This window comes from Perca fluviatilis, chromosome 11, assembly GCF_010015445.1.
Source record: "Perca fluviatilis chromosome 11, GENO_Pfluv_1.0, whole genome shotgun sequence".
In the NCBI taxonomy this organism is placed as follows: domain Eukaryota; kingdom Metazoa; phylum Chordata; class Actinopteri; order Perciformes; family Percidae; genus Perca; species Perca fluviatilis.
Genome location: NC_053122.1, coordinates 8256487 through 8378382, shown reverse-complemented (window position 1 = coordinate 8378382; position 121896 = coordinate 8256487). Strand labels below are relative to the sequence as shown.

At 41.4% G+C, this 121896-nt stretch overlaps 5 protein-coding genes across 12 annotated transcripts; 4 read left to right on the top strand and 1 right to left on the bottom strand.

Moving 5' to 3' along the window:
* Window positions 1-4944: 4944 nt before the first annotated feature.
* On the bottom strand, window positions 4945-30024 carry gad3 (glutamate decarboxylase 3). Its single transcript, XM_039816300.1, has 16 exons — window positions 29533-30024; window positions 28392-28499; window positions 27797-27903; window positions 24696-24831; window positions 23390-23480; window positions 19008-19120; window positions 16103-16218; window positions 15225-15304; window positions 14815-14869; window positions 14441-14557; window positions 12064-12128; window positions 11468-11546; window positions 7131-7280; window positions 6829-6936; window positions 6040-6129; window positions 4945-5865 (listed from the first exon to the last, which is right to left on the bottom strand). The coding sequence occupies exons 1-16, from the start codon at window positions 29552-29554 to the stop codon at window positions 5692-5694; spliced, it is 1611 nt and encodes a 536-aa protein (XP_039672234.1). The 5' UTR covers window positions 29555-30024; the 3' UTR covers window positions 4945-5691.
* A 1094-nt stretch (window positions 30025-31118) lies between these two features.
* Window positions 31119-44875, top strand: exoc3 (exocyst complex component 3). 2 transcript variants are annotated; one of them, XM_039816298.1, is made up of 16 exons: window positions 31119-31264; window positions 33097-33302; window positions 33984-34203; window positions 34815-34987; window positions 35994-36206; window positions 36487-36665; window positions 36964-37080; window positions 37535-37652; window positions 38002-38127; window positions 38533-38633; window positions 38961-39071; window positions 39885-40026; window positions 42053-42175; window positions 42692-42853; window positions 43134-43255; window positions 44469-44875. In XM_039816298.1, the coding sequence occupies exons 1-16, from the start codon at window positions 31228-31230 to the stop codon at window positions 44671-44673; spliced, it is 2355 nt and encodes a 784-aa protein (XP_039672232.1). In that variant the 5' UTR covers window positions 31119-31227; the 3' UTR covers window positions 44674-44875. The 2 variants fall into 2 exon arrangements, with proteins under 2 accessions (XP_039672232.1, XP_039672233.1); XM_039816299.1 differs by lacking the exon at window positions 31119-31264 and adding an exon at window positions 31974-32130 and having other exon boundaries at window positions 44469-44673.
* A 668-nt stretch (window positions 44876-45543) lies between these two features.
* LOC120568861 (dnaJ homolog subfamily B member 6-like) lies at window positions 45544-59836 on the top strand. The gene is made up of 8 exons (XM_039816591.1): window positions 45544-45718; window positions 48077-48183; window positions 49927-50036; window positions 50684-50749; window positions 51205-51315; window positions 51510-51656; window positions 51764-51980; window positions 59021-59836. The coding sequence occupies exons 2-8, from the start codon at window positions 48119-48121 to the stop codon at window positions 59124-59126; spliced, it is 822 nt and encodes a 273-aa protein (XP_039672525.1). The 5' UTR covers window positions 45544-45718; window positions 48077-48118; the 3' UTR covers window positions 59127-59836.
* A 5157-nt stretch (window positions 59837-64993) lies between these two features.
* LOC120568719 (potassium voltage-gated channel subfamily B member 2-like) lies at window positions 64994-93453 on the top strand. The gene is made up of 3 exons (XM_039816402.1): window positions 64994-65351; window positions 68231-69014; window positions 87551-93453. The coding sequence occupies exons 2-3, from the start codon at window positions 68412-68414 to the stop codon at window positions 89561-89563; spliced, it is 2616 nt and encodes an 871-aa protein (XP_039672336.1). The 5' UTR covers window positions 64994-65351; window positions 68231-68411; the 3' UTR covers window positions 89564-93453.
* Window positions 93454-95333: 1880 nt separating this feature from the next.
* LOC120568351 (E3 ubiquitin-protein ligase RNF31) lies at window positions 95334-120731 on the top strand. Of its 7 annotated transcripts, none has more exons than XM_039815781.1 (25): window positions 95351-95627; window positions 97158-97177; window positions 99914-100112; window positions 100221-100367; window positions 101321-101476; window positions 101723-101779; window positions 102274-102472; window positions 103698-103875; window positions 104415-104548; window positions 105822-105994; window positions 108413-108646; window positions 109906-110091; window positions 110222-110389; window positions 110479-110664; window positions 111265-111471; window positions 111563-111736; window positions 112586-112684; window positions 112849-112938; window positions 114270-114384; window positions 115588-115700; window positions 116545-116655; window positions 117222-117270; window positions 118773-118869; window positions 119267-119432; window positions 120520-120731. In XM_039815781.1, exons 2-25 carry the CDS (start codon window positions 97167-97169, stop codon window positions 120568-120570), a joined length of 3300 nt encoding a protein of 1099 aa, XP_039671715.1. In that variant the 5' UTR covers window positions 95351-95627; window positions 97158-97166; the 3' UTR covers window positions 120571-120731. The 7 variants fall into 7 exon arrangements, with proteins under 7 accessions (XP_039671713.1, XP_039671715.1, XP_039671714.1 ...); XM_039815780.1 differs by having other exon boundaries at window positions 99908-100112; XM_039815779.1 differs by lacking the exon at window positions 97158-97177 and having other exon boundaries at window positions 95334-95451.
* The last annotated feature ends 1165 nt before the right edge of the window (window positions 120732-121896 follow it).

The window sequence follows — 121896 nt, the reverse complement described above, 5'->3', positions numbered from 1 at the left end:
ATATGAAAGGGGCTTTGATGAATCCCTGCTTCACAGACTAGGCCACTGTTTCAGAGAGAGACAATGACAGACTGAGAGGGGCGAGAGAAACCGAACTCTCACTGAAGATGGTTTGGAATTTTTAAAGATAAGGGTTGGGGTTGTGATTGTGATTGTAAACATGGTTTTTGTTAATCTGTTGCTGCTCTTCATGTTCTGCCCTGCTTTGATAGAGAGATGCATGACTAATCCTCTGTGTTAACTCCAAACATTATGTAATAAAAGGATTCCCTAACCAACTTCCTCTCTCTGGCACTACGACCACCCATCCCCCCCGCGCCACAGGGACATACAATGCCACTCACGGCTGAGTGACATCAGTAACCATGGCAACTGCATGTTCATATCATAAAATATAGAAAAGGGGGGTGGTGTAGAAACAGCTTTTTTCATTGGACTGATTTGCAGGCTGAAATGAGCGATGTGTTTTTCTGTAAACAGAACTGTGGCTGCTCGTCCTCATGGGACCACACCTTGATTATTCTGCCGGAGTTCATAGTCTTGGACATATTTCTATGTGTTAATCAGTGCAACACAGCGCTATAAGATTTTATTTTTGGGGTTAGCACAGATATGCACCAAAGTTGCCAGACCTTCCTCCACAGTGCTGCGGAGGAGGGTCTAGCTAGTCCACACAGCACTCCGGGATGGGAGAAAAACGTGTTCTGGTTTATTGGCATTTCTTTAAACTAGAGATTTTCCGATACCGATACCAGTATCGGAAAAGCCTCCAATACCACCTAAAAAGCTAGTATCGGTATCGGCGAGTACTGGAGTTTATGCACCGCTGCGATACCACATTATTTAGCCCCGAAGAAAATCTACTTTAAAGTAGTTTATTTGTGTTCTTTCTCCGTTATGACTGACTCAAACTGGATACTAAAAGAAAGTTCTACGGCATTCATTGTTTGTGTTTGTTCATGTTTCACAAAAACTTTAACCTGAGCCAGACCGTATAAAAAAGATATAAATCATATCAAATCCATACAGGGATAGTAGTACACAGCTGTTAAGACATAAAATATATGACAAACTGGTATCGGATCAGAACTCTGTATCGGCCGATACGCAAGTTCAGGTATTGGAATCGGTATCGGAAAGGAAAATATGATATCGGACCATCTCTACTTTAAACCAATCACAGTCGTCTAAGCACCGGACGCAATAACGGTGCCTCTGCAAAATAGCCTCGGGTAGGAACTTGTTTTGGTGGAACGTGCTGGTTCAAAAGTAGTTTTAGTCGTGCAAGAAAACTCAGATTGGACAGATAGTCTAGCTAGCTGTCTGGATTTACCCTGCAGAGATCTGAGGAGCAGTTAACCATAGTCCTCATGAATCCACCAGAGTTTAGAACGCCAACACAAAGAAAGTGGAAGGTGACGGACATCCGGCCGAAAATGAGGGACATCCAGCGGATCTTCATAGCAATCCCTTAAAGGGATACTTCACCGATTTAGCATTAAGCTTTGTATCAGTAGAAACACAGTAATATTTTCAAATGACCGTGCTTCCCTCCCTCATGTCCCCCTGAGACGAGAGATCTCTGTATTGTGGGTCTGGAAAAAATCTTCCAATGACAGAAAATGAAGATTTTTGCGTCATCGAAAGATTTTTTGCCCAGAGGCAATGGACTACAGCCAGTAGTAGGAGCTACGTCTGTCGTTTTCAACCCGCCCATAGGGGGTTGGACTGTCGTCTTTACACAAAGCTTGCCAAAGCAAACCGAGTGCCATCTTGAAGCTTTCGCTAAACAGGCTCTTTTTTCAGCAGCAAATTTTTACAACAATTATGTGCATTCAAACTACCGCACACGTGGTACAGATCGGAGAATATGCAGGAAACTTTATTACAGACGGAATACTCAACACACTACGCGAGCTTCACCTGTTATGGAGACCTCAGCCTGCGGTTCTCGCCCGATGCCGCTAGCCGGTAAGGGGACATCCTCAGCGGTGAAACTCGAACGAGGGCTGGAGTATGACCTAGCTAGGTGGAAAGCTAATGCTAGCCGGCCACCTTTTCCATCAATCCTGCTTGCAAGTGTCCACTCATTAGACAACAAACTGGACTACATCCATCTTCAACGAAACTCCCAACACAAGTTCAGAGACTGCTGTGTTTTTGTTGTTGTAGAAACATGGCTGAACACCAGTGTACCGGACTATCCAGCTACCAGGCCTGCTGCTCTATCGCAAAGACTAGCTAGTGGAGGTGGGCTGTGTTAACACGGACTGGTGCAGAAATGGGGTGCTTGAATCCATTTAACTGCTGACCATTCTACATTCCACGCAAATTTACGGCTGTGTTTATACTCTGTTTACAGCCCACCAAGCGCTAATGCTAGTATGCGTTAGCTGAACTTTACGGAGCCTATAATGTGTGTGCACTAAATGTAGCCTGTTTTGTATGTCGTTTTTATATAGTGTCGTTTTTTTATATTTTTTAAATGTGTAACACCGCTAGAGCCACGGTGAAATGTTGTTTCGTGTATATGGTTGAAATGACAATAAAACACACTTGAGTTGAGTTGAATGCCTCACTGTCTGTCTGTCTGTAAACGGTAGGCGTGACTTGGAAGTGGACTCTAATGGCTCTTATATACTAGACGCAGCCCAGCTGGCGTGAGCAAATGTGACGTCATGGGATCGGCGTGACTATTTATACCCGCGCTGGTGCTCGCGACACTAGTTGCAGTCTTCTCCTGAACAGAGGTGCCGCTAATGAGCAAAGGCTACCGACGTTGCTCTTTCTACGGACTAGAAGAAGAAGAAAAAGGTAAACAACGGCAGAACTGGCAGCAGCATTGCCGTCAATGCTTCGATTTGATTCGATGACCTACTTCGTCGGATCAAGACTTTCATTCACCATAAGAGAACTCATCTTAACCCAGTAAGTTTACAAGAGAGACCTGCAGTCACTCTGAGAGTCCTGGCATCCGGTTGTCGGCGAACTCGTTCAGGCCTCCTGTTTCCACTTTGCCATAAATCCGGGCGGGCCGGCAAGATATTACATCATTTTGACGTCTTGCAAGTGCATTCTGGGATTTGGTGTCTTTCATCCACATGAGCCAAAAACACATTTTCTGGCTTTTCTCGGCACCAATTTCTAAAAAATAAATTAACATTTCTACTACATAAGTGACCCAATTTAAAGATATATTCATCTTTCCAATGGTGAAATATCCCTTTAAATGAATAATCGTCGATATAGATTAAATGTGTCCTAACCTCATTAGCTGGACAAACAGCAGATCTCCTTATGTACTAGCAAACCATCCTTCTCTGTGTTCCCAGATCTCATTAAGTACAATGGTGAGAACAATGGGCCAAGGTTGAAATAAACCAAAACAGTCCTTTAATGCACCTAAATTGGACTAAAGTTTGTCCTGACTGTGGCTGAAAGAAAGGTCATGGCATTGTGAAAATCAATAGATTTATCACATTTGGGCTGTAATGTCACCATGCAATCTGTCTATTAGACAGTGTATGCCAAACATTTTCCCACATTATTGTCCGATTATGCTAAATATGTCATACTGCTGTGTTAAACTCTAGCAGGGTGTACAGCTAGTTGGTTTGGTTTTTGTTTTGGCTGATGCACATTACCAAAGGTCAAACTGAAGGTAAAATCTGAAAATGTTTACAGTGCCAACATTGACTCTTAGATAATACAGAAAATATAAACATACTAGAGATCACAAGACTTCTAGACCATAGTGTAAATCTCCACTTAAATAAAAGAAAGATTTGCCATGAAGGGCAAGGTGAAGATAGCTCTAGTCTAAGTTTGTCTAGTCTGGACAACATAATTAATAAAACAAATTTTTTGGGGCATTAGTAATCCGAAATTAAGGATGGTAAAGAATGAGAATCTCGACTCAAATTATCCATGTTACATCCTGTAAATGACAAGTCTTCTATCATTATCACCTCCAAAATTAAGTGAATGTTTGTGAAACAAGAACAGTGTGCATTAATTGGTTCACAATAATTATACACGTTCTTAGTGTTTGGCTGGAGAGTTTTAGCAACAGGTGGAAGAGCTATGGCATTACACACTGTGCAGATATAATGCGGACAAATGTATGATGGGAGATTTCAGTCTACAGTATTGCAGGTTTCAGAACAGCCGGCTGAGACCCTTATCACTGTCTGACTGGAGTTTGACTCCATCTAGTGTTCACATTGCTAACTGACACGCAGTTAGCAGAGGCTTTAAAACTCTAAATCAGCTGATGGTGCACCAAGATCAATGTGGCAAAGACAAACGAGTTACTCTTTTGCAAAAAAACAAGACACAACAACAGAGCCAGTTTTACTTAATGGCCTAGCAGTTGAAACTGTGGGAACTTTTAAGTACCTAGGTACAGTTCTTGACAAAAACTCAGATGGTTTTTTAGATAACACAGAATATATTTATAAGAAATGCTCACAACGACTCAGTCTCCACAGAAGACTGAGCTGTCTGGGTGTCAGTGCTCAGATTACTAAGCTAGTATACACCACACACATTTAAATTGTTTTAACCTTTCACCTCTCTGCTTGCTTTGGCCATTTAAGGTGCAAACCCAAGAACAAGCTTAACAGGATAGTGTCAATGGCTAGCAACATAGTGGGAAAACCCCCAAAACACCTGACCCAAATATACACTGACAGAATGAGGAAGAAAGATAGGAAAATCACTGCAGATAGATAGTACACACCCTCTTTCCAGCCAGTTGGAGCTCCTGAAGTATGGGAGGCGCTTCAGAGTGCCTCTGGCAAGAATTGTGTATTTAAAAAATCCTTTATTCCAAATGCCATCAGTATCCTCAACCAAACCAAGTGACAACATCAAACTGAGCTGCTATTTTAATTTATTTAAGCACATTTATTCTTTTTTATCCTGATATTTTCTTTTCTTTCATTTAATCTTTTTATACTCCACTTATTATGTCTGAGATGTTGTCTGTATGTTTATCTGTCTTGTATGGCTGGTGAGCCAAAGAAAAATGTCCACCTTGGTGGACATTAAAGATTTATTCTATTCTAAGGTTATTTAGTTTATATTTTTCAGTTTCATTTATGTTTAGCTTCTAGGGTGTGTTTGCTAGTTTTAGTTTCAGTTTTTTAGAGGCTCCCGAACCAAGACATAAGGGAAAAAGACAACACAGATTTAATAAAGGCTCGATAGAAAAGGGTCAGCATAGTTACATCAATGTTAAAAAGGGACAATTTTCTTGTGATATGATAGTAAAATGTTGCTTTTATGGGGGGGGGTTTCCCTTTATTTCTGAAAGTAGATAGACATGAAAGGGGGAGAGAGATGGGGGATGACACGCAGCAAAGGGCAGCAGGTCGGATTCAAACCCTGCGCTGCTGCAGCAACATGGGGCGAACGCTCTTACTGGGTGAGCTAGAGGCCACCCTGTAAAAAGTTGCTTTTAATGTTTAATGCTGTAAAACTATCAAAAGCGGTAATGTTCAGCAAAGGCTGTAGAGCATAGCTAGGAGTACAGTAATTGTCAAAAGCCTGTGCACCAACATTTCTCTGTGTACCCAGGCCGGATACAATGTAGGCTTATGCCACAGCAAAACAATGGTCTCAAAGTCGGATGTACTCATTTCCTCTAATGACATGAACTGGGCTGAGACCAAACAATCATATCAGATGTCATAGGTCATCACCCAGCCGGGTGATCTCGTCCAGCAGGAAGTCAATGTCCTCTTGCTGTGTGGCAGGATTGGAGAACACACACCTGAAGAAATTGACTTTGGCTCCCAAAGGCTGATAGCCAATCAAAACCGAGCCCTTCTCCATCATCCTTCTTTTGATCCGAGGAGCCACCTGCAACGACATAAAGAGTGAAGATCACCATCAAGAGTATGGACCTTTTCACTTGGTTCTGTCAGGCTCCTTTAAAACTCTTTTTATCCATTGTCAACATTCAATATAAAATGCAGCAGCGGTGGGATTTCATCACTGAATGAGTCCAGAGGAAAACTGATGTTGTGTACTGACCTGATGGAGTCTTGTGTCTCTGTCAGGTCCAGGTGGCAGGCCTCTCAGACTGGGAGGGATGTACCAGAAACACACGTTACTGTGCTCCGGCTGTGTGACAGGTGGAGGACAAATATGCCCAGTAAGAAGTGAATGAGGATTTAGATGGATAAGCAAACACTAACACTATAAACTGATCTAAAACTAAAAAAAATAGGACAAATATACACAACGTGCCTGGTAATATTTTGTACATGGTTAGTGCAAGAGGTCTAAATGCACCTTTGCAGGTGCAAATGCATCTACTTTGGTTGTCTGAAATCTGCAGTAGTTTACAATCAGGCTAAAGTAGGTTGAGAAGGTAAAGAAGCATTATATGTCTAGGATACAAATGACAATTAGACATTGTCATTGAAAAGCCGTTGAAACAATGGTTATCGTATCGAGACTATCTCTCCACCCAGCCACATATTCTATATGTACGGGGAAAGTCCCAACCTGACAGATGACGTGAATAATTATTGAAGACACACCATAGTACTGGCACGCACAGGTATGTAATAACTGGTGAGCGTGATCACTCTGGTTATCCTTCAGCGACCTCAAGGTGGAGAGATAGTCTCTTCACTCAGAGAACAACGGTTACAATGTAACCTACAGTTACTGTATGTAACCTAGACATCAGATTTATCCGGGTTTAAAATCAGATGTCCAGATGTCACAATTGGAATACAATTATTTGGACACTGTGATCAAACAGATACAGTACATTATTATATATATTTTGTACCCTTTGAAGACCAGTCTTACTTTGTTTTTGAAGACCAGTTCAAAGTCTGTCCTCCTCTGCAGTTGGTCATACAGATACTCAGCATTCTCTAAGCATCTGTTGACCTGAGATCCAAAGCCCTCTGAGCCCTGGGAGGGTGAGTGACAGAGACACAGAGGGTAAGTAAGCATACAGACATCTTCTCACACAGGTAAGAATGAATTAAACCAAGCAGCACCCAGTAAAGTCAAAAGTAATGTCACCTAGTATATACGCATACAAACACCAAACTGCATTTCTCAGTATCAATCATTGCTCACTGTACTGTATAGTACATGAATACCTTTGCCTTCCACATGAGCCAAAGTTTAAAGACATCGACATGCCGGCCACACTGGATGCTCTTATCTCCAGTATCATAGCTCACATCGTAGGGTTTGTCTGTCTGGAAAAGGTACTCAGCCCCCAACTCATTACACTCCTGCAAGAGACCCTGTGGAGATGAGAGACATGGAACATTAATACAAGATACAACTGCATGGATAACCTTAAAGTGCCCATATTATGAAAAAAATCACTTTTTCTGGGATTCGGGGTGTTATTTTGTGTCTGGTGCTTCCACACGCATACAAAACCCATCCATGCTGTTTTGAGTGAGATACGGTTTCTGAATGTAACCTGCCTTCAGTCTCCGGGTGAGCTGTTCAAAATATGCAGGGCTTTCTACGTCACTGCCCGAAACGAGGGGGCTAGGGGGCTAACCGTTAGCATGCTAGCACTAGCATAAATTGTATAGAACTACTTACATGTCCCTGTTCTGCAGGTATTCCATGCAAAGTTGGAAGTGCGCCCTCGTTTAGAAGAAGTCTCCCTGCTAATCCTGCCTTGTACTGACCGAAGTTGGAGAAACAGCTAGCTAGCTCATGTGATCCTCACCTAGGTACTGAGCATGTGCGACTGCCAACAAAGATGTTACAGAAGTAGAGATGTCTCACTCTGTAGCTAAAACAGAGAGCTGATATAGGGTAAAAATAAGAGCTGCAGCAATGTGCAGTACAACAAAAATAATATGGTGTTTTTTTTTTTAATTAAACCATGTAAACCTATTCTGATACAATCTCAAATTACAATTATGAACCTGAAAATGAGCATAATATGGCCACTTTAACTTCAATTCTACACTCATCTGTGCTGTGTTCTGCGTTTTGTTCCATCCTCCGCCACACACCATACCGCACAACAGGGCACTCAGAAGCAGAGCGTCTTGCTGCCCGACTTACAGATTTTTTTTTAAGTACTTTACAGAACGATCAGTAACACTTTACTTGAAGGTATCTACATAAGAGTGACATGACACTGTCATGACACATGAACCCTAACCCTAACCCTAAGTTGACAAAAATGACAAAAACCGAATGACACTGTCTGACAGAAGCGGTATGTCATAAATGTTTATGACTTGTTTATGATGTTTAGGACACGTTCATGACAGTGTCATGTCACTCTTATGTAGATACCTTCAAGTAAAGTGTAACCGAACAATGTTGTGTTTGTTAAAGGTCCCATGGTATGAAATTTTCACTTTATGAGGTTTTTTAACATTAATATGCGTTCCCCCAGCCTGCCTATGTCCCCCAGTGACTAGAAATGGTGATAGGTGTAAACCGAGCCCTGGGTATCCTGCTCTGCCTTTGAGAAAATGATGGGCCGAACCGGAATCTTCTCCTTATGAGGTCATAAGGAGCAAGGTTACCTCCCCTTTCTCTACTTTGACCGCCCAGAGAATTTGGCCCCCCCCCATGAGAGAGAGACATCATGGCTTTCAAATGTGCAAAGTGGCAGTTGGTCAAGGCCACACCCCCACCCTCCACCTTGCCCCCCCCTCTCCTCCTCAATAGCATTTAAAGCTACAGACACAGAAATGGCACATCCTGAGGAAAGCTCATTGTGGGACTGGCTCTAGTGGCTGTAATTCTGCACCAAGGCTGAATTTCAGGAAAGAGACTTCAGATACAGTATTAGGGGACCACTAAGGTCTATATAAAAGAGACTTCAGATACAGTATTAGGGGACCACTAAGGTCTATATAAAAGAGACTTCAGATACAGTATTAAGGGACCACTAAGGTCTATATAAAAGAGACTTCAGATACAGTATTAGGGGACCACTAAGGCCTATATAAAAGAGACTTCAGATACAGTATTAGGGGACCACTAAGGTCTATATAAAAGAGACTTCAGATACAGTATTAGGGGACCACTAAGGTCTATATAAAAGAGACTTCAGATACAGTATTAGGGGACCACTAAGGTCTATATAAAAGAGACTTCAGATACAGTATTAGGGGACCACTAAGGCCTATATAAAAGAGACTTCAGATACAGTATTAGGGGACCACTAAGGTCTATATAAAAGAGACTTCAGATACAGTATTAGGGGACCACTAAGGCCTATATAAAAGCATCCAAAGAGCACCATGTCATGGGACCTTTAAGCTAGTATCCACCTTGCACTGCAAGCACTCCTACAGTTAAACTTCTCTTTTCTGGTGTTTTCCTTAGGTTTTTCAACCTCCAGGATGAATGTCTCGTCGTCCGTGGTGTTTTAGAGGCGACATATACGATATTGGGGGGTGTCTTTTGGTAAACCGACGGGATAGTCTAGCAGTTTCACTTCCTGCCCGGCTGTCCAAACAGCCCACGGCTCGCGTGAAAATAGAGCTGTCGCGTACCTTTAGCGGAGCGGAGAGCCGCTGCACGCACGCTTCTGGGTGTTCTTTACGTGTTGTTTACATTTGAGAAATCACGTGTGTTTGAACTGTTTGGCCTTTCCATATCTGGGACGCGCCCTGACGGCGGCTGGTGGAACACAAGCATTGACTTGAATGGCAGTGATTGCTCGCAGAGGTCGCAGTGCCTGCGGAATGCAGCGCATTTGACCATATGACCCATAGGAGCATTTCATTAAGTAGCGCCCCTGGCAGTGGCAGGAAATACGACCCACAGCAGTGCTTTGCGTCTTGGTTATCTAAAGTTAACAGTCATGGTTTGTGACAGTCGTTGATGGCGTTGTGAAACGGTCACAGTTGGGTTACGTTTAGGCAGAGAAACTGTTAAGTTATGAAAAAGATTGTGGTATGGGTTTAAATCAGTACGTTTGTTATGTTACTTTACTTCAGCTTATGCACGTAACGCAGAACGTGACATAGTGACACGTTTGCTCTGTAAAGAAAACTCACAGGACACAAACTCAGGCCTCCTGAAAGTCCCTTGTTTGTTTGACCGATCCACCACCCCCAATCTATCTTCTTGTGTGGAGTTCGGCATTCTCATAGTTCATCACCTTTTGATCCTGTCATAATTACTTTGTTTTTCAGGGGAGAACTTTCTCAAACTACTGTGCTTCAGGATATCTATGGAGTGATGGGCTGCGGAATAGAAGAACAGTGAGGAATTCAGGGAGGTTCAGATTCTATAATTGGAAACCCTCTCTTTCCGTGTCTGACCTGCTGCTGCTAACCATTTCAGCTCATTTACACCTTTGAGGTTCATACTTTTAGTTTCCAGGATGAACAGCTGGCTGAACCCAGAAGTGGCTCTGCAGAGTCCAAGACAGGCAGGATGATTTTTTTAGGTAAAAACCTTTAATGTTTACAATTGTTACGACCTCAAAACAACTGCTTTTTAGCTGGATACAGGCTCCCTTAGTGGACTCCCACAAGACCATGTGACTGTTACACCCAGGTTGTTAAAATAAAAAAAAAATGTTCCTTATGTTATCCTATCCTTTTATTTAAAGTCTGACAAACACGGAAAGGACATTTTAAATGAAACTGCTTACAGGACAATGTAGCTACTTATGAATTGTTATAAACAGAATGGGTGCTAACAGATGTGAAAGTGGTTTATTTTATATTTTATTCTGATTTATAAACATTTATTGATTTATTTTTGATGTCACAGGACTTGGCTCATGGCCCGCCTTATTTGTTTCCTTTATTTTGCCTCTGATTGGCTTACCCTGTTATTCTTACCCTAACCCTAACCAATCCCCACTCCTCATGCCTAAACCTAACTACATTGACACATCTAGCAGATCTGATCTAGCATTTACTCTCCTCCACACAGTTGCTAGTAGCCAAGGAGGACACGGAGGATTAAAAAAACATGATGCAGTCTTCAGAAGAGGTCATTATCTTAACTCGAGCTTCTGTGCAGGAAAGTCGCCAGATGCCACAATCTTCTGAACATAGTCATACTGAGAAATCCAGAGAGAGTTGTGTGGAGCTGATAGTCTTAATTAGCTTTGTAGAAACTCATTTGGTAACGGCTTGAATGTAACGGACGTTTATTAATGTCAAAAAGTTACGCACTAAAGCTTTAAAGTGACACTCATTAAACAGTCAAAGTTAAGCACAATTTAATAAAGTAATTATGGCGTGGCAAACTATGGTCGCGTGCACCCGCCTGATGAGTCTGGTGGGTCGCGACGCCAAAAAGGTTTTGAACCACTGCTTTAAGCTATAGCTTCCTCGTAGTACAGGATACCATGTCTTAGAAAATACAGACTGAACCAAAGTGTACGATTTTTTTTTTTCGGTCTATAGCCTCTAAAGGTAATCATGTTGTTGTTTTTTGTGTGATGTACACTTAAATGAAAGAATGGAGTATAATGTCTTACTCTCTTTTTGACTAGTATGACAGAGCACTGCAGAGGGACGCCCATCATCTTGTGAGGATTCCATGTTACAGACCAGGCTCTGGAAAAAACAAACATTTAAGATTTAACAATGCCACACTGACTGACTGACTGACTGACCGACTGACTGACTGACTGACTGACATTGGCAACTTTAGACCCTGGTGCTAACAATGCAAAAACAGCATCTGGCCAGGGCCTTAAATAAGGGAGTTTTTTGTTTGTCTCTCATATAATAAAAGATGACACACCAGCAGCCAGAAGTAGCCTATGCAAAATGACACACACAGTAACTCACATAGTTTGTGATGAGCTGCAATAAGATGGATGTTGTGGAAAATAACAAGGCAAGGACTTATAGAAAATAAACCAGGTTGGGTGGCTGGTGTGGGTTATATAACAGAGGGATTCCTATTCAGTTGGACAAACCAGTTGATGTTGGCAAATAGTGTCAGTTTTCCAAGCTGAATTCACAAAGAGTTAGGCTGATAGATTCTTTGTAGTGGTCCCACAGAAACCCCGAGAGAAAACAAAGACACGCCAGGTGAAGTGGTTAGGTTGTGGGTTGATGGACTTACCGTTCAATGCCCTGCAGTTTCATCCTGTGCCTGTCTGACATCAGCAGGCCTCCCCCCCACGCTGCCTGGAGAGAAAGGAGTCAAATTCTCAGAAAACATACCAATTCATTTAAGTCCTATGTGTGTGTGATGCTGGTTACATGATCCAATCAGGTGTTTGTTATGGAACCCACGCAACTTCTAGGCTTTCGCATGCTACTATTGGCCAGGCATCCATGCTCACGCAAGGTAACGGAACCCGATTTGTTCAGGTCCTATCCCCTGACCAGTCGGCTATCCTAACCTTAAAGCTTTACTGGGTAACTTTTTGGGCGGTGCGTGGTCACGGTAGTTTCATGACAGTTTTGTTGTCATTACTTAGAATTATTCATGGGGGCGGGAGAAACTACGCACTATATCTTTAACTACCCGAGGCCAATACCTTACTCCAACCAATCGGGCTGCTTCGTAGGGCGGGACTTGCCTAGAAGTTGCATGGGATCCATAATAACGCATTTGTTACGTGTCTATACAGTATGTCTACATGATCAGTAATAAATATTAATTGTGATGCAGTATTTGTGTGCATTTGTGTGACTGTGTGATCTGTTTTTTGCCCACAAAAGTTTCTGGAGTTTAAGGGACAATTCTGGCGCAAAATGAACCTAGGGGTTAATAACATATGTGTACCAAGTCGACCGTTCTCTGGGAGTCGACGGACGTCGTGTTTGAGCTGTTACTGGTTACTGGTTGCACGGTGTTCGTCGTTCGACTGGTCATGACTGTTTTCCCAAGATGGTGCATGCTTGTATACGTGAAGGTACAGTTTTTTATAAACTATCTTTATAATAAACTGTCTGTACTCTTACAAAGTTCTCAATGCTTCAGTTTACATGTAGCGACCCTCATTATGCTACTGTGGAAGTGTGGTGCTATTTTGAGCCTTGTTAGTGGTATAGAAATAGCTTTCTTTTTACTTTACCCTCTGCCCCGAAGACTAGCATTATAAGCTAATCAGCTGTTCGCGCTAGCTTGTTTAAAGCTAGACACACATTCGATTAGCATGAAAACATATCCCAGAGAACGGTCGACTCGTTAACACATATTTTATTAACCCCTAGGTTCATTTTGCGCCAGAATTGTCTTTTAAAGCCTAAAGCAAAATGTTTACATGACACACATTGATGTGGGCCATCCTACTTCACCCTGGAGCTCCGTAGAATGGCCCCATTTTTTGGTCTAACAGAAAGTTCTCATCCCCCACAGGGGTGTTGTCTCTTCCTATTGGTGGGCTGGGAGCCCAGGCCCACGGGCCCCCTTTTGTGTTGGCACATAGGCGTGTCCATGCCTCTGAGTGCATCCCCGGTCCAAGGTTTCTTCATCTCCATGATTACCTTGTGAACTCTCACTCAGTTTGAAGATGTCGGCCTAACCTGTTATACCCTTCCCCCAGGGAACGTCTTCATTCCTGTTTTCCTGAGCTGGCTGTTTGACCCCCTTGACCTCTCTCTCTCTCAACCTACACAAACAGATTTCTGCCTCTCTAACTGAAGTCAAGAACAGATACATGCCATTATATTTAGAGAGTCATTATATGATTGATTATTTGATTATTATACATGATATAGGAAGACATTATAAATGATTGTCTTTTAATCAGGGCCTTGGTGTAGCCTTATTTTGTTGAAGCTAGGTACTTATCATGTTAACTTTTTTTTTTTATTTCTTAACAGCAGACTGTAGACATGATCCCACACTGGGTTCCACCCACCACGTAATGGGCCACTTGTGCTTATTGGGGCCAAGCCAAAAGCCATGACTGAACATGGGTATCAGCAGTGGTGGCTGCAGCGACTGGACACCCATAGGCATAAGTCATAATCAAAACTGGGCTTTTTCTGAAGGTTTTGTTTCTTTTTAAGGTTTTCATTGCTTTTTCCGACATCTTTGCTGCTCTTTTCAATGTTTTTGCTTTTTTCTGAGTTTTTTCTAGAAGGTGTTGGCACTTTTTCCGACATTTGTCGTCTTTTGACGTTTTTGTCTCTTGTATCGGTATTTTTTTCAATTTGTTTTTTATGTTTTTGTGCTTTTTTCAATACATACATACATTTCCCAGGACCTCCCTAGATAATCGGAGAGCTCAACCCCCCCAATGTTGAACCCAAAGTTACGCCCTCGTGGACACCTCAATCAGTGCACTACCTTAACTGACTTCAGTAACTATACCTTTAGAATGAACTAAAAACGTAACTAAAAAACCTTTACAAAAATACTTAGTATGATTATGTTGGACTGAAGTGTAGCAGTATTTATACTCTTATTACCTTTTCCATTAGTAGGATTTAGAAAAAGTAAAATTCACTCAACATTATCTGAATCCTCCAAGAGATCAACTTACATCAACATGCATCCACAGTGTGTGTTTATGGCAGATGTCAGCAATGGCAATGAGAGGATCGAAGGCTCCGTACACGGTGGTGCCTGCTGTCACATTCACATAGAACGGAACCAAACCCTGGAGAGAAAGAGAGAAATTAAGCTCAGTGCAAATTCTTTCAGGAAGACTTTCTGGCGGCACTGGAGCAGTCCTGGATGTGGAATGTCGGGGATATAGACTAATTGTGACTGCATCGTGTACAACAAATCTCAATTCAATTTAGGGATGAGGTTTTGCCATCAAACCAGAATTTGAAAGTATGTACTGTGAGATAAGGGACATTTTGAACAAATTTAGTATTTTCTCATATAAACTGTACATATACTGAAACATACCTTTTCTTCAGCTGTAACAATGCAAGCCTCCAGTTCAGCTGGAATCATTTTCCCTCTTAAATGACCAGAAGTAGACAAAGGTTTAGTAAACAGCAACTGACTGTGGTCCTTAAATTCATGCAGTGTACATAAGCCATAGTGACTTGACCAAGCCCTGACACCAGCCTGCTCTCTACATGCACTCTAAGAGGAAGAATTCTCTATATTTAAACATAAAAACATTACAATGCATTTTAAAGATAAAATAGTTTACTATGCAGTAAACATGCAGCCCAATATACAGGATGTTTACTAGCACACTAGCTCACATTTTCCCATAACATAGACATTCACAGGTGAGCAAACATTTCTTTTGTCGTAAATCACATTGAATGTTAACAAACACTTGTGTACTTTGTGAGTGTACCCACCTTTCATCACATTTCACCATGACCACATTGTCACTGCCCATCCCGAGCACAGCTGCAGATTTCTTCACTGAATAGTGACTCTGAATGGGTGGAAATACAGCCATTCATCTCCATTTGTCTCAATTCAAAGAACATCCAAACATGTACTACACCCTTCATCCAGCTGACAGCAGTGGCTGCATTGTTTGGTTCCAAGAAGAAGTTCCCAGTTACATATAAGTGCGAGAGCTCTACTTATATCTCCAGAGATTGAGCTGTGTGTGTTCAAAAAGGTGATGCCCTGCTATTACCGTCTTTTATTTGGAGATAATAGCTCGGTGCTATGAGCTCTCTGAAGGCCTAACTAAATGAGATTTTGTTTGTTTGTTGTAACCTCTGTCCTGAAATCATTCAGCATGCTAGCTGCCGAAATGTAGGAGATTGTTTCCATCAGTTGGTTACCTATAGCCTTCAGTGTATCCGATTCACAGCTGACCCTTACATCAAGGAATGAAATACCCTTGTGGCTATGCTACAGAAAAAAAGTAATGGACGCAAGACAATAATTCACATATGTGATGAAATTAATTTAGTTCCTTTGTGCTCCGATTACATAGAAGAAATAGGATGAATGAATCAAAAATTATTTAATATTTTTAATAATCAACCAACGGTAAGGGTCATTGTTGTTTACATTAATAGATTTTTATGATTGCAACTAAAAGGCCTGCCTATGGCAATGCTAAAATCCTTTACAAAAAAAGAAACATTAACTCAAACTTAGTATAAATCTGGGTTAATATTGCTCAAACTCCACAGAACATCAGTGGGAGGTTGCATATGACCACGGCTCCTTAAGCCCCAAATAGAGCAATAGTTAGTGTCTGAGGTGTGATTACATGTTCCGAAGTGAAGAGGGCCAGCTGAGGCAGAAGTCCCATCCCTCTGGTCTTCACCTCTGGGTAGAAGTGATATCTGGCCACCAGGATGCTGTACAGATTGGATATTGTGCCTCCTTCAGGAAACAGAATGCAGAGTTTATTGACAAGTATGCAACCTTCTTTATTTGTGCTTTGCCTCTGTTCATTTGTCTGTTGTTGTGTCTCAGTTCCATATTATATCCTAAATATATAAGCATATGTATATATAAGTTTTCACTATCAAATAAAAGTATTTCTGATTCTGATATTGATACTGTACAGTTTTGGAAGATGTATGTATGTAATATTGTGTGAATGAATGTAACAATTTCTTTTTGAGTTGCAGATAACTAGAGAGTGCACTCTTAACAATGTTTATAGCACCTTTTAAGGGACCTGATGACACTTTACATGAAGACAGAACAAGTAACACACAAACAAAAGAAAAGAAGATATGAATATATGGATTATTGGTGGCAACGTTATCCGAGAATAACAGGATTTAACTGAGTCCATAGGCTGTGGTGAACAGGTTTTTTTTTAATATTCCATGCATGAAGCATTACTGATTTCTGCTGAGAGAGAGTTCCAGAGGTTGGGGGCCGCCACACTCAAGGCTCTGTCCCTAAAAAGTATGCCGGTTGTTGTCGGGGGTGGTAAGCAGACCTGTGTCCGAGGACCAGAGGGTTCCAGGACGGGGTGTAGGGGAGGAGGAGGTCTGATAAGAACTGGGGGGCGAGTGCATGAAGTGAGAATAAGGATGAGGATTTTGGATATTAATAATAATAACTTTTATTTATATAGTGCCTTTCATGAAACCCAAGGACATTTTATAAAATGACTGTGGCTAAGCTAAGGGAGAATGTAGTGCGTAACTTGTTGATATTAATGACGTCTGTTACATTCAAGCCATTGCCAAATGAGGTGGACGCGCTGACGGTATTGTTGTCATTACTGAGAATTCCTCATGGGGGAGACGGAAACTATACGCACTATAGCTTTAAAGAAACGCCAGTAAACCAGAGCACATTATTCTCCCATCCTGGAATGTGGAGGAAGGTCTGGCAATACGGGACTAGGGTGTGGGTGATGTGCTGGTGATAACCCAGCCAGCTGAGTTCTGTACATGCTGGAGCCTGTCTCCAGTTCTCCATTGCAGTAATCCAGAGTTGATTTTGAGATAGTAGGAAGTAGATTTAATGATGGATTTGATGTGTGACTGAAATGAGAGGGGGGAGTCCAAAATGACGGCCACGACTTCCGGGGATGGGCAGCCATCAACATCGAGGAAAAGATCTCCAACCTTCCGACGCATTGCATTGGAAGACACAATCATGAACCCTGTTTTTTCTTACTGTTTAAATTGAATAGGTTGGATGACATCAATGCTTTTATGTTGTGCAGGCAATTGACAAGGGACTGTAGGGGAAGCTGGGTGTCGTCTGCATAGCCGTGAAAGCTAAACCCGGCCGTGTGGCGCATGATCTGACTAAGGGAGAGCATGTAGATGGTAAAGAAGAGGGGACCAAGAACTGGTAGCGCAGCACATATCTGAGCATGCAATGAAATTCAATAAAATACCTCCACAGCTGTACTATGAGACTTTGCACACCTCAGTTTACACACTGAGAATAATGGTTATTGTATGTAGTTGAAGTGACTATATGTTACTTTTAGATATTTCTGAAACTGTCATTTTTGATCTGATGATCATAAATGACCTGTAACAGCAAACAAGACTAACAGTGAAAAGAACGCTATTTTTATATAGTTTTTTTTAATGCCTCTGCCCGGGACCGATTTTTCCCACAAAGTCACAAAATGATTTACAGCAGGTAGACGGTGCTACAGTCACACACCTGATGGGTCACAAATTTCGCCTGAACACCGGAAAAGCCTATGCAGCCAGCTAAAAGGTAGCAGGAGATTTCTTTATATAGGCCTAATTGTATTTTAATGTTATCGTAGAAGTTATCTGCTGTAGTTATGGCTGATACCGGGGTAGGACCATTACAGAAAAGAAGGAAATTAAATGAAGAACAACTAAAAGCTAAAAGGCTAAGTGAAAGATGACTGGCGAAACCCGAATCAATCTCGGTCGGGCTTTAACAGATGAAGACAATTACGGGATTGAAAATTATTCAAAACCCATCCCGAATTGGCCCTCAGGTATGTAATATGTTCATGCGCGATGTTGTTGTACGTCAGTTAACTACATGAAATTACGTCCCCCTTACATTCAGCACCAGTGTTTATTCCTTTTAGTCTGTGTTTGCGTTTGCCTACTATTTTTTTTCCCTTGTCCCCCTATAATGTTACTTGTGTAACGCGTCCTTGGGTTTCATGAAATGCACTACATCATTTTAAGTTATTATTACGTCGGTTGCTACAACAACCTCCTAATGCTTTGGCTCGTGACACAGTGACAGTGATAACCGGTTTAGCTCACGATACATCCAAAGTAGGCTAAGTTAACGTATGCAACACTTGAAATGCAACAATGCATCTGTAACGTATTCTCTTATTGTTGCCTAAATGAATTATTTTCTGTCTGAGCAAAACATTCATTGCAATATGACCTCCTGGTTGGTAACGCTAACTCAATAATACAGTGGGCAATACAGTACCTTTACTACACTTTTACGACAGCAGGTGTAGTAAAAACACTACCGCTTTTGTCCAAAGCGTCCGCTAGAATCAACAAACTGAAAGTTGCATATAGCCACTTTAAACTTGTGTAAATTGAACTTTTCCTTGATATTTTAAGCAAAATAAAGGTGACCTTTTGTGTCTAGAGATGTTCAGTATCACTTTTGACAGTTTTTATCCAATTAACTGTTCATCCATCAACCCATTTCTGCCGTAACTTTCTTGCATGTATTACCTGGACAGAAGAATCCGTCTCCCTCATCATCAGACCATCCCACAATGCTTTGCATCTTCCTCAGCAGAAACTCTTCCATGAGGATGAAAACAGGAGACACTTCATATGTAAACCTGGTAAAGAAATGTATCGTAAAGACAAATAAATCACATTAAAACTGGCTTCTAGCAAACATCTCATGTGTATTTTTCTGAACTGCATAAATGCCATTAACCCTTATTCCCCCACTCAGACATTTTTTGTAAATTTTTGTGTAATATATAATTAAATAATTCAAAAATTAAACTGGCATTTAAAGGGTTAAAATTCTGAAAATAATTGAATGTGTGGTAGTTTTGAACAAGTTTGTTGTTAGTTAGTAAAGAGATTTATGTGAAGGGAAAAAAAAAAGCAGAAAAAAATATTGATGGGGTGCCCGGATAGCTCAGTTTGTAGAGCAGGCGCCCATAGAGGATTACTCCTCAACGCAGCGGTTCGACTCCGACCTGCCGCCCTTTGCTGCATGTCATTCCCCCTCTCTCTCCCCTTTCATGTCTTCTGCTGTACGTGTTTTTTGTGCGTGTACATTTTTGCCACAAAGGTGTCCAGAGGGTAGTACATTTGAGGAGGGCACAAGGGTTAAAGAAATGAATTTCTATTGAAAAAACACTTCTCTCAAAATGTTCAACAGCCGAGGATTACTTTGTTCAAGAGCTTCTCCTATATAGTAAGGTAGTGTCAAGAGTGCACCAGTGCTGAGGTGCACACAGTGGCAGGCTTAAACCTGCACTTTTATACTAGGCATAGCTATTTTTAGGTGGCATGAAGATGTAGCAGGTTGATTGGTCGCTATGCTTTCAATCACACTCACTCTTTGACCAATCAGGAAGTAGCTACATGTTCTATAGGCAGGGGGTTTGTCCTCTTGACACTCTACTCTTTGTTGCCGGAGCCACATTTCCGCTCTGGGTCCCCTTCGCTTCCGCTGCCCGGTTAAGGGAAATCGACAGGTAGTGCAGTGTTGCTAATTTGTTTGTTACGTATAGAGAGCCAAAGTCACGCCGTTCTACTTCTGGTCCATGGGACCTTAATTCGGAAAAAATATGAACGAGAGTCAATGGAGAGATAATAATTATTTTTTGATCCCATTTGAATTGAGCCATGGATTACAAATATGATGTTCGTCAATTTAAAACATTATTTTTCAACCGAAGAAAGTGTCAGTTTATTGTTAAACTGTTGAAGTATAAGAATGTGAAAATACGTAATTACAAAGACTACACACTTCATGGATGATGTCTGGCTGAAGCTACGATATCTGTGTGTATCGTACCGGGGATGTGATGTTACTCTAATGAGCAGAGGATCTCGCTTGTTCTTTTGCTTATCTGCTGAAAACACTTGACTGGATAAAACACAGCAGTTAAGATAACATTACATGTGTTGTGGAACAGAGCTAAGCTAGCTAGCTAGCGAGCAAGCCGAGCATCAAGCTAGGTGAGGTAGATTGTGTGAGACGGGAGATGTAGTCCACTGAGCGGTTTCACACAAAACTAAGTGGTCATATGACAAACCTACGGCTAACTGAGACTTTCTTCGGTTGAAAAATTATCTTTTAAATTGACGAACATCATATTTGTAATCCATGGCTCAATTCAAACGGGATCAAAAAATAATTTGTTTCTCCCCGTTCATATTTTTTTCTGAGTTAAGATCCCATGAGGTCCACCGGAAGGGGCGTGACTTCGGGTCTCTATACGCCTCTTTTGTGTTAGGATTGGCATTACATCGTGCATTGTCTTTTGCAGTGTCTCCCTGTCACAAACCCGACTCCTGTAACGGGACCGCGTTGAGTTGGCATTTTATACTTGAGTTTTTTAGTAATTGTATAAATAAAATAATTGTCTTTAACGGAACTATGTCTCTGGCTTAATGCATAAGTCAAACCTGTGTGCTTTCTGTATTTTGGTGGTTTAACTTATCGAGCTAGTCAAATCCTATTCTCGGGTTGAAATCCCGCCGGGTCTGGGCGTTGAGCGGGCCCAAAAGGTGCTCCCACCATCCCACCTCACCACAAAGGCATGCAAAGTCAGTGGAAAGATGGTAAATGATGTAGATCTACAGTGCCTCAGGCAGCACGAACTAAGGAAAGGACTCATCTGCTCAACTTGAACATGTTTTAGCTTGAGCAAAAAAATGCTTTCTCGACTTGACTCAACCTCATGTCTGTGGTTGAACGACTCAACCACAGACATGTCTTGTGGTTTTAGAAGAAGTAAACATAAAATGTAAATACTCAAGTTAACCCTTAGATGCACAAGTGGGGTCAAAAATGACCCCAGTGGTTGTTTTTTTGCAATATCTTTGTAATTTTAAATTTGTATCATTTAATCTTCCATGTATTCCTCAAATAGGTTGTCTTTGACATGATGCCATTTGGATTTGTATCTAATTGTTATATTTTTTTAAGTTATTGCATGTTTTGTATCAGTACCACACTTTTCCATACGTGGGGTCAAAAATGACCCCAAGCTTTTTCTATGGAATTTCAAAGGTTAACCCTAGGAGCCTTTGGTTTTTATCAACTGTGAGTGTCAGGTATACATTTACTGTTGATCCACACATCTAATGGCAGCAGTCTCACCACCCTGAAGGTTATTTTTACTAAATGTTAACATTATTTTTAATACTCTCTACCAATCACGGATCTGATCACTGCGACTAACAGTGCATTAGTGTATTCTTATTTGAAAGTGCTTACCAAAATCCCTTCATGTTTACTTTACCTTAATTCCCTTACCATGAGTTAAGTTATACAAATACTTTGAAGTTTAAGTTTGAAGTATTGTTTATTAGTAAGTCGTTTTTTCAAGAGGCAGTGATGTAGTTAGTTATATAATTTCTAACTGGTAACATGTCAGAAAGGTCTGTTAGCACTTTGACATTTCCAGTTGAAAATTTATTTCAGTGCTCAACATTGTATCAGTCAATTACAATGTGTCACTATGACAGTCAGCCTTGATGAAACTAAATATTGGCGTGTTTACATTTCCTGTCAGTAGCTGGGGTGCAACCATAGACTGTAAATATTATGGCTGCAACTTATGGTTATTTTTAATCAATTAAATGTTTAGTGTATGGAATGTAACAATAGTCACAAGCTATAAAGACAAGCACGTTTTGCAAGATTTCATGCGCTTTCAGTAGAGCAAATATGATTTCAAAATGATTTTATTATTTTTAGTAGTGGCACTAAACCTGCTAGCATTTACAGCACTTCTCAGTAGTTCGTGAAATGGTCACGTTATTAAATCTATGGATTTGTGTACAAGGACACGTTTTACTCATTTTTTTCCTGTTGTTGAGGACGATTTTTAAACTAATGAATTTCAGTGGGAAGCATATTTCGTGATCACAGCACGATTACAGTAGCAAGTAGTATTAAATGCCGAAAATCCAAGTAAGGAGGTTGGTTGGGGTGGTGGATGGGTCAAACAACACAGGACTTTCACCCCGGAGACCGGAGTTTGCGTCCCGGCGTAAACCCCAACTATCCCGTTGTTGTGGTGCGTCGGCATCCCAGAAACTGGGGATCACGTCCCGGCATGTGGCGTGTCCTTTCACCGTGCTTCTTTTCCAAACCCCAACCGTCCCGTTGTTGTGGCGCATCAGCGTCCCGTTGTTGTGGGGCGTCGGCATCCCAGAGACCTGGGATCAGGTCCCGGAATGTGGTGTGTCCTTTCCCCCGTGCTTCTTTTCCAAAACCCAACCTCCGTATAGATGCTAACCATTATGTGCTGACCACACAAATAAATGACATTCTCAGCAACACAAAATAAACAAGATAATCGTGTCTGTGTACACGAATCAATAGATTAAAAATAACGTGACCATTTCACAAACTGCTGTGAGACCGTGCTTCCCTTAGATATGCACACCATGTAAATATACTCTTGAGCACAATCATGAGGTGTGTGTGTGTGTGTGTGTGTGTGTGTGTGTGTGTGTGTGTGTGTGTGTGTGTGTGTGTGTGTGTGTGTGTGTGTGTGTGTGTGTGTGTGTGTGTGTGTGTGTGTGTGTGTGTGTGTGTGTGTGTGTGTGTGTGTGTGTGTGTGTGTGTGTGTGTGTGTGTGTGTGTGTGTGTGTGTGTGTGTGTGTGTGTGTGTGATATTGTATTGTTAAGTAGTAAGTAGTTTTTTGACTTAAGAAAGAAATTTCTTAAGTTTACCACATAAAACGCATTCATTCTAATTGGGGTCATTTTTGACCCCACTCATGGAGGAGTGTAGGTATCGGTAGGTCATGCATCTAAGGGTTAAGAATATGTACCTCTAAATTGTCTTTAAGTACAGTACTTCAGTAGACTACTTCATTACTTTACACCACTGATGATGAGATCTTACATGTTAGTGTTGGCTGTAGAGGTTAACCACTCTCCTGCCATACCAATCACATCCAGACCTGAAGACAGCTGGTTGAAGAAACGTGGATGGCCTGGAAAAACAAAAGTCAGAGGTCATAGGCCAAGCATGTAATTAGTTAGAAGAGATAGTGGGGGTGTACGAGTGGTGCGGCTGCAGCAGTTCGGTGGTGGAGTTGCAACGTTGTTGCATTTTTTTTATTTGCTTCGGTTAGCGTTCATGCTGCCCTGTGTCAAAAGGCACCAAGCATTGTAAACAAATGTCATGCGGTTGAAACGGTTGCTTGTTTATTGGACAGAATATCGAGGATTGCCGAAAATGTTATTAAATTGTATAAAAATTAAGTTTCACATTAAACTGAGCCTACAATAACACATAGGGCGGCCTAAAGCTTTAATACATACCGTTGTTGCATAGAATACTAAGCTATTAAAATAATTGTTGACATGATTTTATAAATCATGTTAATATTTATGGGTGGCTATCTTAGTGATTACCTTACCTATAAGCCAGTACGCTTATCATCGATGGGTTTTTTCACATACAAGCTGAGATATATATATATATATATATATATATATATATATATATATATATATATATATATATATATATATATATATATATATTAACCAGTAATATGTTGGATTCATGTTAACACATTTTAATTTTCTTGGAAACTTTCAAACAATAATTTGGTGGCCCCTCTGCAGTAACTGTTGAAGATCTCTGTCCAAAAGGTTACAACAGGTCATTTTGTACACTGACGTCACATCTCACACTACAATGAAATGGCTATATGGGGACTAACATAATCACAAATGAATACAATGTTAGCCTACCTTTGGAGTGTTATTTAGCCCCCTTCCCTATAGAAAGGGGATACAAACTAGGTTGGTACCACTGGATTCCTTAGGGTGTCTAGTTTAATAAGACGCCAATATCTTCACTCTAGCTTTAAAACGAAGCGCGCTTCAGCCTCTGATAGACAGTAAAGTTGGCCTAAATGATCCAGGGCTTTTGAAAAACCATTTGAAGCCTTTATTTTTTTATAAAATAAATGTGTTATGCAGTTGTAAATTGAACTGTTAATTTCACTTTACAGAATCAACTGTCCGATCCTGGGTTAAGGCTCTTCTGTGTCACACACACACACACACACACACACACACACACACACACACACACACACACACACACACACACACACACACACACACACACACACACACACACACACACACACACACACACACACACACACACACACACACACACACACACACACCTGTGTTGACGCCATATTTGAGTGTGTCTCTACAGTCCACAAGTATCTGCTCCAGAGTTTCCGGTTGGTCCGGCAGATCCAGACTGAAGCCCTCCAGTCCCTCCTTCAGCTGGTGAGGATGGTGGAAGTCCAGTATCTAAAACACAGGGAGCAGCATTTTTCATTTTGCCATTCCCTGTGTCTCATATTTAATGATGTGCATAAACATTCATTACACATTTTTCCAGTAAAGCCCCTTCAAAATCATTAGATTGTTGCAATGATGTATTCCTCCACACATAAAATACAACTAGCACTGCAGTTACCAAATGTAAAGTTACTTTGTGAATCGAAATAAGTGCGTTAGTGCGGCGGAATAAATCATTGCGATACAATCTTGAGCGTGTCACAGTGTGTTTATGCATCTCTCCGTGTTTAGTCCCTTGCGGCAGCACTTTGTTGGACTGCTTACAGCTGCAACATTAGTCAACAGAAAGTGTTCGCCCCCAGGCTCACCCCCTCTCTGTCAAAGCCCAAAACAAACCAGGTGAACAGGTGAAGCAAACAAATATGTTATCACTTCCGCTCAAACCGCCATGAAAACGCCCACCACCAGTGTTGGGAGTAACGGCATTTAAAGGTGCTCTAAGTGATGTGATGCGTTTTTTAGGCCTCGAGCCAAACACCCCCCCAGAAGCTTTTTTCACATGGGTCTAACATTGGGAGCGTTAGCATAGAGTAGCGTTATCAGCTGAATAGCTTAGCGCAGGGGCTAATGGACCCACGTTTGTATCTCGTAAATGACCCCACTAATAATGCCCGAAATGATACCAAACGTCTACACTAGTACATATAGGTTATGCACTCATTAAACGATGGATTGGAAAGTTTGGCATACACCAGAAGTTTATGTAAATAACACTTGCCTGCTGGCTTCTGCTCTCTGCTGTTGTTTGTTGCTGCGTAAGACGAGTGCTTGAGACATCTACAAATTATAACAACCGAAGAGATGCAACAAAAATATTTTTTAATTTAACTTTTTTTTTTAAGTAAGTGCTGTAGTATAACTAGCAGGAGACAAGTAATAATTGAGGTAAGTTTGGAGACATTACCTTATTTAATCATTAAATTAATAAATATTTTTGTTGTATCTCTTTTCGTGTAGTAATTTGTTGACGGCCCTAAGCACTCGTCTAACTGCAGGTAGCAGCAGCAACAGCAGCAGAGAGCAGAAGAGAGCAGGCAAGTGTTCATAAACTTCTGGTGTACTTACAAACTTTCCAATCCATCGTTTTATGAGTGCATAACCTATATGTACTAGTGTAGACGTTTGGTATCATTTCGGGCATTATTAGTGGGGTCATTTACGAGATACAAACGTGGGTCCATTAGCCTCTGCGCTAAGCTATTCAGCTGATAACACTACTCTACGCTAACTCTCCCAATGTTCGACCCAGGTGAAAAAAGCTTCTGGGGGGTGTTTGGCTCGAGGTCATGGTGCTAAGGACCCTAGGGTGAAATTACTCCGAACCATCACTTTAAGTATAACATCGTTACTAACGGCGTTATTTTTTTCAGTGACGGAGTAATCTAATTAATTACTTTTCACATTGTTGCAACGCTGTTATCGTTACTGAGAATGTAAAGTGGCACGTTACTACAATTTGGTTGAATGAAGCGCGAGGTGTCAGGCTTTGGCTACACATCAGCGTCCTGGAGAGAACGGGGGTGGGGATGATGAAACTGTTGCAAATGCAATGTTGATTGACTGGGTGGGCGGATGCCCTGCTCACGCTGTCTCTAAATACCAAATGTTCTAAAATACTGTATATAGTGGTTTTATTCTTCAATCAGTTAATATAAACATCTTTGACGTTAAAGATGTTATAGAACGTAATAGCATTATAGAACATAAAAAATAATGTCACAGTTACTTTGCTGAGTCACTAATTACTTTTACAATGTGGTAACTGAGTTATTAACTCAATTACTTTTTGGGAGAAGTAATTTGTAACTGTAACTAATTACTTTTTTAAAGTAAGATGACCAACACTGCCCACCACCTACAATATAAGTGCATGATATAATAATCAATAAATAATATAAATGAGACCATAAACACCATATGTTGTGGCTCATACACCCATGTTGCAATGTTAAGTTCCACCAGTGGAGGGGAAACAACACTACACATGCCCAAAAGCCTCTGGCAATGAAAGCAGACAGCAAAAAGGTGATACCAGGTGGTCGAGCTTATTGCCTGTTGGCTAATAGCCAAGTACTGTTGTCATAATATGGTCATTGTTGATAGAAGTTAGTATTTTTTTTTTCTGTAAAGAAAACTCTGGTCACAACTGACCAAAGTGAAATTTGATTGTTGCTCTTTACTGTTGCGTTAGTATTTTCTCATACTCCAGTGTTAGATTTCCCCTCTGACAGAGATCTTATCCTCTGTTTCCTGCCCAGGGACTACAGATGATAATTAGCTTATAGCTAACTCTGGTACTGCTAAGGAGCTGTGCATTGTCCCTGTCAAATAAATAAAAACAATGAACTGATATGAATGATCTTCTACAGCACGCACAAGTCTGCCTTTTGAAGAAAAACTTGAGATTGAACTCCTTTGAACAGCCCACCAGCCACAGGATATTTTTATAAACCAAACCACTAATAAAAATAAATAAGTTAGTTAACTTAGATATGGGAGCAGGGCCATGGCTCATCCACGCCTCTAATCACCTGTCAAGCTTACTTATAGCCGTCAACCCATCCTGTACTTTACCGTTTGTCTCAGTTTTCTACAACCGAACGTGCTTCGCATGCTTACATCAATCTAAAAGTAAGACTTGTAATGTTTTTTTTTGTTTTTTCACCAGAGCAAAAGAGAGGCAGCCATGACATGTATGTTTGCTTTTAAACTGAACATTTAAATCAACCTAAACGTGAGTCTTGTCTGGACAATGGACTTCTTCTGAATATCATTGAGCAAAGTGTTGAGCTACTGTACGAACAAAGAATTAACAAGTGACTTAATGTCATGACACTCCCATATAGAACAGGTCTAGACGACATTTGTTTTACAGGATTTCAGCACAGCAATCCTACAAGTAACAATTGAATACCTTGGAGCTCCTCTGGCTTGACTTGCTGATATAACTCAACAGGATGTTAAGCAGCTCCTGCAGAAATTCTCTGGTAATCTCCTCACCACCTGAAGCTGGGAGCAGGTCTGCACACACACACACACACACACACACACACACACACACACACACACACACACACACACACACACACACACACACACACACACACACACACACACATATATATCTCTTTCAAGTTGCCTAACCTGCAGATATGGCACATCTTTGCATAAACAATTGTAGCTATGCAACTATGGCAGGAAATTAGTCATCTTGAAAACAGTTTGAATTCTGACTCAATAAAAAAATTTCACATGTGACACTAATCCTCTTCCGTAATAAATGAAGGATGCAAAAGAAAAATGGTGTAAAGCAAGTACAAGTAGAAGTTTGCAGGTTTGAACCCAGATTTCAAAATTTTCCAAAAGGCACAAGCGAGTTGATGTTAATGTTGTTCACCTCTAACATTGCCAAAGAACATGTTGCCTGCATCAATGATGGAAGCCTCCAGTCCCCTCAGACTGTCAGGAGGACCAAACCTGGCATGACTCTGGACAGCCGGAGCTCTCACCTTTGCTGTAGATGCTGCAGAAGTCGGCAGTTGTCTGTCCTCTGTCTCTGACTGCTGCCGACTTCTCCTGCTGTTTGTCCATCCCACCCGATTTGTTAATGATGCTTTCTGAAAGCACAAAATATACATGTTTGTCAGTAAATGGGCTGCTGATGTCTTAGTTAAGTCTGTGGGAACATTCGTATCTGCTCTGAGTAAAATGCTTCAATACAGTTAGACACTCTGTTGCTATCTCCTGTGCCTTTGGTGACAGAAGCCTCCGTTTAAAGTGTTTATAGTGTTTTTAGACACTCATCTTACTCTGGAAATGAGAAATGTTCTAGTTGACAATGTCAGTGTGTTTTACTGAAGACCGGGAACAATAAGGTAAAATAACGTGACATATAACACAATAAAAGCTCCTTCTTTGCCTTAGCTTGAATGTGTGGAAAGTTACAGATTGCAGTTCTATATCTATTTGACTGACATCATGTCAACAGCTGTTTGTGGCACGTCCGCTCAGACTCTCTTAGTTATCTAAGGTGTTTGCTATCTGGGTGGAGGGAGCCATTAAAGATCTTGGGAAAGTGAATAAGAGAGCTAGGTTTTTGGGAAAAGCTTCTTATTTAAATGATAAAATAAGTTCCTACGATCTGGGAAAAACAGATTTATAAGAAAAAGTTGGTCAGAGTTCTTGCAGTCTGCCCCAGCACCAACCAACTCAAAATCATCGCCTTTTAAGGTATTATTTTAGGTATAAACTGTGACTTACTCTGTGTAACAATTATTTCATCATATTTGCCATAATCTTGGGAAACTATTTGCAAGGAAAGGACTGATTACTCCTTCATAAAAAGACATGTCCTGACATGTACCTCTCACATAGTGATGTATTCATTTCAGATAGTGTGGCTGTATGCATTCATATTGTCTGCATTCAAATCATATAGGCAAATACATCACTGCACTATACACTTAGGCTATATATATATATATACAGTATATATTATGTATATATACATATATATGTATAGATATACACACATATGTATATATATATATGTATATATACACATATGTATATATATATATATCTATTTCTAGTTCATTCACATTACCACTTTACTTTGCATTATATAGAGTGTCATCAAACTACTCTTACCTGGCAGCTGTAAGAAATCCATATCAATACAAATTACAAATTGTTCTTCAAAGATGTTTCCGAGCAATTTAGTTCAGTCCCACTGTTACTATTCTTATAAAACGGTCGAGATATCCCGAAAATCACTTTTCATTGAGTCCTCTGAGAATGTGTGGATAAACCGGCCCGCCTGAGGGTTGCTTAGAAGTCTGTGATAGGAATTCATCCAACAGGAGGCACACAGACAGTGTGGTGCCAGTCTGCTGCATTTAAAGAGCAGCAGGTGAAGGGAGGTGTGGTCTGCAGCCTGCAGCTGTTTGGCTGTCGCTGAAAGCAAGGAACACCTGCATGATGCTTTTGTTATGTGACATCATGCCATGTAGGGCTATGAGTTTTTCTTCATTTGATCACAGCATTCAGGGTATGCCCACCCAAACTAAAAAATGCAAAATTCTCACTTTTCTTTCAACATCATTTGGTTTTATTTGGCTAGGCTTTGAGATATCCCTCCCTGTAGAACTCTGATAGCAGGAGTTGCTGGTGGAGACTACAGAGTAGCATCAGAATGTATTTCAATAAGCTACAACTGCACATCCCCCTATACTCCTCCCACATCAACAGAGAAAGGGTTTGACAATAGGTTCATGTCCTCCTTAATGGCAGCCAACTCTTGAAAGTCTGTGATCAGTGAAGTTAGCACAGTCACACATTTCCCCATTTTCACTGAAATGTGGGCAGTTGGGAAACAAGATCATTTCACACAGTTGGACAGTTAGCAGTGTTGCCACTACTTGCCACTCAAAAAGTTGAAGCTCATAATAAAAAAAAAATGTCATGTGTGCGTAGGCCTACATTTGCGACACAAGCTTGCAAGCTTTTGTTCAATGTGAGCTCAACTAAAAAAGTGAGGTCTGCCAACCACCCAAATTTGCTCAGTTCAACAAGGCTGTGACCTTTTTCATTCAATAAATACTCCACACACAATTTCTACCACAGGAGATGGACTTTGGCTGTGACTGGTAAAGCTTTTTTGGATTTGTGTGTGAAAAAAATCACACACATATTGTGATAATGACACCTAGCGTTCACAAAAGGAACTGCATGTAAAAATTGTCAGGGGACCAATAGGTCTATAATTTTAATTTAACCCTATAGTGCGTAGTTTTTGTCGCCCCCATGAGGAATTCTACAGTAAGCAATGAAAACACCACTGTTCCATCCACATGTCACAAGCCTTCTGTAATCACGTAAACCCAATACAGTGGCCCCCAGGGTGGTGTGTGTGTGTGTGTGTGTGTGTGTGTGTGTGTGTGTGTGTGTGTGTGTGTGTGTGTGTGTGTGTGTGTGTGTGTGTGTGTACATTAAATACTGTATAGCTAAGCTATGCAGGCACCCAGTTGTTTTGGGGTATAAAGGCAAAAAAAAAAAGTAATAAACAGTGATTTAGCTGCCTTAGCCTCAGTAAATGAAGGTAAATTAAGCAACAACAAAAAAAGTGCATAGTTCCCCTTTAAGGCAAGTCAAAAACAAGACTTATGAGTTGCAACAGAAGGAGAAAAAGGCATGTCATGTTATGTTGTAAATTATATCTGTGCATCTGTGTCTTTCATCAGCTTCAGAGGAAACCAATGGAACTAAATAGTAAAGATCACAATGAGGGAATTAATTAAGTCAATAAGATGAGCTGGTTTTGACAGCATCCTGTAACATGGACAGATGACGAGACAATGGGACTTCAGGTGCTGTAACTACAGTAAGTACACTTTCCAATTGCTTAGATCCCTTTATTATTTCAATGTTTTACTAGGGCTGGGCAATAGGGAGAAAATCAGATATCACAATATTCTTGACCAAATACCTTGATATCGATAATGTGGCAATATTCTTGGGTTGAAAATTGGTGCTTTAAGAAAATATCTTCAGACTTAGATTTTAGATAAATAATTAATGTGGACATAATGTCTCAGTGGGGAAAAGGCAAATAATAGAACAGTCTGGTAAGTTCAGAAAAGTACATCACTTTACTGTAATGTAGCCTTTAAAACCAGGAAAAGACAACACTTATGTCATATTACGATATTACATATCCAAAATGTAAGACGATATCTAGTCTCATATCACGATATCGATATAATGTCGATATATTGCCCAGCCCTATGTTTTACTTAACAGACTACTCCACTACATTTCAGAGGAAAATATAATATTGTAGTTTTTAACCCACTGCGTCTATCTGACAGTTTAATTCTTTCTAAACAAAAATTGTAAACACAAAACAAGATCAGCTTATAAAATACGATACATTTTTATAACTACTCAGCATTATGTAAAGTGGTCACAGTAGATTTAGCTATGTATGAAACATGTTCTTATGGGCTCTGTTCTTAGTGATCATCCACAACCTGAATGTGGCAGTAATGCAACAACGTGTAGGCCAACTGCCGTAAAACCTCAAAGAAGAAAAAGCAGAAGCGGGTGGTGCTGGTGCTGGGCGGAGCTCTAATGAGGAAGAGGGGAACACAACACCATAACTTAGCTAGCTAGCTTGTCAGAAATATCGAAGTAATAATCGTAGAAATGCATTTCATCCTCCCTACGTGTAGTCCCTAGGTGCCTGAGGTAATACTGTTTCTTGGGTTCATATAGCGAGCTTGTTTTACAGGCGCTAGCTAGCCTTTTCCCGTCCCTTGTTAGCTTAGCTTGTGCTATTACATTTATTGAGGTGAACATTTTATTATGTTAATTAGAAGGGTTAGCTAATGTTTTTATTTGACATAACATGGCCTAGTGAATAGTTCGTGTAACGTTAGCTGCTGTGTACAAGCTGTCCAAATAAAAGTACGCTAACGTTAGCAAGTTAACCGCTAGCTTAGCTGTCATTCAATTTTCACCAAATACTAACGTTACTCGATGCTAACGTTAACCTCACTTTACGTAGGGCAACGTTAGCCATTTGATAATGTTTGACAACCAAAGAGCTCTATGTAATTTTAAGAAAGGCGGTGCCACAGCTGTCTTTTTATGGTCTCGGTCACACGTTCGTGTCCCATAACCGTGGAGAAAGGAGTGTCATGTGTATCTGTTATGACAGGAAGTCATGTTAGAAATCCTCTTTATCTTCAGCAACAGTTTTTAAACACTTTAGAGATGTGTTCCACCTGAGAAATATTGCTATTTATATATTCGTTTATTAACCTGAGTCTTTCATACATTACAATGCCCTTATACATCCATTTGCTCAACAGCAAAACTGTTCGTTGGCTCACAACACTTTAAACCACTGATATGCTAAATCTAATAATAAACTATTGACCTGAATGTACTTTTTTGTTATAGAATGGGTCTTTCAAAGAGCCCCAATATGGATTGCTGTGCCACATTGTCTCTGTAGATAACAACCAGTCGTTGACCTTTTTACTGCATACAGTGGCAATGATATAGCAAAACACTAAAAAACATACAAAATTTTATCTATTGGGGTGACAGTCAGAATTCGAGAAAATACAAGAAATCTTAAAGAGTTATACTGTAATCTCTTACACCAAACACTAGCAGTATGTGATTGATGTTGTCTGTATCTTTCAGCTCAAGAGTGTTTACATGAAGCCTTTGGATACGACTGGTACTATATACTACTGAGCAACACTATGGAGGAGACGAGTCGGGAGGCGGTTGCCACGGCGGTGCAGCGTGTGGCAGGGATGCTGCAGCGATCGGACCAGCTGGACAAAGTGGAGCAATACAGAAGAAGAGAGGCTCGCAAAAAGGCCTCTGTGGAAGCCAGGCTGAAGGTGCTATGTTAACAAGACCGTGCAGTGTAGTTCAGTATACACTCCTTAATTGTACACATTTAGCTATTCATTCACTGTTCTTTTCAGCAACAACCGTTTTTTTGTCAGTGAAATGTGTAAAAAAAAAAAGCGAAAAATCACAAGTTCACTTAAAATGCAGAGATAATCTGTAAAATGTATAGGGAAAGTTGGTATTTTTTGTCTTGATAAATCATCAGTAATTACTAAAACAAATTACATTTTGAAATACTGTTTATATTGGGGCTCCCCTCACTTGTTAACCTCTGATTTGGCTCCAATTTGTAACAACAGGCATATGTTTAACTAATTTAGTTTTTTGTAATCTGGTCCCTTTCTGATTTTATGTCACAGTTTACACAATAGTTATCCCAGCAGATGGGAACCACTAGATTCCGAAAATTATGTCAGCCTCTGGTGCATACTTCTTTTTAAACTTTTTATTATTTTTACTTGATAACAGCTAAGTAATAATGCTGAAATGTATTTCATAGTGACCAAGCATACAGTATGCTGTTGTACTGTACATGGTGTGACACATACTCAGTATGGAAGCACAATTCATCACATACCACATTATTATTAATTGACACAAAGCATAATAATACTTACTTTTGTAACTAACCGTAATATCTGTCTCTTGATTGCCCCTGATGTCCTCAGGCAGCCATCCAGTCCCAGCTGGATGGCGTTCGCACCGGACTGACCCAGCTGCACAGTGCTCTGCTGGATGTCAAGGACATCCAAGGCTCACTGGCTGATGTGAGTAAAGACTGGAGGCAGAGCATCAACACCATAGAGAACCTGAAGGATGTCAAGGATGCTGTAGTCCAACACAGTCAGCTGGCCTCAGCTGTGGAAAACCTTAAAAACATTTTCTCTGGTAAGCTTAGTTCAGCCCGACCTAAAAGATGTCAACGATTGTGTGTTCCCATCGCAGACCATGTACCGTCATGTTGTTCGAGACGACAACAGGGTTTGTCCTTGCTCAGAATGGGACTTTGTGGGGGGACTACTCCCATGAGGCCATGAGTCTGTGTTAACTTATTTCACAGAAATCTATGCATTTTCCTGTTACTTCTGACAATTTGATAAACAGCAATGTATATTATGCTTGAGTAAATAAAACCCCAATTAACAAAACTGGTTAAAAATAATAATATTAATATTTAAATAAATCACAGAGAGAATCCGGTACAGCCTGACCCTGGAGATAAAACTGAGATTAGCGCTCATATTCAAGTTTATGTTCTGCTTGTTCAACGTGTGTTTGGTAAATTGCTCGTAAACACATTTAGAGAGGATTTGAATTGCTATCTTTTATTCTCAATTTTTCTCATTTTGGTGCTAGTGATTTTCCTTTGGGGCTGGCTAAAACCTCTTTTTGGGGGGGGGGGCAAAAATTCCTGTATGCAGGAAAAACCGAGAACTTCTCTCCTGTTTTATCTTTCTCTAAGTACTCTGTGTGTCTTTGTCACTTTGCTGTGTGTACAGTACCAGAGATTGTGGCAGACACGCAGCAGCTGATAGAGCAGGGAGAGCTGCTGCAGGCCCACAGGAAGCTGATGGAGCTGGAGTGTTCACGGGATGACCTCATGTACGAGCAGTACCGTATGGACAGCAAGAACACAAGCGACATGAACCTCATCTCCATTTACTTTGAAGATGTAAGTTTAAGTGATAAGAGTTTTTGAGTGTTGTAACAGAACTGTGAAAGATCCGAACATCATACATGTCATCATCATTAGGGATGCACCAAACTGACCCTATTCTCTCCACGCTCACTGATTCTGATATCTATACTCGGGGTATTGTCAAAGAGAGAAAACTGGTCTGATACCAGAGCTGTAAAAACACAAATATAAATATAAAATATTGAAATATCTAGTCAGTTTGTGAGAATTTTAAATACCAAATAGTGTTATCTAAACCTCAACAGCAGAGAGAACCAGACCTTTATTTGGAACAAGCTCATATAAGATACAGACCTTTTGTTGTTAATTTCCCCCGTTGACTCTCTGTGCTCTGTACATGAAGAATCACACCGACGTTTGTAGAGGCAAACTTGCTGATGTGAGGGCGATCTGGCTGCGACATCTGTCACCCCATTGACCGCTAGGGTTTATTCGGCTGATCTGGCTGGCTGGTGACACCACCAAGTCCGCACGCCTGCGTAGAACCTTCCTTCTACTTCTCTCCCTAGTAGCGCGAAACCAAAACATGGCGAAGCGAACAACAAAAGCTGACAATTTTGTCTGGACAGACGAGGAGGTGGAGTTATTGCTCGAACAATGCACACACCCGGCACACACACACACACACACACACACACCCGGCACACACACGGCCCACACACACACACACACATGCAGCGCAGCTACACACACACACACACACACACACACACACGGCCCATACACACACACACACATACACACACTCCTTTAGACGGGAACGCGATGGTGGAGCGTTTTTAAGATTTCCTTTTTTTGCGTTTTTAAGCCCCAAAAACGCCGATCTTTGGACGGCGACGTCACATCTGATAAAATATTTTGTCGTTTTAACCCGCGAGCGTATTCATGTAAACAGGGCCTTAGACACTTTTAGTGACTATGTTACCACATAAGTCAAAGCTTTAAGTCGGTTTTCAATCTCCTTGCGTTTCCCCTCCAGGTTCAGGGGTTGTCAGATGAACTGGCCAAGCAGCTATGGATGATACTGCAGCGGTCCATGTTGACAGTTCGCCGTGACCCTACTATGTTGGTGTCATCGGTTCGCATCATTGAGCGGGAGGAGAAGATCGATCGACGCATGGTCGACCGTAAGAAGCAGACCGGGTTCATCCCGCCTGGACGACCCAAACGGTGGAAGGACAAGATGTTTCAGGTAAGAGAAACGATGAACGTCATAAAGAATATTACAATTAGATTACAGTTGATTATCTCTTTGTACTCTTTGGGGTTTGCCCCATGGTTGTGTACTATCTTGCCCCTAGTTTGAGTACCCTTGTTTTTTTCATCCTACTCTGTGAAATTAGTTTTGATTTGCTTGCAGAATAGACGTGGTGTAGACATTTTAGTTTTTTTTACCTCCGGAAGAGGTAGTTTTCTGGCCAACTGTACAGACTCGGTCCCTAAACGATGACTTTGATCCGTTTCTGTTGCAGGTGTTGGAGGGTACAGTCGGCACCCGCATTGAGGGCACCCAGGCAATGACAAAAGAGGCTGATAAAATGTGGCTGGTTCGTCTTTTAGAAATAACCAGGAAATATGTTCTGGATGACCTCATCGTTGTCAAGAACCTCATGGTGCAGTGCTTCCCCCAGCACTACAACACTTTCAACAGGTGATGACAGACGCAAAATGAATCTGTTTGTCTGTCAGCACAGAACCGGTCCTAAACACAAGGTTCAGAATAGAAATACTTTGTTTGCCTGGCCGCCTAACTGTCCTTACACCTCCAAGCACTCGAAAGCCCCATTCTCACAATTGTGTTGCCAGAACAATGTAATAAATTGACCCATGAATTTAGTGAACTGTTACAGTCTCAACTGATGAAGAGCTTCAAGTCAAAGTATTTAGTTGTGCTTTTACTTCCCTATTTATTTAACACATTCAGGTAAATGTTTGCTTATGTGTTTTAGGTTTTTCGGCCTCTACCACAGTGCTGTGTCCTCTCGTGTCAAAGAACTGGCCTCTGAGGATTTAGAGGCTAATGAGATCGTATCCCTGCTAACCTGGGTCCTCAATACATATAAGAGGTAACACACACACACACACACACAAATGCACACTTTGACAAGCTCTGTCTGAACGTAGCAGTGCAGAGTGTGTACAGTTTTTTTGTAATTCAGACCCATTAAGATGCTGTTATTAGTTTGATTACCTGGTGCATCTACAGTCTAAACCACAATCTGCTGTTTATGTGCTTGCAAAAGTCTGTTTAGATGCAAAAAAAATTGCACAAAACAAAGTAAAAAAAATAAAAATAAATAAAAGACACACACAGCAGCCACAACACAACAGTGTAAGCCATACACCGTCCAACTAGAGCCAAACACCTCATACACAAAACAAAACCACAGACAACTATTTGTTATGTCCACCCGCAAGGACATTTTTGTTATCACAGGCTCAAATAATTCATGAGGCACCTGCAGATGGAACTGAGTTTTCGTTATAGAATCTGTGTATGTGTGCCTGTCTACATTTCAGTGTGGAGATGATGGGCCACCCAGAGCTGTTTTCAGAGTGTGACATCAACCAGCTGGAGCCTCTGCTGCCTCAAGATGTGGTGGATGACCTGCTCAGCAAATATGTCAAGACTTTTACAGTAGGCAGGCACCACACACATAAACAGGAATGCTAATGGATGTCCCATTCAGGTCTTTAGTCTGTACAGTAGTCTTTTTCCACATTATGCCTGCCTTCATTTCATTTGGGCCTGCTGTTTGGACATCTAATAACAGTAACTTAATTACAAAAAAAACAGCTTCTTTTCTTCTTCTTGTGCTACCTCCCTGTGTGTCACCTTTGCAAGTGTCAAATACGCATTCACTTCATAAAAATGCCAATGTGTCATAATTAAAAAATGTTAACCAGTTTAAAGTGGCACAAAAACAATGATACAAAGCATCTCTTTTGTGGATCCAGACTCTCTGTTTGACTGTCCATATCTTCAGTCTAATATAACAGGCTGGCTGAGGAAGGCCCTGGAAACGGACAAGAAGGACTGGCAGAAAGAAACGGAGCCTGAGGCTGACCAAGATGGATACTACCAGACCACACTGCCCGCCATAGTCTTTCAGGTGACACACACATGCAGTTCACACACACACACACACAAAAACACTCACACACACACACAAGTGGTGATCGGTACCGTCGGGTCTCGTCGGGCTCGGGTCGGGTATCGCCACTCTAACATACACACACACACACTCTGTCACTTTAGGGTATGACAAGATTTACACAGTGAATCAACAGATTCTCAGTGGGCTGGAAATGCAGGTTCAGGAGGGACACTCAACGGCATTCAGAGACTTTTCCTAAAAGTGTTCAGCCATTGTGACTTATTATATATTGAAAAAGTGAAGGGTGATGAAACCTTCTGATAACCGCTGTATATTTGATTCCTGGTGCTTGTAATGAAAAAATCTTATCTCACTCATTCTCTCTCGTCCTGATTTGAATGTTTCTTCACCCTTCATCAGATGTTTGAGCAGAATCTGCAAGTCGCTGCGCAGATTGACAACGATTTTAAAGAGCAAGTTCTGAAGCTCTGCCTGAAACAGATGAACACTTTCCTTATCAGGTAATTATTTTTTCATACTGTTTGACTAATACTGTCTTTCTGATGTGATAAAAGTCTGAACGAAGAATTATGTCAGATTCTTTCTGAATTGAAGGTCTAATGAAAAATGTTTGAAACAACATAGAATTAAAACCCGGGTAATTTTTAACTTTCCACGATTGTGTGCTCTTATAATGTTCGACGTCAGAACTCATGTGTTCTCTGTTCGGTTTCCTGTTACGCTTTTAATATTGGATCTATGCAAACTCTGATCAGGAGAACAGACTACTGCAATAATAGTAACAATTACTGTGTGATTCTAACAGATGTGTGTGTTCTTTTGTGTAGGTACAGAGAGGAGGCGGTGACCTACAAAGAGGAGCACATGAGAGACAGACAGATGCCTCAGTGTTATGTACAGTACATGATAGCCATCATTAACAACTGCCAGACATTCAAGTAAGATTACATTTTCTAGACAAACTAGTGTTTACACTTTAAGTAAAATATAACTTTGGTCATAATGTGGTAATGTCAAGTTGTTTGGCAGACAGGGGACGTAGGCTGTCCAACTGTAAGCTCCAAGTTAGCTGCTTGTCTTTAAGCTAAGCTAGGAAATCCAGATGAGAGCTTACCACTGCATTTGACTGGAGCAATAGGAGGAAGCCATTAGCACAACAGACTGTTAAGTACAGTCAATGTAGCTGGTGAGGGACAGGGACGCTTGAAAACATGGAAATGATGGCAATGGAGAGTTAGAATAGCCTGTCAACCACAGAGTTAATTCAATTCAATTTTGTTTATAGTATCAAATCATAACAAGTGTTACCTCAAGACATTTTACAGATAGAGTAGGTCTAGACCACACACTATAATTTACAGAGACCCAACAATTCCAGTAATTCCCCCAAGAGCAAGCATTCAGTGCGACAGTGGCGAGGAAAAACCTCAGACACACCCAGGCTCTTGGTAGGTGGTATCTGACGGTGCCGGTTGGGGGTGTTATGAACAGTGGTAATAATAGTCACAATAAAGATAATGGAACTATGACTAAAAATAGTAGTTCATGGCGTAGCAGGGCACTGCAGGGCGTTGCATGGTGTAGCAGGGCATAGTAGTAGTTAGAGTGCAACTTGTTGCCCTCTAACTATTTAACTATTCTAACTAACTACTATTTGTTTTATTAATGTGATTATCTCATAATGTCTTTATATATTTGATATTGAGCTCTTTGGGGTTCCCCATTGTAATGCTATCCCATGTGTTCCTCAGAGAGTCCATTAACAGTCTGAAGAGGAAGTACTCGCAGTCCTCCGAGCCCACTGACAGTGATGCCGCCATAGAGAGGACGCTCAATGAGGTGGCCAAGGAGGGATGCCAGTTCCTATTGGATGAAGTCTTCCTAGACCTCGAGGTAAGAAGAGCTCTTATTGGACTGATCCATATTTATTGGATGTTTAAAGGTGCTCTAAGCGATGTCACGCGTTTTTTAGGCTACAACATTTTTTTTGTCACATACATCTCCTCACTATCCGCGAGCTGCCTGTCCCCTGAACACACTGTAAAAAAACGCGGTCTCTGTAGACAGCCCAGGCTCCACAAACGGCAACAAAAACAAACTGCCCCAACCTGCACCACCAAACATAACAAACAGTGTTCCAGTGTTCCAGCCAATAACTGACAAGAAGGATTTTGGGGTGGGGTTTGGGGGGTTAGTGCACGGAAGGGAGGGGACGGGATGAGGAGGAGGGAGGGGCGAGCTAGCCTCATTTTGTTTGACAATACTTCGAACGACAACAAGAAGTAACGCCACCCAACATCGCTTAGAGCACCTTTGAAGGGTGTTCGTTGTATTTTTAGTAGGGATTTGAATAATTAACTGTTTAACCGACAAGAAGAGTTTCATCAGTTAAACCGTTAAAAACAACATTATGAGAAAAAAATGTATAATTTAAAACAGTTTGTTGCATGGTAAAAGAAAAATAGGCTAAACAATCTATTTCTTTACTTTCTATCGCAAAGTTTGCGCTAGATGTTAGGAAAAAAAATCATTAGCATCCCTAATTTGTAACAAAGAATTTGTTCTTTTATTTTAAGTACCGTATTGGTCCGAATATAAGACCTTTTTCCTAGAAAAAAGTCTGAAAAAGTGGGGTCGTCTTATAACCGGGGTCTAGACTTTCAGCTGTTTAAGTCACACAATGTAAGGGTACGTCACCTGTTTCAACAGCCAACAGAAATCAGCTATACACTAAAGATAAATAAAATAAAATGATCCATAATCCATGGATTATGAATGTTACAAACAGCTGGTGGAAAAAGCTGAGTTTTAGACGGAGCCTCAACGAGCGCCGGAAAGCACAGTAACGTTATATGGTGGAGAGAGAAGAGAGAGAGAGAGAGAGAGAGAGAGAGAGAGAGACTGAGACTGAAGGGAGAGAGAGCCCAGCGGCGTTAGGACAAAGCCATGACTCAGAGAAATAAAACGTGTTTTGGCCGATTCATCACTAGAAGTGTACCTGGAGCAACCATCTCACTATCACTAACGTTATCCACATTTATACATAGACGAAACAAATGATTATATCCAGGTACAAAAAGCCTGGAAGTCGAAAGTACAACGAAAGTAGAACAAAAGTAGAACGAAAGTACAACGAGGCGTTGTCATGGAGATGTTACACCGTCTAAACATGCAAACAGCCAGAGAAAATCTTACCGTGGTCCTCCAAGAGATTGACAGGAGAGTGTGTGATTACGTGACGTGATCCAGAGCAGTCATTCAGCTGAAGGCCTTGGAAATATTAACTTTCATCTAAAAAGATATTGAAAATTGTATTTAAAAGATGTTTAAAAACAACAGCCTACCTTGTTTTATTCAATGTATACTGTATTATGTGTTATATGAACCTGGGTCTGCAATAAAGCTTTATATTTAATGTGTTTTTATTAGAAGTATTTTCAAATAAAATTATTTTCTTTCTGAAAACGGTATTTGGATTTTAGTAGTATAAGTATTTTTCCAAAAGTGAGTCTTGAAAAAACGGAAGGGGGGTTGTCATATAATCAGGGTCGTCTTATATAGTCGGACCTATACGGTAATTGGTATTTTGTGTAAAATAATTGCAAGTGGCAAATGTTTTGTGGCAATTTAATTTTCTCAAAAGTACAAAAACTTTCCACTGCTTCTCACTGCACTGCTGCAGTATGTCAGGTAGTACTAGGTGTGGGATGGGCCACTTAGTGGCATGACACATAAATAAAATATTACATCATATCACTAGGTAACTGAGTCTTAAATGGACTTCTGACAGATCAAGTGTCATTTGCTTTTAATTTTAATTGACAGAATAAAGGGAAAAAAAAAATTAAGGAAGTGCAACTGATTTACAAAATGCTCCAATGCATTTAATTGCTTTTGATTTTGACATTGCATTGAGCAGCATCACCTGAATGAGCTGCTGACGAGGAAGTGGCTGACGGGCTCTCATGCTGTGGACACCATCTGTGTGACAGTGGAGGACTACTTCAATGACTTCAACAAGATCAAGAAACCCTTCAATCAGGTAGGATGGGAGCAGAACACTTTACTCTTAGCAGGGTATCTTCAAAAATGTCCTAAGTAATTCATGTATAGAAATGTCTATATTAAATATTAGGGTTGTCCGAAATAGGGGCCCGCTTTTTTTTTTTTTAAAGCATTTTGCTCGCTGCCTGGTGATTTGGTCATTGCCTCGGAGAAATTAAAAAAATAAATAAAAAGACGCTACTGCAAAACTGAAAGCTCTGTCTGATCGGGGCTTAGCTGTTCTGTACATTGATTAATCCATGGCGCTGTCCGTGGTGCTGAAACAGCAGACTTGTTCTCTGAGTCCTGCCCTTCTGTCACTTCTGTATTGGATCTTTTATAGTGTCTAAACTATATCACTGTTAAAAATACAGAACCAAAAGAGTGGGTCAGTTTGCTCGTCGAGACGGAACAAAACACCCCCCCCTCCATTACAAAATGTACAAATCGCCTACTGCAAAAAGTGCATTTTGAATAGAGATTATTAATAATATGTTGGCTGTGGTGTGTGCAGGAGATGACGAGCGAAGCCCTGCGGAGGGTGGTGGTGGAGTACATTAAAGCAGTGATGCAGAAGAGGATCACCTTTAAAAATGCTGATGAGAGGAGAGAGGGAGCGGAGAGGATGATCAAAGAGGCTGATCAGTTCAAGTTCCTCTTCAGGAAACTGGCTGCCGTGAGTTCACATATAATGGTTTCATGATACTGCAACGTTATTCACTTTCAGCCAAGCATTACAGTTGTAACTAACAATTAACCGCTGCGTTGAGTTTATCAAATCCGTCAAACAATAGCAATAGATGTCAACACTTTCTGCCACACAGTGTGGCTGAATAGATCCAGTGTGCACACTTCTCGGCCAGTGTAGACATGATGCAACAGTTGGCGTGGTAATGACAGGAAGGCCCTTCAAGGTTGGAGGGGCACGCCTAACTTTGGTGGATTGTTGGGTGCAGGGTGAAGACACAGACCGGCTTTGTGGTGCCATCGCCGCCATCGCTGAGGTCTTCAAGCTGACTGACCCCACGCTGCTGTTCCTGGAGGTCACCACTCTGGTGTCCAAATACCCTGACATCAGGTATACACAGTCACTAGTCTTGCATTGCCAGACCTGGAGTATGGTGTACACACACACACACACACACACACACACACACACACACACACACACACACACACACACACACACACACACAGGACAGTATTCAACACATCAAGCTTACAGTGCATACACCTTTTTTTAACATTTAACATTGAATCATGTTATACAAGGTTTTTTATTAACATTGATCAGCAGAAAAAAAGTATAGCATTTAAGCATATTTGTGTAGGATGTTAACATCTGGCCCAGTTACTCAAGATAATCCACAGACCTGATTGTGTGCGGTTTCATGTAGGAACTATTTTCTTTCTACCGAACTACACCCCAACCAACCATATCACTGCGCAGGATGAAAGATACTAATGGACGAAAGGCTCATGCTCATTGTGACAGCGCGAGATGTGAACATAAATGGTTTTCTCGACGGCTGAGCTGTATTGTTAGCCTCTCGTCCATCAGTATGCTTCCTTCTGCACCATGATGCGGTTGGTGGTTGTAGTTCCGTAGAAAGAAAATAATTTCAACTCACAACCAGTTTTGTGGATTATCTTGAGTAACCGGGTCGTGATTTCTGGAAAGGAGACATTGCTGTTGAGTTTTTCAAATGAACAAAAGAAAAGCTGAGTGCCATCTAGTTCCATTATAATGGAGAGAAGGCGGTAATCTCTACAGCTGATATCTCCAACACTACTATCTACAGTAGATTGTCTCATAGTTCCACAAGTAAGAGGTAAAATATGTATTTAGAATTTTGGGGTGAAGTGGCCCTTTAAAGGTGCTGTAGGTACGATTGCGAAGATCCAAGACTTAGCCAACAAATTTGAACATCGACAAGTCCTCCCTCCCTTTCTGTTAAAGCCCAAAATGGTCTCCTAAGCCCCTCCCCCCACAACGGAGAATGATTGTGCATGAGCAGGGATTGACACGCAGTTAGACACCCCCCCTCCCTCCTCCCCCAGCCCTGAGAGGTGCATCTGAACAGGGAGTGCTGGATTTTTGCAAATCACACTACAGGCTGTAGGTGGAGCCAGAGGAGCTGTATTTTTTTTATATTACATAATTGATGTAGTTCTACTGGAACATAGGGTCAGTTTCAGCAAATATGACAGAAAGTTAGTTTTATAAGGCTTACCTACTGCACATTTAAAACTTTAACACTAAGGTTTTTGGTCCCTCCTGCTCTCCGTAGGGAGGAACACATCCAGGCGTTACTGGCAGTGCGTGGCGATGCCAGCAGGGAAATGCGCCAGATGATCATAGGGACTCTCAGCGAGAACAAAGTGTCCTACGCTGGTGTCACACAGCCCATCTTCAAAGACATCACCGTGCCCACCATGACCATGACGACCATGACTACCATGACCTCCATGGCAACTGCAAAGCTGCTCAAATAATGCCAATAACCCTAACACTATTTCCACCTTCAGCACCTTCGGACACGATAACATAAGCAAACTTCTTTTTCCACACACTGTTATTTTGAATTGTTTAACGGAGCTTGCCGTGATTCTCTGTCCCTACCCTTATTTTGTTGTTTTAATTGTCACCCTGATCATGTCTGCTTCAACAAAATAATAAAATCATAGTTGTGAGAAAGTGTGGTATGACTACTAATTAGAGGTTGAAGAATTACAGGATGCTTTTTCTTTTCTTCCTCCTCTTCCTTCTTACACAAGATACTCACACACACTATGTTGGTGAACCAAAAGACAAAAAAAGCCAGGAGGAAACATTACAGAAGAACTCTAAACAGGCCCTTCTATTATAGGGTCCTGATTTCAAATGAGAAAATACCATGAAGTCAATGGAGTACAACAGGAAGTATGTTACTATACAGGAAATAGGTCAAACAGATAATGAATATAGAAATACATAATGAAGTAATGCTAAGTAATGCTATGTAATGTTGGAAGGTTGAAGGTCTTTAGTTAATGAAATTGAACTAAAAACTTTACTTGGCTAATATTCCTAGCTGAGATGAAGGCTCAAAAATATCCCTAGATGCATCTAGTGATATCGTCAAGATGTACTTTTTGAAATAGTGGCAATTTATTTCAAATACAATAAGGGACTGGCGTCACATTAATTTGGTTTCCTGTTCATATGGTTAAGTTAAAATAAATAAATAGGCGAGTTAATGAGAGTTTAAAAAATGTATTTCGACATCACAGGGAAAGGAAAAAAATCGGCAAACCGGGCAGTGTAGGAATTAACTACCTCCAGCAGGTGGCGGTAATGCAACACTAAAGGATGCAAGCTGCCGTTCAACGTCAAAGAAGAAGAAGAAGACAAACAGGACGTTGCGTCTAATGCTAATCTGAGAACCTGCAGGCTGCTGAACATGAATAAACCTGTTTAGCTTCTGACACGACCTTAATAAAAGAGTGTCTATCTGTCCTACGTATCTGCTGGGACCACGGACAGCTAGACTTGAATTGGGTAAGAGTGTTTGACAGCACAACCGACGTTAATGTGGCTACTGGCGTTCACTGCTCAGCAGAGCTAAGGTAACGCTGTAACCAGCTTACGTTAGGCGAGCAGCTAACAGCGGCTACCGCCATAAACAAAACAATTTGTTTCAGGGGAAATAAATACTCTTCATTTGGGTTTCTCACATAATATATCTTTCCCCGTTAACGCTGCCGTTCCTCGCTCGTTGTTTTGTATTAATGTTCGGCCAGGTTGCAGGAGGCATTCATGGTCAAAGAGAGATAAACAAGCTAGCGTCGCTCATAAAGCTGAACCGGGTTTTCCATCGAAATACCGGGATGCAAATTAACGCTATGGTCGCGACGTTTACACGTTTGGCGTTAAAGTCGTTCACTTAAGTCTTAAGTCTGAACGTTACGTGTCTTAGCTAACGCTGTGTTTGACCTGAAAGTTATATCGTGTAGTGATGAATCAGGACACATAGCTACATAGTTCAGTTGTTATTCATAAGTATTGATGGTCATGCCCGGCAGCCCTAACATGGTTATTGGTAACATGGTTATATATCAGTTGTTAGTAAATAATCAAAACCAGAAAATGATTTATTGTAAAGTAAGTATCACTTGCAAGGAATTTGCCATGATTGTTGGTGCATACATTAACATATCAAACAAAGAAGACCCTGTATGGATTAGTATCAATATCAATAAGGAGCATCCATAATATGGAGAATGAAGGTTATTGGAGAAGAATTTCCAGAAGAAAATGCATGTGATTGGTGTAAGCAATAGCCTTTAGGCATCACTCTGCTGCCAATGTTCGAAATGATTCACATTATCATGTAAAATCTATTTTCCAATGATTTAGGACTTAAAACTATTTATGTCACATGATTATGTTGTATTGTTTTTAACTGTGACAGAGTAATTTCCTTATTGCCTCATTGTCTCCATTTATTGATTGCAGACTGAAGTAGGCTTATTGAAATCACTATCCATGTGCAGTATTGGCTCTAAAATACTTTAAACTTCAACGCTTAAATGCACCTTATTATTTATAATAATAATAATAATAATAATAATAATAATAAAGTAATAGTTACTAATAAAAATAGCACAGATCTACAAAGAATCCCATAGGATGTTAGGATTTCGACTAGCTAAGTCATCAGAATGTCTAATTTGGTTCTTGATTGTCCTCATTGTCTATTTTCGTAGGAGTGTAACCTCCTTCCTTTCCGCTGCTGCTTTAGACCAGTTCAGACTGACTCAGTGTACCAAAGGCTCTGTGATATACCAGAAGCTACAAAGGACCCTTTGTTAAACACACAACCATGCGCATGCACATTCAAACTAATCTATCTTAGAAGAGAATGTCAGTCTTTGGTTGAACTGTTCACAGAGTTCACAGACATAGGCAACCTGTGATAAGGGGGCACAAGTAGACACTGTTTAGCTATAAAAACAAAATACAGGCCAAGAGCCAAAACTGTTACTTCACACGTGCGTAATCATACATTTTCAATTTTGTAATTGAATTGTAGGGCTGGTTGCACTTTGTTTGAAGCCAGTATCACTTATTAATATTAATAAAAGTCCAAGTTATAATTTATTCCACTAGGGCGGCCCCCTCTTAGTTGATTAGTCGTCCAATCGGTGGTTTTGGTCTTAGTCGACTACGATTTCTTTAGTCATTTTTTAAAATCCTTTTTCATGCTGAATGACTTGTATCGAAGAAACTTATCAGCACGTCTGTCGTAAAAACAAGTTTTAAAGTGGTGCTTTTGCATGACAACCCAGTTTTTACAGATCTGTCAATAAACCAACGAATCGAGTAGTCGCCACGAGTGTTAAAGCTGTAGTGTGTAGTTTCTTTCGCCACCATGAGGAACTCTAAGTAATGACGACAAAACTGTCGGCACGTCCACCTGATACAAGCGCCCCCCTCCCTCCACACAGTTGCTAGTAGCCAAGGAGGACACGGAGGATTTAAAAAACATGACGGACTCTTCAGAAGAGGTCATTATCTTCACTCAAGCTTCTGTGCGGGAAACTCACCGGACGCCACAATCTTCTGAACGTAGCCATACTGAGAAATACAGAGAGAGTTTTGAACATTAACTAGCCATTTGGCTGGTGGACAAAGAAGTTAATTTCGAACACTGGTCACACACACACACACACACACACACACACACTATGAAATTGTGAACGACATATCTGATCACATCTGATTTGACCCAGTTTGATGTTGTTCTGCTGTTAAATCCAGGACTGACTAACCAGAGTGGCTCATAGTAAAGACCGTCACATCGGCGTCGTGTTGGCGTTTGGCTGACAGCTCTTTTTTTTTTAAATCTTCTTTCAGGTTCATCCCGTTAACTGAAGTTTCTCCCTTCATCCACTCATCATGGTGGACTACTACCAGGTTTTAGGAGTACGGAGAGATTCGTCTGCAGATGAAATAAAGAAAGCGTGAGTTGATTAAGTTTAAAATGTTATATTTAAGCTGCGATGTCCTGAAACACTTGAACAGACATCTGCAGAGCGATACTATTATCCTGTTGTCCTGGCTGGCAGCTCTACAGCTAATGAATGACTCACTATATGCTGGTTACCTTTCTATGGAGCTTCATCAACAACACGCAGCTCTTTTAGGTACACATTAGAAAAGTCAGAAGGAGTTATTGATTTAAACAGTTAGGACATGTGTCCATATAGCGTTTTTCTCTGGCAGAAAAGCACTGGGGCACGCTTCATCCCAGCTGGTTATCAAAAAAAAAAAATTCAGTGTCTGGCTGATCTCCCCCCAAAAATGGCCTTTTCAGGCTACATTTACATTGCTACGTTTTGGCTTTTTAACTGGAGTTCTGAGCCAAAAGTGATCGCCGTGCAGCACACACATGTTTTAACCGGTAACCGGCCCATGCCTAGTGTAAACGCAGCAAAAGATATTCGTTTTTAAACCAAAATGTAGCAATGCAAATGTATCCGCAGTCTTTGTTGTGATTAGTTTCTGGCTGAAATATGACATTGTCTTGTTGTGTGAACAAATCCATTGTTTTCTCTGGCTGCTTCACAATAAAAGCCACCCAGTGGTTCACCAGCTGAACTGTGTTTAATGTGAAGCAGCAGCAGCAGCAGGACATGTTGATAAAGATCCAGACTGTAACGTTGGAGTACATGCTGCATTCTTTCCTATAAATCCCAGAATTCTTCAAGCAACAGTTGAAACGTAAATAGTATCTAAAATGTGGTTTGAAATAATTAAAATCTTTAGCATTAGAACGTCTTAAAGGAATGACAACAATGTCATTCAATAGTTGAATTACAATGTTTGTACACCAGACATTTAACAGTAATGAGAATTTCAGAAAACAAAATGTCACAAATACTACAGTTAATGAGAAGGTGAGAAAATTGTAATGGGGGTAAAGAAACTAAATCACCTTTTTGGTGTCCAAAACAATGTACAGTATGAACACTGCTGATTGTTGTTATCAGTAGTTAGTATTAGTTAAATTGCGATTTTTCTGCCAGATATTGCGATTACGATTCAATTTGTGATTTTTCTTCTTAAAAGTTTAGCTAAAGTTCAATATTCACTGTGTCACAGATAAAACATGTCATGGAGCATTATAACATGAGACACCATCAAAACTGCTCTATGTTCTTATGCAGGGATGAGAACATAGATATGAATTGCCAGAAATAAGTGTTTTTCTTTTAATACGCATGGAACATTGAACAGTCAAACAGAACATTTATCACAAAAGCTAAAGTTAAAATAATTATAAAAAAAACCCAATTCCAATTTAAAAAAATAAATAACAGTTCTTTCCTGTAAACTGAAATGTCTGATATTCCTCATAGTTCGATAGCAGCATTTACATAGTACACCTTCTACCATCATGTTAAATAAAGGAATACAAAATATATGAAAGATCCACTGAAAATAGGACATTTCTGGAAACAATCTGTGATATGTGACATTATTCCAACATTTATCTTATGAAAAAACAGTAAATATGATAATGAAGAGAGGAATACCAAATGTTACACCAAACCTTCAGCTCAATAATTCACATTTGATTAACGGTCTCCACGATTAGCTAATCGCATGTTTTCAAACCTCAACTTTGATAAACGATTAGTCGTTCAGCCCTAATAACCACAGCATTATTGAGCAGCCGTCCTCTTCCTTCTGTCCTCGTGTAGCTACAGAAAGCTGGCCTTGAGGTGGCACCCTGATAAAAACCCGGAGAACAAGGAGGAGGCTGAGAAGAAGTTCAAGGAGCTGTCGGAGGCGTATGAAGTCCTGTCAGATGGTTTGTATCCCAACTCTCTGTACAAGTCTGCACACTAACACCAGGAACCAGTGAAGCACTGCACGGTAGTTAATGGAGTGAAGTATATACCAGTAGCCCCCCAAACTCTGGAATGAGTTGCCCCTTCATATTAGACACCAGTCTCTGTAACTTTGGAGACTTCAGTGTTGCAGCCCCATCCCTCTGGAACACCCTCCCTGCAGATATCTGAAATACTACATCCCTAAAACACCACCTGTTCACCACAGCCTACAACATCCCTTGGCTTAGCCACAGTAATTCTGTAAAGTCTCCTTGAAAGGCCTTGTTTTCAAATCCCGTCTTATATAAACATAGCATATAAACATATGCTTATTCTCAGGTTTTTAACACACTAGAATAGTTTTTTATCCTTTCTATATTCTTGTCATTTTGCTGTCAAACGTTTTGTTGTTTACATTTGTGTTCCCTGTGTTCTTTCTATGTATTTGTTCTCTCTGATTGTACAGCACTTTTGGTTGTTTTGTTTTTTTAAATGTGCTTTGTAAATAAATTTGGATTTGGAATACCGACAAGACAGAGTCTGAGGGGTGTAGACGAGTTCCTCCTCTCGGTCCTGGTACTGTTGTGATTCTACTTTTTTGAGATTTTTCACTTTCCTCTTCCAGCCAACAAGAGGAGCACATATGATCGCTATGGCAAAGAGGGACTGACAGGGAGCAACGGAGGAAGGGGTAAGAAAGATAAGCGCAGAACTTTAACCATGAACCTTGGGTGGGTGTGGGTGTGGGTGTGTGTGTGTGTGGGTGTGTGTGTGTGTGTGGGTCTGGCTGGTTAACCTGTTTGTAAAATGATTAACTTTTCTTTTTGTGAGGCACTAACTCAGTTTGTGGGGATTTGTTTGGCAACCGGAGGGTTCAAATTAGCAAACTGAAGCTAATTCTTGTTTAATGTGGGCTGTTAATATGATTATAGTGATTAGTAATACAGCTTGAGATGCATGCTAAAGACGTCAGGTGTGGTTCCAACGACCCATCGGTGGAGACAGTGCGTGTCAGTCGCAGCAGAGTTGGCTGCTGGGTAATTCAACAGAAACACAGTGTGATGTTGAATGGAACAGATGGAGATGGCTGGAATTGTGCTGTTATTTGGTTTTGGTCCGTGTTCACGCTGTTTACGGACATTTCAGGAGGCCATTTCCACAACGGAGATCATTTCCACGAACCATTCACATTCCGAAACCCAGACGACGTCTTCAGGGAATTCTTCGGAGGCAGAGACCCATTTGCAGACTTTTTTGGTAAGTCGCACTACTTCAGCGTGAAGAAGTCGGTACGTCGTTATGTCTGCCACTGCTTTACTTTTTTTTTGAGTTTATACCCAAATGCAGATTTGAAAAATGTCAGCCTGAATCATAGTCTTTCTCATCTCCTGCACCAGTTTTAATATACTTTTCCACTCCCATTCCTCTCATTTTCTGTCCTGTTCTCTCAGGTGCAGATCCATTTAGTGATGATCCATTCTTCGGCAGTGGCCGGCGGCACCATAGTCGAGCAAATCGCAGCCGGACAGCCAGCCCGTTTTTCGGGGGCTTTGTCGGTTTTCCTCCCTTTGGCGCTGGCTTCTCACCTTTTGACCCAGGTAAGACATGCAGCAATGAATACACAAACAAAACATCACAAACCACTGTCACCAGTTTAAATGAGTCTCTCTCTCTCTCTCTCTCTCTCCTGTCCTTTTTATCGCAGGCTTCAGTTCTTTTGGCTCTATGAGCCCCATGGGTCATATGGGTCACATGGGTCACATGACAACCATGGGCAGTCTGGGAGGTGGAGGCTTCACCTCTTTTTCCTCCACCTCCTTCGGGGGAGGAGGAGGAGGTGGCGGTGGGGGAGGCATGGGCAACTTCCGCTCTGTGTCCACCTCCACCAAGATCATCAACGGCAGGAAGATCACCACTAAAAGGTACTTACTGACTGCTGACCGGCTACACCACACATACATTCTGGGATAGAAAAAAAAAAAAAACGCTCTGGATTTGTTTTTCATTTCTTTAAACCAATCACAATCGTCTCGGGCGGCGTCAAGCTCCGGACGCAGCGACGGTGGCTCTGCTAAATGGTCTTGGGAAGGAACTTGTTTTGGTGGAACATTTGTGAACTGAAAAAAAGCAAAAGCCACATCCAATGTTAAATGAAGCTAACTTTTCACACAACACAGTAACGTGAGCTCTATAAATTAGCTGGATACATGGTTAAATGTAATTTCCTTCTTACCAGTGTATCGCCGTGCCTACTCCATCCACAGCAATCCCACTAATCGTCCCTAAAACGTCCCAGTTAGAGAGTCCCGAAATGTTGGCTCTCCATCTATCGTTGCCAGTGAATGTTTCTGGTTCCTTAAGGATTGAGAACTGACCAGCAGTAATGGTTTCATCTGTGTCTTTATCCTCTCCAGAACTGGTGGGCAAACACGCTGGCACGTCACTGTTAGATAGTAAATGCCGTAAACGTATTCTTTGTAAATCTTTACAATCATTCACTGAAAGAAGCAAGCAGGCCTGCCATGTTGTACGATCCAAAATGTTCTTCAAAACTTGCGTGTAGCTTTCTGCCCGGAGGTTGTGGTTGTTTCCCGTAGCAAAGGGATTTTGAGAACGGTAACACGGATGGCAGAAGGGGAGGGGCAAAGCCTAACATCCAGGTACTTCCGTTGCACCAGACTACATACTGACTGACTTGGATTATCCCAGTGACTGGTATCTGCCTTTAGACCCTAAGGGTCCTGTCTTGCACCCGGCGCAGCGGAAAGCCCGACGCAAGTGTCTTTGCTAGTTTAAGACCGACGCAGATGTCAATTTCCCGTCCAGCGCCCACGTTGTTTAAATAGCAAATGCACCTGCGCCCATCTGTGCGCCCATGGGCGTGCTGGTCTTACAGGGAGGTGTGTTCAGGTGCATTCTTGGCATATTGTTATTTTGAGGCAGCGGAAAGTGATCGCGCCATTGACCAACAAAAACCTGGTCTAAAGTCAATAACGCAGCATTTCATGGTTATTTTAACAACACATTAGTAAAATGCGCCTAGGCTCGTGCACAGCACGCGCACACTATGCTTATTACACGCACAGGGACGGGCAGCAGCACACACACATGCAAAAGATTAAAAATATTACAATGTAAAATAGTATTATTATATGATCTGCTCGCGCGCTTTCACTTCAAGCACGAGGCAGATCAGTTTCTTCTCCTGAAAATCTCTCCTTCCTGCTCAGCAAATCCTCCGTCATAATAGCAATGTGCCAAGGTCCAAACGCACCTGGCTTTTAAAGGGAATGGGAGATGATCTCTGATTGGTTTATTGCATGTTACGCCCAAAACCTATTGAACTATGCGCCTGGCACACGGACCCTTTTTTTTCACCATTAAACTAGCAAAAGTGGATTCGTACACGCTCTAAAAGCACCTGCGCCAGGTACTTCACACCGTGGGCTTAGATCGGTTAAAATAGGGCCCTAACACTAATGGAGTACGTTGTGGCTTTTAGACTTTTGCACTTTCTCTACACATTGCAGCAGTATGCATGGGACATTTAGTAAAGATGACACGACCTGCACTGATAGACAGAGATTTACAGTTGCCCTCTGTTGACCGTTAGAAAACCTTAAATCCATCCATTGTTTCTGAAATACTCACTAAACTGGAAACAAATGTATTAGGTGAAAAAAATCAATACAAAGCAGCTTTGCTCAGTAAGTTAGAGTACATCTTCTGTTCCTTCATTTAAATAATATATTTATATTTTACTGTTTTTATAAGCATTTTGTGATCCATCCAAGTCAGATTCAGTGAAACCAATTTTTATTTTTCAGCCTTTCACAGATTAAAACGGAAGTGAGAACAGCTGGTCTCTACACTCATTCAGAGCATTAGGTTGTGGGATTTTAAGAATCTCCTGAGCGGGATAAGCTGCAAAACAACTGAATGCCTTTTTTTTTATTTTTATTTTTTTTTAAATCAAAGCTCCGATGAAAGTCAAACATTAGACTAAAGATTTTGCAGGAGCTTTAACAAATAACTGGTCCAGGTTTTTACGTATAGCAGTGGTGGTGAAGTAGTGTTGAACTAGGTCAGACCTGTAACACTTTTGCAACACTTCCAACACAGCTCGTGTCTGAATTAAAGGCAGTCACATTACGGTATGTAACCTACAACAGGCTGCATTGACATCCATTATGTACAACGAAAACTGTGTTAAAAATGTTTAAAAATCAGTTTAATGAACCAGGAAACACCCAGTAGTTGACGGCATTCTTCCCATGTCGCATGGTGGCTGAGAGAGCTCAGTACACCTCAACTTAGCGTAACCCCCAATTTCCACTGACTGCAGAACGGCTGCGTTCCCACTCCGTCTCAGCGATCCGCAGCCCTCCGGAGCAGATACGCAGAGCTTCTATTTTTTGTCACAAAAAGCAAAATAAAACAAAACAGTCAGCTGTAACACAAACTCCTGGGCAGTTCAGTGCTTGTGTTTTAAAATGTTCTTGTGGCAGCGATAGAGGCAGTGATGTTTCCTGTACGGGACTCTCACACCCGCCTCTAAATGGACTGACAAGTCTGATTGACTGGCAACCACAGCGTTGACATTAGGTTGCGTTTCTCCAAAAGTTGAATCCGTCTCAGCTAGGGCTGAACAATTTAATTGCATTTGCAATAATATCGCGACATGTTAAAACGCCATTTCCTAATCGGAAAGGCTGCGTTTTGGTCACGTGACTCGCGAGAGCAAATCAGTCTGCACTCCGCAGAGAAAGCATCAACTTAGCACGCTAACGCTACGCCGTACCTTGAGCTGATTTCTGTCATTCAAACAACGATTAGCTCTGATTAGCGGTTAGCTCCGTTATAAAGATATGGAGCGGAGGAGACTGCCGCAGAGAGGGGTAACAACCAGACTGATAAATGACGTTGGGGGAGCTTTCAACGGTTTTATTAGTACAGTTAATCCCGCGGCAAGACCACCAGCAGCATGCTACTACTAATGTAACGATAGCCTCTCTGAGCATGTGCAACGTTGTTGACGCTGTCATGCACGCGCCACGCAACTTCATGAGGGGGAGGGGCTGGAGGCAGCTCCTCTGTGTGCACTGTAACAAAAATACACCGTTTTGTGTGTGTGTGAATATAGATTTAATTTTTTTTACTTATTTAACTGTAGTAAAGTTCAAAGACTGTGTTTAAAAAGTGCAATCCACATGTTTACATATGTTAATTACAGTAAATAATAATTCAATAATCTAAATACTAAGTTGGGTAAAAATATTTCTGCAATCTGCACTTTAGTTTGTGTGATTTGTTTCTGACATTCATATGAATGTTTACACCAGGCTTGGTCAGTGCTCAATCTACTACAGTGACTGAAGTAGTTAAATAAAAGATGTCATTCATATGAATTCATGATTTCATCATCACATCCAGGCCTTTTTTTTTTTTTTTTAATCTATCTAATCTTGTGTTGTTCATACTATACAATGGTTTATTTCTTGTCTTTGTTGAATAATACAGAAGACAAAGAGCTTAAAAAATAATCGCATATTAAATCGCAATCGCAATATTGGTGAAGAAAATCGCAATTAGATTATTTTCCAAAATCGTTCAGCCCTAACAAGCTAGTGTGATCCAAATCGGTTAGCCTGACGTGGTCCTACTCAGATTCTAGTCAGAATGTGACTTCCCGACCTCGAATGTTGTGGGCGGGGCTAAGTTCGGCTGGCATCCAGGCTACCAGCCGATACCAATTTTAGCGGATTCTGATTTAATTTTTTCTAACCACTTTACAGCACACACAAATATTTATTTTCTATCTTTTCTTTAATAGAACATTTTGCACAGAACATAGAACATTTTTTGAACAGATAAGGGATCACTATAAAATAGAACTATATAAATGACTCCTGGTGTGGGAAATTCACACACATCTAAAGTGCAACGTTAGAACCATTTCCTTCTTTTCACATCCAATATCCAACTAAAAAAAATTAGATTTTGGTTTTTGGTGTCGTCCCTCCACTACTACTGTATCCTTGCAGGTGTTGCATATTGCAAACTTGTTATCTTCTGCACACACGCTGAAGAATTTCCAAACAGCTGACATGTTGCAGGTTAATTCCCGAGGTTCCCTACATGCGCGAGAATAGCGCGGACACGCGCTTCACACCGCGAGCGGGTATGCGCCTCACACAGCGGCAAAGTTGAGAGAAAGGAAAAAGAGACTGTGCTGGCCGATGCCCAGCTTTATGCAAATGAATCCGTTGAACGCGACTTGACTATCCAATAGAAGTAGAGCACAGAGGAGACGGGGAGAACGTGGGATCCTTTTTCTGCTAGACGTTGCAAAAATGGAGGAAAAACTGATTGTACAAATGAGGGGAGGCGTCGCGACACCAGGCAACAGTCGTGTCGCAAAAGTGGATCTGTACCGTTAGTCGTATAACTTATGCTGTCAGTTCATTGTAGCGTTGACCGGCATGAAATCGGCCGGTCTATCGCTGCATCTCTAGTTTTAAGGCGTGCCACACTAGCAGCTAGGCGAGCATGTGTTAAAAAGTGACTCAAAGTGATGCGTCTGTCACGGAAGTAAAGGCTGGAAAACAGAAAACAATAATTGTGAAATATAAAGTCTACTTGTGCTACATTGGGGGTTAAAGTGGTGATAGAATGCAAAACCGGGCTGACCTTGTCATAGTTGAATAACGACCGTTCGGTGGGTAAAATGGGCATACAGAGAACCTCAGAAAGTTCTATTGACACCTTTTTCCTCTGCAAATCTCACAGTTTGAAACTGCAGCTGAAAACGGGCGAATCCAAACGAAGCTAATAGTTGACGTCAACTCGGTGGCTGTACCTTAATTGGCTCTGGTCTGTACCTTTTGTCACGCCCCAAAATGTACATACAGACCTATCTGAGACCAGCTGGTGTTCAGAATGGAGGTCGCGTAGATCTCAGACACTAGTTGAGCTGCGAGCATGCTCTGTGTACCTACAGGGGAATTACAAAGAAGAAAGTTTCAAGGATACTGAAAATGAACCACGGTCGTAAACGCAGCGTTCCAGGCTGTCCAGGGAGTGCTGAGACTTTTCGCATTTCACCGCGAGCTGCCGGTCGTGTTGCTCCAGGTAAGCAGTAGTTGGTGGCTCCGTTACCCCAGAAAAGGTGACTGTGCGCTGGGTACAGAGCAGCGCGAGCTGCCCCTCGTGGAGCTCCGTCAGGTCAGCATAGTTGGTGGTCTAGTTACCGGGTAACTGCGAGTGTGGCAGGCATGTTCCCTGATATTAATAAATTAAGGTTTTCATTTATATTGCAATGTAAATAATACACTTAACAAGTATCCGAGTGATTGGGAGAGTCGGGACTTTTCCCGGTGGGCCGATAGTGTTTTGAGTCCGCGAGGGCCGGTCTGATAATAGTTATACATTGCAAGTTCTTTAGCAACACTGTGTGTGTGTGTGTGTGTGTGTGTGTGTGTGTGTGTGTGTGTGTGTGTGTGTGTGTGTGTGTGTGTGTGTGTGTGTGTGTGTGTGTGTGTGTGTGTGTGTGTGTGTGTGTGTGTGTGTGTGTGTGTGTGTGTGTGTGTCCCTAATGATGGAAAGCCAACAAAGAAAAGGGAAACGTGGCGCTGAGAAGGTCAGACTCAAAAGGAAAAAAAGGGATTGTGTTGCTGCAAGAGTGTATGGCTGCAGCCTGGAGACCTCCCGTCTCATGCCTGGGTTCCAGGCTGCAGCCATACCCGATTCTGTTGCTGTGCTGTGTGTTGTTCATCATTTAAGTGAGACCCCCACCACCGCACAACCCTGCGGCCAATCTTTTTCTTTGGTCTAAATGGGCCTTAACACGGTCTAATTGTCTATCCTTATCATGCAATCCCTAAAACAAACATCTGTAGCGAATGTTCTGTAATTGAGCATAGGTCGACTTCAGCCCCTCTGTTACACCGTCCGTGTTTATGAGTGATAGCAGAAGTGCACAGTGTAATACACGGTCACATTGATGAGGAAATATATTTGGGGATGGGTTTGTTCCATTTCACTCGCTCAACCAGATCCCAAAAAGCACAGCGTTGTGGCTCTTTTACTTCTTACTGTTTTTAAACAAAATCATTACAGGACATTTGCTCAGCAGAGGTCTTTGTCTGAATTAACTAATAAGCATCTCTTTAATGGCTGAATGAGGCCAGTAATGGCACAGTTGCCATGTCTTTACTAAGAACTCATTTTTCTTTTTGGTTTGTGCCAGTAAAGTAAAGTCTAGTCTATGTTGATGACGTTCCACTTCCGGGATTGTTCAGGTGCCGCAGGAAATACCGCCGGCTGTCCCTCATTTCGGCCAGATGTCCGTTTCCTTCCGCTTTCTTTGTGTTGGCGTTCTAAACTGCGGTGGATTCATGAGGACTATGGTTACCTGGTCCTCAGATCTCTGCAGGGTAAATCCAGACAGCTAGCTAGACTATCTGTCCAATCGGAGGTTTCTGTTGCACGACTAAAACAACTTTTGAACGTACACGTTCCACCAAAACAAGTTCCTTCCCGAGGCTATTTTGCAGAGGCTCCGTCCGGCGCTTGGCACCGCCCACGATGTGATTGGTTTAAAGAAATGCCAATAAACCAGAGCACGTTTTTCTCCCATCCCGGAATGCTGTGTGAACTGGCATTGTGAGACTAAGTATTGTACTGCTTTAAAGTAGGGCTGCACAATTAATCGCAACTCCCACTATAATCATTTAAATTTCGTTTATTCTAATATTTTTGAATGATACAAAAATGAGCATTCCCTCCAACATCGTGAATCATTTCGCAATATCAGTCAAAAATAGTCCCAATTAGATCCTTTCCTCATATCGTGCAGCCCTAGTTCAAAGTGTGTGTGTGTGTGTGTGTGTGTGTGTGTGTGTGTGTTCCCTCTCCCTTCTTCCTCACCCTCTCTTCCTCGTGGTTCACTCTTCCTCTCCAGAATCGTGGAGAACGGGCAGGAGCGGGTGGAGGTGGAGGAGGACGGGCAGCTGCGGTCATTAACCGTTAACGGTAAGGAGCAGCTGCTGCGGCTGGAACACCGGTAAAGACCGACGCTTCCTCTGCTGGAGAAGTGTTACCTCAGCACAAACATACCAACAAACTTGAGCTTGATACAGAGAGAGAGAGAGAGAGAGAGAGAGAAAAAAAATAAAAAATGTGATAATAGCACTCCACTGTTGTTTGGATGTAAATACTTAGGTTGCATTTATTTCCCCGTGTGTCCTCTCCCTGCTGACTTTCATTTGTTAACCAATGATTCAAATTCAATGATATTTGGATGCCGACTTTTCTATGCATTTTGTTAATGTATTTCTGAATTGGAGAATTGTCCTTATATTTTGGCTCAGGGTGGTGTTATTGTTTCAGTGTTTGGGACCACAGTATTGTTCTGATGTATATGACCAGCCCCCACCCCCTCCCCACCTTCCCTTCTTTTTCTTTTCTGTATGCACTCGGTACTGCTTGTCTAATCTCTTCTTAGTAATAATTCTTTTTTTATTGAAAAAAAATAAATAAATACAATGCTGGTAGGATGAGTTATGCAATTTTATATGTTCTAATACCAATATGTTTATTGTTTATTTAATTCTGCATGTACTCCTGTTGATGTCGAGTCTTAATGTTAAAGCTGCATTATGATGCACAACTAATGGAAGGCATTCTATAAATGATATATGGATATAGAAGGAATTTTGTGTACTTTGTAAACCAATAAATCTGAGCGTCGTCCTGTTTTCAGGATGCAGAAATGTGACCGGTCTCTGCTCAGTTTCCTCTGTTCAGGTAGTTCAGCGACGTATGATCCAACCTTCAAGTATCACGAGCATCATCGTGGGTAATAACCGTCTATACGTACAGTCAGATTTCACTTTTTATCAGGTTTGTTAGAATTGCGTCTTGCATCACTGTTTCAAAAACATACAGTAACAAAACAATATTACAGACATTTGCAATACAAATGCCAAATAGAAAGCGTTGTGTCGATTCTTCAGAGCAGAGTGGAGAAAAGGCCGCAATCTTTCTCAACACTCTTCAACCGCGGCAGTGGCAACTTTTGCTGGGTTTTCTCCTCCATTTTCCTGGAGACTTGCAGTAAAAATGTCGGCCACCAACGCGCATCGAGCTCAGGCTCATACACGGGAGGGGTAAGGTACGCACAGCGGGGCAAGGAGGCCATTCATTGGTTCTTTCCAAGCGGACTGTGAGGCAGTGATTTGTGGGAGTTTTTACAGCATTACAGCAGCTACAGATGACTGCTCTTTTTCGCTCCTTTTTCAGAGCCCATAAGTTATTTAATGCTGTCGGGGTGTAAAGACCATTTCAAACAATATATACTGTGTGTGTATATATATAAAAAATAAAAAAAAATAAGTGTAAATTTGAAATAGTTACCAACCCTGTCTTTAAAAAAGGTGTATCGGCAGTGTGGTCAGATTTAGTGCCTCGTCTACACAGGGTCTGCATTACATCACATCCTTGGTGTAACATTACCCCTGGCCTACTGAGAGCCCAGACTCTTGATTTGACAGACCGAGGAGCAAAATGTTTCCGTAAACTGTTCAGTCTAACCTGTGCGACTCAGAATGTGACTCTCATATTTGTTTGCAAAAGCTGACATTTGTCAAATGAAATTTGTGAGGGTTTGTTGTGATGCTAGCAGCCAGAGAGACAGAGACATTAGTGCATGCCGTTTGAAAACCTACTCCTGGCAGATGCTATATTGCATTATACTGTGTATAAGATTGGAAAAACAGCTTGGAGTGTGTTTGCTCCAGATGAGCTCAGTCTCTTGAGAAAAAAGTTGTACCGTACTGCGGGTATAAAATGCGTGCACACTCCAAGATAAAGTATCATCGACATAGATTTCTAAATATTTACAGGAGGAACCTTGTTCAATCTGTGTGTTACAGTAAGGAGGTTAAAACTCTGCGGGAAGACTTACAATTCTTCTGTTTTCTTTGGATTAATAACAAGATATGTATTCTCCTTCTATTTGTCTATCTGTACAGTGCTGATGATGAATTTTTAAATCATCTTAAGCGCAAGATAAAGTGTATGCTTCTCAAAACTTCAATACAATAGTGAAATATCAGTTTTACAATCCTAGTTCTAAAGTGCAGTAGTACCCTTAACACTTGTGTTTTCTTCCCGTCGACCTGGGTCCAAATTTAAAATTGAAACTTTTTTTTCAATGTTTGGTGTTTTTTTGCGACACTTTGCCGCTTTTCTCGATGGTTTTGTCACTTTTTGCGACCTTTTTGTTACTTTCCCCGACGTTTTTGTCACTTTTTTTCAACGTTCTTTTATCAATTCTTTTTCAAATGCTATAAAATTGAATAAACACCCAAATTCAATGACGGTAGTAAACTGATCAATTTGGTTGAAAGAAACCCAAATTTCTGATAGAGAAACTTTTTGAAAATGGGTCAAATTTGACCCGAGGACAACAGGAGAGTTAAGGTATTCCAGAATAAGGGATTATGTCTAAATAAATAGCTTCCTTCCCTGGGTGTCCGTACCACCACTCCTACATTAGCTTGAAAGGAGTCAGTTGATGTGGTTCATCGACAGTATGCTCGGACAAAGCTCAAAAATATGTGTTTTTTGATTTGCGGGGAATAGCCTGAACGCATCGATCAAATAAAATTGCAAATATGTTGCAACTAAAATGAATAAATAAATAAAAAATAAAGGTGCAATAGATGTATTTTTGAAAAGTACAGAGAGAGGAAGGAGAGTAAGAAAATCCCACTGATGTTAATCAAAATGTTCCTTATCTTAATAGCTAGATAAATAAGGACATATATTGGAGAAGTATTTTGGGGTTATTTAAAATGGTCTGTTTGATTTATCTTGTTGACTTCTGACTTCTTGAATGTGATTTAGTTGTGCGAAGGACTGGGGATAGGACCTGATAAGCCTAGGGCTTACCTATCCCTTTTCGAATGGGTCGAGTAATATGTTGACATGTTGTTTATTGTTTTTTGTTTATGAAAAGGAAGAAAAAAATACTGTATGTATATTTTTTTATTTTTCTTTTAATCGTTCGAAATAAAGATTTTCGATCATCACCATGTGAGCAGGCTGCCCCCTCCCTGTGAAGATCATGTGGACTGAGCGCACACACCGGGACAGACAAGCCATGACCTGGGGACAATTTGAGATCCTCTGGTGAACTTGATGAGGGAGCATGATGTTTGCGCTTCTTCCTCTAACCCAGACTCTGATTAGTGTTAAAAAGCAGAAGGATGAATCGGTGTGCAAGGTGGCTGCTTGACTTTCCATATTGCCTTCATTCCAAATGAATTGCACAAACGGTATGTGATACAGTGGCAACAGCAGGCCTCAGTTAGTCTCAGGGTACGATATGTATACTTAACAATAAATATATGTCTTAAATGTTGAATGTTAAATGATCACCTGCACATCTTTCTGGCTTCAGACAAAATTGGTGCACGCAGCAGACAAAAGCAGCAAAAATGCTTTGAATTGTACCCCGCAAGGAGTAGTTTTTGCTGGAGAATGTAGTTAAGTGACTTCGGCATCTACACCAAGTATGCTACGGGAAACATTTAAAGTCTACACAAGAGGCCAAATAATTGGTTGTCAATCATGGTGGAACAGATGGAGTTCAGAAACACAAAAGAGATTTAAAGCTCTGCTAGAAGTTGCTGGGACCGAAGCGCTGATAGGATCACCCTTCTTAGAAACCATGTCCTAAAAGACAGAAAATGTCACCAGATTAAAGTCTCATATTTCAATAAAACATGTAGTTAGACTAATCCACATGTATCCACTTGTTATAGGACGTTTTATGTGTTGCTGCTGTTTGTTTATTTGTTTGTTTGTTTATGTGTTTATACGCCTGCTTGCTTTTGGCATCGTTTGATTGTTTGTAAAAAAAAACTATAATCTCAATTTAAATCAAAAGGTTGGTACCCCCAGCTGGCACCGTCAGACACCGCCTTCCAAGAGCCTGGGTCTGGCCGAGGTTTCTCCCCAGGGGCGTCGGACTTGGGGGGATAAAGGGGACTGAGTACCCATGTGAGGAGGGCCCAAAAAGATGCTAGAATGAATAGCTGTGGATGTGGGGAGGGACCCATAGATAATGCCTTTCTACAGGGCCCCGAATTTTGTGCTACGCGCCTGTTTCTCCCTAAAAGGAAGTTTTCCTCACCACTCGAGGTTTCTGCCTAAAGGGAGTTTTTTCCTTGCCACTGCATGCTCTCGGGGGAATTACTGGACTTGTTGGGTCTTTGTAAATTATAGAGTGTGGTCTAGACCTACTCTATCTGTAAAGTGTCTTGAGATATCTCTTGTTATGATTCGATACTATAAATAAAGTTGACTTGAACACCGGCATTGCAATGGCAACACCGGCAGCGCCGCCGCTAGTTAGCTTAGCGTAGTGAATGGAATCCTATGTTGCCGGTTAGCATGTTGTAAGTAAAAGTGAGCCAACAAAAGACAAAAAAACAACCCCCTTCCCCCCCCAAAAAAAAAATTCCTTTCCCCCCTATCTACAGCCAGGTAGACGTGATCAAGCCCTATTTCAACAAACGGTGGCGTATTCCTTTAAGGTAATCTGTTTAAGGTAATCTGTCTGATTTGACCTCTTCCCAGGACTTTGTGGGTGTGTATATATTGATTGATTGATTGATTGATTGATTGCTTGGTTGATTGATTGATTGAAATCTTCCTGAGTCTCTTGTTAGGGGCAGCGGTGGCCTAAAAGTTAAAGAAGCGAGCTGGTGACCGGGACGTCATCGGTTCAATACCCAGACCGACAGGATAAAATCTGGGAGGGGAAAGTGAAAGAGCAGCGCTTGTCCCTCCCTCGTTACCACCACTGAGGTGACTTCCAACCGCTTCGCTCCAGTGGAGCTGCTCATTGGCCGGCAGATCAGACTGTGGTTGTACTGGGCAGCTCCCAGGCATGAATGTGTGCAACTGTGCACTTGTGCAAATGTGATCAGGGCGTTCCTGCAAAAGAGAGGCTGCCTCTCAGTGAACCTTCCCTGAATAAATAAAGGTTATAAAATAAAAGTTAGCCGGTGTTCAGAGGCTTTTTTTGGAGCCGGGAGTTTGGATCGACGGCTCTGGGGGGGAGAGGGGCGGAGCCTGGGTGGAGCTACATTGGGACGCGGAAGTTACAAGCGCACCGCTGTGGCGCTGGAGCACTATAGAGCTATATGACTATCATAGGCTCAGAAACCTGACAATCAGGGCAAAAGCCGGAGGTCTAACTCTTCACGCAATGTATTCTGATAAAGGTTAGCGGTGAGCGGCTTGGCTCTGCTACCCTTCTATACAGGGGCGGAGTGGGACCAAAAATCTACAGGCAATGGCCCTCGGGGGGTTCGGATGGTCCGGTGAATGAATGAATGAACAACACACAGCACAGCAACACGATCCACACTAGCCCAACGCAAGTAGCGCCAATAGTAAACCCATTTAGTCTCATATTTACCACGAGCTACTTTCAAATTTCACAAGCTTTTGGCTGGCTGGCAGCTGGTGCTAATTCCCATCTGTGCCTAGCTGTGACATTAGGTGCTTAGCAAAGTGATCTTATTTCACCTGTAGTATCGTTAATGCCCGGAACATATGTCCGTTCTATATGTCATATAAAGTTGAAATAAAAAAAATAAAAAAACATGATCTAAGTGGTAATATCTATATGTTTTTTGACAGTCAGTCACATTCTCCCGAGAGCCAACAAAAGTTAGTTTATTAAACAGTGCTGCGCGGCGAGCAGTTCAGCTGAAACAAGTGGAGCTGTCCTTGGTGCTGAACGCCTCAATCCAATTACCTCTCTCTCTCTCTCTCTCTCTCTCTCTCTCTCTCTCTCTCTCTCTCTCCCTCTCTCTCTCTCTCTCTCTCTCTCTCTCGCTCTCTCTCTTTCTCTCTCTCATCCCCTTATTCTCTCTTCCTCGGGGGACGATCCGATAGCTCTTCAGGCCAGCCGGTTCACACTTCTCTCTCGCTCTCTCTCTGTATCCGCTGTGTTTTTTTTCCTCATGGCGCTCATCTCTACAGACGCATCGTTTCCCGGGACAGTTCCGCTCTTGTACTAATAGATTTTTGGTTTCCTCTCGCCATAATGTGGATCTCCAGCGGTCTGGGTGCTCTCGGGAGGCTTCGTGAATCAGCGGCCGGAGGGCAGACGAAGCAGCTGGGATAACTAACTGTGTGCTATGGTGCGACCTCCTGGAAGGGGCAAGATCGAGTTCGGCTTTTCACAGATATCAGCGGCAGTTTGCACAGAGGTGGGCTACACACGGAGATTGTTTCACTTTACAGACCCTTTATATGTATTTATAACACATGTATTTTAATAACGCTGGCAGGTTGATTGACAACGTTATTTGTAGGAAATGTAATAGAACAGACCTAGTCGTCATTTGTGTTGGTCCAGATCTACTTTCTATCCACTTTCTCGCTACCTTGTACTTTTTAAACTTGATGTGGACACAGGTGCATAATTACGTGTTAAGCCTGTCTCCTTAATCCCTTGACAACTAATTGGACGCTCACACTTTGGACTCTTATTCTGTGTTGTATGTAAAGGATTCAACTTGTCTCTGCATTTGGTCCGGTTTGATGAAAAAATGAGTGGGATAAAAAAAAAAACGTCGGCTCTGTCATCTATTTATTCATGCTAATTAAGTGAATCGTGGTTTAATAAACCCACGATGTAAACTGTAATCAGTTAATAATCTAACACAGAATCTTTAATTAATCTATTCACAGAAATGAATTGTCATGTATTTCGGAGGGGAAGAAATTAATAAGATTATTAATAGTAGTGATGTAGCAGCTTGGTTGTGACGTAGCTTCGTGTCCTATGAGTGTCCCAGGAGAAGATATAGTCAGTCTATAATTAACTAAGGCAGAGTTGAGCCAGGGGAGACGAAGCCTAATGCCACCACTGGGATTTGTGGAACTCCATTACACAATCAGATAAAGATCCCGCAGTCAGAGGACTTCTAATGGCAACTTAAGCCTTTATAGTTAAACCGGGAAAGGTTTCCAGGTAAAGAAAAAAAAAAAGTTGAGTTTAGATTCTATTCCTTCTCTCAGATTGAATTCCAATTGGTATTCATTACATAAGAAAACCTGTTCAAAGATATACAGTTTTATTATTCAGTGATTTAGAGGATTCTTTTTAATGAAAAATGCAAACGTTTCCTGAATGTTGGTGAGTCTCCAGGGTTTGACAGGGCTACTAGATACCACAATGCATCACATCTCCAATATTTTCCATTTGCTCAAATTTGTCATTTTCATTTGGTGTTGTGTGTCTGCTACTCACTGAACCAATGAGATATATATATATATATATATATCTCAAACTGTATTTCGTGTTCCAGCCAACTAGCCTACAGTTTAGATGAAATATTTGACACATTTATTACAGACAGAGTAATGACTCTGAAGTGGAATACGAAAACGTGGCATCCATAATCCATATAACAGCGGCAAGTCCCCTCTCTGAACATGCAGGCTGTGAACTCATGACATGGATCATGATATTTTAGTAGATAAGTGGATTTGACCTGTCTGGTGCCACCCACACTCTCGTGCTCTGCCACTGTATCCAGTGGGCATGGACAGATTAACCTGCAAGGGTTAGCTGCTAGGCCCTCCATCCCTCCCTCCCTCCCTCCCTCCTTTCCTCTCTCCCTCCTTTCCTCCCTTCCTCCCTCCCTCCCTCCCTCTCTCTCTCTCTCTCTCTCTCTCTCTCTCTCCACATTGTCTACGGTAGTAGCAGAATAGTGACTGACATGATCAGGGCCTTAAGGTGGGCCCAGCTGCATTATCTGATCTTGACACCCCATACCTGTAGAGTAGATCAGGGGTCTTCAACGTTTTCTAGGCCAAGGACCCCTAACCTGAAAGAGAGACGATCAGGGACCCCCTACTACATATATTGTGTAAAATTGAGTTGCATAATAAACTGGGCCTACAATAACGTGTAGGGTGGCCTAAAGCCTAAAAACATAAATGTCATGGTGCCCTACAATACTAAGCTATTCAAATAATAATTATTTATCATCATGTTTTATAGTCAAACCTACAGTTAATCTATCATCATAAGCTTACCTGTATCTGTGGATAGCTACCGTAGTGTCTACCGATATGATTGTAGGTTTTGATCGCAAGACCTCCAGCTTCTCATGTCCAAGTGTCCTTGAGCAAGACATACAACCACAGATTTAGTTTTTTCGGAAGAAATATAATGTCGCTTTAGGCAAGATTTGTTCCTCGGGGCCTCTTAGCAAACTAATTTGGCCATGATGACACAGGGATGTTTCTTTTTGTTTTTTACTGTGATCGTATAACTCGGTATCTTTAACTCTTGTGTTGTCTTCCCGTCCACCATGCACCTGTTGTACTCCCCAGGTCAAATATCACCCGGTCTGGTTTGCCTGTTAATAAAGCACAAAGTATAAATTATCACCCACTTCTGTGTTACACCTTCTTAGACTTCCAACTTCCAATTTATTACAACTATTTTTTACATTTAATTTGGAAATGATGGTCAATAAACCTAATTTTCATAAAATTATACCTATTTATTTAGTTAAAAAAAGCAGAAATTATGAACTATTTTGACTAATAACATCAGAGCAACATATGTTGATGGATTATCACAGGCTGGATTATACAGTATGTCAAAGTTTGGTCAGGATACTGTTTTGAAATCATATCCATTTTTTTTTAATGACACGTAATCACACCTGTTGTCTTCCCGGGTCCAAATTTAACTGGTTTTATTTGCCTGTTTAGAAAGGACAAAGTATAAACATATTACAACTAGTTTTACACCGTTTTTTGAATTCATGTTCAGTAAACCTTATTTACATGAATTTAGACCTAATTGCTGAGTAAAATAAGCAGAAATTGTGAATTATTTTCACTATAGTTAAGACGAGAGGAAGGTTGATGGACGATCGCAGGTTGGTACATGTCAACGTTTAGTCAGGATAATGTTTTGAAACCATCTGTTATTTCTATTATTGACAGTTGCACATCTTGTGCTCAGTGACGAGGCTCGAGAGGCCATTTAGGAGAATTATATACAGTAATATAATTTACACTACTCTGTTCAGACTTGTATAATGTATGATGTCTTGTTTTCCAGCCATGGATGTAACGAGGAGTTCAGCGGTCTGAACACAGCCAGGTGAGCTCGGTGGACCACCATCATCATCTCATTGAGCAAATCAAGCTCCAGACACTCCCCCACACACACACACTCGCCACGACAACCTGTTTGAGGTAACCCACTCCCACAGTAAGACATCAGCACACGCAGAGCAAACATGACAGACAGAGTGGTCTTCAGCGCACCCAAAGTCAACAACCAGCGGTCTGCTGCAGTTCCTGCGCTCGCAGGGCCTGTGCTCCCCCCTGAGCCCATCGACATCATCCGCATTAAGGCCCGCTCCCGGCGAGTCAGGCTCAATGTCGGAGGTCTCACACACGAAGTCCTGTGGAGAACACTGGACAGGCTGCCCAGAACCCGTCTGGGGCGGCTAAGAGACTGCAACACCCACGAGTCGCTGCTGGAGATCTGCGACGACTACAGCCTCAACGAGAACGAGTACTTCTTCGACCGGCACCCGATGGCCTTCTCCTCCATCCTCAACTTCTACAGAACGGGGAAGCTGCACATGATGGAGGAGATGTGCGCCCTGTCCTTTGGCCAGGAGCTGGACTACTGGGGGATCGACGAGATCTACCTGGAGTCGTGCTGCCAGGCGCGGTACCACCAGAAGAAGGAGCAGATGAACGAGGAGCTGCGGAGGGAGGCCGATACGCTGAGGGAGAACGAGGGGGAGGAGGAGGAACAGGGCTGCTGGCCCGACAAGAGACAGAAGCTCTGGGATCTGCTGGAGAAACCCAGCTCCTCTGTGGCTGCAAAGGTAACAACAGCTGCACACACACCTTTATTTTTTTTTTCCATTGGAATTCCATTGCTAGGCAACAGCCTGGCACCTTGTTTACTTCCTGTCAGTTGATGTCATTCACATACATTGCAACAGGAAATCAACTTGGGGCCATTTAGAATGTTTATTTTCTGTGAAAAGGTCTGTACACATGCTGGTAAAGGGAAATTACCATAGATATTGTTCTATATCTATGGAAATTACACTCTAAAATAGAGTCCGGTTCTATGATCCTTTTGGTAAAGGATAATAAAATGCCCATGGTCCACACTAGATTGGTTTTCTGCTTCATAGGACGTTCGCTGTAACCTGACGCGCCAGATGGATTGTTACACAGAACCATCTGAGACGCCGTCACTGGGAACTGTTTGTAAAAGGGCAGGCGCTTTCAAAAAAATAACTGGCAGGTGATTGGGTGAACCATCTGTCTGTCACGTCCGCCATCGTTGTTTTGGACGAACAGTCGTGGCCGTCCACACACACACACACATGTAAACAGTGGTGGAATGTAACTAAGTGCATTTACTGCTTGAGGACAAATTTGAGTACAATTTGAGTACTGTTCTTGAGTACAAATTTGAGGTGCATTTCAGAGAGAAATATTGTCCACTAGGTGCATTCACTCCATTACATTAATCTGACAGTTTTAGTTACTAGTTCCTTTACAGATTAAGATTTTTGCACACAAAACACATGTAGCTTATAAAATACAATGTTTATTATGAAGTCAACTACCCAACAATATAACGGCCTACAAGTCCAGCTGAAATGATGAGACCATTAAACACACAACTGTTTGGATCCTTTCCAGGTTCTAAAATAGGAGGATTTTTCTTTACTTTTAATACTTTAAGTACATTTTCCTAATGATGCTTACATACTTTTACTTAAATAACATTTTCAGTGAAGGACTTTTACTTGTAACAGAGTATTTTTTACAGTGTGGAATAAGTACTTTTACTTAAGTAAAGGATCTGAATTCTTCTTCCGCCGCTGCACCTAAACCACGCCCGTAGCTGCCAGTATGGTTCGGTTCGCTGCTGTTTCGGACACAAACACTTTTACTTAAAGCCTGACAAGATGGATTTTCGTGTAATATGTGATCCAGCGGTTCTCGTAATAACACAAGAATCCAGCTGCAGTGCAAGGTAACTTTCACTGTGCTGTGATAAAGTCATACATTGTCAAAGTCAGTTTGTTTTTCATTGAGAGGAGCTCCTTGTGCAGTGGCAGCCTACTGATTCTCACATTACCAGACCTTCCTCAACAGCGCTGCGGAGGAGGGTCTGGCTAGTCCACACAGCATTCCGGGATAAGAGAAAAACCTGCTCTGGTTTATTGGCATGGCTTTAAACCAATCACGATTGTCATGCGCCGGACGGAGCAACGGTTCCTCTGCAAAATAGCCTCGGGAAGGAACTTGTTTTGGTGGAACGTGTGTAAGTTATAAAGTTGGTGCGGCACTGGAGCAATCCCAGAAGTGGAACGTCGTGGATATAGAGTTAGTCCTAGTCGTATTCAGCTTGTGAAACAAGCTGTAAAATGCCTTCTGTGTTTCTGGACAAGCTTTTGTCAGGTCTGAGAAGATACTTTTGAGTTGCATTATTGATGATACATACAGTATATTGATGTCTTTCAAGCTTGATCCATAACAGTGTCTTAATGTCAGGATATCTCTGCCTCTGCTGCACAGATTTTTAACCATTCTTGTTTTAAGCATTTATTCCCTAGAAAGGGTCTAAAATCGCCCATGAGTTGTTAAAAATATTGGATAAAAATAATTTGTGGCTGATATTGAAACTGAGCCATTTACAATTTTGCCGGTGAAAGAAAGTAACTGTAATATAACTATAACAACAGCAGCAATAATCGAGCTCAACAGTGAAATTCCGGAAGTAAAAATCCCATTGATTTTCTCCATAAGGATTTAGATTATCAGCCATGAGGTCTAAACTATCCGAGGTAGACTGACCACGAGCTACGTGGTACAAGTTTCTGCTCCTGTAGAAGCTAGAAGTCTGTATGAAATCAACCTTGTTTTAAGAAAAATATATTTTTTATTAAAAAGATCGTTTTATCCACAATATTATGGAGCAAAACTACAGTACCCACAATCCTAAGCGAAACAGCAACGTCTCTGATTGGTCCCACTCGCTGTTGCCATAGAAACGTTTAACCGTACCGGCGTAACCACGAACGGCTAGAGCGAGCTTCTGCCATTGAAGTCTATGATAGTTTCTGTACACGCTCTTGTACCTTTCCCTCTTCCCCGTTTTCAAAGCGTTTTTTTTTTGCGCCGAATCAAATGTTTTATGCTCACTATTCATCTCGTAGCTGGTTGGCTTTGTTCCAGACTTAAAAACTCTTTTTATAAGCAATTTTCAAAACGTCAATGAAACAATAGAATGGGGAAAAACACTTCCGGAACCAGAGCTGTTAAAAAAGTGGGCGATCACTGTTGAGCTCTATAAGGGCCCCTTATAACTGGGATTGAACTAACTGCGTGCCAATGTTCCAATACAACACAAGACCCAATTATTTCACACCACTAAGCAGGATTGTGTGTGTTTTTTTATGCGTCAAAGCCACAATGTAAAACTCTGAGGAAGTAGGGTTCGGTCTCAACCATTCCTGGACACGAGTCTGAGACGCCCCATGACCTCTGTCGAACTGTTTCCTCCTGCTCTGCCTGTCTCGATGATTAGCCTTTAATGCAGATCCACGTAGCTGCATCAGAGGCCATTAGGAAGCTATCAAGACTATAATCCCTCTTCACCTGCAAAGTACAGAGACACTGAGGAGGACGGGGGAGGATGGATTACTGTACTGCTGCGTTTTCTCCTGCATTCTGGCGTGTTAGCACTGTGTAGGACTGTCCTATGGTCCTTGCTAGTTGAAGGGTAGCGGGGGGGTGGTTGATGTTTGAAGGATCAATTCACCCAGATTGCAAAAGACCAAACAAAATATAACATACTTTTCACTTTTCCTCTGGGTAGATACAGTATGTCCGCCTCAAAATATATGAAAGACAACCCACTTATGTTATGTAGATTTAAACGTTGCCGGTTCTGGCTTTAACACGGTCTCAATTCTCTGACAGATTCGTTGATGAGATGTACATGATTCCTAAAAAAAAAAAAAAAAAGCATCCTGAAACATGTGATGTTTTGAATATGCTGAACGTTTTGAACAAGAGAAGGAGAATAATAATTCCCTTTACTTAAATAAAGACATTTGCACCATACATTGCTGCATACAAATTCACCTGAATGCAGGAAATGAAGTGTTTGACGCTCAACATTTTATAGGGGAGGACCCCCAGACCCTTCTGGTTATAATGTGCCCCCCCCCATTGTTAAAACTAAACCTAAGTCCTTGGTTAACAACATTGGAAAACTACAGTTACACAAGAAGCTAGCAATTCTGGGGATGTTTCCTGTTAAACAAAAAAGGATCTTACTCTTTAAACAAAAAGGACAACCTCTGAAGGAATCCTTTCCGTAATGTTGCCAGACACTTAGAATAATAATCTGAGCCTGTCAGTGGCAAAATAAACACTTTTAGTGGACGTAATTAAAGCTCATCAAGGAGCTGTAGTATGAGAACGTCTGATGGATCAATAGCAATCTTTTACACAGCTGATCTCTCTGAATCTGATCTTTATTGCACCGCAGTTTATTCATAAAGAATAGTTTGATGGAAGAGTTTGGAGATGCAGTCGATGACACAATACAATGCACTGTTCCCACTCACAGCTTTAACTGAGATATTTGGACATAGGTGTGTGTGTGTGTGTGTGTGTGTGTGTGTGTGTGTGTGTGTGTGTGCGCGTGCGCGTGTGCGCGCGCTTAGGTGAGTGTCTGTGTATGTGTGTGTGTGTGTGTGTGTGTGTGTGTGTGTGTGTGTGTGTGTGTGTGTGTGTGTGTGTGTGTGTGTGTGCGTGCATATCAAGGCAAAACAAACAAATATCCTTTTCCAGGATTGCTGCGCCATCTATTTAGTTTAGTTTCCATTTTTTGGGGACATATTAAAGTATTCTGGTCAGGTTTCCGCATGTCATTATGGAATCCACATGGTCCAATATTTCTTTTTGCATCTGATGGAAAAGAAATTGCATGTTTTCTGTATAAAATAGGTAGCCTGTGGATTTCCAGTGAGATGAGCGTTATGTTGTTTGTGTACTACAAGCTGCATAGTGTCTGTCAAATGATTGCTTCCTCTAAGCTTTGTGCAGTAGTACACATTGCAAGCTTAAAAAAAAATCATTTGACAGTTTGTTTACCACAGCAAGCTTACCGTGCTTGTTTTATCATCTGCAGCAGAGCAGGCAGACAGACAGGCAGCAGACAGACAGCTCCTTAAAACACTATCCAAGCATTAGTCAGCATTAGGCCGTGACTAATTTGTCATTATAATTTGAAAACACTACTGATGGTAAATCTGTATTACTGGAAGTAATACATTAAGTATCACTATGTTCACTGGAATACATTTGACTTTTTTCCAGTTTGTGTGTCAACAAAATAAGGAGAAGAGAGGAGAGGAGTGCGATATAAGGCTGATTCAGCACAAAAAGTACACAAAACATGGAAATTTGAAATCAGTGTGACACATAAGAGATATTATATCTTTGTGGCTACATTTGAATCATTTCAGTCAGAAAGAAGGAATTGAGCATTAGTTTCAGTTCCATCCATGATGCTTAAATATTGCACGTCAGGAAGAGGCTGCGCTGGCGGTTTTTAGCTACTACAAATTGTGTTGATTTTATTGTAGTCTCGCATTGCCAGACCTTCGTCCACAGCGCTGTGGAGGAGGGTCTGTCTAGCCCACACAGCATTCCGGGATGGGGGGAAAAAAACGTGCTCTAGTTTATTGGCATTTCTTTAAACCAATCACAATTGTCTTGAGCAGTGCTAGGGGCCGGACTCAATGATGATGCCTCTGCAAAATAGCCTCTGGAAGGAACTTGTTTTGGTGGAACATGTGTACATTCAAAAGTTGTTTTAGTCATGCAATAGAAAACTCAGAATGGACAGATAGTCTAGCTAGCTGTCTGGATTTACCCTGCAGAGATCTGAGGAGCAGTTAACCATAGTCCTCACTAATCCACCGGAGTTTAGAACGCCAACACAAAGGAAGCGGAAGAAAACGGACATCTGGCCGAAATGAGGGAACAATCCCGGAAGTGGAACGTCATCGACATAGACTAGACTTTACTTTACTGGCACAAACCAAAAAGAAAAATGAGTTCTTAGTAAAGACATGGCAACTGTGACATTACTGGCCTCATTCAGCCATTAAAGAGATGCTTATTTGTTAATTCAGACAAAGACCTCTGCTGAGTTTAGAATGCCAACACTAAGAAGGTGACAGACATCCGGACAAAAAATTAGGGGCAATCTAAAAAATGAAAATGGAAATCAAACACCGCCGATACAGACTAATTTTATTGTAACCATTTCATGAGGCTCGCCATTTGTTTTTGAATTGATTTCCATTTCCTTTTTGTGCAGAATTTCAGTAAAGTTAATATCAGTGAACCACGAATCATACAACATCATACAACATTCAATCATCAACAGTAGCACCAAATCCTGAACTATGATATACGGCATGCACACGCAGTTTGTCTTTCACGTTAAGAGTCCAGTTTACAGGTTGTTCGTCACTCTATAAATACAACACGCTGGCCATGTGAGCTCCGTGTGACGATGTTGGAACCGTGGTGTCAGCAGGAGGGTGGGGAAGCTGCTTAGGCCGCTGTGCACTGACACCAGCCGTGTGTCACTCTTGAGCAGCAGGGATGCTGCTCAGCTCTTAACCAATAGGAGTGCTCCTTCCTGGTGACATGCACAGCTCAGTGCTACTGCTGATTAGAACAAAAGCATTACCTGGCCATTTGGAAAACATGGTGCAGCAGTTGTTCTGGAGCAAACACACACACTCTCCATTGGTCTCACACACATACAGCAGTTCAGAGTCCAGATGGACAAATATCCATGATAGTTTAGAATTGGATAAAATGAGTATTAAATGTTCCAATAATAGAGATTAGTTTCATACACTTTACATAATCTGTGTAATCTTCTTATTTTTGGCTCAGAATATTATTTTTTTTTTAACATGTTCTCTTTGCATCTTTGGAAGTGACACACACACACACACACACACACACACACACACACACACACACACACACACTAAAACAGGATTGGTCAAAGCAATAATATAGACTACAACAAGGTAAAAACGCGTATATATTCTATTATCATTCACACAGTTTGTCCTAATATTCAAAATATGAGTGAGTTTGGATGGAACCAACAGCGAGTTATGACTGTTAAGACCTGTTCATGGACGGACGGACACACACACACACACACACACACACACACACACACACACACACACACACACACACACACACACACACACAGTATGACTTAGGAGTATGGCTTAATCTCCTTTGGAGCTTTTACCAGGACTGCTGCTGCTGCAAATAGACTAACTGTTGGCAGGTTGGATAGTCTGTCCTTTCCACTGTCTGACCTGCAGAAGAGAGGAAGGAAGGTGTTGGGGGGAGGGGGGGGGGGCAATTACAGTGAGAACACAGTCCAATAAGATTTTTATCTAATGACAATATTACTTTTTTTACCAATTCAAAAAAGGTGCAAACTGTGCACTTACTGTCCCAGACTGCACAGTCTTACAGTGATCAGCTGAGCAATTGAACCCATTTATTCAAAAATTAGGTTCAAATTGTGGAGTTTCCAGATATAAAAAAACAACTTAAGTTTAGGATAGGAAATAATGTGCAACTCATGTAGAATTTCCCATCTGATAAAACGAAGCAGCCCGGAATTTTTTTTAATTATTATGTCTGTTCTCCACGTGGGCTAAACCTGACACCCTTTACTCTTTAGTATTTATTAATATTGTTTACAGATGAATTTAGAATAATAATCAGGATGCCAAATAGGTATGAGGTATACAGTTTATTGTATCAGTTTGGTATATTTCAGTGAACCACTTCATTAGTAAAGAGGAAATGATCATTTTGGAGTAAAATCTAAATGTAAGCCAGCCTGTAGAAGATCATGATGTTTAAACTCATGAATGATGTATCTGGCTATAATCATAGTTCTTTATATGTTGCATTTAATATCTATGTCTATCAAAAAAATAAGGTTGAACCATAGATAATATCATACAATGACTTTACAACGTCTTGGATTTTGGAAAACACTGATTGACGTTTTTCTGACATTTTATAGACCAAGAAACAAATCCATTAATCGAGAAAATAATCGATAGATGAATCGACGGTGAGAATAATCGTTAGTTGCAGCCCTATAGTAATCCTAAAAGAACAGGGTCTGTCACTGTGTCACCGTGTGAACATGTAGGTGTGTGTAGTGTATAGTGTATATGTCTCAGTGTAATGTCACATGCTTTACATTCCTTCAGCATCAAGTGAGAAAGAGACGTTTGCTGGTTAGGGCAGTCGGTGGTTAACCGTATAGATGAAACACTTAACAGCTGTAGTTGTTATACTGTTGATGAATGTCATGCCTCGACCAGTACAATCACTTTTTACAAGCATCTGAGCACTCTGAAATTCAGGTTTACCATGGGGGATGAAAATTAACTTTTACTGGAGAGACAGTATTATTTCAAATACTTTTCACGATCATTTTTGAAACAACCTGCACCTTATTTTCACATTTTCAGCCATTGTTCTATTGATTGTTATTGCTATTGATTAAGCATCATTACTGAGATCTGGGAACAGAGTGACTCGACTAAACAGCTTTATAACAGAGTGCATCGGTTAGTCAGCAACCACTTACTTTATGTTTATGTTCAAATCAACGGGAATATTAAAGTTATTACTGAGACTGTCTGTCAAAAGAAGCCTACTTTCTGCTTTATGCTATTATTTTGTGCTAGTATTTTTGTATGCACATCTGGGTGATAACCGGTGTGTTTGCTTATATTTCCATCTGCACATAAGCAGTTTATGTAATATGGTTAATTTGGGGGAATGGCGTGACTTTTGCCTTAGTAAACTCTGACGATGTTGTGGTTGGATGAGGCTGCAAATCTGGCATCAGATTAGGTAAAACAAAACATATTTTTTGCATTATTTTTAGGATTGTTGTTCTGTACATTCAGATTTTCAAAGAAATGTTGGCCTATGTTTCTGTTGTACGGTTGTTTAGTTTCCCTCATGTATAGCACTGTGAATCCGTTGTGGCCTTGTAGTACTGTGCATGCAAGGACTGATCCGCAACTACCGTGCAGAGACAGAAAATTAACACTTAATGTGAAGGCAAGTTACCCCACATGGGCTTCTTGGTCAAGTCAAGTTTATTTATATGGCACATTTCATACGACAGGCGTAAACTCAAAATAAAAAGCAAGCAAAAAAAACCAGGCACAAATCATGCCGATAAAAACAAAATGAAATAGTATTACAATAAAAGTAGACTAAGATTAGCAGATAATATCATTATTAAAAAAGGAATAATAATGATTAAAAAAAATACTCATTCAAAGATAAAGTAAATGTACTAGTTAACCACACTTTTTACCTGTTAACCACACACTTTAAACTAGGGATCGACTGATACTGGTTTTTCAAGGCCGATACCGATCTGATTATTAGCAGTTAATGAAAGCGATAACCGATATTTGGAACCGATATGCATATACAGTGAAAATAAAAATCTTTAAATCAAAATTTATATTTTGGAATGTTACAAACTCCAACACAAAACTTTGTTTAAATGCTTTAAGCAATTATTTTATAAATTAGAAACTTTCAGCATAATCCGATCCGTCAGATAGTGTTGTGGGCGAAACCGAAGAAAAGGGACAGACACAGAGCTGTAGTGGAGCCAAAGTCGCACACTTTTTTTAATTAATTAACTTTATTGGTTATCAGTCAAATAAAACGCTGATACAGATCATCTGCAAACTGCCAAAAAACGGCCGATAAAGAAGATACTGTTGGAGCAGACCTTAGTTCATGTGGTAGATAATTTCAGAGAGTAGGACTAAATTACTGAAGGCACCCTAAGCTGATTAAGAATTGATTTCTTGGTATAGTGACTATATATGGTGGTATATTAACTTGATGATCTCAGGGATCTGACACGTGTGTATTCACAGAGCACGGCAGCGACGCAGGAAGGAGCTAAGCCCTTCATGGTTGCATTGGCGTTGAGCTCTCTCTTTGTTGATTCACTAATTAGCAATCATTTCAACACTTGCACGCCTTTTCAAATGCATTGTGAAACCCTGAGTGAAATTCAGGACACCACAAAAGTCAAAAGTGAGTCATTGGTGGTGTGTGTGCAGTGTCTCCATCAGCATTGTCCAGGGAGCAGCAGTAAGGAGCTACTCAGATGTCTTTAGTGCTTTCAGAGTGTAGCAGAATGATGTGTATTCACTAATGTACTACAGCTTTCCAATATTGAATGCTTTCATTCAAATGAGAATGATGTCTCGCTCCAGCAGGAGAGAGGGCGATCCAAAGTGGTTTGCTGTTGACTGTAAATCTTTTGTTGGCAAATGTCTCCATGTCAGACTGTCAGTGGGAAGGAGCGTACCGCAGCTTACACGCTGCCAGACTTTTCTTTTCTTTCTTCACTACTTTATTTGTCTTCAGTTTAGGAGCGACATCGGTGATATTTCCTGCAGCTGACTAATGTTAACATCTACTGGATGGCTGTGCAGAAGCATTATGGTGGATTACAAGAATTTTTTTTTTTTTTTTTAAATCAGAGGAGAGTAGTTACACATGCATCTAACTTCTAACTTTTGTCAGTTCGCCTCGCCTCACGTGACATGGAGTTAATAATAATAATAATAATAATAATAATAATAATAACTTTATTTGATATAGCACCTTTCACAGACAGAGTCACAAAGTGCTTCACATGATTAATTTTTTTACAAAACATAGTAAGTTATACAACTAAAGACTAAAAACAGTCATTAAAAGACAACATTTTACATACAGGAATCAAAAGCAAATTTAAACAAGTGCGTCTTCAGCTGCTTTTTAAAAGCTTCAACAGAGACTGCAGAACGTAAGACAATAGGAAGAGCATTCCACAGGTTTGGGGCCACCGCTTCAAAGGAACGGTCACCTCTAGTCTTTAAATGGGTGCGTGGGACAACCAGTAATCCCTGGTTAGAAGACCTGAGGGGCCTATTCGTAGTTGGGAGGTTTAATTCTGCAGTGGAAGAGAATCCCAACAAAAGAGATCACTCTCTGCCCTGGGCACAAACATTATTCTGCACAAGTCATCAGAGATGTGGACTTGAGACTTGGACTTGAGTCGACTTGAGTCACCGTTTTGACGACTTGAAAAAAATAAATGACTTGAGACTCAAGTTGGACTTTAAAGTTAATGAGACTTGAGACTCTACTTGACTTGAGGCATGATGACTCGCTGACTTGCGTGTATTCATAAGTTTGAATGTTAGCTGTTAAATATAAAATAATATCACTTAATGTTGTCACGTTTCTATCTAAATATCAAGCATGCTATGCAGCTGAAGCGGCGCAAACTGTGAATCATGATTGGACGACTCAAAAAGCTCCCCCATATGTTATACAAACCAGCAGATCATTTTATTAGTTTGGCTACTAATACCTTGTCTTTTCTCTTTATAAAGACCGCATACTAGAGGTAAGAGTGCTTTATCTTGGGTGAAAGAAAAGTGAAAAAAGTGACTTGATTTGGGACCTGACTTGGCTTAACCTAGGACTCGACTTGACTTGACATAACCTGTGTATTGACTTGACCCCAAAAGAACAACTTGAGACTTGCTTGAGATATGGACCAAATGACTTGAGACTTACTTGGGACTTGCCAATTGCCAACCCTGCCAATCTCTCGCTCCATCGTCCCCTCACTCGCAAACGAGTACTTGAACTCCTTCACTTGGCGTAAGGACTCATTCCCTACCCGGAGTAGGCGCTCCATTGGTTTCCTGCTGAGAACCATGGCCATAAACATAAAGCTCCAACTCCGAAAACACATCTCTTAAATTGTAAATGTGGTTTCCTGCAGATAAGGAGGAGGTCACTGAGTCACAGCAGCCGTGTATCATAGATAACCAGTGTGTGCAGGTGCAAGAGGTTTTTTCTGATGACCCTCAGTGTATGTGCACTTGTTCCAACATTACGTTGTGTAATATAAGGTCACTATATGTGTTTGATTCAGGCTGAGGGTCCTGTCAGAGCTGCAGCCAAATATCTGACTCTAATGAGCATCTGATGGAGGTTCTCCTTAAATTAAACCAATCTAACAATGAGCACAATGAACAGTCTCTCTGCTTATTTCGCACATCTTTTCAACATTTTGTATAGCCTATATATTTTTGGTAAAGTAAAAATCTTGATTATTGCTCTGTGAAATATTTTGTCTTTGGAATATTTGTTATTTCACAAAGATCACAAAAAAATGGTCTCTACACAGCAACAAAGAGTCATCAAATTACCTTAAACTAGCGGATCCACAGCAGAGCAGCTTCCATTGTGCTCCAGTGTAGGTGGGCAGTGATCACTCTGCCTAGATGGCTAATAACATAGCATGTCTGGCTAATTTCAGCCCAGAGTGTCACACCGACCAGCCAAACGCTTCTCTTTGGAGTAATTACTATAATTCTGACTCTTCCGTGTCTCTGTCTCCATCTAAGACTGAATACCATTCAGATCCTAATGATACACTGAGTTTGTCTTGTTAACCACTGACTCAGGTCTCTAAATGTTGCATGTAGTTTCCATTTCTCTCTGTAGCAATAAAACCAGTAAAATCAAAAGCACTGAGGACAGCTCACATTTCCTGTCTGAAGTTTCCATCACATAGTTTGAGTCAGAGGGAATATAACGAGCGTAGCTCCTGGTTTTGCCACCTTCGGCTCAAATTTTTCAAAATTTAGTTTCGTATGCTCACCCTCATCACCAAGTTTATATATGAAAGAAATGCGACCGTTTTACAAAATTAAAGGTGCAGTAGTTAAGACTTATAAAACTAACTTTCTGTCATATTTGCTGAAACTGACTCTATGTTCGAATAGAACTACATATTCGAATAGAATAAAAATAAAAAATTCAGCTCCTCTGGCACCACCTACAGCCTGTAGTGTGATTTGCAAAAATCCACCGCACCCTGTTCAGATGCACCAATCAGGGCCAGGGGGTGGTGTCTAACTGTGTGTCAATCACTGCTCATGCACACGCATTAATTCTCCCTTGTGAGAGAAGACTGTTTTGGGTTTAGGCAAAAAGGAGGGAGGGACTGAGAAGTTGTCGATGTTCAATTTTTTTGGCTAAGTCCTGGATCTTCACAATCCTACCTACAGCACCTTTAACGACATGTTTAAAACTGTGACCATTACGTTCTCTGGTTTAGTTATGTGGACGGAAAACGCTCCTGTGGGTCCTATTAGAGGGTATAAACAATCTATATCGTTGTATGGTTTGGAGGACTTGTTGGTAAGGTATTAGTCTCGCGTTGCCAGATCTATCTCCACAGCGCTGTGGAGTAAGGTCAGGCTACACCACGGATACATTCTAGGAGAGTGCTCTGCAAAAAAGTCTCGGGAAGGATCTTGTTTTTGGTGGAACATTTGCAACCCGCAAAAGAAAACGCCACATACTGTACAATATTAAATTACGTTAACTGTTCACACAATATAGTAACGTGAGCTATTTAAATTATCTGGATACATGGTTAAACCTCATTAGCTCTTACCAGTGTATCTTCGTGTATACTTCGTCCACAGCAATCCCCACCAATCGGTCCCAAAACGTCCCAGTTAGTAAATTCCCTAAACATATTCTTTGTAAATCTTTGAAATCATTTCCCACGTAAGAACCAAGCAGGCCTGCCTTGTTGCACGATCCAAATGTTTTTTCAACACCTTGCCATAGCTAGCTCGAAGTTTGTTCCATAGAGAAGGGATTTTGAGAACGCAGAAACCTGTGCCTCAAAACATCTGCTGCATCCAGTGAGCAGAACAGGAGACCTGACTGATGCTACCAGCGTTTTAACATTGCATTGAATTGCATTGAATTGAATATATATAAACAATCTGCTCCACGTGTTAATCACAGTGAATACAGAAAAACATCATTTAGTCAATATGAGCACAACTTCAGTGTAACAACGGATGAAAACAGTATGACTGGTGAGAGCAGCAGCTTTGTAGATGACCTGGGTCGCAGAAACAGCAGCTGTCCAACAGATCCTGTCCCTGTTGTTCCAGAAATACCTCCACCTATCGATCAGGGCATGGGTTTCTACCCAGACACTCCCTTCATCCATTCTTTCATTTTATCTTGTGTTTTTTTTTTTCCCTGTCCATTTCTCGAATTTCCTACTTCCCCCTGTTCATGTTGACCCTGGCTGGGACACCCACCCCCACCCCACGCTTCATTGATTCATAGCAGTCTGTTGTTCAGGGGTAGATGCTCTATGTCTACAACTTTGCTGTTGATATTTATGGTGTCCCCAGAGGATGAATTGTAATTTTGAGAGAGAGAGAGAGAGAGAGAGAGAGAGAGAGAGAGAGAGAGAGAGAGAGAGAGACTAATAACAATCATAGCAATGGGCCATTATGGGAAGTTATGAACATATACATGGATAACGAGACATAGAGATACAGACACTGTGTAGAAAATGTGTATAAGATCCCATGTAAAATATATATGTGTTGCTGAAGGTACAAATGGTTTGGGTGAGTGCACATTTATGCTTCTAGTATATATATATAGATAAATATACACACCACACCACCCAGTGTGACACAAAAGACATCCAGTGCCTCAAACAAAATAGGCAAAACTAAATAATTCAATCCGATAGTATCATCCTGTCTTTTAAAATGGTGAAGACTGTTATAATCAAGAGTTTCCTTTTCATAATTAGCCCACTTTATTTCTCATAAAAAACATATTTTTTTCTTTTAGGGGCAGAAAACCATTAGGATTCATCGTCTGGGGACCATAAATATATATTGCACATATTACCTGGGTATCCAGTCATTCAATTGAGTCTGTCAAGGATCGGCATTTAGGGGGGAAAGGTCACCAAAGTGATTAAGAAGCCCACATTAGATTTTGATCATAATCACAGAAAAGAGTGAGACGAAGGCACAGAGCGGCATTAACATTGACTTTCCCCAACGTTTATCTCCATTAGACAAACTGTTTCACTAGGACTAAATGTGTTTCAGCTGAGTCCAGTTCATTTAACTCAAGTTGTTACTGAGCAGTCGAATCTTAAATGTGGAGCCTCCATTAATTCTTCCTCCACTGCACAGCTCCTAAAGCAGCTTGTGTGTTCCTGGTACTGTTTTAAATCTGCCCTGGGTGCCAAGGTCACAGCATTTGGCAGCCATTAAGCCATTAAGACGCTGCAGGGTGGACACACTTTGTCCACCCTGCGTTACACCTGCCCTCCACTTCCCTTTGTCCTGTCTCTCTGCGACTTTCTATCTGTCTTCTCTCACTCGTTTTTTTCTCCCTGTTTCTCTGATTGCCTCTTCTTGCTTGCGTTGCAGTGTTGTCTAAGAAGTCAGTTTGTTTGTCAGAAACCAAGTCCCGCGGTAAATGAGGATTATGAAGCAGCAGAAATACTGCACACTGTGTAATGCTGTAATGCGCTGTGTCCTTTGACACGTCTCCGATAGGCCAGACGGTCCATCATCCGGAAATGGCTGAGACAATCTTTCCATCATGCAATTTCACAGGAACTGGCACTCTCTATTGCGTCTTAGGGACAGTTGTCATAGCAGAATGGAAAAAAAGTGCATATATAAATATTAGTAAATGTACTCCCTTTCTTACCTGATCATTAGGTTTACCTGCACATCAGTCACACACAGTATTTGCTGTCACTGCTGCTCAATGCATCCCAGCAGCATCTAAACAAATAACTTGACTTTGAATATGAAACAAGGACAGATGAGTAAGTGGAGAACCAAAAGGGACAATATACATTTCTTCAAATGACTGGATCTTGGGTGGATAAATGGATCATCTAGAGACATAATAAAGAAGTACAATAATCAATCGGTACATACAGTATAATTATCTTTTAAATGTTTCACTTAGTAATGTTTATTTATTGATCATAATTAAACACTGAGAAAGTCTTCCATTATACTCAAAACTTCATACACTCAATGGTTACATAATATGTAATCAAACTTTTTTCTGTCCAAGGTTCGGAATTATAAACTAAAAATATACCTATTCAGTTAATGGTGATATCACATTATTTCACTTTTTTTTCTTTTTTTTTTTTTTACAAAGTTTTTGTTGTTAAGGGGATAGTATGATACATTATATTTGAATTGAAAATGCATGTATTTGCTTTCCATCCACTCTGAAGCGGGCCAGTCCAAAATACGGAGGGTGCTTAATGCATGGAAAACGTCAGCTGACTCACACAGATACAAATAGTTTCTAGACAGCAGAAAATACATAGATGGTATTATATATTATAATTATTCTTGTTAATATTAATCAACTACAATTGTAAGAACTGGTTACTTGGGAGATTGAAATTTGACATAAAATATGAGACAGCCCATACTTACTTACTTAGTACATCTAAAGGTAATTGTCTTTTATCAGCTGGTGCTATATCAAATAAATGTATTATTATATTAAATCCAAACATGTCATCTTGGCAGGAAAAAAACGCCTTATATAAGGTTGATGCTCATTTTATTGCCTGAACTTGTTTCCACCTAGTTCAGGCTACATTTGTAACAACATTTGTAAGACATTTTGCTAAAATCAGGGAGCCTATGTTTGAATTTCTTGATACAATCCCTCTCAGTTGTAATCAACTCACCAGGTTTTCATAATGACTTACCATCGCCAATTATGTATCAGCACACAGTGAGCACGAGGCACCCCAGTCTGTTCAAAACAGCATCTCTCACTGCTTCCTGTCCAGCATTATGAGTCTGTTTTGACATTTTCATTTTTTTCTGACCTTTTCGTATCATTTCATTTTGGTATCAAGCTTTTCGTAGGGGTTTACAACTATTGATTGACTCTTCCGGTTGGGGGAGGAAAGAGTGAGTAAACACTTCTAACCTCTCTCTATCCTTTCTATAGATAGCAACACAATCCTATTACAATTATCCTGAAATGTCCTAGCAAGAGCTGCAGAAAGAAGACTCAGATCGCACATGCTTCGGCTATGGCACTTGGCTAGGACATGCAGGGTTTTTTTTAGGGAGTGGTGCTGAATCCCCTTAGTCAATTTTCTATGTGAGCCGTCCTGTGAGAACTAGGACTTCTGTTGCTTTAAATGAGCCAGGAGCAGGAATAAATAGGGACAAAAATGTTCATAAATCACCTGTGAAATTGAATATTTAGGGGCAAAAACTATAACTCACTCTGTCCACATTTTACTCAGCAATTTGTAAAATATTCATGCTTGAATCTCTGCTGGCCCTGCAGGTGACCAATTCCTTCCAGTGCATTGCGGGAAAAAATTGACTAATCTGTTAAAAGAGTCTGGTTCAGCAGTTATCACACAAGAAACAGCAAGAGATGGGGATATCGACCTCACAGAAAGCAGAAGTTCAAAAAAAGTCAAACTGACGAGCAGTGGTAGATTGTATTTTAAAGAGATATTCCAGGGATTTAGTATTGTACTTTCATTAAGTCAGGTGGGGGGGGGGGGGCTCAGAAGAGACAGATTAAAAAAACTGATGCAACAGAGGCCAAAAGACAAGATTTTCAATCAAATTCCAAAAATGCTGGTTCGGTTCCCAACTTCCTGGTTCCCATCTTACTTCCTTTCTTCCTTCCACTTCCTTTTGTCTTTGTAACTGACTCAATGTCATTGTAAATGAGGGCGACCCCTCAATGGTCTCTCGAGTATAAATAAAGGTTGAATGGATGAATGAATGAATAATGCAACTTCATAGAATCTTTCATTAGACCCTTCCTGCCTGGTAAATGCCTACATCTTTCAATCTCTACACACCTCCAGTTTGTAAGCTTGTATATTTTCAGCCTTCAAGCCCAGGGTGAGATAATCAGAGTTATTTTCTCACACTTGGCAAAGCTCCATTAGAGAAATAGAAAACATATCGTATCCTTACCTTACCTTACTCTTAGAAAAAAAACTTAGGAGTACTGACACAGGCCTTATTTTTTAGAAGTTTGTCCTAGCTTGGCCAATTAAGAGCTATGAGGTTTGCAGCCAACGTGCTCTTCATTAGATTCCATTTTTGTCATATTTGTTCTAATTTGCAATCAGAGGTCACTAGCAGAAGACGGTTTGGGGTGACTGTCACTATGCATAATATGATGCAGCGTTCATTAATTCCATTTATTTATTAATTGAGCTGATCAATGTGATATGAGAGCAGCCATAAAGGTTGAGGTTGGCCAGTATCCCTCAGTGAAAATGTAGCCTAAATTGCAGTGAATCGGCCCCTGCACATCTCCATTAGTATCATTGAGATTGACAGGGGCACTGAGTTCAGTAAGCTCTGCGTGCAGTGACTGATACACACTAACAAAACCAAATTACATTTACCTGTAATAAAACTAGGCTGAAACGTTTTCTTTTTCAAATTATTATCAACCAACTTTGTCACAAAAACCCTTGTAAAAGCTTACATCTGGTTTTAGAAAAACTTAGTCTAAAAGACTTTTTGGTTCACCTAATTATAATGATCAACTAGTAGACCAGAGGCACATCCTGGCAAAATGTATGGAAATTCGCTGATTGGGCTACTAGGTGTCACACAAATCAACCACTGGTTGAGGGGCTATAGTTATGCACAGCAGGTGTGAGTTAAATGCTAATGTCAGCAAGCTAATATGCTCACTATAACAATAGTAACATGCTGATGACTATGCAGATAACTACAAAACATGTGCACCTAGCATATTAGCATGCTAATAATCGCTAATTAGCACTGTACACAGAGTACAGCTAAAGGCTGATGAGAATGATATTAGTTTTGTAATTTTTTGGTCATAAACCAAAGTATAGGCACTAGATGAAGACTTATGGGAAACCAAGGTCCTTTCATTTCATCCTGTGGGGAACTGGAGCGTGTGAATCAAAATTGTATAGCAGCTGATTCAATTGTGCTGACGTTTTACTTTGAACCAAAAGTGATGAAAAGTCAGGGGATCCCCAAAATCATAAGTGCGTATCCTCTAGGGAACCTGACAAACAATTTAACAGTTGTGGAGACATTTCAATCCAAACCAAAGTGGTGGACAGGCCGGCCAACATTGCCGTCCCTAGAGCTATGCATCTAGGGGGGCTAAAAACAATTATAGAACTTTTTGCATAGCACAGGCCTATTGGCACATTGGAACTGACCAAGGATCATAAGTTCTGCATATTTTTATGTGTCTAAGTACAGATTTAGAGATATGTATGAAACTAAAAATATGTTTAGCTAATACAGTAACCCACAATCTTGTTTTTGTCTTGCAGTTTCTGGCTATGATCTCCATCCTATTCATCATCATTTCCACCATCTCGTTGTCCCTAAACACCCTGCCGGAGCTCCAGGTGGTAGATGAATTTGGCCAGTTCAATGATAACCCCAGCCTAGCCCATGTGGAAGCTGTTTGCATTGCCTGGTTCACCATGGAGTATGTGCTGCGCCTGCTCTCAGCACCCAACAAATGGGATTTCATCAAAGCACCCCTGAACATTATTGATTTGCTGGCTATCCTGCCTTACTTTGTGACCCTCTGCCTAACTGAGTCTAACAAGAGCGTTCTGCAGTTCCAGAACGTGCGCCGTGTGGTCCAGATCTTCCGAATTATGAGGATCCTGAGGATCCTGAAGCTAGCCAGGCACTCGACAGGACTCCAGTCATTGGGCTTCACTTTGCGAAGGAGCTATAATGAGTTGGGTCTACTGATCCTCTTTTTAGCCATGGGCATTATGATCTTCTCCAGCTTGGTGTTTTTTGCTGAGAAGGACGAGGACGCCACCAAATTCACCAGTATCCCTGCCTCCTTCTGGTGGGCTACCATTACTATGACCACTGTTGGTTATGGAGACATCTACCCACAAACCCTGCTGGGCAAGATTGTAGGAGGGCTCTGCTGCATAGCAGGTGTGTTGGTCATTGCCCTTCCCATACCAATCATTGTCAACAACTTCTCTGAGTTCTACCGAGAGCAGAAGAGGCAGGAGAAGGCCGTCAAGAGGAGGGAAGCTCTTGAGAGAGCAAAACGGAGCGGAAGCATTATTTCTATTAACCTAAAGGATGCTTTTGCACGCAATATGGAACTTACAGATGTGTTGGTGGAAAAAAAAGAGGACAGTAAGTGTCCTGTGGACAATCGGCCATCACCTAGCCGCTGGAGCTACCACAATAACTACTCCAATGCAGAGGTGGGTAGCCCAGGCAAGTCCCATTACAGGGAAGTGGCTCAGCGGGGGTCCCCTGAACGAGTCAAGACTTCATCTGATAAAACTTCCCCTCAAAACCTAAGCGCAAAGCGACTGGAAGACACTTACAATAAGACTGCAACCATCCAGGAGCAGCAGGAGAACATTACAAAGGAGCAGATGGAGATGAAAAGTTTATCTTCAACTCAAACCCGACAAACTTCGTCTGAAGTAAACATTTCCAGGAAATTCTCTGATGTCGCTGAGGAGTTTTCAGTGGAAAGAGGAGAAAGAAGCTCTCTGCTCCCAAGTGCTGAAGGGAGTCAAGCTGGAACTAGAAACCAGCGCATCCCCCCTCCCTTGGATCTAAGTCAGATCAGTACCATGGAAGTGAGCAAGGGCCCAGACAGCCTCCAGCCAATGACCATCATTAAAGAGGGTTTGTATGAGTTTGTGTCTAGCCCCAAAGCAAGCGGGACTAGAGATATGGGTTTGGTGCCCCAGAGCAAGGAAAGTGTTGGGGTGACTTATGACAGCAACTGCAGTTCCTTGCAAGATTACAGCAGCCCTATAAAGCCAAGAGCCCACAAGGTTGACTTCATTGGATCCAAAGATGACGTGCTAATGGTGGTGATGACACCTGTAGCAAAACAAGCCTCCGCTGGCTCAGCCAAGCTTGCTCAACTGCTTTCCGACGACATGGTTTCCAGGTTCTCCCCCTCTTCTACCTCCGTAACCCAGGAAGCTAAGTCTCCGCTGGCGATCCTGCAATCTCCGTGTCTGGCCCAGCAATCTGTCAGTCCAAGCAACCCCCAGGGGGGAGGTGAGGGCTCAGTAGCCAGGAGATTAGAAGGTGAAGGACAGCTCACAAGCTTAAGCCACCAGGGGACGAATCACATGGAAAGGTCTGCTGTCGGCTCAGGCAACAATGCTAGCCCACTGTCCAAAGCCAGCCCCCTCAACTGCACCCAGGAGTTGGCATTTATGGAAGGAGGGGAAGAAGGAGAAGGAAGAGAGGGAGCAGAACAGAGTGGGGAGAAACGAGAAAATCACATTGTTCTAGACAGAAGCGCGACACCACCCTGTGAAACGAGCATGTGAGCCCAAAGAGTAGAGAAAAGTTCACAAACAGGGACGCCAAATGGATGGGTTGAGTAAAAGGTGGACGGGATGGATGACAGCAACTACCCAGAATAAACCGGAACAACTAGTACCCGGTGTGGGCTCTGCACCTGTTGACAAAGACAATGCAGAAACACACCAAAGTGTTAACAAAACTATCATTACAGTTGTTGTAGTTTTTCTGGAGCGACCTGTCAGATCCCACTATAGACTTTTGGACTCTCATCTGATTTTTGACAAGTCCTGAAACAGACACCTCTGCAGTGTTTGTCACATGGCTTTATTACATCGAGGGAAGTCAGAAGCACATGCACACACATGTCTGGATACTATCTGAAAGACACTGTCTCACGCCAGTGTTATTGACTATTATTTGTAGACCAGACTGATATGCTGCAGAGCAAAACAGTGACAACTGATAAATCTCTAGGGCTCAGATGTGAGCATAAACAAAGCCTTGTGTGAATGAGAATATTTACGAATAAGAGAGAGAGAGAGAGAGAGAGATAGAGAGAGAGGGAGGGAGTTTAATTTACAGTCTCCTATTGCTTGCTATTTAGGCCTATTTCTTATGATGGACTAATAATAATAACACCAATAAAACCAATAAAATACAGAAGGTGGAAGGAAGTAATACTTTTTACAATTGTCTAAGCAAATTTCATCTCGTACAAGACTTGAGTCTTTATTGTGTACCATGGGTCTTGCTTACTCATCATTCTCTCAGTCTAGGTATTTCAATATTGTAATTGTACCCAGATCAAACACAAGCACATGACACTCTTAGGACTTGTATCACTTCATTGGACACAAATAGCATCTGCTGTATCCCAAACACTGATATGTGTTCAGTTATTTATTTTTTATTTTTTTTGTCTCTCCTTTTTCTATAATACCTGAAACGGCTAAATGGTCTTAAAGGTGAAAAGGGAATAGAATAGGGATGCAAAGTCTATCGTATTTATAGAACACTATTTGCACACACTTCTAGAATAAAAAATTCTGAAAAATAAATAAATAAATAATGAAAAACGCTTAGGAAACAGAACTATATACTCATAAAGAGACGGGTGAAATGGGCAGATATATAAGGACATAAAGGAAAGTGCACAAGAGTGGACAAATTCACTGATCGCTCATGTGTGGGGCATCTCAAACGGGGCTCTCCTCCTTCAGTGTCATGCATTTCTATGTGTCATAACAGGCCGATGTACATTAGGAACCTCCACATATGGCTGAGAAGTGTGACTTTTCCCATCCTTTATCAAAACATTGACCGGCCACTTGTTTAATGGTGTATTCAGGCAGTTGACGAAGAGCACCCAAACCCACAATCTGTTTTAGTCTCTGTGAGACTACTGTTTTATTAAAGGATAATTCCAGTTTACTACAACTTTGGTCTTGTTTTGTAGTTTTGATCTTCGTTTCTATCAGTAATAATAACACTGTGCTCACCAATTTAATAGATGAGATCTAGCAACACGGTCACATCGATAAAAAGAAGACCAATGGGTCAAGAAACATGAGCAGTCCAACTATCAGATAGGTTGAAAACAAACATGTTAGTCAAACTTTGGAAGAGAAAACAAAGACGAACATCCATCACAGTTTACAGACCCACCACTATACTTAGGCCCTCAGTATGCTTCAAACAAAGTACTTGTCTGATTTGAATGGGCATCCAGCCATTTTTGTAACTTTTCCAAACCGCCGACCTGATATTGGCCATATTGGCCATATTGGCCCCAGGTTTCGGTATTTAACCCTAGCCTTTAATGCAGCTGTGTACACAATTAAGTGGTTAAGATATTTTGGATAAACTGTTGGGTTTGTTTCTGTCTGATCATCCGTCTGATGAATGTTGCAATGTTCTCAGACCTCAGCGATTAACTTGGGGAGTATGTTATCATAACCTATAGGAAAGATGGACAAAACTACCGAAATAAGACCAAGTAGTAATAAACAAATACACTATTATTTGAGGGAGGAGGTGCAGATACACCCCACTGAAGGAGGTGGTACCTGAATTCATGTGACTATACGCACACCGTTTGTACTGCTTTTCCCAGCACATATTCATTCATGACTGGGGGGAGATAAAGAGAAAGAATGTGTCTGTGTGGCTTGTTTTGCATGGCTGCTGATTGTATTGTAAAGGCAGTATAAGAGTGCCCTCTAGAGGCATTCTTAAGGCACTTGAATGAAAGAACTTGTTGCCTCTTTAGCACACTGTGTAATCTTATTTAATGGATATATTTTTATTAGATCAGCTGATTTGAATGCATGCTGACACGTTTAAGCGCACATTTAATTGTGCGCACAATGGATTACTCACACACAGTGCAGTGGGTGAGTGTGTAGTGCTCCCAATGTATATTTACTCTTTGTAGATGAAGATGTCATATTTTTGTTTGCAGTTGAAACTAATTCATTACATTTTCTTAAGAGGAACTTGGAACTGTTGTTGGAGTGTTGTTGTTAACATCTCAGTATATTTAAAAATGGGTGCCTTTTCATAAATAGATAATTTATGAGAAGGTGAAAAAAAACCTGTACAATAAGGCCAGATTTGGTCTTTTTTTTTGTTTTTATTTTCTCTCATTTATCTCTGTTTAGTGGATATGTTGATATGCAAATCCTCAGGTTCTCATGGTTTGCATACCTTTACAGCTATGTGTTCTCTAATCAACTCCAGTCAGTTTTCTAGTTTTCATGCAATATAGCTTACGGTTCTAACCTCACTGTGCCACAATGTCATTTTTTTTCAGAAAATGAAACTTTTTGTGGAAAGCAGTGGCTTCAGTTGTGTTCAGTAGTGACTTAAGCTTGGATCGATTTTGGTGCAGCAGTACCGTATACTGTATATTTTCAATTGCAGCACTGTACTAAATGGGCAGTGACATTTAATAGGTGTTGATTAACCACGACAAAGACGGTTGCCACCCAAGCATGTGGAAAATGATCACAGTAAGGACATGTGACAGCCACATCATGTTCTGTACAGTAGCTTTAGAGATGCAGTGTGAGATAAAAATATGACTCCCTTTTTTATAGATCTTGTAAGTGGAAGTGTTGGGGAGTGCTAATTTCTAATTGTATTCACACAATTAGCCTTGCCAGTCAGGGCTGTTGATTCGAGTGCTTTACTGAGCACAGCGTGATCTCACGGGAAATCCCTTTCTTATGATAACGGAGAATATTTTGACATTGTGAAGCACAATGCACAATGCTTGAGAAATGTTACCGTACGGCTCATTGTCCATACACAAAACCATTGAAAATAACCAGAAAATAAGCTTTAAAAATGATTCCACATGGTCATGTCATACTTCCTACCACAGGGTAGCCCAGGCGTGCTCTGCTCAGATGAGAGTGATTTAGAGGTAGAGTACATGCCTGTTTCACCTCTGTCCTTCGTGGAAGGAATGCTCTACTCCAGAGCACGACATGAACAGATGTGGCTCTGTGGTACAGATAGTGTTGGTTTGTCACTGCTGCAGACCAGGGACCATGTGAACACTGCTTTGGCTCACCTATGGACAACCTCATCTCATCACACTCACCTGAAAATGTTCACAAATCTCCATTTGTATTTGTCGTTGTAATCGTTTGGGGTTTTGTACAGTTAGATACACAGAAGAGACTCCAAATGACCTGCTTCTTCATCTCTCCTGCCTGCTCAACCTTCTTTTGTGGTTTCTTTAATGTTCCACTCTTCCATCCTCATCTACTTTGTTTGTTTAACAGTAGCCTCTTTTGATGATTACTCAGTTTTATTATTTGTAAGTCAACATAATGATAGTGAAACGATAGGGACTTTTGATTCAGTTACCAATATGCAAGACAAATAAATGTGTTCATGAGACCTACGTTTTGGTGTTTTGTGTTATGTGTATGCACAGACATTAGTAAAGTATGCCACTTTATTCTTCATACTTTATACTCCACTACCAGGGGCGTAGCCGTAATTTCCGAAGTGAGGGGGACAGATTGTTCAGGAGGATTCTTATTGAAAAAATCAACTACCATTTGTCTCATCAAATTGCAGATTCAAAGTATTTCATTTGTGATTGATGGAAAAGCCAACATTTGGGAGTAGTAGGGCATGCCCCCCTGAGAATTTTTTCCCCGTAATAGCCCAAATTTGGTGGCCTCTGGTACATTCTAATGCCAATTTTCCATCATATACACTGATCTAAATGATTGCATTCAATGAGCTTTTCTCCTTGTGTGTATATATATATATATATATTTTATTTTTTTAATTTTATTATTTTTTTTATTATTTTTTTTAAATATATATTGTTTTATTATTTCCTATATCTATGAGTCTATCAGTCAACTGACATAACCTGAGTAACATGCACAGTCACCAACTTATGATGCGTTCAAATCAACTCAGAATTGTTATAAGTGTGGGGGACAGAGGGCGCCGACATGGAAAGTGTGCGGGACATGTCCCCCCCACGTACCTCGTGTCCGCTTCACCCTTGTGCATTACATTTATCTGACAGCTATAGTTGCTAGTTACTTTTATTTTACAAAGACTACCTATGATGAGTTAATAAGTTGATACATTGTTAAAGACTAAACTACTACTACAACAGTATATAAAAGAGTTAATGTTAGGGGGGGGGTCTCTATAGTCTATATCCACTTCCGGGATTGCTCAAGTGCTGCCGGTAATTCCACCCGGATGTCCGTTGCCTTCCGCTTTCTTTGTGTTAGAATTTTAACCTCCGGTGGATTTGTGAGGACTATGGTTACCTGCTCCTCAGATCTCTGCAGGGTAAATCCAGACAGCTAGCTAGACTATCTGTCCAATCTGCACGACTAAAACAACTTTTGAACGTACACGTTCCACCAAAACAAGTTCCTTCCCGAGGCTATTTTGCAGCAGCACCGTGACTGTCAGGCGCTTAGTGACAATGTGACTGGTTTAAAGAAATGCCAATAAACCAGAGCACGTTTTTCTCCCATCCCGGAAGCGATATTACGAATCCCACTATGGCCACGCCAAGACCCGCCCTTCAATAGCATTCACACACTACTATTGGCCAGGCGTCCATGCTTACATGTACAGGTCCTATCCCCTGACCAATCCCCTAACCCTAACCAATCGAGGTGAAATGCCTAACACCAACCAATCGAGCTGCTTCGTAGGGCGGGTCTTGGCGTAGCCATAGTGGGATTTGTAATTTTGCGTCCAGGAATCCTTGTTTTATGATAGCTTCTTTTCTTTTTTTAAAGGTTTAAAAAACTATAGGGCCCCATCTCTGCTGCATCATTACAATGCTACTTACTACTAATCTAATAATATAGGATACTCCTGACTCACAGGTTACAGCTCTGCATGGACATAAAGACATGGACACTTAACCAATAAAAAGGTCATTTTGATTGAGTTGAAAACATCTTATAATCTTATTTATAATTTAGAATAGAAGGGATAGCATAGGCCTATATTTGTAATGGAACTAAAAAAAAGACAAAAATGATGACTAGTCTTTCATTTAAAATATAGTCCAAGTCATAATCTGATATCAGGAAATATGTGAAATATGTATACAATTTTATTTTACAATTTAATGGGCAACTGTAAAATCACTGCGTATCATACATTTGCGTTTCAACCAGTGACTGTTTAGCTTAATACATGAATAACAGGTAAATTTAGCTAATTTACAGCTGAAATGGATATATCTTATATGTAACGATCCGTTCAGAAAGAAATGGGTGACGTCACCTATACTGCGACACATGTTTTGCTCCAGCTCGAGGGGAGAGCCCGTTGTGTTATCGTCGGGATTATCTATCCATGGATTCTACACTGGTCATCATTATTCACTACCGGTTTTGTCGTCAAAGTAAGTTTTACGTCCCCGGTAGACAAATGCGTTGCTGTAACACTGACCACCTTACATTGCGTTGTCTAGGAGACCGTAGCTCGCCGTAGCTGGGTGTGAATGAAATCAGCGTGCTGAAGGAGGGGACCGTGAAGAGCATCTCCGGGATTTCACCGTCGTACTCCCGCAGACCAGAGGTAGGACCAGCCTTTATTACCGACCACTGTCACACTGGGGCAGCCCGCATATCCTGGGAGCATAGCTGCGCGTGAGTCTCCGGTGGAACGACGTGTCGTGTTAAATTAGGCTAACGTTAAACCTTGTATTTGGTAAGCGAACGTTACATGTTTAGAGGTCCAAGTTAACGTTAGCACGTTCACAGTTTCAGAAGCACGTTAATGATAGTGTCACTGGTCATTTAACCTGCTGCACAGTAATAAAGACATCCACAGCCACGTAGTGACTGCTGTAACAAGTCCAGCATTGCAGTGGTTTGACTGAGGTAAAATTCATTTTAAATATCTAAATTAAAAAGGTATAGGTTACGTGCAGTTTAGTGTCCCAAATTATTTTCCAAAAACTGAGTGTCCCAAATGATGAAGGTCTTATTTGAGACAGGTAACCCTAACACAGCAGGTTCATAATTAAGGACATTGTATGGGGAATTGGGACACTAAACTGCACGTAGAATCTTCCATAGGGAATTTGGGACACTAAACTGCACGTATGCCGAAATGAAAAGATTGCTTAAATCATTAATGCCCATGGTCCAGGTGGTACCTGCATCTATTATAAACACTTGGTCAAATATAGTTTTTGTATAATTAACTTCAGTCTCTGCCAGAGACACCTGCTTTTATAAGTAACGTAAAAGTAACGAGTAAAGTAAAAAGTTACTTTCCATAGGGGGTAACTAAGTAAAGTAACGAATTACTTTAAGAAGTAACAAGTCCAGCATTGCAGTGGTTTGACGGAGGTAAAATTCCTTTTAAATATCTAAATTAAAAAGGTATAGGCTACGTGCAGTTTAGAGTCCTAAATTATTTTCCAAAACCTGAGTGTCCCAAATGATGAGTGAAAAGGAGGTTTGAGAGGGATGTGTGGCTTGAGACCAGTGGAGGGGTCGGTGAGAACAGTTCAGTCCAGTCACTTTTAATTCCACACTTTCTCTTTATTCAAGTAATATCAAGGTAACAGGTAGGTGTGTGTGTGTGTGTGTGTGTGTGTGTGTGTGTGTGTGTGTGTGTGTGTGTGTGTGTGTGGATATGGGATACAATTAGCTTCACAGTGCCACAATACAAGGCCACAATTCATTTGAAAAACAATACATACGTTTTCTGCCCTTTTATTAATAATTAATAAACTAACAATGAATATAAATAATCAAACGTACTTTTCTTACACAGGTAACTCAAATGATCAATGTAAACCAATTTCAACTGTTCAATATAGCCTACCAGCACCTTTAAACAGCAGACAAACAAAGGAATGCAAGATTAGCGCTCGCCTTTTTTACATTAGCAACGTTTCAAAGTAAAAAGGTATGAAACTTGCATAGCTCAATAACACACACAAGGCAGGTCCAGGTGGTACCTGCATCTATTATAAACACTTCATTACAAAGCAACATGTTTTTTTAAGCTCTGCTCTTCCTAAGTTTTATGTTTTAAAATCTTTATCTGCACACTGCTCCAATTAAATAGTGCATCTCTCTTTTAATTGTGCAGACCTCCTTTATGCCTTGCAGGTAAGTATTTTTTTCTTGCATTTTTTGTCTGGATGTGTGCACACTTGCCGTGTTTTCCCTAGCTTTGTGGAAGACTTAGATGCACTTATTTGGCGGGGGTTTAGGTGTCCTTCCTTAAGAAAATGTTACATTTTTCAATTAAGTAAATGCAATTTCCCCATACATTATGTGTCTCTTTGTGGAATTTTCTCTCTGTGGTGTTTTTGTGTCTCTTTGTAGTCGTGTCGCAGTGTTTCCTTTAGGATTTTTTTTAGCAGTGGGGGCAAGTCTGTCCGAACAACAACCGTGACGTTTTTGGTGGAGCTGTTCGTAGTCGACTCGGAAGAAAGCGAACGTTTTGACAATAAACTACATCAACACAACAGTATGTGGAGTTAAACTGGACAGGCCCAATAACATCTGAGTAGTTGTACTTGTTGTTAAATTGCAATGTGAGCGGCAGCCTTATGTGCATCATGTCGGCAGGATCATTTAAAAGGCAACCGCAACTCAATTTTTTTGTACAGCCTTATTTCTGATACCGTGGCGGCAGAAATTTTGCCATGGTGGGCCGCCATTACAAAATCAACATAGAGGAAACACTGCGTGTTGTGTCCCTTTTTGGTCATTTTTGTTTCCTTTGGGGTTGTTTTGGGTCTCTGTGGTCATTACCCGTCTCTTTGTTGTCAGTTTGTGTCCCTTTTGGACCATTATTATTAAACATTATTGGAAAAGCTAGAGCAGATAGGGGGGTGTGGAGTTAAACCTTTGAATGAACTTTTCACAGAAGGCATTTTTAACTTGTCAAAATTAGGTGTAAGTAATAACATTTCAAATTGCTGTATCGCTATAACTGCTGGAATTGAGTCAGCATTTTTTTTTTTTTAAACCTGTGCCTTTCCTGCTATGACGAGTGAAAATGTCTACCATTAAAAAAGTCTGTGGAACTGATTTATTTAGGAAGGATAAAGAAAACTTAGTGAATGCTTCGATGCTGGAAATAAGATGTAAGTCGCTCTCTCTATCCAGAAACGGAAGTTAGAGAGAGGAAGACCAAACTCTGGGGCATTCTCATCACTCCGATATCTAGATAACAGAATATTTTATAAATGTATGGCCCAATCCCAAAGTGAGCCCTGAGGACTAAGGACTAAGGACTCACAGACTTAATTGATCTCAGGTACTAAGTGAGTGAGTGTGTGAGGCCACAGATCGTTAGATAGGTAGAAATGGGATCGGGACAGCACTTCACGAGATCACGTTACCTTGGCGACGTTTAATAACAAAGATGTTGCTGACACTTGCCGGTTTGGGAATTTTCATTTTAAGTTTGTTGCTTTCCACACGGCCAAGGAACAGGAGACGGCTACCTGATTCCACACTCTTGTTTTACGAGCTGGACAACAGGTTGGTCCGTTCCGTGGTCGTGTGTCGTGCTGTTGTTTACCTTCGTAATTTCCGGATTTCCCTATCGTCTCCGCGGTGAACGTCACAACGCTTTGAACCGTGGGTAATTCCCTTTGGTGAAGTCTGCATCGATGCAGACTCACGGAAAGGGCTCGGTAAGTACTGTAATGTACTCAAACCCTCACGCCCTTTGAAATTCCACATTGGGATAACCCTAAGCCCTTATGAATTTCGCGAGAACGCGCACCAAAGTCCATGAGTCTGTGAGTCCGGACTTTGGGATTGGGCCCCTGTGACTTACTGTAGATGCATCTATATGTTTTTTTATCTAGGGCTGCACCATATGAGGAAAATCTCTAATTGAGATTATTTTGACTGATATTGCAATTGCGATATGATTCACGATATTGGAGGGAATCCTTTTTATATCAATATTCTTAAAATAAAAAAATGAAATGATTATAGTGTGATTTAGGCTGTAAGATAGGATTTGTAGGCTGGGTGTGATGTGGGAGCAGGGAATGTGGACCCAAACACAGAGAGAGGCAGGCAGGCAGGAGATGGAGGCGAATCAGGGATTTAATGTAACACAAAAAGCGGCAGTACAACGACTGGAAAACTCACAGGGAAATGCACAAACTGACGGGCTAAACACAGGCAGAGCAAACTGACACACACAGGAACACAAGGCACAGGGAAGCAACACAAGGGTACGGATACAAACTGATCTGACAAGACACCAAGGGATTCACAGAGGTTAAATACATGAGGTAATGAACAAATGAGGGACAGGTGATACAGCAGGTGAAACACATCAGGGCGGGGCAGGACAAACATAGGCGGGAAAACACAGGAAGTAAACTGGACAAGACAGAATACCAGGCTATCAAAACAAAACAGGAAAAACAGACAGAAAACATGAAATCAACTAAACACAGGAACATGACAACACCAGACAACATAAGGGAGAACAGAGAACACAGGAATAAGCCAAAACATACACAATTCAGAATAACCAACAAAAACAGGAAACAGAACAGGGAACACAGAAATACACAGGGAACATAAATATACACAGTCCAGAATTAACCAAACAGGATAAATACAGAAAACTACCATTGAAACAACATATACCAGGCAAAACACCAAAACCATAACCACAATACTTCATTCAGAATGGTTAGACACATATTTTACCTTTTAACAAATATTGCAGTTCCCCCTGGAATTTGGATATTGCACTAGTCCATATTATGATTTCGAAACAAATTGCGATTAATTGTGCAGCCCTATTTATATCTCAAGTAATTACATGCTAGTGTTTACTTGTGTGTGTGTGTGTGGGTGTAGAATGCCATCTCTGTCGGAGCAGCTGCAGGAGGTGCGGAGTCTGGCTGAAGTGTGTCTGTACTCTGGTGGCAAGGTGGTGGAGGTGCGGGTTGGGGTGATGGCTATGGCAAATCTGCCCTTACCGCCCTGCTCCAAATACTGCCACGTCGCCGCCGAGACCATGGTCATAGAAAACAGCTTTGGCAGCAACAGGAAGGAGGTGAGAGAGAACAAGTGCACATACAATATCCCCACCTGGAAATACCTATATGACGTCCATCCAGTGGCTTGTGGGCCGAATGTTCTGTTCTCTGTGTTTTTTCTTCAGACCCTTGCATCTCTCCAGCGCTTGTCTACAGCATTGAACATCCTAGAAAAGTATGGCTGTAATTTGACAAACCCCAACAGGCCAAAGTACTGGAGAACTGTGAAACACAACAACCCAGTGTTCAGGGCCACCGTTGATGCTATTCAGGTAACATAAAAAACACATTATAGTAGAGTATTACAAGTGCTCTATAAAGGTGTACTAGGGATCAAAAGAACTTATAATTAGGGCTGGGCGATAGGGAGAAAATCAGATATCACAATATCCTTGACCAAATACCTCAATATCGATATATTGTAGGGTTGACAATTGGGTTGACAATTGGTGCTTTAACAAAATATCTTCAAACTTAGATTTTAGATAAATAATCATCAGTAATGTGGACATAATGTCTCAGTGGGGAAAAGGCAAATAATAGACCAGCTACAACAGTCTGGTAAGTTCAGAGAATGACATGACTTTACTGTTATGCAGCCTTTAAAACCAGTAGAAGACAACACTTATGTCATATCACGATATTACCATATGCAAAATCTAAGGCGATATCTAGTCTCATATCACGATATCGATATAATATCGATATATTGCCCAGCCCTACTTACAACAAAATAAAGTAAATACAAAGAAACGACAACTGAGTAAATGTTTACGTGCAAGCCTTCGTGACATATCTGATGCCATGTATTGTCAGTCTACTAATTGTCTGTATTTGTCTACAATATTGTCTGACAGACGGTATTACAAATATGGAATAGAAAGTAGTTAGTAGAGATATGAGCATATTCATTGTTCTCACTCACTCCTCCATTTGGAACAGAGTAGTCATTGTTCAGATGGGGAACAGCCTGAACAGGCCCTGAACTTGTCCTAATCCTGTCCCAAACCTTTCCCGAAACTGCTCAGAAACTTGTTCCAATCCTGTCCTTAACCTGTCCCATTCTTATCCTGACCCTGTCCTGAGCTTGTCCCAAATCTGTCTTTATTCTGGTCCAAACTGCTACAATTTTCTCTCAATTCTCAGTCCCTTTTACTCTCGATCCCAAGGAATGATTTCCCAAGGTGTGGTCACATCACATCCCGTTTGTTCTTTTCGCTCCCAGGGAGGACGAGCAGTGCTCTGTCTCTATGGTTACTCCAATCAGCAGCCAGATGGGCTCAGCTTCCCCGATGATGTCACAGATCCTGATGTGGGCCGAGTTGCTGCAGTAACACTCGAAGTGATGAGTCTGAGGATGGAACTAGAAATGCTCATTAAGGTGTGTGTGTGTGTGTGTGTGTGCGTGTGCGTGCGTGTGCGTGTGTGTGTGTGTGTGTGTGTGTGATTATTGTTGTAATCATTGTAGAAGAAAGTTGTTGAAGCTTTAATGGTGATTATATAATCGTAAGCTGCTTTTTCTGAGGCACTGGTCTGGTATCCTTATACGTGTATGCGTAGGGCATTGTTCCTTTTGCTTACCTTGAAATAAAAAGCTTTAATAACAACTTATTTAATTTGATCACAGGATGCTCATCCCCACCCTGAGTTCTATGAGAGAATCCTTCCTACGCTGAGACACAAGGTAGAGTCCATCATACTACCATCGTATCTGTCGTTTAAAGGATAGGTTCACAATTTTTCTGTCCGTCTTAAAATAATTGTCAGGTGTCTATATGAGCATTGTAAGCTTTTGTCCTGTTCATACTGGCCATTAAAATATCCCTTCATAATGTGATTCCAATGTAAGTCCTCGTTTTGTGCAAAAATGTGTTGAAAAGTTCCAAAGTAAGTAGTCTTCTTAGTATAAAATGTAATAAATAATGATTTTCTGGACAGTGTTTCCTGTTGACCTGCAGTGAAGGGAGAAAGGGAATTCTATACTAAAAAGGTTATAACTTCGTAAAATACTTACACAGTGGGCTGGCGAGGAGAGCTTTGTCTGATAAAGCCAGTGTTTCTGCTATTAGTATTGCATTACACCGAATAGAACCACGTCTTATTTTGAAGTTTATGATGACGTGGTGATGTAGTGCCAATTCTTCACGTCCGCTTTTCCCCACTCTTCTCTCCTCTCAGGATGTGGGTCTCAACACTGACACTGTGGTCTGCCACTTCTCCTCCACTTCATGCCGTTCAGACGGTCAGACCAAGTCTCTAGCCTTCCCCCTCCACCATCACTCCTCCAGGGAGAACAGTCATGGCCAGTCCCTGTCCCCAAACCACCAAAGTCTCAGGTCCATTCAGGTCTTTCCCACTTCTTCAAAAAAACACCCAGGTGAGGAGAGAAAGCACTATTTTAAGGCTTTGACTACTTGGTTAGCTATGCATTTATCTGTGCGTGTTTACAGTGTGTGTCCATTTATCGACAGACCGCATGCAAGTACACACACACACACACACACTTCCCCCTTTCAAATCAAGTAAAGTGATTTTTGCATATTATTAGTTATTTTTTATAAACATTGACTGATTGATGGTGTTTCACTTCCCCAGTGTTAATAGCAACTCCCTACTTAAGCTTGATTCATGGTTCTGCGTTAAATCTAGGTACGTAGATGCGGACCCTACGCCATAGCCTGACGCACCTCCCCAGAAATGTAACTTCATGTCACTGCGACGCAGACCGCAACGACTATGATTGGTCGGCTTAGCTGGACTCTCTGTGAACAACATGAAATCGAGGAGAGGTTAGCTCTTAGCTTTTCCTGCTACAGCGCTTCGACCGTGATCAGACAGCACAGGGGAGACCCTTTGTTTCTCCGACTCCACTGATAGAGTCGCCTCTCGCTCCGAGGCTAATCCCCCCGTCACTCTCTTACTCGCTGTACTACACACTGGCTCTACCACACACTCCCCACGCATACACACATACCGGCTCTGCTATTCTCTTAAAAGAGATATGCTAGAACTACGCAGACACACCAGCGCACAAGTTTAAGTCCTCACAACCGTGTAGGACGCTTATTTGGGCTATGGCGTAGGCTCAGCGTGGAGACTACATACTACTATAAATCAGCCATAAAGGTCCAGTGTGTAACATGTTTAGTTGTTTATTATCAAAATCTGTGTTGCCCGTTCACAAACGTGTCCTTTTTGGCCGGAGTGGGCAGGGGCGGCGGCCTTTAGTGGGCAGCGGCGGCAGCCGGAGCGGGCAATCAGACCAGCCTGAGCGGCCTCGAAACACTACCACCCCACCGGGATAAAGAAAAAGGATATTGAAAAAAGCAAAAGTCCGGCTTTTTGAAGCGTGAAGGCTACCGTAGCTGTAGAACTGCGCGCTGCGAGAGAGTTGATTGCAATATACGATCCCAACGCTAGATGGGAGAAATTCCCACACGTTGGACCTTTTAAGGGCACGGTGCTGCAGTGGTTAGCACTGTTGCCTCACAGCAAGAGGGTGGGTTGTTGATGTTGTGATAATATAATTGTGAATTGGCACAGATTATAGCAGAAAATAATGTGGCCGTAGTTGGTACAGTAACTTGTTATCTCTGTTCCAGAGAACTGCACCATCTGTGGAATATTCCGTATCTCTGCCCACTGCCTCACCTGCCTCCTGGGGCTCTGCTCCGAATGTGACAGACTGTACCACTCCTACCCTGAGAGGGCCAACCACCGTCGCACAGCTGTCTCCTCATCCTCATCATCATCATCCTCCAAAAACAGGAACAGTCAAGGGTCAGGCAATATGAAATGGCAATACTCTGATCCCACTGGCCCATAGCCAGTGCTGGTTCTGACTATTTGTCAGTCAATATCAAATAACAGTTCACTCCCGAAATTTAGTGTCCGCATCGCTGACTTGAGGAGTCACTTTCTTTGCTGCTCAGCTACCCTCTTCTGCCATTTGTGGTTAGGTGCAGATCCGTTGTTGTTGTTGTTGTTGTTGTTGTTGTTGTTGTTGTTTCCCTGTCGATTAAATAGATGTATAGATGTATCATTATGTTATATCATTGTCCTTTTTTAGTTTTTTTTTTTCCCTAAATAAGTTCAACCAATCAACTTCTGTAGTTGACAAACAGTCCCGGCTATGGTCAAAGTTAAAGCTGATCACAGCAAACTGTAGTGACAGTTTAGACATAGTAGAAGTCAAAGTGTTAGAACCAAGTGCTAGTATGACTATGCTAAAAAAAATCAATATATATGGATGTACAGTATATTCAGTCGTTACGAATTGATACAGCAGCAGTGTAACAGTCCCTCTTCCCATGTTTCAGGTCTTCCGCCTGGTGTTGCCTCCACTGCTCTAAAGTCAACTCCGTCCAGGAAGTGCTGTGTGAGGAGTGTGAGCGCCCTCGACTGGAATTGATCAGCTCTAAAGTAGACGAGACTCAGCCTGCCACCGTCACTGGTCCGTGTTGTCTCTTGGTGCATCCCTCAGCCCCAGTATCCCAATCAGTCCAGTATCCAATCACAACTCCTTCATTCTGCTACTTTCTAGTTTCCTCTGTGACATAGAAACTGAGATAAAAGCAAATACGTCTATGGCAGCTACCCTTCACTTATTACTCCTGCTGTCCCTTTGGAGAAAGTTGTTAGGCTTGTCGACTTGAAATAATTCATTATGTATTAATTGAAGTATGCATTGTAGTCAGTATATCATGAGGATTTCAATGTTTGTAATTTAAATTGTGAAAGTAATACTTGATTATAATATTTAATGTGAATTGGTACCTTTGGTTACACTTTACTTGAAGATATCTACATAAGAGTGACATGACACTGTCATGAACGTGTCATAAACATTATAAACAAGTCATAAACGTTTATGACATAACGCTTCTTTTAGTAAGTGTCATTCGGTTTTTGTCATGACAAGTTAGGGTTAGAGTTAGAGTTAGGCTTAGGGTTAATGTGTCATGACAGTGTCATGTGTTCATGACAGTGTCATGTCACTCTTATGTAGATCCCTTCAAAGTAAAGTGTTACCGCGCCTTTTTTATTTTAGGCCCAAGTACAGCCTCAACCATCAGTATGTATGTGAAAATTCGACGGGACTAACCCCATGTGATTTAGAAATCACACACACACGTCTGTGTTTCATTCTGCGCATTCGCACGTGATAAGCAAAGTCTGTATTTCTGTCTGTATCTATACAGTCTGTATCAAATTTACTGACATTATCCCCAGATATGATGTCAAAACATTTATTTTATAATTGCCAACGCAGCCAATACAACCCTGAATCACTGAGTTGCCGATTTGCACGGTACTTATATTATCACACAACCTCTGTGTGTATGGTTATATGCGATGGAATGTTTTGACAAAGTACAGACATGGAAGATTCGCACGGGATTTTGATCACAGACGACCTTCACAAATAGTACAAATTACTAGAAGTCCCCGGTTAGTACTAGTCCTGTGCGAATAGAGTTTCCGAGCCCTTTTGGGTTCAGGCTCTGGAGGGCTTTATCCCTTCACTCTCCTGTAAGACTTTTACTGTGAAACACCTGAGACTGGGCCATTATTTGAGTTTCAGCTTTCATTTTTAAATGTACACTTTGATCTTTAGTCTCTTTAACCCTTTTCATTGACAATGGCCTAAGCTTATTTAATTCTTAGGAAGAAATGGCCCCAGTGTGTGTGTGTTTTAATGTGTGTGTTTTAATGTGTTTTCTTAGACTGGCAGTGTAAGAGCTGTACCATGGTGAATGCAGCCAGCAGTATTCTGTGTGAAGTGTGTGAAAGACCTCGTTTGGCTACACGACCTCCAGTGACCCCGTCACACCCACCCATCACCCCCCCCAGACCACCGGCACCAGTACTGGGCATGCCCGGTGACCCTGACAGCCAGGTGTGTGTGTGTGTGTGTTATTCATTAATTAATATAATTTGTTTATACACCGCCACACCAGTGCATAGCCTCAAAGAGTGCTACTTGAATCTGTTTTGTATTTATCATTTAATTTCTGTGAATTCTAGCCACAGACAAGTAAGGCATCCATATTGTTAACATGTGGTGGCTTCGTTCTGAATTTCTCACTGCAAGCATAAGTGTAAGAAAATGTGAGGGCAGCTAGCGGCACAACCAGGGGTTGATGCAGACGGTATAAGTGAAGTATGAAGTGAAGTTAAGGAGGGATCTGAAGGAAAGGAGAACATCCTTGACTTTACAGCAAAACTACTGAAAACGGCACTCGAGCTTGAAGAAGATGAGGACCTCGGTATTGAGCGAGCACATCGGTCGCTGGCACCAACACTATCAAACTCTTATATTTCCACATCAGTTGTGGTCATAGTCGTCAACTTTCAAACAAAGCAGCAAATTGTTAACAAAGGCTGAAGCACAAAAGATCTGCAACTTCTAATTTTGAAAGGAATAACTACTTTAACATCACAGCATATCTGAACCAGCTTTTCTCCATGTGTGAGACCGATATTAGAAATAATATACAAATAAAATCGACTAGTTTTAAAGGAAACTGAAACACAGTATCAATGGTAATGTATCAGAAAAGCAAGTCCTTTTTTAAATCAGTCTCTCACATAGCCTTCAGAGGGAGTTAGAGCGAGAGTGATAGCCTTCTCTGCAGCAACAGCTCAGAAAATGAACTTCACTCGATCAGTGTTCATGGCTGCTACAGGATAAACACATCGATCCCTGATTCAAGCCTTCTGCTGACCAGCTTCTTCAAAAGGTTCTTTGACGGTCTCCAGACCTCCATCACTTGATTTTGTTCTTCACTTTTTTTGCTCATTTTAGATTAACTAACACGTAAAGGTGCTTTACTCAACATTCAGAACATAGCAGCAAACATAGCAGCAAACAACTATTTAACCGTCTGAGAACGAAAGACGCACTGGCGCGTGCGTCCTAACGATGTTTGACAAAACCCCTACTGAAAAAGCGATATTACAAAATTTCATTTCAGACATGTATTTACTATTTTAATCATATAACCCAAGACTTTGGTAGATTCATTTCAAGCACCGAAACAATTCGTACAACACATAATAAGTTAAGCTTTGTTTTCAAAAGAGATTTGAGGAATTTCAAAAAGCCAACGTCAACATTTCAGCTTTAGCCCCAAATTATCTCTTTACACATTGCTTTAGAAAAAATGTGGGTTTATGTGGTTTAATTTTCAAAAAACACAATTTTTTTGTTTTTTTACTACACATTGCTGCAGCTCCTCTTTTCCCCCTGTGTGTTGAGCTCTCTGTTTTAGCTTCAGAGTGAGACATCTCACTTCTGTTCCATCTTTGTTGGGAGTCACACATGCGCAGTAGCTAGGTAAGGACTACTAGCCAGTCAGAAGCAGAGTATGAGAGCGTGCTACGCTAGCAGCTAGGTGAGCATTATAACGTGTGTTACAAAGTGACGCACGTTCATCACGGAAGTAAAGGCTGGACTACAATAGAGCTGTTTGGAGCAGTTTATATAACACAGATATGTAACACGATAAAGGAAGGATAAAGGAAAGGGAAAAAGCCAAAAAGCATAATATGAGCACTTTAAGAAGATATGTGAAAATGCCCTTAGACCTCAGAGTGTTAATCATAACTGTATATAACTATAACTATATAAGCCTCGGCAACCGGAAATGACGCAATACGCTTACCACAGCACGTCAGCCAAGCAGGAGGGAGGACAGCCAAGCTATTGTAGCCAGTTTTATTGATTAAAGTAGAAGCTGCTTCGCATATGCATAATACGTTGTGCCCAATGTCGTGTTCAATGAAGCCGGCTATCGGACTGGCGCTCAGATCGCCTATTGGCGATCTCGAGTAACCACGATTAGACAATTTGAAAAGACAAGCAATTGCCCAAGCCTATTTGGTTTGTCCGTTTGTCCGTTTGTTCGTCCGTCAGCAGGATTATGGAAAATTGGTGGTTTTCATGAAACTTGGTGGAAAGGTGTAGCCAAGGAGGAACGCATTCAATTTCGGACTGGATTCGATTCACGGTGGCGGAGACGCAAATTACATTTACTTTGAAAAGGCAAAGCAGCAAATACTGCCTCGCTGTGTGGTGGCTTGTGGAGGTGTAGTTTGAAGAGTTCAAACCTTTGAAATGTGAGTTCCGATTATTCGGTCAATCACACACTTGGTTTTGTATCATTTAGGTGACTTTATCTGTGACTAAGGTTGATTATAGCTCAGGGTGTGCACTTAACACAAAAGCATTTGCAGATAATGTTTTGGCTTTTGTATACTTAATGACTCTCTCTCTCTCTCTCTCTCTCTGCCCCTTCTGTATCTCTCTGCCCAGTGGGTGTGTCAGTTCTGTACCTATCTGAACTACTCTCCAGCTACAGTGTGTGAGATGTGTGACCTGGCTCGTCCAGAGCCCGCACCCCTGCCTGCGAAGCTCCGCCCTCCCTCCCCTGTCAGACGGGTCCCCGCCCTGCCAATCAAACCCAAAGAGCCCGCTCCTGAAGACCTGGATTCCTGGAGGCAGAGGCTCATGAAGGAAGAGGGACTGAAGCTGATCCAGCTGATTAGAGCAAGTCACCTTCATCACCCGTCATTGTGTAACTACATGAAGGGAAATTTCACACCTATGTTTCGGTAGACTCGGTGCGATTCAGCGGTGAAGTTGCGACATTGTTGCATTTTTAAATTTGGTTCGGTTTGTGTTCAGACTGCACTTTGTCAAACGCACAAAACATTGTAAACAAATGTCAAACGGTCACTTGATTATTGGACATATAATCTGAGCGAGTCCGTAAATATTGTGCAAGGTGGAAATTGCAGGCTAGTAGATGCACTGTTTTTTGGTTCACTTCCTATATTTGGGTCGGATTGCGTTCTCACTTAAAGTGAACTAAACTTTAGTGCACTTGGAAGCAAAACGAGAACCCCGTTTTCAAGCGGACTTCAGTTGGTTTGGTCCCAACCCGGTCTCACGCCAGGTCGTGAAATAGTCACGTTATTTAGATTTATTGATACGTTTACAGGTCACAATTTTGACGTTTATTTTGTGTACACGTCACGAATTTTGAACGTGTACAGGTCACGATTTTCGCAACTGCTCTGGGGGACGCAACAACGGGGAAATGAGGCGCCACACTCCGGCCACAACAACAGGACGGACCGCCACATGTGGGACGCGATACCCGGGCGCATCATCAGGCGCAGGGGCACACAACAACAGGGAAACGAAACGCCACACGCCGGCCACAACAACGGGACGGGCCGCCACTTGCGGGACGCGATCCCTGGGCGCAGGGGCACTCAACAACGGGGAAATGAAACGCCACAACAAAAGGACGGTTGTGGTTAAGAAAAGAAGAACAGGGAAAGGAACCGTCACACGCGGGACACGCCGACAACAGCGGGACGGTTGTGGTTAGGAAGAGAATAACGAGGAAAGGAACTGCAACACGCAGGACATGATCCCTGGTCTCCGGGGTGAAAGTCCTGTGTTGTTTGACCCATCCACCACCCCAACCAACCTCCCCGCGTGGCCTTTGGCCTTACCAATACTACTCGCTACCGTAGTCGTTCTGTGATCACGAAATATGCTTCCCATTGAAATACATTGCTTTAAAATTCATAATCGCCCCCCCAAAAAAAAGACAGCATTATCGTGTCCTGTCCACGACTCAATAGATTCAATAACGTCACCATATCACGAACTGCCACGAGACCGGCCTGTTTGGTCCGCACCAGGGTTCGGTTAAAACGGACCAAACTGCTCAGGTGTGAAAGCAACCTTTAGTGTCTGTATTCTAGTGTGTCTCTCCATTGTGTCTGTGTCAGGACGGGGAGAAGAAAGGAGTGAGTCCAGAGGAGGTGTACACAAGCATGAGGGTAGCAGGGGACAGCAGCATTCTACCGTGCAAGTGGCTCAAGACAGAGCTTCCTCTGCTGTTAGACCAGATCAGGACGTTGGTGGCAACATCTTCCCTTCAGTCTGTTTCTGACAAGACTACAATAGAGCGCACAGTCAGTATGCTTCTCTCAGTACAATCTAAGTCTGTCTAAGTCCCGACATATCACATCCTTACTGGATGTTCCTCCGACTGTCACTGTCAGACGTGTTTTTCTGTTAGTGATTGACTTTCCTCTTACACAGAGCAGGTCATGTATAGCTCCTGCTGAGGATGCTGGGAAAGAGGTGGGCCCTGCAGAAACTGAAAGTGGGGTCCAGTTGTCCAGAGTCGAGGCCAAGCAGGCGTGGCTGACAGCAGGGGGCGAAACCGAGAGAGCTGCCAGGCAAGCTCTGAGAGACAGACTCGCCAAGGTGACGCACACGAGATGCAAAATGATATTCCATCAGTCTCCATTGTTTGTCTAGAGATTGTATAATTAATCCTCACGCTACCCTCTCAGGTAAAGGAGCTGTGTGCGCTGGGCTTCAGCGACAAGGCTCGCTGTCATGAGGTTCTGAGGCAGAGTGGCGGTGAGGTGAGAGGGGCCCTGGCCCTGCTGCAGCGACCCCTTCTGGAGCCCTTCCACAAGCACATTTGGAGCGACAAGCCCGAGCCTCCTGTAGACATCCATCACCCTGACAAACAGGTGTGAGCAGGCATATACTGTACTGTACATCAGGCCTGGGTCCACTCACAGCTAACCAAGCCATCTTATTTCTTGTTATTAGTCTGGTATTTTGGAAATCATAACCTCATCATCATAACTTTTCTTCATTTGCTCCTCCCTCCCACTCATGTCATGGTAATCGTGTCGTTTTAACAGCAATTTACTGCTGAAATAAGTTATTGTTATAAGTTATTGGTATTACATTTGTAATAAATCATTTCATTTTGACCATATGGCCTTAGCAATAAACAAGCCGTTCTTCAATGTCGGCGCCTGTTGTATTGTGCTCTTCCTTTTTTTTTTTAAGTATCAGTTCAGGCACCGTTTAGGCACTGGCACCGTTTTAAGAGTATGGCTTCAGCACCGGTATCGGAAAAAAATAAACGATACCCAGTTATTCGCATAACTGGTTAATGCCCTTCAAGGTTTCCATTGTCAGAAATCGTTGGGCATTAACCCTTGCTGAATGCAGCTAAAGAGTCCACTTGTAGAGCATAAGAACAGGCTGGGATAGCTGGTAGGATATGTGAAGTCTAACCTTGTTGTATTCTTCTACATCATTTCTTTCTTCTCTACCAGCACATATGTCGGAGGTTACTAGCAGTGTACGATCTTCCCAGCTGGGGTCGCTGTGAGCTGGCACTGTCGCTGCTTCTGGAGCACAGCGCACCTTACTCCCTGGAAGATGTAGTGCAGGCTGTGCGAGAGTCCCACGACAGGGAGTTCATCAAGAGAGTGCTGGCTAAAGAGTGTCCCATCTGCCTCTCTGTCTTCCCCCACAGCAAGGTACTGCGACACAGTGAATGTTTATGCTTTGCAAGTGTCGAAGCATATCTTAAGTCCTTTTCCTACTTTCTCGCCCTCTCTTCTCTCTCAGATGCAGTCTCTGACGTCGTGTCAGTGTTCTGTGTGTTGTGGTTGTTTCCAGCAGCACTTCACCATCGCTGTAAGGGACAAACACATAAGAGACATGGTGTGTCCAGTCTGCTGGGAGCCGGACATCAACGACCCTGAACACCTCAACAGCTACTTCTCCACCCTGGACATCCAGGTAGGAAAGCAGATGAACCAAGGAAGGAATGACAGGGGGGGGATAACATACTACTAGTGCCCGGTCACACCGGAGAGTGGCGTAACAGAGTTCTTGTGAGATAGGCGGTGCTGAAAGTTTAGTGGCGTAACGGCTACTCGCACCCTCAGTCACTAGTCTGGATCTACGCAAGTACATTTTCAGGATAATTGCTCGACATTTCGGCGCATGACTCACACACAGCATGTCCTTTACCTTCCTCTCTCTGTGTGTTGCCGTTGTCAAACTCCCTTCGCTTCGGGGAAAAAATAACAAACTTCGAGCTAGCAAGCCACACGCTGAAAATGGCAAGTTTTGAAAAACATTGGGATCGTGCAATAAGACAGACCTGCTCGGTTCTTTCAGGGAATGATTGGAAGTATTTACAAAGAATATGTTTACAGCATTGACTCTCTAACTGGAACGTTTTGGGACCAATTGGCGGGCTTGCTGTGGCCAAAGTACACACAGCGATACACTGGTAGGAGCAAATTATATTTAACCATGTATCCAGATAATTTAAATAACCGGGATATTTTGGCTTCACTTTTGTACAGCGGGAGAAAGTGGAGACGCGTCGCCCATCTGTCTATACAGTCTATGATCCAGAGACTTAGAAGACATTATACAACTGTTCTCACAGACTGAGTATTTTACTCATATTCATGAGTGTCCCTTTAAAAGATCATACCTGTGGTTTTGCACATCTCGGCTCATCTACTACAAATAACGTTTTAGGTTTCTATGCTGACTGGGTTCTTACTACCTTTCAGGGATTGATTTCTAGCTTGTATTATTTCTATGGTTGTATTATTGTATTATGTGCTTCAGCTGCGAGAGTGTCTGGAGCCAGAAGTCTATGAGCTGTTCCATAAGAAGCTGACAGAGCAGGCTCTGATCAAGGACCCCAAGTTCCTCTGGTGCTGTCATGTGAGTACATGACGAGTCACTCTTGGCTTTGTCAACAAAAAATGGTGGTGAACAAATTTCATAAAGTACAATTTTTAAGACTATGCAAGGAGAATGGAGTATTATTAACTCATATAAATACATATGAGATATTAATACTCCGTTATCCTGTTCCCTCTCCTCAGTGTTCATATGGGTTCATCTATGATGGAGACCAGCTTAAAGTCACCTGTTTTCAGTGCCGCAACAGTTTCTGTGCTCAGTGTAAAAAGCCTGTAAGTATTATGTGTCGTGTTGTGTTGATCCCCCTCTCTTTCTACCTTCTACCTTTAACAATGTTTTACATGAATTATGTCAGGGACACACTAGAAGACCTACAATGTTATAGGGTTTAATATACCTCCTAAATAACCGGGATGTGTGTAACATGTCCATATGCTGGCAGCAGAATTAAAGGAATTAGCATTAGCAGTCATTATACAGTTAATTAGTCTATACACATAAATGAGTATCTTCATCGTTTCCCCTCCTCTCCACCATATCACCTGTTTCCCTCCCTGCAGCCATGCAAATGATTGTGACACACAAATAACGTATTATTGTGCTAGTTTCAGCATTAAGTTATTTAAGCTCCTTCTCGTTTTTGTTAATTATTTAGGATTGTTATTAATATATTTTAATTTGTCTAGTTTTTATGCCACCCTTTATGCCTGTTTTGAACAAGATGCTCAAGGCAGCTGCCTACTGCAAGAGGAGTTTGTGATTAAAATAATGTCTAATTCACAGTTTTTGTATAAATGCTCCTACAGCATAATGAGAAATGTCTTAATGATCTTAACTTCGCAAAAGACATTTCAAAATTTACAGTAATCTACCGGTTACCCATGAGTAGCAGTTTATGCATCTTGTAAACACACAGCCGGGACGGTGAACTTTCCCATAATCCTCAGATTAGTTAAGATGAATACACCACAACATGTCTGATACTTAGCTAGGTGTTCTCTGTCTGTCTGTCGATTGATTTTTGTCACCACGATAGTGTCACAACCGTACAAAACTTGTGTGTGTAGTTGAGATCACAATGAAGGCAGAGTTCAAAGATGGGTGTGGTCTGAGTAAGGGCGGCAGAAAGTACAGGGGTAGGATGTAGGGCAGGGACCACCCCACTTTACGCCCCTGGCCCGATTTGTCGTTGCGGCAGGTGTGTTCCCATCGGAAGATGGCTTCTAGTCTTTGTAAGGTTAATAACTAATGTTACTTTTCTTACTTCTATACATTGTATCTTTCAGAATTTTTTAATTAAAGCCATGCATTTGCATTTGTGCACATTCAGCACCACTATCCTCATAGACAGCCATGTACATTAAACTGTAACTTTATGTTTCCTCATAAAAATATGAGCTAACTGAATAAATGCTGAATAGTGTGATAGTATAGTTAGAGTGTTAAACATAGTGAGTCAATTGAAATGAACTGAAAAAAGAATAACTTAAAATGAAGTTCCTCTTTAGCTTCTTTAGTCTAAAGCATTGATTTCACCAGGAAAATGACAGGTGGGCACCGATGGAACACACAGTAAATGCATGTTTCTGTACTGTCTCTGCAGTGGGAGTCTCAGCATGCAGGTCTGTCCTGTGAACAGTACCAGTTATGGAAGAGGGAGAATGATCCAGAGTATCAGAGACAGGGCCTGGCTGGATACCTCCGAGACAACGGCATCAGTACGCACACACACACACACACATACACACACACACACACACACACACACACACGCATACACACACACACTACGGTTCTCTAGCAGCAGTTGTCGAAGCTAATAATATTGTTCTACTTTAGCTAGGGGTGCACTAATAATAGATTTTTGATTTATATGTAAACCAAAACAGCATGTAACCAGCTGGCTGGTAGACAACAGTATTTTCTCTAGCCCACGTCTAATTAAGCATAATCAGCTCTGTGTGTGTCCCTCTGCTTCGGTTTCACTCACCACTGAGTCTGACTTAATGTCCCGCCCACAACACTATCTGACTCTCTGTTACTGGGAATTATGTTGAAAGTTTCTAATTTATAAAATAATTGCTTAAAGCATTTAAAGATAGTTTTGTTATGGAGTTTGTAACATTCCAAAATCTTAATTTTGATTTAAAGATTTTCATTTTCACTATCCAGTATCAGTTGATCCCTAATCAGGACACAGACTTAGCGATGCTAACCACGGCACTGTGTACATTAAGATAGCTGTTTATTGTTTTGAGAGTTGTCCATGTTTTCATCTTTAACTTTGAGCCTCTCACTGTGTGTTTTCACTTCATCAAAGTTGATTGGAACATTTTGGCCGCCTAACACTGTCTTGTTCAGCGTTCAGTGGCACCTTGCCGATCAAGGCTAGCTATCTAGCGCTAGCTGGTAACTTAAATGAAAGTCTTGATTTTCATCCAGGTCTGTATACTGCTGTACATGCAGATGAACAGCACCTGGATGTCCCTGCTTTTCCCGCTGGTAAATCTCCACTGGATGATTTGTGTCAGCTGGGTTAAAACCATAGCCATTGAAACCATAAACGACACTAGCTTAGCCACGTCATCTTCCCCGGCTCCGCCTTCTTGTCCAAATATGGTCACTTCTGGCTCCCAAATACAAGATGGCGAAGGCCAGAATGCAAACTCGAGGCTGCAAAACGGCAGTCCACAAACCAGTGGGTGACGTCACCGATGCTACGTCCGTTATTTTTAGTCTATGGGTGAAACACGTTAACTCAATGAATAAATAATCTATGCTCAGTCTGCTTTCTTGTACACTAGATTCAAAAGATTTTCCTGTATATACTGACTGCCTCCCTCCTCTCTCTTTTTTCCCTCATCCTCTTTCTCATTCATTCACATCCTGCCTGTCACTCCTCCTCGCCTCCTTCCCTCTAGCCTGTCCTAACTGTCGCTTTCAGTACGCGCTGTCTAAAGGAGGCTGCATGCATTTCTGCTGCTCACAGTGTCGTTACCAGTTCTGCAGCGGCTGCAACAACCCGTTCCACACTGTAAGTCTGACACATACTGTAGTCCTGTACCACGTTTTCATGCCGTAATTATAAAATAGTAATGGAGAAAGTACTGTATTTTTATTAGATGGAATTATGGTCCACATATTTACCGTTTATTACTGCACCGTGAATAGTATTACCCCTTACATTTTGTGTTTCAATCATTCGCATAAACAAATGCCTAAATCACCCCATATAGAGTCAGTAATCCCTGTTTCAATTTGTTTTTGACTTGTCTCACTTTGCCAGACCTTCCTCCACAGCGATGCAGAGGAGGGTCTGGCTAGTCCCGACAGCATTCCGGGATGGGAGAAAAACATGCTCCCGTTTATTTGCCTGTCTTTAAACCAATCACAATCGCCATGAGCGGCGCAGTTCGGATTAGCACCAGACAGACACCGTGCAACCAGTAACATAGCTCAAGCACGGCGCTAAAACTGGTCACATTCGATTAGCATGAAAACATATCGGTCGACTCGGTACACACGTGTTATTAACCCCTAGGTTCATTTTGCGCCGGATTTGTCCTTGAAGTACAGTATACTTGAGGAAATATACTTAGTTCTTTTTCACCACTGATTGTGACAAATTGTGCAGCTTCAATTAAATCATATTTACCAACAGGTCCCTCTGTATGCTTTTTATTAAGATAGTTAGTGAGTTTGTGTGTAGTGTATAACTTGGGTTGTGTTTGTTATTGTCATTTTGGTATGGATTTTGCTCATCCAGAAATGCAGTAAATAATAAGATACATTAAAAGAAAGGATTCTTCACCTCACTCAGTTCTAAACCCTGCATGAACAAGTGACCGGTGTCTCCTCTTCTCCTGTCTGTCTAACAGACCTGTGCAGTGGACGAGTGCAGTGTGTCTGGATTACATGCCCACCATCCCAGAGACTGCCTCTTCTATCTGAGAGACTGGGAACCTTCCAGACTGCAGGCTTTACTGCAGGTACACACACACACACACACACACACACACACACACACACACACACACACACACACACACACACACTGTACACATATCCTCTGCATTTCAAAACATGCCTTGAGATTTCTGCCTCCAACACAGTATAATGGATGTGGTTTGTGGTGCTCACAGCATTGGATAGAAGTCTATATCATTTGCAGACCTCACTGAACCTTCTAATAAAACGCATTGACAAATTGGCAAAGAAAACATAACTGAAATCACAACATTTCACACAACACAACAACGAAACAAAAATAACATTTAAGAAAGAAAACAATATGTATTTGACCACTCAATGCTTTCTCATTGCCTGCCAATTCTTTTTTACATGACAACTGCACATTGTAGAGCTCTTAAACGTTAACCTTGATGCAGCATATTTAACTGTTATACTCTGACACTGTCCTATGATACAATAACTTTGGTCAAAACCAAATTCAAACTGTGTTTATTGGTGGTGATTTGCACCTCAGGGCTACTGTACAAAACTGTGTAAATCAGATGTGAGTAACAAGTGTTCTCCTTTTCTTTGTGACTCACAGAATAACGGAGTGGCCTTCAACACTGAACCCCCCCCTGGAACACAGACAGGTAGGGCAGAGGACTGTACCGCGGAGCGAGTGCCACATAGCCCGGCTTTCTTTGTGTTAGCTGGCTCGAGGAAAAACCTTAAGCCCCATTCAGAGAGAACGGGTATCGTGATGATGATGATCATCATCTTTGTCTGTTAACTAAGGTTTTCTCCATCCGGCTCTGTGCAGGTTCCCATTAAAAGGGATTTTTGGCGCGTTGTTTGACTGTTCTACAGCAGAAAATGGACTCATGGCATGTCGTCCACTTCAGTGAAGAGGAACAAGTTGTTATAATGGAGATTGTAAAAAAATACTACAGCAAAAAGCAACACAGTGACTACGTTTACATGCAGCCAATAACCCGTTCAAAACCGGAATATTAGCAATAACCCGGTCGCGCACGGCCATGTAAACACCGGCAAAAACCCGAATATGCTCATATTCCGGTTTTTAAAAACCCGAATATGCTACCTGGGTTACCCCTTTTCTAACCCGAAATTTTGGTCATGTAAACGCTTATCGGCATACCCATATCCCCCCAAAAGGAACATTGATTTGTGTTCTGCGCATGTTCTATTCGCAAGGAATCTTGGTCTTTTGAGTAGAGGAACTTCTTGTATGCGCCAGAAAACATAGTTATAATAATAATTATATACTATAATAATATAGTTATATATATGTCAATGCAGAAAACCTGCGCGCAGTATACCGGAAGTAAACAAGAAGTAGAGGTAAACATGGCGAGACGCAGCACAGCACCACACTTTTGGAGCGAGGAGGAAACCAATTTCTTTATTAGTGTGGTGAAAACCATGAATATAATGTCTTTTGTTGACGGTAGAAAGTACCGAGATAGTGAGATTTATAAGAAGGTGACCGAAAAGTAATTGCGTCTTAAGGTTGTCCGTAGGCTACGTCTATCGTTTACGTCGGGATATTGCCAATTGATTACAAATTCCATGTATACAGGAGTAACTCTCTCTGCTCACGCATGTAAACGGGTTATTCCGAATGTTTCAGAAACCCCGAATAGTGACCTTAACCCGACCATAACCCGAATATTGACAGCTTGTAAACGTAGTCTGTGGCAGCAAATGAGGCTAGAGAGGAATGCTGGAGAGAAAAAAATAGCTAATTGTGTAAATGTATTAGATGTGATAAATCAATCAATCAATCAATACTGTACCAGCAGTGTCAAACGGACTAGGTTTGCAAAATTCCAGGAATATTTAAGGTGGAAACTTTCCATGGGAATTAACAGGAATTTTCATAGGGTTTCCTGTGAAGGAGCACGGAGCTCACCTCATCTCACAGCTCTTCTATTTCGTTTTTTCGTTGCTGCCCTCCAAACGGTTAAAAAAAATACACGAACTGTTCCAAAAAGTAATGAAATGATTAGTGACATAATATCCTTTCCAGGGCATTTGATCTTTGTAAGTCTTTTATTATTTTTGCAATTCCCTTTTCCCGCTGATCTTTGTCTCTCTTTCTTTATATTTCTTTGTCCCTCTCTTTTGTCAGGTCTGTGTGGAGTGATAGAGCAGAAGGACGAGGGAGGGCAGCAGCCAGATTCAGCTTGTGGAGCTCAGACCCAACATGGGCATGCTGGACTCTGCGAGTATGAGTGCTTCATTGAGTATTATTTGTTGTACTGATGCCTTGGTCGCCAACAAAGGCAAAATGTATGTTATTATTGTACAGTATGTTATTTGTGCTACAGTGTGTGTCTAAGGCCAGAGTCTCCCCAAGGTTCAATCATTTCCCACCTTTGTGGTACATGCTATCGTATCGTACGTGCCATGCTCCGTACTTGAGAATTGAAGGCAAGTAAAATGTTATCATACCTGATACAAAGAACCCAGGTTGTAAAAAGAATACAACTTTCTTTCTAACAGGTAACGGGTAACAACAAAATCTCCATACTGACTTTTCATCCGTTACACCATCAGTTCAGCGTACTAGCAGGGAGCTTTCTGTGTGATTGTGCAAACTAATAGTGTTGTACTCGTCTCCAGGAAGCATTACCGGGAGTACCTGGTCAGCCTGATCAACAGCCACTCGGTCGACCCGGCCCCCCTCTACAGCTCCAACGAGCTGCTGCTGGCCTGCAGGAGATACAAGGTGGACGACAGCCGCAGGGACGGAGAGGACGGCTTCACCTACTTCAGCAGACTGCTCCAGGTGTGTGTGTGTGTGTGTGTGTGTGTGTGTGTGTGTGTGTGTGTGTGTGTGTGTGTGTGTGTGTGTGTGTGTGTGTGTGTGTGTGTGTGTGTGTGTGTGTGTGTGTGTGTGTGTGTGTGTTTGTGTGTGTGTTGTGTGTGCGAGCATGTGTGTGTGATTAATAAATGCCTGAAGATGGTCTAGAAACGAAACCTTGCCTATTATTATACTATATGTAGTTTTTTTTTTCTTCAAGTTAGACATTGTGCTGGAGTTTTCTTTGCAACTTCTGACCTGCTTGTCCCCCTCCGATGCACCTGTCTCACGTTATAGATGTGCTAAGTATTTTTACTGTACTGATTAATAAATGTGACATCCACCACTTTGACGCAGACGTAAATATCTTAATTAGATCCCCAGAGGATGGATCGTAAAAAGTGGCGATCCCCTGACTTTTCCTATGGCTTCCAACGACTTCTTGATGGATTGTCGTTCTCTTTATGTTCAGACATTCATATTACCCTCAGGATGAATTAGAAGCACTTAAGTGATCCCTGCATCCCCTGATCATTTTAAAGCTATCTCTGCATATTCAGAGTTCAAGTGTGTGTGATATTTTAGTCATTGGAACTGTTTTTAAACTGCATTTTCTATGTTCTGTACAGCACTTTGACTTGAAAGCGCTTTATAAATAAATGTATTATTATTATTATTATTATTATATGGTGACATTTATAGCAGCGCCTTTCAAAGTCTGTCACTGTACCAAAGGATGTATAGACCGCTATCACTGGATTACTTTGATACTGAAGAAAACTTAAAAACATGATTGTTCGCAGGCGTGTTCTGCAGTTCATCACGATAATAGCTTGTTGTCTTACTATCGTGTTCCTACGTGGTAATTTATTTATATATAAATATATATATATATATATATATATATATATATATATATAAATATAAAATACCTTCATTCTGGATTTCAGGAACTTTACATACATTCTGTATAGACCACTGTATGAACATATATGTTGTATAAATTTTATTCAATCTTTTGCATTTCATTTTGAGACTGTGACACTAACAGCCCTTTGTGGTCTCTCTGCAGAAACTGATGGATGAAGTACCACTTGGTGACAAGGTGCCACGCAAGAAATAATGAATCACTTCCTGTTTCCTGCAGTGACCTTGTTGCCCTTTCAACTTAAAACTCAAAATGGCAACAGTTTGCTTCAGGTTTTTGGATCTGTATATGTTAACGTATGTTCCAATGATAGGGTCGATAAACAGGATAGTCCGGCAGCCCAGAGCCTTTTGATCAAATGAAAAGAGTACCAACATTTGAGCACAGGGGCATCCAGGGAATGACCTCTCATATGCAGATATGATGTCTGCTGGAGCCACACTGTTGCGTTTGGCCCCTGGGGGCCTCAAAGAGGGCTGAAAAAATGTGTTCGATCAAACATTCAAAAGTACCATCTCAAACCAATCTGATATGAACAGGCAGGTCACACGGAGTACTGAATGGCCCCTGCCAGACAAATTATCTGCTGCAAAGGGCCCGGCAGACACCAAAAAAGGGCCCCTCAGATATGGCCTAGATCAAACGAAGGAGGTACCACATGAAACCACCTTGAAATGAAAAAGCACATCCCACCGAACCCGAAAATCACCATGCCAGACAAATTACTTGCTGCAAAGGGCCTGCCAGACACCCCTCAAATGTAGCCCCAATATACAATATCATACAATTGACCTAGATTAAATGTTGAGAGTACCACTTCAAACAGTTTCTGAACCAATTGTGCACATCCACAAAGTACAGCCGCCAGCATCCCAGACAAATCTTCTGCTGCTTAAGGTCCACCAGACAGCCCTGAAATACAGTCCCCACATACTATATCGATTCACCTTCAGTACGTAAGGAAAGAACCACATGACACAAAAAAATTGTCAACATTCACCGAGCACAAGTGCACCATAATTTAGGTTAGTTCAAACATTGGCCAAACATAAGGGGTTGCCTTCCACCACATTCAAATTAGAACATTCCTTCAATAGAGACACTTTAAACTATAGCTCCATTAGGACTAATTACAGGCACCTGCACCCTAGCCTTTTTAACCTGAGCAGCCTTCATCCTGAGGCTTTTTGTCAATGTGCCCTGAAGAAGGCAGACATGGCACAAAACACATATGAAGGGACTAGCTGCAGCAATGCCAGGCCTTCATGCATTTACATGCAGTGACTTTACCTCAGCATTTTACAGAAAGGGTTAAGTGAAGGAACTCGAGGTTCTTCAGAAAGACACTACAGGGACACTGATCCAGTTCTTCAGCATACTATCTTCCACAGAGGAACCAAATCAGTGTAAAGCAGAACAGTTCATTTGTTCCCTCTATGGGATGAAGGGAAATGTGAATAGCGTCAATGAGGCCAGATACACTAAACTGATCCAGATTACTGGTAATCTTAATCAGGTAAA

Bases quoted from the DNA above. Each gene is read 5' to 3' on its own strand.
- gad3 (XM_039816300.1), bottom strand. From the start codon at position 29,554: ATGGATTTCTTACAGCTGCCAG. The intron at 12,129-14,440 runs GTAAGTTGATCT...CTTTCTCTCCAG, and splicing joins CACTGTGGATGCATGTTGAT to GCAGCGTGGGGGGGAGGCCT. The intron at 11,547-12,063 runs GTAAGTCCATCA...TGTTTTTTCCAG, and splicing joins AAACTGCAGGGCATTGAACG to AGCCTGGTCTGTAACATGGA.
- exoc3 (XM_039816298.1), top strand. From the start codon at position 31,228: ATGACGAGACAATGGGACTTCAGGTGCTGTAACTACA. The intron at 34,204-34,814 runs GTAAGCTTAGTT...CTGTGTGTACAG, and splicing joins CCTTAAAAACATTTTCTCTG to TACCAGAGATTGTGGCAGAC. The intron at 38,128-38,532 runs GTGACACACACA...ACCCTTCATCAG, and splicing joins TGCCCGCCATAGTCTTTCAG to ATGTTTGAGCAGAATCTGCA.
- LOC120568861 (XM_039816591.1), top strand. From the start codon at position 48,119: ATGGTGGACTACTACCAGGTTTTAGGAGTACGGAGAGATTCGTCTGCA. The intron at 51,316-51,509 runs GTAAGTCGCACT...CTGTTCTCTCAG, and splicing joins CCCATTTGCAGACTTTTTTG to GTGCAGATCCATTTAGTGAT. The intron at 51,981-59,020 runs GTACTTACTGAC...CTTCCTCTCCAG, and splicing joins AGGAAGATCACCACTAAAAG to AATCGTGGAGAACGGGCAGG.
- LOC120568719 (XM_039816402.1), top strand. From the start codon at position 68,412: ATGACAGACAGAGTGGTCTTCAGCGCACCCAAAGTCAACAACCAGCGG. The intron at 69,015-87,550 runs GTAACAACAGCT...TTTGTCTTGCAG, and splicing joins GCTCCTCTGTGGCTGCAAAG to TTTCTGGCTATGATCTCCAT.
- LOC120568351 (XM_039815779.1), top strand. From the start codon at position 95,345: ATGTTTTGCTCCAGCTCGAGGGGAGAGCCCGTTGTGTTATCGTCGGGA. The intron at 105,995-108,412 runs GTGTGTGTGTGT...CTCTCTGCCCAG, and splicing joins CCGGTGACCCTGACAGCCAG to TGGGTGTGTCAGTTCTGTAC. The intron at 110,390-110,478 runs GTGACGCACACG...CTACCCTCTCAG, and splicing joins TGAGAGACAGACTCGCCAAG to GTAAAGGAGCTGTGTGCGCT.